This window comes from Centroberyx gerrardi, chromosome 16, assembly GCF_048128805.1.
Source record: "Centroberyx gerrardi isolate f3 chromosome 16, fCenGer3.hap1.cur.20231027, whole genome shotgun sequence".
Taxonomy (NCBI): Eukaryota; Metazoa; Chordata; class Actinopteri; order Beryciformes; family Berycidae; genus Centroberyx; species Centroberyx gerrardi.
In genome coordinates this window covers 7035316-7177288 of record NC_136012.1, presented here as the reverse complement: position 1 = coordinate 7177288, position 141973 = coordinate 7035316, and the positions used below count along the sequence as shown (strand labels likewise).

At 41.7% G+C, this 141973-nt stretch overlaps 11 protein-coding genes across 19 annotated transcripts in view; 7 read left to right on the top strand and 4 right to left on the bottom strand.

The window, feature by feature from the left end:
* gabra4 (gamma-aminobutyric acid type A receptor subunit alpha4) overlaps positions 1–12286 on the bottom strand; it is a 15726-nt gene extending 3440 nt beyond the window's left edge. The window contains exons 1-8 of the mRNA XM_071927212.2: positions 12195–12286; positions 11893–12011; positions 10798–10865; positions 10240–10460; positions 9303–9385; positions 6312–6455; positions 5313–5465; positions 293–549 (exon numbers count right to left, since the gene is read on the bottom strand). Coding sequence (XP_071783313.1) covers positions 293–549; positions 5313–5465; positions 6312–6455; positions 9303–9385; positions 10240–10460; positions 10798–10865; positions 11893–12011; positions 12195–12286 — 1137 coding nt within the window. The remainder of the gene's footprint in view (positions 1–292; positions 550–5312; positions 5466–6311; positions 6456–9302; positions 9386–10239; positions 10461–10797; positions 10866–11892; positions 12012–12194) is intronic.
* A 19316-nt stretch (positions 12287–31602) lies between these two features.
* On the top strand, positions 31603–33676 carry LOC139933100 (serine/threonine-protein kinase pim-1-like). The gene is made up of 8 exons (XM_071927117.2): positions 31603–31666; positions 31983–32195; positions 32305–32399; positions 32529–32576; positions 32708–32935; positions 33045–33219; positions 33317–33493; positions 33585–33676. Exons 1-8 carry the CDS (start codon positions 31603–31605, stop codon positions 33674–33676), a joined length of 1092 nt encoding a protein of 363 aa, XP_071783218.2.
* Positions 33677–35274: 1598 nt separating this feature from the next.
* ap1ar (adaptor related protein complex 1 associated regulatory protein) lies at positions 35275–42820 on the top strand. Of its 3 annotated transcripts, none has more exons than XM_071927159.1 (10): positions 35275–35465; positions 36382–36430; positions 36520–36546; positions 36837–36862; positions 37013–37109; positions 37371–37469; positions 38840–38901; positions 39852–39925; positions 40020–40142; positions 41395–42820. In XM_071927159.1, the coding sequence occupies exons 1-10, from the start codon at positions 35395–35397 to the stop codon at positions 41664–41666; spliced, it is 900 nt and encodes a 299-aa protein (XP_071783260.1). In that variant the 5' UTR covers positions 35275–35394; the 3' UTR covers positions 41667–42820. The 3 variants fall into 3 exon arrangements, with proteins under 3 accessions (XP_071783260.1, XP_071783259.1, XP_071783261.1); XM_071927158.1 differs by having other exon boundaries at positions 38837–38901; XM_071927160.1 differs by lacking the exon at positions 37371–37469.
* A 4834-nt stretch (positions 42821–47654) lies between these two features.
* On the top strand, positions 47655–60041 carry smad5 (SMAD family member 5). 2 transcript variants are annotated; one of them, XM_071927136.2, is made up of 7 exons: positions 47655–47893; positions 51644–52657; positions 54529–54816; positions 56319–56426; positions 57600–57821; positions 57943–58199; positions 58403–60041. In XM_071927136.2, the coding sequence occupies exons 2-7, from the start codon at positions 52255–52257 to the stop codon at positions 58544–58546; spliced, it is 1422 nt and encodes a 473-aa protein (XP_071783237.1). In that variant the 5' UTR covers positions 47655–47893; positions 51644–52254; the 3' UTR covers positions 58547–60041. The 2 variants fall into 2 exon arrangements, with proteins under 2 accessions (XP_071783237.1, XP_071783236.1); XM_071927135.2 differs by lacking the exon at positions 47655–47893 and adding an exon at positions 48272–48402.
* A 2279-nt stretch (positions 60042–62320) lies between these two features.
* On the top strand, positions 62321–76051 carry syvn1 (synovial apoptosis inhibitor 1, synoviolin). Of its 2 annotated transcripts, none has more exons than XM_071927166.2 (16): positions 62321–62494; positions 64670–64821; positions 65419–65496; positions 65724–65876; positions 66330–66378; positions 67604–67707; positions 68164–68290; positions 68409–68508; positions 69259–69324; positions 69898–70014; positions 70256–70413; positions 71259–71405; positions 73151–73297; positions 73716–73899; positions 74133–74245; positions 74578–76051. In XM_071927166.2, the coding sequence occupies exons 2-16, from the start codon at positions 64690–64692 to the stop codon at positions 74781–74783; spliced, it is 1881 nt and encodes a 626-aa protein (XP_071783267.2). In that variant the 5' UTR covers positions 62321–62494; positions 64670–64689; the 3' UTR covers positions 74784–76051. The 2 variants fall into 2 exon arrangements, with proteins under 2 accessions (XP_071783267.2, XP_071783265.2); XM_071927164.2 differs by having other exon boundaries at positions 65404–65496; positions 74578–76050.
* Positions 76052–76418: 367 nt separating this feature from the next.
* gpr137 (G protein-coupled receptor 137) lies at positions 76419–81315 on the bottom strand. 3 transcript variants are annotated; one of them, XM_078289117.1, is made up of 8 exons: positions 81276–81315; positions 80191–80645; positions 79881–79930; positions 79500–79737; positions 79259–79408; positions 78580–78705; positions 78322–78440; positions 76419–77554 (listed from the first exon to the last, which is right to left on the bottom strand). In XM_078289117.1, exons 2-8 carry the CDS (start codon positions 80569–80571, stop codon positions 77458–77460), a joined length of 1161 nt encoding a protein of 386 aa, XP_078145243.1. In that variant the 5' UTR covers positions 80572–80645; positions 81276–81315; the 3' UTR covers positions 76419–77457. The 3 variants fall into 3 exon arrangements, with proteins under 3 accessions (XP_078145243.1, XP_071783279.2, XP_071783280.2); XM_071927178.2 differs by having other exon boundaries at positions 80191–80775; positions 81276–81309; XM_071927179.2 differs by lacking the exon at positions 81276–81315 and adding an exon at positions 80744–80768.
* A 170-nt stretch (positions 81316–81485) lies between these two features.
* Positions 81486–90542, top strand: pld7 (phospholipase D family, member 7). Of its 3 annotated transcripts, none has more exons than XM_071927182.2 (12): positions 81486–81805; positions 82398–82502; positions 83094–84098; positions 84350–84537; positions 85486–85666; positions 85768–85882; positions 86181–86308; positions 86996–87199; positions 87854–87993; positions 88157–88322; positions 88635–88734; positions 89770–90542. In XM_071927182.2, the coding sequence occupies exons 1-12, from the start codon at positions 81674–81676 to the stop codon at positions 89970–89972; spliced, it is 2667 nt and encodes an 888-aa protein (XP_071783283.1). In that variant the 5' UTR covers positions 81486–81673; the 3' UTR covers positions 89973–90542. The 3 variants fall into 3 exon arrangements, with proteins under 3 accessions (XP_071783283.1, XP_071783285.1, XP_071783284.1); XM_071927184.2 differs by lacking the exon at positions 81486–81805 and adding an exon at positions 81904–82001; XM_071927183.2 differs by lacking the exon at positions 81486–81805 and adding an exon at positions 82015–82138.
* A 907-nt stretch (positions 90543–91449) lies between these two features.
* smim19 (small integral membrane protein 19) lies at positions 91450–93736 on the bottom strand. The gene is made up of 3 exons (XM_071927201.2): positions 93468–93736; positions 92885–93009; positions 91450–92112 (listed from the first exon to the last, which is right to left on the bottom strand). The coding sequence occupies exons 1-3, from the start codon at positions 93584–93586 to the stop codon at positions 92057–92059; spliced, it is 300 nt and encodes a 99-aa protein (XP_071783302.1). The 5' UTR covers positions 93587–93736; the 3' UTR covers positions 91450–92056.
* Positions 93737–97742: 4006 nt separating this feature from the next.
* Positions 97743–111412, bottom strand: fam199x (family with sequence similarity 199, X-linked). Its single transcript, XM_071927193.2, has 8 exons — positions 111335–111412; positions 109227–109405; positions 108214–108433; positions 107658–107816; positions 105224–105385; positions 104238–104421; positions 101714–101817; positions 97743–101544 (listed from the first exon to the last, which is right to left on the bottom strand). Exons 2-8 carry the CDS (start codon positions 109391–109393, stop codon positions 101371–101373), a joined length of 1170 nt encoding a protein of 389 aa, XP_071783294.1. The 5' UTR covers positions 109394–109405; positions 111335–111412; the 3' UTR covers positions 97743–101370.
* A 54-nt stretch (positions 111413–111466) lies between these two features.
* commd5 (COMM domain containing 5) lies at positions 111467–119227 on the top strand. The gene is made up of 7 exons (XM_071927170.2): positions 111467–111696; positions 112166–112326; positions 113415–113443; positions 113609–113659; positions 113977–114072; positions 114560–114635; positions 117205–119227. The coding sequence occupies exons 1-7, from the start codon at positions 111576–111578 to the stop codon at positions 117304–117306; spliced, it is 636 nt and encodes a 211-aa protein (XP_071783271.2). The 5' UTR covers positions 111467–111575; the 3' UTR covers positions 117307–119227.
* A 3779-nt stretch (positions 119228–123006) lies between these two features.
* Positions 123007–139152, top strand: LOC139933130 (LON peptidase N-terminal domain and RING finger protein 3-like). The gene is made up of 11 exons (XM_071927167.2): positions 123007–123786; positions 126772–126890; positions 128038–128235; positions 128369–128600; positions 129229–129304; positions 130012–130126; positions 130791–130912; positions 132004–132162; positions 132432–132594; positions 132886–133035; positions 133187–139152. The coding sequence occupies exons 1-11, from the start codon at positions 123093–123095 to the stop codon at positions 133343–133345; spliced, it is 2187 nt and encodes a 728-aa protein (XP_071783268.1). The 5' UTR covers positions 123007–123092; the 3' UTR covers positions 133346–139152.
* Positions 139153–141973: the final 2821 nt, after the last annotated feature.

The window sequence follows — 141973 nt, the reverse complement described above, 5'->3', positions numbered from 1 at the left end:
CTCCTGTCTCAACTGGCAGCATGGCTCCATATTGTGCAGAATTCTGCTGTAAAGACCTAAACTCCCATCCTGGGATCAGATTACTCCTATTTTAGCTACATTTCAGATGATTTGAGCCCTTGTGAACTAGAACACAGCTGAAGATCCTCAGGCAGGGCACTCCTGGCTATTCAAGAAGTCTAGGCTAAAGACCAAATACAAAAAAGCACACGATAAGTGCTGTGTAAGTGCTCCTCAAAGTAAAGTGCTGTCAGATTATTCACCACGGCCACTTCAATTAAAAAGAAATCACCTGCAGCACTTCCTCTGCGTCCTTGACCTTGACAGGCGTGGTTTGGGGCACAGGGGGACACTTGGCCGGCTTCTTCTTGGCGCGCTCGATCTGCGCGTTGGTGAAGTAGTTAACGGCGGCGAACTCGATGAGGGCGGAGAAGACGAAGGCGAAGCAGACGGCGATGAACCAGTCCATCGCTGTGGCGTACGAGACCTTGGGGAGGGAGTGGCGAGCGCTGATACTGAGCGTGGTCATGGTCAGGACAGTGGTGATGCCTTCAGAGAAAGAAATAGCAATATGAACCATAGAAATCTATAGTTCAGTTGACACAAGCTGACACAAGTCAAGTTCAATCACTTCAGGAAATGGATGTTCCGCAAAATTGAAGAACTTTAGAGAACTTTGGTCATAAAAAGGTTCTTATATCGAATTTGTGACAAAACGATTTACAATGGAGACTCGATCATTGATATTTGAATTGACGTTTCAATTTCTATTTGGAATGGAGTCAGCTGAAAGTGAATTGACCTGACCTTGATTCATCAACAGTATAATTATCTGTCTATAAATATCTATGGGAACTACAGTTTTCCCCACAAATCAGCATGTGTTGTATCCAACACCACCTCTAGTCATTTGCAGGATGCAAATACTGTGAAATAATTGGAAATTAAAGGTACCCCCATAAAGGATTTTCTACATATCATTGGCAAATAAATGATGATGATGATCATTGCCGTGATGTTCAATAACCCATGGATGCTGCTCTCTATCAGCATATTTCATTATGTTAATGCATTTGGATAATGATCCAAATACAATTTGGCACTCTGAAATGGGAGAAAAAGGGACAAAAAGGACTATAGTGCTTCACCTGTGTGTCCACTCTGGCTGAAAAACCCCTCATTAAATCTGAGAGTTTGCACTTCAAACTTGTGTTCACTGCATCATTTACCAAAGTGATAAGAGTATTTCCAAGGTAATGAGCCAAAACATCAAACCCATGAAAAGACTGGATTTGTGCCTCGGACCGCTGTGCCTTGGAGCGTTGTGTGGTCGGTAAACTATTGTCTCCCCAGTTGGTGACTGTTTCATCTGAACTGGAGTCCCTAATGTTACTGCAGTGGTGCATTAGATATACAGTCAGCTCCAATGGGATTTGGGTAACAACATCTTTTGATGCAGATTGGAGTTTTAGGTGTACAAACATTTGTCAGAAGCAGAGCTGCTCTGGAAGCAGAAATAATCTCACTGGTTGAGTTAAACCTCAATGGGCAGAGTCAAAGACAGTTACTGTCTTTGACACTGAGTGCAAGTTAGCTAACAGGCAAACTTGAATGGCAAAGAATGAATTCTGGTCATAAAAAATAGAAATGGCAATGGCTTCTTTATTCATTCATTCATGACCATGGCATTCATGATGTTGGAAGGTCAGCAGGCTAGCTAGCTAGCTTACCTATATAGCTTGTTTAGTTTGAACTTGGAAGCTCAGCTAGGCTAACTTGCTAACCTAGATATGGCTAGACCTTTTTTTTTTTTTTCAGTTAGCAGCAAGAGCGCTAGACTTCATAATATTTGCTTCCTCCTCTTTTACCTCTTGCCTTTTTCACTGGACTTGAGCCTAACATTACTTAGCCAGAAAAACTGGTTCCTTTGCTCTGACCATTGAGGTTTAACTCAACAATGAGATTATTTCTGCCTCCAGGGCAGCTCTGCCCCTGAAAAATATTTGTACAACTAAAACTCCAATCCACCAAAAGATAGTATGTTGTTATCCAAATCCCATTGGAGCTAATGCACCACTGCAGTAACATTAGGGACTCCAGGCCAGATGAAACAGTCACCAACTGTTTCGACAATAGTTTACCAACCACACAATGCTGCAAGGAGAGCATTAGCAGAGTTTGAGTCTGTCTCTAGACCTACTGCCCATATGCTGCTCCCTTTCACTCCTCACTGTATCACAAGAAATACCATGAAAATAATCGTATAAAAAAAACAGTCACCACCAATCTGGTCTGCACGTGAGGTCATGCGTGGCTGCCACAATAACAGAAGGTTACATATAAGCCTGTAGCTCATCACTCGTCCTTGGAATTATTAACCGATAGCAATAATGTGATTTAGAGAAAATCCCCTTTACGTCGGAGATCTAGAACAATCTGTGCCGCAGAGTCCATGCCCAACATAAATTCATCCCCCCGCGCCTGGACGTGACCGCCATATAATTACCTGTCAATCAAACGCAGCGGGATGACATTGACAGGTGAACTGGGGCTTGAGGCCTCAGACTGAGAATATTAACCTCGAATACAAAGCTGTTTCATCAGGTTAATTGTTCAGATCAGTCCATGGATGTACAGTATGATATGATTAGTCTAATTCAAATAGATTGGAATCCTCATAATGATGTTTACAGAATGAAGCAGACACGCTCTTCACTGCAGTTCTGTTTCTGGTTTTCAGTGACACCTGTGATGGAGGCTACTGTCATTTTTCAATAGTTGATTAATATAACCTGTCTATATAATGCAAATGCTTTCTTTTTTATCTTACTGCCAGAAATCTAGATAAAAGCATTGGCTGAAAAAGCGGGACTGGCGTGAAATTGCTGTCAATGTGCAGTACAGTATCAATACAATCTGAGAAATACTGTAAGCATGTAAGGAACCAAGTAGCCTATTAGTAGTCTCGTTACTGTAATTGAGCCGCTTTTTTGTTGAAAAATGTTACTTTTAAGTATGTTTTGACTGATTTTTTTTATATTAGATCCAAATTTTGTAGGCTCTCCATGAACATTGCATTTTACACCAGTAATTTTACCTGTACTTGTCAAATTTCAGCACAGTTACAGTAGCCTACTTCTACTTGAGTAAGATATTTTGGTACTCCGACCATAATCCTCCCTCAAATTTTCTGTTGGTCTTCCTGACCAAGTGCCTCTTCCACGCCCATACTGTAACAGGACTGTGCCGGTTGTTGAGTCACAAAAAAGCAGTGCACGGTTGGAAGAAGAAGAAGAAGAATCAGAATCCAGAGCGCACCATGCCTTCCCCTACCTCCCCCATCTCCTCTTCACACCCCAACTCCCATCATATCACAACCACACACACACGCACACACACATCCATTCACACGCAGGGAACAACAGTGCAGAAATCCACTGCCTCGGAGGCTCGCCCGATATAACAATAGTTAACGCTGCCACTGTGACGCCCCCCTGTCATATGTTGCACAGTTTGGGAGTGTGTGTGTGTGTGTGTGTGTGTGTGTAGGAGGGGGGTGGGTGGGGGGTGCATGTGGGCAACTGTCAGATACATTGGCCACTGCCGAAGCACAGCATTGCTAATGCTAAATTCCAAGGCACAGAGCAAAATGTCTAATAGGCTGTATTTTTTTACTCCCTTTAACCCTTACACTCCTCAATGAAACGAAACCTACGCATATTTAATAGGCACCGGTGACATTCCACTCACACTGTGTCATCAGCAGCAACACTGTTAAAGAGTGGGTTGAGTAGGACTTCACACCAACTTGCCTCTGTGTTTACAATCAAGGACCACACTGGAAATAAATCTGTGACTTCATTCAACTTTAAGATGTATTGTGCTCGTGTGTATTATTTTAAAAAACTGAGCTGAAACTAAATTAAACCCCCAATTCAGAACCCACAATTGTGAAATAGATGATACTTAAGGCAATGTTGCACTGGTAGAACATTTTCATTTTTTAACACCTCGTTCCTCATTACAGCATTGTGAACAGCATTTTTTCCTCTTGAAAATGATGCTGCAGAACACACACACATAAAAAAACGAATTATCTGGGTGACATTGTCATATTATTTCATTTATCAGAAGTACTTTCAAGTGAGTGACATCACTACTGACAATATCGGTGGTTGACTATTCATTAGCACAAATGGGGGAATGTGTTCTAAAAAGCAAACTAACAGAGTGACATATTGCTATGAAATAAAACAACAAAGTGCAGCATGACTGGTCTAGTTTGAGCAGCTCTGTGTCTTTAACAGCTTCAGCACACGGCTGCCTGCCTCTCTATCAGCAGAAGCTAATCAGTTTATTTTAAGACAATGGTACCCAAACGTTTTACCAGGGGAGCCAAGGGGAGGAGACGTTACACAAGTGGGTCACAGGCCAAAAACTAAAATTCATAATTTATTATTTATAATGTGATAACTAGACATAAGCATTTTAGGTCTTACGTCACCATTTGTTTGCTAATACTGTGTTATTAGCAACCTTAAAATCACACAAATAGTAAACAATAGTAAACAATATCTTCACTCTGAACAACAGCCTGTTACATCTGATCATGTAAAAATTGCTGGATAATGTAATAACTTGTCAAAATGTAATAAAATGTCCCTGAAAATAGGTTGAAAATGTGATTATTGTTATCAATTATATGTGATTATTTCATAAAGGATGTGACATATTTTTAACTGACGATGTAATAACAATGTTGACTAATAATGTAATATCTATAAAGAACAATAAGAATGTAATAACTCAAGTTATTATATTACTAGTCAGTATCATTGTTACATCATCAGTTAAAAATGTTACACCTCTTTTGAAGTAATAATCAAAGGTTAATGTGATAATATTGTGATGTAATGTATTACATTAATTGGTTTTATTACATTTTCAACCCATTTAGAGGACATTTTTATTATATCTTGAAAAATGATGACTTTATCTAGCAGATATTACTCATCAGTTGAGCCAAAAAGATTTTTTGTAGAGCCAAATTTAGCCTATATGGGCTTTGCTCCTAATGCTATCAGCTGTCCATCTAGCCTTTCAAAGCCGTTCTAAAACGTTACGAAAGCACTCGGGCTGAGTCCGCATTTCACGTAATAATCTTAAGATAAAAAAGAAAACAGCAGCTCTTTATATTCCCCATAATCACAACATAGCATTGACACTCCGACACTGACTGCTCTGTCAGCGTGCAGCAGTGAGCGGAGAGGAGGAACGCTCTCCAGAATGAGGGATTTGGGAGTTATACATACCGAAGACTGTTCGTGCCGGGACTGATTCTTTATTTATCCAGAAGGACACTTGGGAGAGGATTACTGTCATTATGCAGGGGATATACGTCTGAATCATGAAGTAGCCCATTTTACGTTTCAAGTGGAAGTACACCGTCATCACCACATATTCACCTGCAGGATCAACACAAATGAATTAGTTTGATTCACAAAGATACGATTGACAGAATGACAGCTTAACACAGACGTTGTCACATGTGATTTTGTCTAGTTTCACTCAAGTTATATTTTAGAAAAACCCTTTAGTCCCAAATGACACTTTACAACCGATCCTGGTCTTGATTGCCACTCCTTCCACAACAACTTGCTATTGCTTAAATCCTTCTGAGCAGCCAGATTTTGCAGTATTTGAATTGACAGGCCCTCTTGAACGCCTCAACTCATGTTTACAATGTTTGATCTCAAGGGGCCGGTACTGTCTGTCAGTCAGGGTCCACTGGCCTCAACTTATGCTACAAATCCACTCAATATCCTTCCAACTAAGCTACATTTGTGCAGTATATGTATTGTCATTCATATGGAAAATACATTGTTCTTGTCTTGAGCTGTTATGCTGTTGTACATTTTAAAATCAAATGTATAAAACATAACAAATATAGGAGCTTTAAGGCAAAGATAGACTCAGCACTTTCACTAGATCTTAAATATAGTATAGAGAAAAATCTTTATTTTATTTCAAGAACTAGAGCAGATTTGACTCATTTCTTAAAACCAATCAATACTCTCTGATCTACATGTTTAAAATCATGATCATTGACATTCATATTACTGGATGGCTTCATTCATATTATAGGCATATTACTCTTAAACAAAAGGATAAACACTTTGATACATTCCTTACACTAGACACAGTCAATCTCATGCTTTCACTTCACAGCTCAGCTCTGCAGCCATTTCACCAGCAGTGTAATTCAATTAAGGACGCAAAATGGCGCAAGGACAAGCGGGCCACAGTCCTACCTGTGATGGATTTAATGGTTTCACTGGAGACCGTCTGGCCAATGAGATCATACTGAACCAGACTGGAGGACTCGGGGGGAACCTCCACCGAATGCTGAGGGCCTTTGGTCCACGTGTAGATCATCTCTGTTTTAGGATAGGCATCTGTGGGGAGACAGCACAACAGAGCTGTTTGAGTCATTGAAACAAGAAAAGATACAGTATATAAATACTGTTCACTCACAAGAGGGATTTTATAAAAGAGGCAGTAAACCAAGTAATATTATCACTTTTCTGAAACTTCTTTCTGTCATTTTTTCACTTTGATTTGAAGTCAGGTCATCTCTATTGTTATTGAAGTTGCTGATAGCTGATATTTTTTGCTGATATTTAGTATCTTTAGATTTAGTTTTATACCAAATATGGCAGGTATTCAGTGAAGGTGTTTCCCACAGAATTGGATTCTTATCAGGGTGGAAAAGCTTCTGACGCAGCACTCAGACCATCATGGGACACTAAAACTCTCCATTGAAACCCAGACTAAGGAAATTCTCCTTAAGGCAAAGTGACCCACCTCATCTATTCAATGGTAGGAGAAACTCTGGGATACATTACAGCCTTTAAATGAAGAATTAATTTGCAAAACACATTATTGAACAGTTGAATATATAAAATGTGCAAAGAAATTTGCGTAGTCAGGAAGGAACCTCCATCATATTGACATTGACTGGCCAATATCTGATATTTAATAAAAGGCCAACATCAGCCAGATATATCAACAAACCAATGTATCAGTTTAACGCCTCTCTCATCATACAATTCCCTAAAGTTCTCCAGTCTAATATCTCTAAGATTCACTTCAGATCCACTGGAACCGATGTGATGTAGGTGGAGTCAAAGATCATAAACCACACAGCTATGATGTTTCACTCTCTGATGCATTCTGTTGACATCGAAAACCTAGCTTCAATATTCAAATAAATGCTCCATCATGATCTACTGTCTGACGCAGGGATTTTGTTTTATGAATCAGAAAAAGTCACTTTATTATCCAACTGCCTAAAAGGGGTTAGCTGCATACTGGCGACAAGGGCCGGTTTGTGGAAGAAAGCACGAAAAAAATGCGGGTTGTTTCTGCCTGCCCCTCCCTATGGGACTCCACCTCGGCAGGATACCAACTGCGCTGGGGAAATGAAATGACTCTGGTGTGTCATGGAGTGGAACACAATGCCTGTGTACACAAGTCCAGATGGAGAAACAGAAAGAGAGAGAGGAAGAGAGAGAGTGATAGAGAGAAAAGGAAAGGCAAAGCAGACGGACAGAAAATAAGCACACACACACACACACACACACGCACGCACGCGCACACAAACACACCAGCTATGGAAAATAGCAGCATAGGTCTGAGCTATCCCGAGGCAGAGGAAGGGATTCTGACCTTTCCCTCGCTTCGGGCCACATCAGATCCACGGTTGCTTTCTCCCGACTGGAGGCCGGGGGGCAAAGTGGGATGGGAGGAGGAGGAGGAGGAGGATGGGAGAGATGGGGGGGGGGGGGGGGGCAGGGGGGAGCGTCGCACCATTAGAGAACGATGATGATAACTGGGGAAATGTGAATTTGTCCTCTGCAATGTCACAATGGTGGGGAACTGATGGAGGATTGGGGCGAGTGCAAGGCAAACCGAGCGTTCGTCTTCTCCCCCCTCCGCAGATGCAATCTTCAAAAATCGCTCTGTGCTCTCTCTCTCTTCCGATAAGACAGAGCGGGCTCCGTTTGAGAAGCTCCCGTCATTTGAGATAAGTCGTTTCTGCTGACCGGTAGGCTCGCTATAATAAACACCGACGCCGAGTTAGAGCTTCATTGTTCAGGCTTCAATGCCGAATGAAACGCGTCATTGTTTAGTGTTAGCGCTCCGTCGCTTCGCCGCTCACAAAGCGCTCGGCTCCTCGGTCCGTTTCAGTGCAGAATCCGTTTCGGCGCCAGAAAGAGAACATCCATGCGATTTTTTTAGTTTTCAGACGAAGCTTGGACAAACTTAAACAGAGATAAACTGAGATGGATCCTATAATTCTACTTCCAAATTTTCCTAAACTTTCCAGGTTCTATGTGTTCCATTTTCAAACATCAATATATCATCAAATTAACTGTGATACCTTGGTATAATTACCATAAACAAATAAGACCATGATGGAGATGATTGGTAGCCTCTATCTCAGTGGGTCTCAATTCTACTGCTGGTTTTCTATCCTTCCAGCTAATTAATTGCAGCTAATTACAGTTAGAATAGCAGAACTGCAATAAAACTGTGTATTACTTAAATAAAGCGAGTCCTGTTTTGTGCAGTAAAGCAATACAGCAGATTTCCTGTGAAATCCGACTGGGAGACACCAATGTAAAATGCAGCGTAGAGGCTGGTAGAGGCTGCCAGGCTTCTCAGCGATGGTCTCATTTGTTTACAGAAATTATACTAATGACTCAAAAATAATGTGACAATGATTCATTGATGTTACAATGCTACACGTGGCACCTTTAAAAAGCTTCCTACAATGAATGACTAAGCACGATTACTGGCCATTTTACTGTAAGTGGAATCTAAATGGGATCTTCTGCGTGTCTCTCCTAGATACAAACAATGCATTGTTTTGTCTTTGGGTTTCACTGCCTTGCTTAGGGACATTTCAGTCGCAGTGTTGACATAATGCCAGCCACCAGTCTAGTTGCTAACACACAGGTGGAATATACTCTCCTGTCAGTGCTGGGGAGTGAATCAGCAAACGTCTGGTTGTTGGTCACCTTCTCTATCTAACCTGACCTTTAGAGGCCTTGGGGTCAGACCCAATACACACTAAAAGGAGTCTGTGATTGGATTTGTGTCAGTTTCTGCTATGACTTGGGTAAATAAAAAACGTAACATACAGTATATGGGGTCTCTCTCTCTCTCTCTCTCTCTCTCTCTCTATCTATCTATCTCTCTCTCTCTCACTCACAGACACACACACATTCTGGACTTACAGCTTCCAAACTTGAGGGGGCATGCGTGTCCATCCATGGGGAAGTCCACAAGCTTCATGGGACATTCAGCACTAATGGTCAACCTGTTGAATAGCACAGAAAAGAGTTGAAAGGACCAAATACACACACACACACACACACTCACACACACACACACACAAACACACACACACACACACACACACACACACACACAATCTTTACTGCATTTTACATTTTGAGCCACTGGATCAGATTTCATAGGAAATCTGCTGGATTGCTTTACATCCAACACAGGCTCATAAAATTTTGTGACATGAACACGAACTCTGAGGCACAGAATTTGAATTAAGTGAAGATTACATTCCTCTGCCAAGATTATTAAGATCAGCTAACAGTTAAGTTTAGGCAAGTAAAACATTTTGGTTAAGGTTAGGGTAGGTAGTTTCGCTACAAATTAAAACTTCACTCATAGTAGAAAACTTCTTCAAGAGTTGGTAAATGTAAACGCCCATCCACCTCCCCAACCTCCACACCGTTACTTTCTACCACGCTAGTTCAGTGTCCTGACTCCTACTAAACTACTGCCAATTTCTAGTCATGGCTCCTTCATGTAGGAAAACCTATTATTACTTACTTGCATATCAATACATTGTACTCAATTCTCAAAATTTTGGGGAAACCAGGCTCTTTACAGCACAAAGGGAAGTTGCTTTACGGCACAAACAGGAAGAGAGCTAAAGCTTTCAGAGGTTCTGGCAATGACAGATGGTGGAAGGAGTGATTGGCCGACGGAAAAATCACTTCCAACATGTTTATCCTCTTCAGTAAAGACAAAGAGAAAACAAAAACACGTGGAGAAGCAACACCCCTTTTCGTAAGATAAAGGCTACCAATCATCTCAACCATGGTCTCATTTGTTTGCGGTAATTATAGCCTGGCAGGTTAAGCACGGTACCTCATGGTGTAGAGGATGGTGCCGTTCTTCATGATGCGAAACAGCTTGTTGGGGGCCGTCATGTTGTGGGCCACCGACTTCTTGCCGTTCCTGAAGAAGGTGTCCGGCGTCCACACCTTGGTCACCATCAGGTTGTTCAGCCGCAGAATCTCTATTGGGCCTTCGTACATCAACCTCCGGTCCACCCACGTCTGCCGAAAGAACACGTCCATGGTGTACTCCTGAGACAGAACCAGGAAAAACATCAAAGGAGGTTGGGAGCGAAGAAGATATTGCTTCATATTCATCTACAGACATCCTTGCCGGTTCATATTTATGTGGAACAAAGACGTTTCAGTCAGCAGATTTTCATCAGGATGAATGTGTGCTTGAGTAGATCGTTTCTACATCCATGAAACTCTTTGTGTTCAAAGTTTACATCTTCAGCATTAAGCAAGAATTTGGAACAAAGGTGCATGAACTTTGGATGCATGAAGTATTAATACAAAGAACCTATAAATTACCATTTGACTGTTTTATTTAATGGGAGTATGGTACATTCATGGTTTGGGTACATACCATTTCAACATCTGAGACAGGCCCAAAACTTGTCACATAAATGTCTGTTTTCACCTCAGTCACAGGGCCTATTGAGATAATGAAACAGTGTTCATATTACAGTGTTGCAATGAACCCTTCATCATCACACTCCACTCTTAGGCTGCCGGTCTTCTTCACACTAGATGCTTCACAGGGTGTAAACACTCAGCAGGCCTAACGCCCATCAGGATCAAACCCAAACGCAATAAGACATGCAAGTTGATCTCACGCGGGGCCGTATAGTGCATTTACATAATGGAATGGGAAAAATAGCTTAAGAGGTTTAAACCATAATCCTGTTTGAACAATTCTTTTTTTTTTTTAATGGAGGCGAGCTGCAAAGTTTATGTCTCCATAGGCATTGTTTTTAAGTGCAGGGATAAGCAGAGCTGTGGATATCTGGACGGTGCATGCTGTAAATCAATTAGGCTTCTCTTTTAGGAAAATGCTCCTTTTAAAATGGCTGTTACTCAACATGCCGTCGTTTCACACGCACACACACACACACACACACACACGAAAGCGAAAATCTGTACTTTTAGCACTTAAACTGTGCATTAAGCGTTTGTCCCACGACACACGATTATATAACTGCATTCGCTTAAACCAACCAACTAGACTTCCAGGATAAAGTCTTAAAGACCATTTAACATCATGTGGGCAAACCTGCCGATGAAGCAACACGTTTCACTTGAAGTCATATGCACTAAACTGTCATATGCTGTCTAACCATAAAGAAGAATCATGATAATAGTGTTATAATATTCCTTATGGGAGTTATAGTGAGTTTATAGTGACCTTATCATACTTTATGGTATCTTTATCTCCTATGGCATCACTATAATATTCTTATAATTTTCCTATAGGCAGTTATAGTGTTTCTGTGGTACTTAATAGTGAGTTTATAGTGATCTTATGGGTTTTTTTGGGGGGTTTTTTAATCTCCTATGGTAAAATTCCTGTATATTCATAGGGAGACTTACAGTATTTGGATTGTGCCTTTCTAAAATGTATCATAGGATTACTATAACTGTTTTGTTTTTTTTTTTCGTATGGAAAATGCTGGATACATACCCCCGAATCCAGGTCGCAGCCTGTTGTCATAGCCGTCCAGAAGTCGGTCTAAAATGCGTGTGAAATTCTCCGGATAGATCCTTTCATCCTTTTTTGTCTGCCCGGAGATTTTCTTTACACTGAACAAAAAAAAAAGAAGAAAAAAAAACCCGAACACACAATGAGGATATGTTTAACAAGACAAGTCAACAACCTCACCAAAACACCTTAATGCAAACGAATGAGGCAAAGGGGCGACGGAGACACTTTTGCGCCCGCGCTCCTGCCGCCGCGTTCTCGCACAGTAGGAGGGGGGGACTCACCAAGTCGCCAAGCAGAAAAAGTAGAGGAGAGTCAAGAAGACGCGAGTGGGGCGCGCCGCTGTCACCATCTCCTTCTTCGTGGCAGAGACCATCTTTGCATGCCATACTTCCAAGCCTCTTCACATCGCACCGCGGCCCGACGGAGGTAGCCTGGTCCCGGGGAAAGGAGAGCCGCCGCGGCGCAGAGGCAGAGGGCAGAGCGGCGCAGGGAGCAAGTTGAGCATCCTCCCCTCCTCCTCCTCCTCCCTCCTCCTCTCTCCTCCTCCTCCCGCAGTCTCTCCGCCAGACACACCGCGCACCTTCACCTCCTCCTCTTCCCCCCCCCTCCTCCTCCTCCTCCTCCTCCTCCTCCCCCAAGCCCCGGTCACTTCTCCTGTCCGAGCCTAGCTGCTGCTGGCGTCCAGGCCGGGCAGAGAGACACGCATCTTCTGCCTCTCCTTTCCTTACTGTCTGTCTTTCTTTGTCTTTCTATTTCTCTCTGTTTGTCTTTCTCTCTGTTTGCTTCTTTGTCCCTGTTTCCCTCTGTCTCCCTCTCTCTCTGGTTTCTCCTTCTCTCTATCCCTCTCTCTATTGCTCTCTCTCTCTGGTTTGTCTCTGCCTCTCTGTTTCTATCTCTCTCTTTCTCTGTGTTGCTTTCCTGCTCTCTTGGTCCCTCTCTCTCTATTTCTCTCTCTCTCTCTCTGTTTGCTTCTCTGTCTCTCTCTCTCTCTCTGGTTTGTCTCTCTGCCTCTCTCTCTCTCTCTCCCTGTTTGTCTCTCGCTCTCCTTCTCTGTGTTGCTTTCCTGCTCTCTCTCTCTCTCTTGCTCGCTCTCTCTTTCTCTCTCTCTCTGTTTGCTTCTCTCTCTCTCTCTCTCTTCCCCTCTCTCTCTCTCTCTCACACACCTGCCGTGGTCAGGACACAGAATGGACGTGCGCTGCTTTGAAACGACTTTAACAGAGCCAGATCTCTCTCTCTTTTTCACCATTTCACCATCCATCAGAAATAGCAAAGGAGGCGGAGGCAGCCACTAACTTAATGCGGTTTTACATCAGCAGATTGTGCGTTTACCTCATCAGCCCACCACCCATCTCAACATTCGGCGTTGTCCGACAGCATGACCTCCCCTGCCTATCAAACCCATACTGTAATGTATAAGCAGCGTACCTTGTTCTCTCCAGTTTGTGCTTTGAAGACTTACTCGTACAGAAGGAAGAGAGCGGAGAAAGCAGTTTGCCCTTTGACCTCAGCGTCAATCAGGCGACCATCGGTTCACAGCAGCGTCACTCCGACTGCTTAGCGACAGGGCAACGTTATAAGCAGCCTAGCCTACATGTTGAACTAGTTTCAGGAATGCATTGGTGAAACGGCTGTATTAAGATTCAAATGGGTCAGTCTTGTCGCAATACGCAATCACACACACACACACACACACACACACACAGGGACACACGGGCACGCACGCACACAGGTACTGTAGAGGAACTGGGACAAGCCACATGCTGCTTCACAGATTTCTCTGCACCTGGGACAAGCACAAGACCTTCAGTACGTGTGCGTGCGTGTGTATGTGCGTGTGTGTGTGTGTGTGTGTGTAAGCGAGAGCATTTGCGAGGCGCTGAAGGTGAAGTGCGGGTAAATCTCGCCGGATAAACAAGATGTCTGGGTTCCACCACACTGGCCCTCCTGATTGGTTTTGAAGTGCTTACAGCCGCGCACACACACACATCACACAGCGTTGCTTGAAAGAGAAGCCACTTAGTGTGTGTGTGTGTGTGTGTGTGGGGAAGGCGGATTGTGTACTTGCACACGCTGAAGGAAAGCCTGCTGTAGCTGCCTCACATGCAAACCGAAAAGCCGTGTAGTAGTAGGAACGCGGCTCCCAATCCCCCTGTACAGCCGCCCACCCCGGTCCACCCACAATGCACTAGAGCGAGGCTTCTTTGCGGGGGATGAGTAATACGTGTGCTCTTTGTGGGGGCAGGCTTCGGTCCAAGTGCAGTTTTTTTTTTTTTTTTTGTCATTTGATTACAATTTGCTCTTTTAACTGAAGCACTTTAGGCATACTGTACAAAAAGGTTGTAATAATATTCATTCAACAGCGGCGGAATGTCTCGAAATGTCAGGGCGGGAAATAACAGTTTTAGGAAAAAGTCACGTTAACCTGATTATGCCGTGCTGACCTTTCCTAGTAAGTCTGTCCTGTGTTTAAATTACATCATGTATCGCTGTGTTAACATGTGCGGCCTAAAGATACGTACTGTACATGTAGCTCCGAAGAACGTTTCCCCACTAAAGAGAGAGGCAGATTCGCTGTTATAGTCTTCTAACCCGATTTCTATTATTGCACTCTTTTGTGGCTTCGGCGTGTGCGTGTGTGTGTGTGTGTGTTTGTGTTTGTGATAGACTTTGTCCCGAGACTCCTTGAAACAGGTTCTTTTGCTCTGTAAGCTATATACCCTGCAGCAGAAATAACTGCTATGATAACCTAGTTTTTTATCAGTGTGAGAGCGTGCGCACGTGTGTGTGTGTGTGTGTGTGTGTGTGGAGGGGAGGGGAGGTGGATGGGGTGAGGCATGGCTCTGTGTTGGTGTGTGTGTGTGTTGTAAGGGGTTGAGGGGCATGGCGGTGGAGGGTCACTACATTCCCTCCTGTTGGCTCCATGCAGGACCCGCTGGGAGCCTTCAGACTGCCCACACACATCTAGAGCTGCAGCAGTGGAGCTTGTTAGCTGGCAGGTCTTACTGTAGCAGGAGAAAGACCTCATCTACACTGGAATTACTGACTTTTGGACTGGCAGTGAAGTGAGCCCTCACCCCTTATTTTGAGTGTTTTGGTTCACTGGTATGAATTAACTGCTATGATTCATTTTCATTCACCTGCTTAATACTAGAAAGGCCAAAGGCTTTGGGAGGTGGGGGAGGCCAACAAGCTGTCAATTGAAGGGGGTAAATACAATTAGAACACTATTTCCTTGCATGATTTAGGAAATAAAACAACGCTAGTTTGTACAGAAAGTGGATCCAAGAAAAGTCTTAGAGGGGCAATTTGATAGCTGAGATATTTCAGTTCGAAAATTCAAAGCAGCACTCACCTTCCTAGTGTTAATCCTTTTCAGGGTTGGGAGGCGGGGGGGGGGGGGGGGGGGGGGGGGCTGGAGCCTGTCCCAGCATGCACTGGGACACCCTGAAAACCAATCCATCACAGGGCTAAAACACATACACAGACATATTCATACCTATGGGTAATTTAGAGCCTCCAATCCACCTAATTTACACGTCTTTGGATTTTGGGAGGAAATTGAACCAGGGTCCTTCTTGCTGGATCAGATCAGTAAAAATGCTCTAAAGAGCCCAGTTTTTTGTTTGTTTCTTGCTTGCCAAGTTTCACAGTGAAAGCCCCTAGCTGTGATCAGCAGGCCGCTGCATCACCCTTCATGTGTTTGATCGCTGTACAGCCACGCTGCTGTTACCTGCTGCCCAAGTGAGAGCAGTGCATGTGTGCAACATGTGCTATAAAACCATGAGACATAATTAAATGTTTTCCCTTTTGATACAGATGACATAAATGGGCGAATCAGTCCAAAAACACACAAAAATGTATAATCCTTGTGTGCTATTTGTTTCCCAGTGCTGCGGCGTTTCTGGGTCATGTTATTGAGCAAAGAGAGCCGTAATGGCCAGGTAGGGAGAGGAAGCGGCTCTTTTGCACCGGGGGTTACGATTGATGAGGCTCGTTGTGGCGGTGTCGGCACACGCGGCTAATGAGTCAGAACCACGAGTCAAGCTGTCGAGAAATCACACCGCCCAAAAAAAGCCCAATGTGACATCTTCAGCTCCCTCCAACAAAGGCAGAGAGAGAGAGAGAGACAGACGGGCTGATTGAAACTGAGAGGAGGTCGGAGAGGAGAGCTCATGCCACTTCTTTATTTCAGCCGTATATAATTTCTTCAACATGTATTTGAACGTAAGCACGTACAAGTTGCGATGTAAAATTTCAGTGAGCATGACTGAAATTTGAGTGATTTGCTCGTTTATGTCATTTGTATCAAAAGGGAAAACCCATTTTATGATATCTTGTGGTTCTATGGAGCAGATGCTGTACACATACACAAACACAGTGGGAATGTGAGCAATGATCAAACACTTGAAGGCAAGAGATACAAACAAATGCTACAAAACAAATCATATTGATCATATTGTAACCTATTGTGTGTAAATGTTCTTACAGTTTATACAGTGAAATATTTATATTCTTAACTTATTTTTCCTATTAAGTAAAGGATGGAGCCAGTCTCCATTAATACAAATGTAAATAAAACACTTTACCTGTAACACTTGTTACAGCATATTCCAAAACACTGATTCACAACTCATATTAGATTTCAGAGAGTTTTTGTATAGCATTTATGACATTGGGGTGGAGTGGCATGTCAATTGAAATAAAAAATGGCTCTTTGACCCCGCCCATTGCAGTTTCGCTCAACCAATAAGATTATTTCTGCATTCAGAGCAGCTCTGCCTCTGAGAAATGTTTGTATAACTAAAACTCCAATCTGCTAGTTAATCCATTTGCCCCATGTTAAACTTTGGCTCACATTCATCAAGGGTGTATTTATCCACTGAGGCTCTTCTGCACTTCCATGCCTTACTCAAAAACTTGGAATACCCACCTCAACTGCACTAGTGCACAGGCAAACGTGATTAGGAAGACTGTCCTTCAACTGGAAGACCTGAAGAACTGGAAGCCCCTATGTCAGTAAGTATCCTCCCTGCTGAAGTGTCCTTGAGCAAGACACTGAACCCCTACCAGCTCCAGGCTGTTCTGCACCTGACCCTACGCTCTGGTCTCCTTGTGGAGGCGGGCAGGCACAAAGAGAATCTCCCTTCAGGGATCAATACAGTATCAAAAAAACACACCTTCCCTGACATACTAGTCTATAAAAATAAAATCCATGTTCAGAAAAACAATAAATCCTTTCCTTCCTGACTCCAGTTCCCACCTCACAACCCCTCAAGGAGAACATCGCTGTTTTCCAATTCCTACATTGACGAAGACTTTGTAGCAGCAACAAATGGGAAGACATGCAGAGGACATGAAACAGAAGTCTTGCCAGAGAGGCTGTAACCAGCATATGATTGACTGAACGTACAAGTGCACACGTCTTTTGGAGCTCCTATTCCAAAATTGTGTTCTCTCTGAAATGCTCTCCACTTGCCAACAGGATTAAAAGAGTGATCCCGAGGCACTGAAGAGTCCTCCAAGAACATGCTATCTTCAGAGAAACACCCCGGTTTGCATTAAAACACGCTGTCAGAGGCATGCTGGAGAAAATGGCACCTAAGTCTCTTATGCCTAAGGTACCACTTTGTCCCATCTGTAGGACATTGAAAAGAAAGTCGTTCCATCCAGAGCAAAGGTGGCACCGTCCTGAAACGTTTATCCACTTGTGCATCTGAGGGAATGGGAGTCATTTATGCCATCCAGGGCCCTTGACCTCTCATCCACTTTGGTAAGACGCCTCTTTACATGCAGGTACTTCAGTACACAGGAGTACGATGTGATGTAAAGACGGCCGATTTCCCTCTCGCTAGAAAATTTCGCACTCAACCAGTCTCATAACTGAGCGAGTGAAGGCCAAACCAAGAGGTCGGGACTTTGAAAGAACTCTGCTAAAGTGCGTGGTGCGCTTGATCCATCAGCTAAACAGTTTCATGAAAAGAGGAACTTGACTTTTCTTGGGTTTTTTTGTGAATAATGCCATCCATTTAACCTGTGATTGTTGGTACATAGAACTGTCTGACCTGCTAAGCGGACTGTTTCAACCCAGAACAGTCAGCTGTCCCTTTAGTCCCTTTAGTTAGACCATTTCAAGGACACCTATAGGTGCAGTAGGTGGTAGGTCAGACCTACACTCACTGTACTTGTGGTCTAGTTGTCCTGCGTATAAAGGACTAAATCTGTAGTGTGGGTGAGTGTATGTCTGACTAGTGCTGAGAGGGGTATAAACTTCTGCAGCAGGGGTTCTCAGATGCCAGAATGTACTGCTGAGTCTCTTATTTGGTCTTAATTCCATGAAACATCCATAATGGGAGGTGTCCACTTCATAATCCCAATGACATGCCCGTTTTCACCCACCCCCGTTTCTTCTAACATCCAACAAAGGTTTCTCAGTAGGTACTCACCCTAATTCAATGGCAAAACTTAAGGGATAGTTGCATCAGATTCTATGTGTTGGTAAATTGTGCCTTATGTTCATGGTTGAGGTGCTAGCTATTGATTTGTTGATGCTGTAGGTTTACTCTTATGACCTGCTTTGTAGTGATTCATTGTAGTCATTGAGTTTACTGAAGCAATGGTCATGGACATTTGGTTCACATAGCACAGGAGTGGGAACAATCCAAAGGAAGTTTTGTCTTGTGTGTACAGAAGGGCAACTGGATGATCTGGATTTTATCTTAAATTATATGGATGGATTCCCCTGGAACCAAGTTGACAGTTAACTGTTCTTTCAGGCTATGACACAATTTCAGATTCAGAACTTCACAGTTGATAGTTTGCTTATATCAAGTAATCTGTGGTGTACGGAACAGGCAAAATTTAGCCTGTGGTGCGAGGGAATGACGTTGCCTTTGCTTCCTCATCTAGGCATGTGTCAATAATATCCAAATCCTCATTCCATTTCAGCTCCAGGGTTTCTCACTGCCTTTCCCTAGGCCTGAAAATAAAAATCTGAAAATATTTTTGCCCAAGGGACCCTCGTTCTCAGAGAATTTTTATTATGTGATTTAGTAAAGAATAGTGTAACTGACTTTACTGTATAGCAGAGTGGAGAGTGAAACCTAAGATGATTCATTTCTCAAAAGCTCCAACTTTTGTAAGGTCTAAAAGGACTCATAAGCGGCGACATATGTTACATGCGCTTCTTAAAATGACGACTTATCCTTCCCTCTTCCGCCGTGGCTGTTTATCTGAAAATAGACACCGTGTATTTAATCTTTGCTCCAAAAACAGAAGCATGTTAACATACAGTATTCAGCGCGCAGAGGAGCACAGCTGTTGTAGGCGGCAGGCATTTATTTCTTAAACACAGGCGGAAATGAGGCGTTCACACATTTATAGACCATTTCTGGTGATGATTTTGAATCCGTCCCCCGGGGGACGTGGCCAGTGGGAGATGTAAGGAGAGGCGTAAATGTTGGTGGGAGAGTGTTTGCCCCGGAGCTAATGGTGTGTGAGCATGTGAGTTTGTGTGTGAGTGTGTGTGTGTATGGATTTCCATGAATACATTACTCCTACTGCATAGAAAATGATCTCTGCCTCAACTTTTTTTTTCAGGCAAACAGCTGTAGTCCTAATGAAGGAACACTGACGGCGGTCCAACGGGAGGAGGAATGGACATAGAAAGCATTTTAAACGGATAATGATCAGCCATTTCTGTAATTGTTTTAAAACGGCATGCACCAGTGAGAAATACCACAACGCTATTTTAAGTTGTGCTGCAGCAGTCCATGCCTGGCATTAGTAAATGTGAAATGTGAAATATGAAATGTCGTTTTCCTATCAGATCACTGTAATCCGGTGCAGAGAGCAGTGAAACAACTCAAAACAAACTGATTATAAAAACAGATTGCCTAATACACTACCAGTCAAAAGTTTGGACACACCACATTTTTCTTTATTTTTACTGCTTTTCACATTTTAGAATAATAGTAAAGATGTCAAAATTATGAAATAACACAAATGGAATTATGCAGTGACCAAAAAAGTGGTAAACAAATCAAAACTATCTTATATTTTAGATTCTTTAAAGTAGCTGCCCTTTGCCTTGATGGAAAGGCAAAGGCTTTGGAAAGAAATTCATACATAGGATCAACTTCACTATTTATATTTGTCTAAGAAACTAATTTCAAGCATTTAAGCAGAAGCTTTTAGATCCAAATGGCTTAAAGAGAATGAAAAACACAGTACATTCAATCAGGTGAGTCCAGACTTTTGACTGGTAGTGTATATAACACATAAATGAGTTTGTCTGTCCCACTTGAAAAAGGCACTTACAGATGTCCAATTGATGTATCAGTGCTATTCCTTGAAAACTGATTGATATTCCCTATTCCTTGGGTTGAATCTCTTTAATGACACATTTCGCTCTCCATGAACACATCCTCTTCTCGCACATGGCCTCTCGCGGAGGAGGACATCATGGAAACACAGTCCCAGTGTGCTCCTGCGTCGCTTCCTCAGTCTTCTCCACGGCGGTCCGGACCCCCCGCCGGCGGCAGCAGATGCAGCCACAACACTTTACGGAGCTGTTTTTGCTGAGCCATGACAATTGCGACGGAAACAGGGTGACATCAGATAACCTTGCCATCACTGACACACCACACAGACGCGCGCACACACACACACACACACATGCACGCACAAGGACGAACTTGGCATGTCACTATGGCAACTGTGTCATCGTTTTAATCTCTGCAGGCAACGTGAAGTCATGGAATCGAGTGAGGAAGCCAATTTTGATGAGCTTGATTGTAGTGTGTTTGTCATTTGCTAATATATGAAGTTTTTATTATGGCTTAAGTCAAGAGGCCCTTCAAGGTCATGGGCTCCACCAAAATTTGGATGGCACAATAATACGAATCAATACGCGATATGGGGTTCACGATTCAATACAACCACGATACGATGTAATAAATAAAAGTTCAGACAACAAAGTCTGACTGTGCAGAATTATGTTTATTTCTGAGCCACAAATCTTTCTAGCAATGACACTGGCTTGCTAGAATGTAAACAACAATTTAAAAATGTCATTACAACACAATAATATAATTTGGATGGAGAGCTTATGAAACTGTGATGGTCAAGTGTCTCATTTGTGATTACTACAGCAGAATAAAATGTAGCTAATATCCCAATTAATTTTTCTGTCACTTGTTTGTATTGCGATATATTGAATTTCGATATATCGTCCCATCCCTAATACACAACATATAATGCATTAGGATTTTAAATAAATACAATACTAAGTAAATAATACCATGGTCCACAAAGATGTTTTGAAAGGGGTTGGATTATGGATAAATGCAACAGATAGTATTGTACCACATTACAGATACAACTGAGCATTACATAATTTGGTGCGTCCTCACAAAAAGTCCCTGTGCAAAAGGCCTTGTGTGCATCAGCAGGTCTTGTGAATACCAAACAAAACCACATTGAGGAACGGTCTAAAGCTCCCCAGGCATTACCGACAGCAGCCTGGAGCAGACATATTATCCAGCAGTTAGAGACTTAAACGGAGGGAAAAGAGTGCACCCTACCCAGAAGATTAGCCTAATGAATTCAGTTGCTTTCAAAGGAGCCTTCCTCTGGTGTGCAAGTTTCCGCTCTAAGCCCGCACCTGTTTCTCTGATGTCTCTCTTATTAAGCAGATGAGAACAACGCAACATTGTTATGGTTCGACTGATATGATCAAGTCAAAATAATACAATAATGAGTCCAAAAAATGTGCAAAATGTGAGGAAACAGATTAGTTCTTGATAGCGATTGATTCAAATTCACTTAACCAGGCTCTGAATGTGAAAGATAAGAACAAATACACATTGCAATGTCAGTCGTATTTATATGCAGACAGCATACCGGATACATTTTCATATCCAGGTTAAGCTTTTATTAAGGATAATGTGTTTATATGTATCTTCTCCTTCTTCTTCTAATCCGAAATTTCCCTTCATCATAGAAATATTCAGAACATTTTGAATATTACCAGGGATTCAGAATGTTTCCATCTTGTTTGGCTTCCTCATAAGATTACAGCTTCCCACTCACACATTGTCTGGTGCTTTGGATGAAAAGTGTCCAATCACAGCTGCGAGCGAGTATCATTACCAAGAAGAGCACTTGAGCCCCGCTGCCGAGCCTCAATCTGAACCGTTACACAAGTGTGCAGCATTCCTCCAACCGCACACTTCCACACAAAGCCTGTAATGTCTTATTGATCGTATCGATTGTGTGAATTGCTGCGACGCCGGGATGTGAGGTCACATGTCTCGCATTAAAAAATGGGATTTGAATTCACTGAAGCCCTTAGTTCGACAGATTCCTGGCCTGATTGCTGGGAAGATCTCGCTTCATTCTGCCTCTCTATTGAGGCAGGCTCTGTATAAATAGGCACACTGGAAATAGCCCTTGACTCTCAGAGGAGCCTCTCAGGAGATAGCCTGGACCAATGGCCAGATTTCCAATACAGAGATATAGGCCAGAACATTACAGACAAGCAGACTGTAATGATGTTTTGTGGAATCCCTTCACATCTTGCGAAGCAGTAGCACATGTTATAGTATGAAATGAGATCATGAAAACATTGTCTGAGAGTTCAACATTTTGAATCAGCATGTTTGAGAGAATATTTCCTCCCGCAAACCCAAAACATTCATTCATTTACCATTCTACGCTACATTTATCGGATGTCAGGATGCTCGTGACATTTAATTATCCTCAACTATAATTTGGTGCAAGTCTTCTTACTGACAGCCTTGTTTTTCCCCATCCCCGCTTTGAACGTTGTTGTTGTAATTATGTTGAACACTGAGCAGGATCATGAACGGACATGTTTTCCCTAAAGTATCCCATGTGCCTCACAAGGTGCTAATGAATGCGTTTTCCACAATCTCCTGCCATGTCTTTCAGATCTCTGGTGACAATGTAACCCCTGGGTATAACTTGTGAAAAATTAAATGAAGCGACTTGCGTCTTATTTTTAATGGCTTTGACAACTCAACTTGAGAAACTTTACTTGGATGGATGGATCTCACATTTTTTGACACTTTATTATTGTGGTAGGTGGCTAGTTATTAGTAAGATGAATTGAAGCCTTGCTGGCTTTTCATGTCAAATTCACCCCAATAGCCTAAGCAGACCTTGACAGCTGTAGCATTACAATAACCTAACTGTGCCCCGTTATTTCTGATTGATTTTGTGATAGACAGAGGAAAAAATTTAGGTGTGAAATCTGCCAATCGAATCAAAATTTCACTCGTTTCCAATGCAAATCAACTTGTTTCACAAATTTTCTTCAATCAAGTGACATGATCTGACATGAAAATTATGTCACTTTAAGGAAAAGAATGTAATTTTTTGCAGTGCAAGTAAGCGTGTATTGACACTTAAAGATACTGACAGGTCAAAAAACAAATGAGAAAATCTTTGAAGTACATTAATGATCTGGTATACACTTTTTTTGCTCCACATTTATGAGAATGTACCTGACTTGGACTTTTACTCTTCTGAAACCTCCGCCTCACTGTGTCCATCTATGACAACTAATGTGATGACAGGATACTGTATATATCCTAAATATAGACTTTTATGTTGTTAAAGCATTTTACTGTATTTATTCAGTCCTGTTGAATTTTACAACTCAATACTTTTTAACTGTGTATTGGAAATTAAATCCAAAATTGAACCATATTAGGTGTATAGACTGGATAGTGTTCTGTACCACTCTGTTAAGATGATTCAGCTTAAAAAGTGCCTTTGTTTGGGTGACAGAAGAAATACTAATACATAGCCATATACTGGGAACCTGCAAGTGCGAAACAGATTACCAGACATTGTATGGATTTAGACAAAAAAACAGTGCTGTCCAAATAATTTCCTCAATAGTCCTGCATGTCAACAACGTGACAAAATGATATCTAACACCAGTAACACCAGTGACTAATAATATCCAAATCTTCTTTATAGTCGGGTCTGCTATCATTTCACCCCATCGTATTCTACACAAAGCTTGTGAATATTTTGAATGCAACCAGTGGCAGTTAGGAGTTGCAAATAGCAAAATGTGTTCATGTTTCTGGCATCCTGGTACACCTGGTGAAACACTGACAGTGTGTGACCACATCTGCTCTGATTCATAATGTCATGTTTGCTGCAGTAGTTTCGCCACAGTAAGACCCACCAGTGAGGATACAGCACAGTGAGGGAGCTTCATGTCAAATTCATTTACAATGCTCCACTAACCATACACAGATGTGTTGCCTTCCCAGGTCATGAATTAAAGAGTATCATTGCTTACTAAAATATGGCCTTTAGCTTTTCTTCTTTTATTACAATATTCATTACCATATGACTTATTAATTACCATAACCTTAAAATCCTTTAAGCCAAAAGGTGCAATACCTCACCTTTCCTTACGTTGCACCAGCCACATAATAAGCCATAATGTCATTTTTAAATGGTGAGCTGGCTAGCCAACAATAGCACTATGGCGTAATGCTTGGAAGAGAGAGAGAGTGAGAAAACACAAGTAAATCCCGGAGGAGCAAAAATGGCTGCCGAAAGGAATCTAACCCAAATCTCCCTCATTTCCGTCCCTTGAGTGGCACAGCACTTCAAGGGAAACTGATTTGCATGCAATTGTCCTCTGATTAAATCCTAATCTATTTTTACACCTCGGTGATGAGACGGTCTTTGTTATAAGTCTTCTTTTAAGTGGAGCTGGAGGACTTTCAGCTCCAGTCCATACAGCGGAGTGATGACGGCTAGCAGCACGCCGCCTGCAGCACGCCCCCAACGCCTGCAAACCTCCACCCAACTGTTACGAACCAGAGGGTAACATGTGTTCCTGGGTGATGAAATCAATTTCAAGTGAATCTGTACCAAATGCATTTTTTAAACCAGACACATCGGGTAAACTGCAAGTATGGTAGTTAATAATGCAGGCAGGAGGTGAGGCAGGGCTATTTCATTGCTGTTCACTATCCTTCTGCTACCAAACATACAGTACCTCATGACACATAAGCAATGGCACCAGTGGGTTCATGCGGCATGTTACACCCACACAACACGAATATCAAAATGCCGAAAACCACTAAAGAATATTTTCAACTTCCCAGAGAAAATCAATCCATGTTTGAGGCTGGTTTACTGGGTTTAAATGAAGTGAATTTGTGGGCCAAGGTGAAAGAGCTCATTATCCTTAGCCATTAGTCGTTCTGTCAGAGAGGTGGATCCAATCGTTCTCAGGAGTCTCAATGGCAATTAATTTCCGTGGGGTAGAAATGTTAAACTGTTCACGTGGTTGTGTATAACCTTGGTAGTTACACAACTTACTGCTCAACTGTGGTAACTGGAGAGGAAAATGCCAATCGTTCAGGAAGGTGTACTGTCATTCAGATACTGTATTCAACACAGTGATCAGTTGTAGTCACTGAGAATAAAACACCTTTACATGTGGCTCAACAATGGTTCCCACAATATTGCCAGATGGAATTCAGGGAGTCTCATTTTTATTTCATATCTGCAGGAGATATTTGCCCTTGAAGATGTTCTTTTGCCGCCGAATTGTCCAAAGACAGACAGCGTTTTCTCAAAGACCAGGCGTCTGTCTGCTGACAGGCTTTTAATTATACGAGGATTAATTCTGCCGGGATAAAGGCCGACATGGATGGAGCCCCGAAAATATTCAGAAGTACATTCCCACGGATGGAATAACATTTAGTTCACAAGTCGCACAATTTGCGAATGAAAATGTAAACAAAAAAAAGTTGAATTCACTACGGCTGCCAGGCGCAGTGCAAACCAGAAATGTCATATTCCTGGATGGTAATGTCAAAGAACTGGGTAGTTAGCATGAGCAGTGATAGCCACCATGACTGAACAGACAGAGAAAAGAGAAACTCAAACTGCATCAGCAGAAAATCCAAGGAAGAAGACGTCACAGTACTGGACACACTGTTTGATTGACAGGTGATCTCTGGGAAGAGCAGTGCAGAAACACCACAGCAACAAAGATGGAGACTAAATATAAAAAACAACGATCTCATAGATTACCACTTTAAACCAGTATGCTAATTAGGTAGGGCTAGTGTTTTGGTCATTTTGTAGTTGTTCGTGTCATTCATTTTTCTTGGGAAACTGACAAGTTTAATGTGTTTTCATGCTCCAGCGTGATAGCCCATAATGAATCCAATGAAACAAAATGAGTCCCACCTGAGCCACTCTATTAAAAGTGTCAATGGACGCTGAGATACTCATCAGAATGATTTAACACCTACTCTTTGGGCCTGCATCCCTAACTACTTGGCCTTCTGCTGTGGTGAAAACTTCTCCTGCTCTATAATATTAGAGGATTCTAAGTGTATATTCTATGCATATGAACTGGAAAGTATCTTCCGCTTCACTCTACACACACATCTTTACACTGACAGTCACTAGAAAAGCTCCGAAGGTTATTTGAGAAAGCACACACCTGGAAAACCAGCTTCAGATTGTATTTATTGTGTTTATGTGTAACTCATTCTTTTCTCTGGCTGATCGGAGGCATCTAAATAGTTGTCATGGCAAGATTTCCAATCAATTCCCCATCCAGGTTTGTTGCACTGACTAGAAGCAATGTGAGATTCTCTGTAAAATGCACTTTTGAAAAATGTAATAACAAGAAATCTAGCGGTTCACGCTAATTTAAATGTGTGCCGTGTCTTCTTTAAATAGCCCGAAATCAAATATGTTCACGACAACAGGAAAATTAAAATGTTAATGCTATGGGACCTTTCACAGGACCTCCTTTGCATGAGGAACCGAGCATAAACTGTGCTGGTGGGGCTGATAGACACACACACGGGGGATTTGAATAATGTCTCAATTTCTTGCGCTGTATGTCAAGCTGAAGATTCGCTCATTCCCAGCAAATAATTATTCACTGTAAACTGGCATTAGACATGGCTCGCTTCTCAATGCCCTATATTTAGAAGCTTTCTTTAAAAAAAAATCCCCGCATTCAATTAAGTGAGTACAGGAAAAGATACTAATAATACCAAATATAATCAATTAAGCTCATAGTCATTACATTTTGAGGCTTTGCCAAACACATTTCCCCCGTTTTCATCAAACATTTATTGCTGCCGGCATTATCGTTCGTCACCAAAATACAAGTCATAAAGTGAAGAAGTGTGAAACTAAAAGAGACAGACTTCTCTTTGGACTTCAGAAAGGTCTTATGGAGCGGGACAGTTAAGGTTACTTAGAGAAGTTTTGCAGGTGGAGAAAAGGGATGATGCAAACATGAAAGTCTTTTGAATTGTCTCAGAGATATAAAATTCTCAAAGTGGGGTTCTGAGGTTTTTTTCTGTGAATAGGAGCTGGTGGACCTTCTTTGCGTGAAGAACCGAGCATCCAAAATGGCCGAACTCCTCCTTTAACGATTCTGCACTCTGCTCCCGCCTCACCTGCCCTTTGGTGGGCGGTGACAGCTAAAGCTAATGGCTGGGACCTCTGGCAGGCTGCTGTCTCTGACCTTGTACACTGGTTTGACCCAAAGGAATAACACTGACCCTCAGCGCTGTGTCCAGACATGAGAAATGGCTCAAATCCCTGCTTCTGGTGCTGCTTTGGCCCTGCTGGAAAAAAATCCCTCAACCGCAGTAAAGCATATGCTGGTATTCATTGTATCAGGCACAATAGGAGGAGTGTAGGGTCAATGTAGCGTTTCATGCGATACAAAATGGACAAGTCAAGTAGACCGGGCCAAATGAAAAGCCTTTCTGTCTGCAACCTGAGCTCCAATAAACTCAATAGCAAGGGAATCTCATTCAGTTCAAGTGGCTTTGACATAATGAGAGGGAGCGTGGCACAGCTCACTTTTAGCCAGCAGATTTTTTTTTAGTCCGTGTATAACGAGCTCAGTGAATCAAATTGTGACTCAGAAAATGTATTCAGACCAGTGAAAAAAGAAAAAACATAAATAAAGCCAAAGGTATACGGCAATCTGGACACCGCAGCACAGGTGGCTCTGCACTCTGACAGCTGTAATCCTGTGGGAGCAAAACAACGTTTCTGTCGACTTACACTTTGTGTTTCCATGTGGAACTTTCTTTTTCATGTCATTTCTTTTTGACATCTTTCAGATGTCTAGAACTTTTAAAGTATAGCAACTTAAATGGTTTCATAAAGCACTGTTAACAGACCCACTGACAGATGTTGAATACAGGGTTATCAATATAAACATCATTTGCATATTTGCAAAATAACAGGCCCAAATAATGCTTACAACACTCAGGTAACATTTTTGATAGAGCTTTAATTCCTAAGAAATGATCCGTTTTTTGAATAGTTAAAACAATCAGTTACTAAGCAACATGAATAAAGTATTAACTAACCATTACTTAATAATTATTAAAGTATAAGTGGTAATCACAAAGCAACCATTATTTAACTATTGTTTAATGATTAATTTAGTGTCATTCATTCACTTTATTTATTAATTATGAACTTCAATTCATGATTTCTGCATGCATACGTCCCCACAGGCTTTGCAAACTGCAGAGAATGTCTGGACAGACAGACAGAGACTCTATGAGTTTGAATATGAGGTTTAATAAACACAGACAGCGGTCATGTAAAAAGATGCTACTCTGGAAAAAGCTGTTTGGTTTCAGTTTCATACTCCTCTCTCAGCTTTGTCTCATGACAGCAGCAGGTCATTACTGTGTTTTGACACCAGCTTTCTAAACTCACTGGAAGACATGAAGGCTGTAAGAGAATAAGCTATAAGAAGCTGTCCGTCTCTGACATATTCCTTGGCAGATGAAATGTTAATTATTATGGTGCTTGCTAACTGAGAAATGCTCTCTGACACTTTTTTTTTACTTTTCTCTGTGCGTTTTAATTTAGTTGACGTTATTTACTCTACATGTGCATTGATATTGAAGGCTTTTTTGCTTTTTTAATTTTCATTGTGTTTGTTGATGGTGATGGTGTTGATCATGTTAAAAAAGCTGTCCATCTCATTATACAAAGGGGGAAGAATGATCATCTGTTATACAATACAACATTTTAATGTCACATTGAAAGGTTAAGATTAGAACGCTTTTTACACCAAAGTAAGAAGCTGGAAACATGAATAAGTCTAGAAAAAGTTAAGCCTGTGCTTGCTTTAGGTTTTCTATCCATCCCTGGAAAAAGAGATTGTTCCATCAGTTTTCAATGAAACATCCTTCTTTCCTTACACAACATGCCCTTTTTCTGTTCTAAGAGCCCAACACTCCCCCATGTGTTTGCATTGCTTTTACCACATGACACCGGGATTTCCTACAAGCAAGTGTAGTGTGTGGGCTGATTTGTTGATTCAAGATGTGCAGGGTCATGTGTGGATGGGTGGGAGGGAATATATCAGCTTCTAAGTATATTCACTCATACACACAGTGTGCTGACAGAAAAGTTGGCAACCAAGTCAACTTAGAACAATTATATCTCGGACACAGATGCGATATTCCATTCGCAAATTCTATAATTTGCAAATCCATGGAGATAGTAGGCCGCTGTCCTCCAAAAGCATCTTCAAATCTGGGTTTCTTCTGCTGAACAAGGGATTCTAACACAGCAGAGAAATGTTGAGCTTTGCCTGGGAGGAACTTTGTGATCTGTGTACGCCATCTAGTGGGAAATGAATATGAGTGATGAGCAAGAGAGAAGAGCCTTTCCTGTTTCTAGACTTGACAAATGTTATGGCTGGGGTTCTCTAATGCTTTCATGCACCCCCACTTGATAAGATTTAGTGATTAGAGTTGAGCTGTAGAACTGACTTGACTTGACTTGACCTCCTGGAGCCCCCTTAAGGACCTCAGGGGGTCCCCGCACTTGAAAACTTTTTTTTTTTTTTTTAATTGGAAAATGTAATGCATCACATATATGACATATAAAAATTTTGCATTGTCATCTAAAAAAGAAACAACAAAGATACATGAAAGCAAAGAAGAGGAAATAAAATAAAATAAATGAGGTATAAAAAATAAAATCTTAACAGACTAAAAGGTCTTCAAATACTGTAACTTTAAGACATCTATTATATTCATATTCATACTTGGGGGGGGGGCATTGATTTATTAAAAACCACAGATGCAGCATGAACTCTTTGCTGCAAAAATTGAGAAAAATACTTTAACCTGGTCTTCCCTGTCGCCCCCGCCACTGGGTCCATCATTACAAACGCAGGTTGCATGGCTAAGCTTTGTTCAAACCCACAGGACTTTATTTTAAATTCTAGTCAACAACTTTTCCAAAGACACCAAATGTGTCATGCTACATACAGGGAAATGTGTATATAATGATGCACAAACATCTAGATTTTTTCCATTTGATGTAATGGTGCAGCCATAAAAACATGGCGTCTTGTATTTGAATATTTCATTCAATATAAGCAGCTAGAGCTTAAAGAAAGAGTTGTAGCAGATACAGAATATGGATGTGATGTTGTTGTGCAGTTAGGAACAAAAAAATTTTCTAACTTAAGCTACTTAAGGGGAAATTTAAGGGTAAAGTCAGCTAAAGTCAGGGTACAAGTCAAGTCAAGAAAACTTTATTGTCATTGTACTGCCGTGCAAGACAACAACACAACAAAATTACGATGGCACTCCCTGATAATAAAAACAATATAAAAAGAACAATATAAATAGGACCAGATATTATAGGAGCAGATACTCAAGTGCAACCGGTGTGCAAATAAACAATAAACAATAAACAACTAGAAGGGCACTCGGAGAGCGCAGACCTCCGCCAAGGTTCGTGCTATTGTTGCTTGTTCGTGAGTCTGATCCGGATCCGCTCCAAAATGTAATGGGTTCTTCCTTGGCCCATGCTACACCCTTCCACAAAGTTTCATGAAAAGTAGTTTTTCCGTAATCCTGCTAACAGACAAACAAACAGACAAACAAACAAACAAACGGCACCGAAAACATAACCTCCTTGGCGGAGGTAATTAGCAGCATACAATCTAGCCATTACATGGTAGAGAGTTCAGTCAGTGGGGAGGGGAATGGTATATGTGTGTATGGGTGCGTTTGTGTGTGTGTTGTAGTGGGTGTGTGGGTGTGTGGGTGGGGGAAGGGGGAGGGGGGGGGGTGTCAGGTCATGTTCAACAATTTGACAGCTTTGGGGAAGAAGCTGTTTTTCAGTCTTGTGGTGCGTGCATATATTGTCCTGTAGCCTATCGCCTGCCAGAGGGGAGTAGTTTGAAGAGGTGGTGGGCAGGGTGAGTTGGGTCACGGATGATGTTGGAGGCTTCTTGACTCTTGACTTGACTTCTTGACTATACAGAGACTGAATCCAGGTTTAAAGGGGCAATAAGTAAGATTTTTCCTGCCCCCATAGCACAAAATGGCCATAATATACAGTATCTGTTGGGGTTGATAGGGTTGTTCCATTTGTTTTCATTTCATTTTAGTGATTGCTGAACATTCTGTCAGCTTTGTGAAGTCACAACTGGCTCCACAGAATCCAAGAGCCACCGGTCACCACTTTCAGACATCAGAGCGCGAACTACAACCCTACAAGACTGAGACACACACAGAGAAATATACTGTACGAACTTTGGATATTTAGATTCGGTCCATAGTATCAACTATTCCTATCGTCACACGCATCAAGTGCAGCATGGCCTTTAGGTCCATGCAGGCGTTAAAATCTCTGGGTTCTCTGGGCTCCAAGAGAGATCAAGGTGAGTATGAAATCCTGGCAAAAACCTGCTGATAAACCTGCTGATAAATCATTATATGAATTAACAAGTAAGAGGGACTTGTTAATTCATATGATTTATCAGGTATGGTGGACACTAATTCCAGTTCAGTACCTCAATTTATAGCTGTGATTCCTGTCGTTTTGCTGTTTTTCTCATCATGATAAGGTGTTTGTGATCCAGGTTTGTGTCCTGACCTGATAAGAAGGCCATGCCATACAACACTACAACTCTTCACCACATGCAGCCAACAAGCTAATGGCTTCATGGCTTTTTTTTTTTTTTTTACCATTTCTAGGCAGCCACAGCAGCCCAGCAGCCATCAACAGGCACAATGAAATTAGCCTGCCGGTGGAGGATGCGGGCGCAGAGACGAAGAGGAAGAAGAGGAGGAACAAGAGGAAGGCCAGCTCGGAGGAGAGCGATGAGGAGGCCAGGAAGAGGGCGAGGGGAACAGCCCGGAGCCCTCGAGAAGAGGAGAAGAAGAACGACGCAGCCACATTTCCCTCAGGTAACTCTGGAAGAACTGACAGCACAGGTCAGATGAGACAGATAGATAGAAAGATAGATAGATGGTGTGAAAGAGAACCACAGAAACATTAGTGTGTGTGTGTGTGTAGATGAATTTAAGGTCAGGTATGAGGAGGTGGCACCTCTGGGAGAAGGAGGCTACGGAGCGGTGTATAGCGGCTTCCGAAAACTGGACCGTTTGCCCGTAAGGCGCTCACACACACACACACACACATGCGCACACACACACACGCACACACTCTCACACACAATGTACCATTCACTATATGCTGTGTAAGTGCTAAGCCAAAGTATTTGTGTTTCTGTCCTGCAGATTGCTATAAAGCATATTCCAAAGGACAAAGTGGTCTACACAGAAATGGTGAGAGATTAGTTTCTTTCTGCTGAAATCATTAACATCTCTCTGACATCTCTATGCTTATTTTAATATTGGATATGAGGGGAACACATGCATACACAAACTCAAACTTGCACCCGCTATATTTCTTTTAGTCTCTGAATGGGGAGATGTGTAGTTTACCACTGGAGGTGCTGCTGCAGTTGAAAGCAGGATCAGGAGCCGGACCAGATTCAGTAGGGACCACCGCAGCCGTGACCCTGCTGGACTGGTTCGAGCTGCCCGACGAGCTGATCCTGGTCCTGGAGAGACCCGTCCCCTCCTCGGACCTTATCAGCTACCTCGAGGCCAGAGGGGACTCCATCCGGGAGTGCGAGGCGAAGGTAACCGGGCGGAGGGACGGATGTGTGTGTGTTTTCGAAGCTTTTCCACCCTGACAGTCGATCTAAAATTGCATTTCTGTCAATTTCTGCCTCTCTCTTTCCGTCTCAGACCATCATGAAGCAGCTGGTGGATGCAGCCATGGTGATTCATTCAGAAGGCGTTTTCCACAGAGACATCAAACTGGACAACGTTCTGATCGAAGGCTTCGGTGAGCCGCGTGTCCGCATCATCGACTTTGGCTGCGGCTGCATCCTGAAGCCAGGAGCCTACACCGAGGCCCCTGGTACGCCGCCTGGCTTCTCTTCCTGCCCTTCACCCTTTTTCCAATCTCTGAAATAACTGTTCAGCCACTCACTGTCTCTCCCCCGGTCTGAATGTAGGAACCTTTGAGTACAGCCCTCCGGAATGGTTCAAGCGCGGCTCCTACAAAGCGGGCCCCACCACAGTGTGGCAGCTGGGGGTGACAATGTATGCCATGCTGGCCGGATGTCTCCCCTTTGACACCAAGCGGGAGATCGTCCGAAACACTCCACAACTCGGCAACGGGTTCTCCCACTGTAAGACGTGTGCTCACACTCACACATGCACATACAGACACACTAGAGGTTGTGTTGCCTATTAATCTTTGATCCCTGTCTTTCTCTCCAGATTGCCAGCATTTTCTGCAGTGTTGCCTAGACAAATCTCCTGAGCGCCGGCCCACCCTGGAACGCCTGCAGCTCCACCCCTGGCTCCACTAAATCCAGACCAAACGCACTACTCACTGCAATTGGATGGATCCGAGACTTACCATCAAACACCATTCAGTGATGTGTTTTTTTTTGCCTGCCTTACGGTGCCAGCCTGATGTGTTCTATGGCACTCCTTGGTATGGCACTATAACACTCATTTAAACTCTGAATTGGGCCTCTGTTCCTCTTGAAAAAATATAAATCATTAGAATCACCTCCAGTCTTTGTTTGAATGTTTGAAAGATTATAGATCATTGTAGAAAATGGTAGACCATGTATTGCGAGGAGTGACACATCTTCAGAAGTAAACCTGAAGCAGTTGCCTGTCGATCAGGACGATCCAGCAGCTGTCCAGAGCCAGAAACTCCCTGCTCTGACAAGCAGAACCAGGTAAAAACAAATTTGATTCCAGCCCCTGGAACCTTGGTGAAGCACAATGGACTTGTTTGCGCTCTTTGCCACAATTAACCTTCTCAGGTGTTCATGCCAGGTAAGAACATGTGAAGAAATAGCTGAATATGAGAGTGGAGTTTTCCCTCAGGTAACTAAACTCTTTTAATGTTGATCGCACTATTATGATTTTACAGAGCTTTTACTGAAAGGATTCTGTGCTATTGTCTGCTCTGTTGGTAAGGTAGTGCTAAGGTGGCACACAAATACAGACTGGGTAGGACAGTAAAGATGTATTCAAATCATAATGGAGCAGCAGAGAGATCTAGCTCACCTATACTCCACCAGGCTGAACAAAATGACACACAAGATAGCTACAGATATTTCCCACCCTCTTAACCAGGAGTTTGAGGTTCTACCATCTGGGTGCTCATGTTTGATGATGTTGTGAACTATTCTGCAGTTAAATATGGTGCTATGTGGTGTGCACTTCATAGTATGCACTTTATCCGGACATGTACATGTTACACTGTATGTACTTTATAGTATGCACTTTATATCTTGATGTGTCACCTGCGGGTTGTTGACAACAAAGCACTGAAACTGTATTATTACTGCACAGTATGCATTTTATTTTAATATGTGATATGACTGGGTGCTGAATGTTGGAATAAGTGTTGTCTGCTGTAACAGTTTTTGATAAGCTGCAAAACAAATTGCCTCAATGAGGACATTAAAGTTTTCTATTCTTTACTCTTTACTCTTTAAAGGAATAGTTCACCCAAAAATGAAAATTCAGTCATTATCTACTCACCCCCATGCCAGTAGAAAATCGGGTAAAGTTTGTTAGTCCATACAACAGTCCCGGAGATCCCCGGAAGAAGTACATTGCAGCTTTCTCCAAAACAACTGAAGTTGCAGGAGACCTGTCTTCAGCCATCAAAAAATAACAGAAAATAACCACAAAATGGCTCCATGCTGTGAGAACTGCATGGAGAAAGAAAAAAGATTTCCAGCAAATAGGGTTCCAGCACTATGTACTTGGACCCCTAATTAAGAGGAGTTAACTAAGTGTTTTTATCTTCCATCCGCCACTGGTGTAGATGACTGGTCCACTCTTCCAGAAACTACCGGGAGAAGACAGTAGGTGGCGGTATTCCTCTTTGGCCGGCCTGCCGTCAAATCCGGCGTAGAGGAAGGAAGATGAGGAAGTAGGAGAGGAGAACTGTGGTTAATATTTTGGACTTGGGAGTGTGGATGTAGCTACTTTATTGCACCGTCAGCTTTCAGTAGAAAACTAGCTAGGCAGCTAGGTAATAGTAGTATTTGACAATGCGATGGGAAACTGCTGGGCATACTGTGCTGGGTTCTTCAGAAGAGAAGCCAACAGGATCCAGAGGGGAGGCGGGTAAGAGAAACCTCTCATTAGCTAGCTGCTAGCTGCTGTGTAAGGTGAGCTAGCCTGCCAGCATCATCTGAACCAGCGTCTCCAGTTGCTGCTAGCCAACAGTTTGGCTAGCTAGCAGCTTGGTTAGCTAGCGTACCATAGTGTGCCAAGTAGACTTATTGACAGCTCTGTATGTTAGCTAACTAATAAAGCAACAGCTGGGGGAGTAATGGCCAGTCGGTCAGCTACTGGTTGTGCTCCCATAGTGTTTTTTGGTGTAAAAACCTGCACGAAGAAGCATTGCAGCCAGTTAGTGCCTTTAGGGAATTAAGACCCCACCCCTATTGTCAATAGTCTTGACATACAGTAGGTCTTGTGAGAGTACAAGTGTGAAGCACAGACTGAATTGGAGCTATTTTTGTAGCAGCTACCATATTGGTCAGGCCTTTGGCATTGATTGTACATTAATATTTACACCATGTAGAGTCTCAATCCTGATATTTGATCATGCAGAGGGTTTCAGCTGTCTGTTTCTGGTGTCATTTGCCTTCAGTTATTCAGCCAACTTTAAATTGAATGCTGCATTTTTAGGTTGTCTTAGTTTACATTATCCTTTGCCTTTTTTACATTATTTCCCCAGGGAGGGCTGTCTGTGCAAATGACTACTTTACATTTATTCAGTTACACATGTTTACATATGGGAGCTGCCAGACAGCTTTCAGGTGTTTTTCAGGGTTTTAGCTATTTGGAAACATTACTCTCATTCATTTCTACAGTGGATGTCCAATTTTAAAAAGGAAATGGCCATGTTTATGATTGACTAGTTAAACTATCACCCCCCTTAAGTGCATTTAAATGTCTGTCTGAAAGGAAAAGGGTTTGAAAAGGTTTTCAGATGATTGTCACTGTGGTAATGTTCTCTTAATTATTTATACAGGTCAAAATATTTCAGAAGCAGTACCACTGGGGAGCATTACACAATAGAGGTATGAATTGTACATTGTCGAGCAGTTGCTTTCTTGCTGAATGATGGACTATCATTTTATTTGACTCATTGTAATCTTTGATTTTGCAGTTTGAAAACCTCGTAGAAAGCGATGAGGTAAGTGTGGCCATCCTTGTTATATGATGTTACGACCCATTTAGTCACAGAGCCTTCAATAACTCAATAAGTAGTCAGTTTTCTCTCATCTCTATTATTGTTGCACTATTTATGACCTGCCTACATTCACTGCATAATGTGTTTTGTTAGGTATGTAGCCTAATTAAAAGCTGCATTACACTGGTGCTCCTCATAGGATCGATATACTTCCAAACTCCCATCAGATATCCCACTGATGACCATCCTCATCAGTGCAAAGCCACATTTAATTTCTGTTTGTTTCATTGCAGGCTGAGAGCCCGCAGCCCTGCCCAAGGTATGTAAACTAGTGTGAACTTTTGTGTTTTAGAGTGGATTGTAGATTCTTTATCATGGGTATTCTTTGACAGAAGAATTCACAAGTTGGAGGCAATATTCCAGTTCCCAACATTTGGTTTTAAGTATGTTTTTGTTGTTATTTTGATAGGCCAATCAATGAAGATGAGATCAAGCACCTCAAGGAACACCGCTATGCTGCAATCTCTGACAAGCAGACCTTGATAGACCAGAAGATTCAAGTGGAGGTAAGACACAATTTAAGAAGGAGCATAGCTGAGCGCTCAAATATATAAACAAGCAATGTAGCTTTTATGTTTCTCTTTGTAGTTTGGAAGTCGTTGTCGTTAGATTAATGTACTGTCCTAAGGAACTAGCCTCCATAATTTCCTTTTGTGTTTTAGACCTATTTTTGCTTTTTTAAGTTGCTGCATTGGTTTTTTTTTCTGTTTTTTAATCCTTTTTTGTTCTGTGTTTTTGTTTGTTTCATTTGTGTTATTTCTGCTCAGTTAGAGGAACAAGAGGAGAAGTTAAGGCTAGAAGAGGAGGCTAGAAATGCCGCCCAGCGTGAGGCCGCCAGGTTGGCACGTGAGCGAAAGTTGAAGGAGGTGAGGCGGCACTGAGCGCTCCCTTCTGCTGGCCCTGATACGGCCAATTTACCTTACTGCTTGGCTAAACCACTGCTCCTCTGACCTATTGGCCCTGTGCAGAGGCTACCCAGCATTCCCAAGTCCCTGGCCTACTCTGCCTTAAAGGGACACTGATGTTTTCAACTTTAGTCTGTTGCTTTTTTCCTTATTAACCTGTACTTTTCATGTAATAGGCTTCTTCAGTTACCTAGAAAAAACGTGTTAGCATTGTTTGGATTCCTTATCATCATTCAAAACCAAATGGCACACAGTAGCTGCAATCTAAACCTATTGATTTCATTAAGGAACGCTAACAGAATCAGAATCACTTAATTTGCCAAGTACAATAAATGTGCAGGTATTTCTGTTGTTACAAGAATATTGACGGCTCATATAGTGACATCAGTACATACCAGCACACATGGTACAGAGACAGTGCAGGACGTACAATAGTCAGCAGATGATTCACAACACAAGCTGTTATTTGGAGGACTGAAGTGCCACTACACTACAAGTAAAAGCAATGAAAAATGACATAAACTTTTGTCAGACAGTGATTGCAGTTATAAAATAAAACCATAGAGTCACATAGACAGCATGGACAGAGAAATTTTGAGTTTTGGAATTGTAATGGCTATATCTGCTTATTAAGACTACAGCTGCCCAGAGAGTTATGATAGTATACTTAGATAATTACTCAGAAAATAATACTTGGCTCAATCATCCGGCTCTGATTCTCTCTTGCTTGCTTCTTTCTGAGCTGTAGCATGGCTAACACATCAGGGGTGAGATAGACATAATGCCAAACTAAAAAACTAATTGTAATACTGACTACAATTTTCATATTGGAGAAAACAGTGTTTGGTCTCCTAATCAGATATCCTGATGCTGTTTGGAATACCTCTAACAAGTTTGGGAAAGACTTAAATTAAATTGAAACAATAAACGTTAGTGCCTGATTCTTTCCTTCACATTTTTTGGCAATTATGTGCTGAAAACTGTAGAAGTAGCTCTGTCCACATGTATTGCAGTTCATATGACAGTTACAGCATTCTACAAAAAAAAAAATCTCAGTATGATTTGTCTGTAAATATCGTGATTTCCTATTTTTGTGTATTGAGTTTTAGTGGGGGAAACAATTCAAAGATTGAGATTATTGCTTTTCATGCCACATTCCACTGCTTTTCTAGCTCTCATTGCTTTGTTTTGTTGAACATATTTGCTTGCATGTTTCCTAGATGGCAACAAACCTGTTTATAGGTGTGCTCTTATGAATAAACTCTGTATTTTGATAGCTGGAACCTGTGATTGATATTTTTTTACTTGGGCTGTGTTCTCTTTGCAAGCAGCTGGCCGCCCAAAGGACACGGGGTAGAGCAGATGGCGCTGGTGGTGAAACTCAGCAAAGAAAGTGAGTAACATAAGTTCAATAGACACCTGAATAGCTCTGGAGCTGAGGACAGATTGCTGTCAGGAGGTCGTGCATGGGTTTTAGAAGACATAATATGCACTTAAAGGGGCATTAAGTAATCTCTGACCTTTATCAACCTGTGTTGCTGACCGGGAGGGATTGCAACAGCATCAATAGAACTTATTTTCTCCCCTCACTCCTGAGATCCTCCTGGGCCTTTGAGCTACAGTGGCCTGTAATTGACACAAACAAAAAGTCACATTTTCACAATAGAGAGGAGTAAGCTAGCTAAACAGAGTACATGACAGAAAGTGAGTTTTGAAAGCTATAAATCTCAACATTTGGCGATGTAATTGGTGAGTCACTGGTATTGATCAACAACCCTATCAACGCCCCGCATATATATTATGGTCATTTGGTGCTATGTGCTGGTAAAAATCTTACGCATTGCCCCTTTAAGTTCTCAGTAGAAATACTGTTTTAAAGATGTGTACTCACACATTCTTTTACTGCAGCAGAGCAGAGCGTAGGCTGCAGAGCAGAACAGATATTAAAACATTACAAGGTATCCAATCTCAGCATCCACAACTTAATAACATTTTTTTTTTTCACTTTGCCAGAAGGGAGCCACAAGCTCACAAATTCTCATTACACATTGCTGCGGTACTTAACAGAGCCAGCATTCACAAAGCTGAGCAACGTGTTAGTTCTCATCTCTTCCAAATGTGAAGACAGTTGTTCGGCCAGATGTCCTTAAAAACCCCAACAGGAGGTTTTCTTCAGGCCACCAGCAACTAACTGGACTGAGTTCTGTGATAGCTTATATTGTACATGCAATTCTGTCTTCCTAGCCAGTATTGCGCAGTATATTAGGTTTAGTGTCATTATGTTGTGGCCTAGTGAATGTACTAACTCTGTTGTGTTGATATCATCATGGCCTGTTGTTCCAGACAAACCCCTGGGGAAGATTTTGACGTCTACCTCCAGAATGTAAAAGCCCAGTCAGAAGCCTTCAGGAGCAACAGTGAGTGAGCTTTCCACACTTCATCATATTCACTGTAAACAATATACACAGCATCTAAGCTAAGGTTTTAATAATTGGTTGTGTTTGCTGTCAGGGCTTCCCTCCGAGACGAACGTGGTGACTCCCAACACGGAGTGCAGCTGGGACTTCACCACCAAGACCCGCTCCACCAACGACGACGGGACCTCACTGGACCTAGAGTGGGAGGATGAGGAGGGTGGGTGTTTCCCTTTTGCTCACATTTGAACGGTATCTCTAGCTAAGCCGCTGACTTGCCCGCTCACCTTGAGTGTTGCCTTCAACTCCTCGGCCACAAAGTGGAAACAATGTTGATAGACATTGTTTTAACATTTGACTGAGCTTTAGACATGCGATCACACCAAGGGACGGAGTTGGCTCTATCTCTGCCTCCGCCCCAGCACTGGGGTTATTTCCCAACTGTGCTTGTTTTCATTTTTCCACAACACTTTAGCAGAGGAGGAGGAGGAAGAGCAGACCATCTGTGCACATTGCATATATCTCATATGCGTAAGCCCTCCTCACAGGTCCCACGCACATGTATTAATGCTGGATGTGAAACAAGTGAGGATCTCTGGTTGTCATTCTGCAGAAACAAATTCCTGATGGTGCCGCAAATTGTGGGCAAATCCATATTTTTTCCCCACTACGACAAGTATTGGCAGTTATTTTCACAGATTATACTGTAGTTATTAAATAGACACCTTTGGCACAGACACATCACTTTGATGATTGCTGACTGACAACTTGTGAATTTGAAATCAAGTGTTTTTCTTGTAGAACACCGTGGCACCTGCAGACACTATCTGCAGATCCTGAAAAAGTTTTTAATTTTCTTTATCTAACCTCAGGGCCTTAAAAGACATGAATACAGTTAAATATAGCATTTTAAAGAGTAACTAAACCCTAAACCCAAATCTGTGGTGAAGCCTGACACCTAATGGTGAAAAGTAGGGTACTGAACTGGCCTTCTGCTATTGGCTGATCTTTGGTGCCAAGTGATGTCATCTTTTATAGAGTACAACTCGTGGTGACATCACCTGGCACCAAAGATCAGCCAATAGCAGATGGCCAGTTCAGTACCCTACTTTTCACCAGGCTTCACCACAAATTTGGGTTTGGGGTTCAGTTACTCTTTAAGTCTTAAATTCAGCTTAGGAAGTCTTTAAAATTTAGTTGTTTCTTGGGGCACAGTTTCTCTACTGTCTATGCTCATAGGTTTACCGTTGTTTTCCTTTAATGTTTAATTTAGTTGCAAAATTGGTCTGCAATTTCCTTTTTAACTGGTATTAAAATGTAAAAAGTCAGTCTGCAGGTACATGGAAAGCGCCTCAACCATTCTGAGCCACCAGGACTCCCCATGTAGCAGTGTGTTTGCCTTTGACAGAAGCTCGTAGAGACTTTGACACCTCTCTGCTGTCATAGTGAAAGCCGCCGCCCTTGTCTTGCAGGGATCAACCGTGCGGTTCCAGCCTGGGAGAGGTCCCGGACGGAGGAGGACATCCTGCGCGCGGCCCTGAGGCCCGGCGGCAAGCAGGCCAACAGCGGCCCGCCCTCGGCCTCCGAGGACTCCAACGCTCTGGAGTGGGAGAATGATTTTGTGAGTACCCACGCAGAGGACAATGCAGACACTGAATTTGATGGTTTCGTCAATCCCGTCCTAGACACTCCCTCTGAGGACGCGCTGGACAGCGGCCTCAGGTCCGACGCCCAGGACAGATAGTGTCCGCAACCAAAGGAACCGTTTTTCTCGTGCCCTCTTCATGTCAAAGCTCACCAGCTTTTTGCCTCATCAAATGGAAGTTTCTTCATTGCTCTTCTTCTACTGTACCTTTGGACTCTGATGCTACAGGAATATGTTGTGTACTTCACTACAGACACTACAGTGTAGTGACGTTTTGACAAACAAGTACTCCGTTTTTCAGTGCCTTTGTTTGCTACCATTTTACGCATTGTAACTTCAACTGATCAATTACCATCAATTTCCATTTGAATCAGTGCAACTGGAAATATTCAATAAGTGCTTAACTGCAGTGCAAAATGCCCAGGTTATAATACAGCAGCTACTTCAAAATGAAGCTGTCTATTGCAAAAGCATGAGGATGCTTTAGACAGAGCAGTGTACTATACTCAGTGATGGAAATGGCCACTTTTCACTGTCTGGCGGTCACTGGTCATACGATCATCTATTAAATAGAATTCATGCAGTTTGCAGAATTAAATCAATTATTTTCTGCTTTCAGCTGTTTAATTTTATAAAGTTATTGCATGATGGCAAAGAAGATAAACGTATGTTAATGACGTGATATTGGTAAATCAGTATAGCTGCAGTGTCAAAAGCTCAACTTATTCAGAACTGACTCGCTGTCCTTTCTGTCACTCATTCTGTCTTGCACTCTCTCTGCTCTTTTTTGTTTGATTCTTTCATTTGAATTTGCTCGTCCTCCTTTCCTTTCTGTTTCCGAACAATCAACAGTGAAGATGATTTATAAATTCTTACAAATTTGGAGTTTCATGTTACGTTCATGCTTTAATGAAATAGTTTTTGTCAAAACTATCTAGAAAATGACAATTGGATGCTAAAGTGTTAAGCCACATCCCTCATTAGCCCCTTATCTGACCTGAAGCTTTACAAATCTACATCATATTTAGACCAATATTGTAGAACACTTCTGAGTTCACTTCCTTCAGTCTGCATACTCTCCTCTCTCCTCAACCACTTATCTGTCTGTGACACAATCAAATAAAATGATTATGTTATGGACGTATAAATTTTGACCTTTTGGATCATCACCATTCAAAACTATAGTGCAAACCTACTTAGACTGCAGTGACAGTAGTTTGGCGTTGAATTGCAAGTTCCTTTTTTAGTTATTTACAGTATTCTAGTATTCTTATTTACAGTAATTTCTTGTGCAATAACTTTGAAATAATAAAACATGCTACTATTATGTTCTAAATAGGCAGAATTCCCATAGTGAATCATCTGAAAACAAGAGAAACTTTACAATGCAACACACAAGTAAGCACATACAGTGACTCGGGCCTAGCCTTCTTTTCATAGTGGCCTAGTGAGATATTCCAGGACTGCTGTTTTTTCACTGGCCTTGTTCATAGAGTGCCAATTTCTATGCTGCATATCTTGAAACCTCAATTGTAGTTTTTAAGCTCTCTGGGTCAAATTTTTATAACCAGCGTTCCCACAAAGGTCTGGAAACGTCTGGAAAATGATTTACATGTCTTAAAAAGTATGGAAAAACACAAAAAAGTACTGAAGAAATTTTTGAAAAAGTCTGGAAACTCACCATCACACTGCACATCAGTTGCCCCAGAGACAGACGGTGTTTATTATTACGGATCGGTAATATTATCAGTATATAGCAGTGTATAACATACATACAATGTGAATTGGCAAGCACCAGATTGATGCTGTCTGAGGATTAGAGATGCAAGTGAGAGCGAAATGAGACGGAGAGTTGTCACTTCTTTAGCGATCAATGAGAATAATTGCTCTGAAATACAGGAGAATAATTGGAGAATATACAACAACAGTAGAACATAACAGGAGACAATCTTTATCTCGATAAAGATCACTTTGTTTACAAACTTCACAGAGAAACAAGACACTGCTGATCTCTGATTGGTTGCTGGCATTTCGGGGTTTATTTCAGGAGACAAATCATTGTTAAGCGTTAACTTTTCATGTCATCGTTTCTGAAATGCAATCCGAGCCTTTTTGTGTTCAGTCTCAACTAGAACGCAGTGACTCCCTTCCGTCCCGTTTTCACCTCTGACTATACTGGGAATATAATGAATTGTAACAAAAGGAGAATTTAAAAAAATGATTGTGCAGACAAAAAATATTTTTGGAGAGTGATCATCTCCACATTTAATGACCTGGGTCTTTTTGCATCCAATTTCAAACTACGGCCCAAACTTTGATTGATCCAACGCTTCTCTCCAAAGGAATCTGCTTTTCTCTTTCTGCTTTCTGCTTTCTGCATAAAACTTAGATTCCTCAGATTGCTGTTTTTTTTTTGTTTTTTTTTCCAGGTTCTGTACTCATCTTATATGATTGCGCAATCAATTTAATCTGTTTGAATCGAGTGCAGTTTTCTGGTTGCACTCAAATGTGTGGTGGACTGTAGTGTGTTATCGGCTCTTAGACATTCACTGAAGCGTTTTCCTTCACTCTTACAATACCGCTATGAGGAAACTGATCTGACAGTTGGATTGTGAATTCCTTCCTGTGCACTAACGTTGGACTCTGCGGAGGAGACATAGGATATTTTGCAGAGAATTTTACATCACTATTTAATGGCATCTTAGTAATTTGAGTGTATATTCTAATTTAAAGAGTATTGTTTTTAACACATGGAAACATTATGTTTTGACACAATTTTGCTGTGATTTCATGATCTCTGATTAATCACTGTAGTTTTCTGTAAAAACTGTAAACTGAACATTCCTTGTCACAAATGAGCCTGAGGAAGAATAAAGTATAGTAAAATGTCTTGGGCATCACATACATTTCCTGATAATGTTAATAGCTTAGTGCACATGGGGTATTAAGTGCTGCTGGGATTTTGTACATTTTAAGTGTCATTGTTTAACTGGAACATCATCACCGTTACCTTAACTGGTCTTGTAACCTGTTGGGCAAAGGAAGCAATTGGTCACCTGCGTATTTGTCATCCTTAAAGTGATATTTCACATTGGTAGAACATTTTGATCTTTATTTTTTTTGGTGCATATACCTATATAAGAGGCCATGGATGGAAAACAAAAGTAATTGGTAGAGACCCACAGGCAGCACCACCTGCTTTTAGTTTGAAAACTGATTGTAAAAAAAATCATCTATAAACAAAAAGTAGATCCAGGTGCTACTATTTCATTCTGTGATCTTGATTCTACTTTTCTAGCAGTAACCTGTTTGCAGAAGGCTGTGACAATGTTCTACAAAAGTGAAATATCACTTTAACTAGAGGTGTAGGCCATATTGTATGACATGTATTGTACACCTTGGAAGATGGAGCTACCTCTACTTTTTACACCACTACTATACTGTATGTATTTCTTAGTGGGTTGTGGTCCTTTATAAAGCATGGCACTACTATGGGTCAGGGGTTTGACTCCCTTCAGGGGGTATCCATACTACAAATGGACACAGTTTATATCACTGTAAGGTCATCCACCAAAGTGTATCAATTAGATTGTAGACTTAGTCATTTTTATAAAACTTGGTACTGGTAAATCACTCGGACCATTTGCTTATTTGTATGGTTCCCAGCATAGTACGACTTGATTGAGGACAAACTACCAATGTCTGCCTCCTCAGTTTATTTAGAATGTATTTAAAATCCTCTTAACGGCATACTGCACTATGGCATTTTAGCTTTGGGGAAATGGCATGTTATCTCATTAGAGGCACTAATGTATCGCTGTCAAGTAAATCCAAAAAGCAAACTGATGAAATGAGACAAAAAAAATAAATGGAATTAACTAGCTGAAATGGCCCTGCCAGTGTGTTCATGACTAACTGATTGTTTACTACAATATGCAAATATTTGAGGGTTGACTCAAGAAATTGGTAAATGAAATGAAAGGTATTCCAACGAATGAAATTGCGATACTCACAAAATACAGCATTCTGAGCAGTTTGCTTTTATTGGTCACAGTTGCCGCAGCACAGACACACTTGAAAACCTGAAGCAGGATTCTGTACTGAAACAAGCAAATAAAGCCAAGAGAAGCAGGTGACAATACACTCAATTGCTGGAATGGGTCTCCATTTTAAAATAATACTCTGTGACATTTTCATATGAATTAATGTCCATTTTCAACTGTCTGTTGCTGATTGTTATAACACAGTAGTGATTCAACCTATAGCCAGTTCATGAAAGTTTTTCCATTTGCTGTTCTAAACACTCGGTGTCTGGTAGCTCTTTTCTGGGAAAAATCCTCTGGTACTCAGGAGGGAATGCGTTTTACGTTTCCGGTTTGTTTGGAATAAACAGAAGAAGAACTGGGTAGTTAGCATGAGCAGTGATAGCCACCATGACTGAACAGACAAAGAAAAGAAACTCAAACTGCATCAACAGAAAATCCAAGCTCTGCCCACACTGTTTGATTGACAGGTGATCTCTGGGAAGAGCAGTGCAGAAACAGCAATGAGCGCTTAGCAACAAAGATGGAGACAAAATAAAAACAAGAATCCACTTAAAAACAATCTTTCACTTTTTAGCCGACACACCTCCAGTGATTTCATAAGTAGTCAAACACTGATATTAGCTGCCTCAGCAAATATTGCTTTAAAGCAACATTTCATTCAGATAAAACATTTTCATTTCCTAGGATGTTGAGGAGCAGTCAACCTCCAATCTTAGTTGCCCTGAGGATCCACTGTCACTGCTGGCAATGTGGATTTTTTGCCAGCTCCCACTGACACATAATGGGAGACTGCTGCTGTAAATTCATTGTATGTTTATTTGAGCTTTTGCATCCAAATAAGGTTTATAGCAACTGATACTGTAATAACTGCTGGATAACATAACAAGAACCTAACAACTCAAACGTAACAACACAAATTAGTATAAAAAATTATATAAAAATTATATAAAACCTGTAATTATATCATATTACTACATTATCATATTATTACATTACCTCTTACTACATAAGAGGTGTGACATTTTTAACTGATGATGTACAGTAATAATAATATTGAGTTATAATGTAATAACTATTAAGATTAATAAGAATGTAGTAACTTGAGTTGTTATATTATTAGCCAATATTATTATTATATCAGTTAACAATATGTTACACCCCTTATGAAGTAGCCTAATAATCACCAGTTAATGTAACAATCTAATGTATTTGATTACATTAACAGGTTTTTATTACTTTTCTGATCCATTTAGGGGGAGATTTTATTAAGTTACTACATTATCCAGAAGTTATTACATAATCAGTTGCTACAATCTGTATTTTCTTTTTAGTGCTTATAGATAAGAACAAGAAAATGTGTCCATGTTCCTAAAAAAATCACTCCCACTCGCTCCAAGTAGCTCCAAGATTTGTCTCTTGATGATGGTTTCTAGCTGTGGGAGAGTTGACTGTGGACTCGATTTTTGACATTTTTAAAAACCTTATTAAAGTTTTCATGTTTACCGTCTAAAGATTATGTGTATCAATTTTGGTGCCATTTGAATTTAATATGTGGGAGAAGTTAATTCGTTTTGAATTGCACATTTTCTATAGTTTTAGGTCCCCTGTCATCTCACATACAACATGAGTTGTGGAGAATAATCTTCATCTACAGATTGATATGACTGTTAGGATACAATTCATTGAACACCAACTATATTCTTCAGATCCAGTCAAGAAATTAAGATCTTGGAAAAGTATGGAATATTTAAATCAAAACTGCATGGGAACCACCAGTAGCCTATACACATTACAGTAATTAGTATCAAACTGATGTAAGTTACATTAATATTATAATATAATATTAATGCGCTTGTGAAAGCATAATTGATTTTTTTTATGATTGCTGTTTGTCTTATGATGATCTCCAAGTAAAAACATCAGAAATGCCTCAAGTATACTGCAACAGCTCTTAACGTGAAGGTAGGTTGCCCACTAGTGGTTGGATATGTCACTTGGAGACTGAATTTCACATGGAATCTGAAGATTGATAGAAGAATCCACACTCCAACACTCTGCTGCTGGAATATAGCGTCTTCACTCCGGCGAATGGCGGTTGAATAATACTTCTGAGTCTGAGTAATTAAAGTTTAGTAAATGGCCAACGTGGAGGACTGTTGAAGCTTCGGACAATTGACTACAACAAGGGACAACTGCCTAACAATATACAACAACGCCGCAGCGCTCCAGACAGAGTGGAGCCAACAACTTGTGAGACGTTCCAGAGCCGCAGCACAACCTGTAAGAACTCCAACTTCATACCCCGAAACATTAGAAACGCATGAAAAAGACGTTTTTATTTTGTCGCAAGATCAGTTGCTGCATTTACTTTTGACGTTTATGACCTATGCAGGGGGGGAAAGTTCGTCTTTTCACTGAAACGTTTTCTAACCTATGCCTTAGTAAAGCTGATCCATGCTCTGAAAAATAGGCCACTGAATTTTTTGTATGCAACTACTTTTTTGAACAACTTACAAAAACTGTAATTGACATTTGGTATACACCAACATTTTGGCCGTTGAATCTATTGTAACTGTAACACCAAAAGCGAGTACTAGTTTGTCAGTATAGCGGAGGGATATGCACTCCGCCTCTCCAGTCTACTCGTCTCCAGGAGCAGGAGGACATGGCATGGGGAGACTGAGGGGGAAAGCAGTGGAAAAACGACAGAAAACCTTTAAGAAAGAAGGAACTGTAGCCTGCGCAGCCAAGAGAAAGGGGATTAAGGAGGCTTGCGTCCATTGTTAAGGGTATGTGAATAAATGATGGCTAAATCCAGTGTAGAGGAGGAGGTTTAAAAGAGTAGAAATCAACTACCGATACATCAGCAGGCTACGCTGGGTAGAGGCTCGCCACTTTCCCTCGGACGGGTGGGCTAACAGTTAGCTAGCTAGCATAACTTAGCTTTAGCTGAGAGAAGTGGTTGAAAAAGTTTCTGTGGAATGGAGGAGGAGGGGTAAAGTTAGCCACTAAGAGGTAGAAAACTTTAGCTTGCTAAGTTAGAATTCAAAGGAAGTTAAAATGTTCTTTCAAAAGCAGTCTAATAGTTAATGTAAGACTCTTGAACTGTTAAGTAACGTTAGTGGTTGAGGTGTCATACAATTTAAATTTAAGCTAAGCAAACTGTAGCTTGTTATGTTAGCTAAGCTAGTTAGCAAGTTCGCTAGGTTACCTACATTAGGTAGCTACCTAATGTAACTGTACTTGTGTGTAGTTGTCTGTGGGTGATGTCGCGGTACTTTTGGAGAAGAGCAGCAATTTTTAATTTAAAGTTGTTTTTTAACAACAGTTTGGAGTTCATCTGACGTTAAATCTGTTTTTCTGTTTCCCTTTCTCTCTGTCTCTTGCATTTTTTTTTTTTTTTGGGGGGGGGGGGGGGGGGGTGCTTACTAATCATCGAATCACCCTTCCATATTGTCTGCTTCCTGTACTCTGTGTTTGTCAAGCATTTCAGAAGTGGATAGGCCACTAGTTTTGTGAACACAGTTCAATGACATCATATTTCTGGACTTTTCCAATGATTTGTGTTTTAGGAAAACTTTTTAATGCACGAACATCAGAATTGCATTAGTGTAACATCAAAGACTTCAAAGAGACCAAACTGTGATAAACACTGATGGAGTTTTGCACGCCAGTGTAGCAATGTCTTGGAGATACATTTCTCTGTCGTTTGCCACATCTAATTCCCTTCTCTCTTCTCTTGAATGTGTATGGATTAGTTTTTGGCTTTGGTAGAAGCTTCAAAGGAGTATGATGCTCACTATGAGGTATAGGCCTATCTTAGTGTTTCCCCAAAAGATTCTTGACATGTTATGCTGTGTTGGAAGCTGCAAATATCCTGTGACCTCAACTGTTAAAATGCATGAAAATAGTACAAATGGCCAAGAGCCACTTCTTGTTGTGCTTTAAAGGTATCGACCTTGTGTTTTGGCTGTGATCATATAAATTCAGAATGGTTCTTGGGGTGGCATCGGGTTGCCCCATGCAAGTGTTTAGGAAACCAAGGTTGCCTTGTTAATCTAGTACAGCCTCAAGAAACAGCATGTATTAGCCTGCTTCAGTTGTTGACATTAACAGATTGAACAGATTTATTTTCTTGGAAGATAGAATACCTTGTCCAAAAGTGGAAAATGACATCTTGGTTGAAAAAGTTACCGATAAGTTCTGACTGATTTGAAATGAATCACATCAATGCCAAACATACAACTTATTCCATATGTTGTGTTTGTCTGTTTTGATTAGGATGTTTTTATTAAGTACTGTGTTGTAGGTGGGAGACATTTAATCATAGACATAGCATAAGAATACTAACTGTCAGGCAGACGACTCTTGTTCAGTCAGATAAGCTTAGGTGAATTAATTTTGATTGTTGTAAGACGGACCAAAATAAAACTCTTTCATATTGGTCTTACTTAATCTTAGCACTGTTCATTAAGTTTGGTATCAACTAGCAGTTCAGATTCTCTCTCTCCCCCCCCCCCCCCCCCCCCCCCGGCTGGAAATGTGACTTTGTATACATGGAAATTTGGATTTGGTGTGAGCTGCAGCATTGCCTGTGTTGAGCACAAGATGGATTTGAATGATAGCACTTGATGCTGAAAAAGCAGAGAGCTATCAGTGTGAACTGTTATCAGTTTTTGGAGTCGATCAGCTTCATCTGAATTTGGTTAATCATTCCAATCTCTGTTTTCTGCCATTGTGATGTTTTTGTCTGCATGACCTTTTTCAGGTGTCCATTCAGGCCACTGTTATATGTTCATCAAACAATATGTTTTTACTCGTCACAGACAGTTGGACAGGCCTTTATTTTGAAATGTGTTTCTTGTCATTGCTCACCCTGTATGGTGAACTGATGAATCATTGGTGATCCAGTCTAAGAGGCCTAGTTGTGTCTGGCTCTCTGACTGGGCTTTGTGGAAACAACTGTTGGAACATAGTCTGGTGAATGTCAGAAGAACTCATAACATTTACAGGCTGATAACATTTTGCTTAATAGGCCGAGCTATCCTACTTGAGGGAGGTTTCCTTCTGCTTTCATGTGAATGTAGAACAATGAGCCATGGAAGTGGGTGCAGTGCTGTTGGACAGCTGTGTGCTGGAAGGGAGGGATCGGGGCAGAGATGGGATGAGGGAGGAAGCTGCTCTTTGTGGTCACATCCTTTTCGGCTGGGGCCGGCTTCACAAGCCCTCAAACAGCTGCTGCTGCTGCTGCAGGCTGTCTGCCCTACTGTATCTGTCTAGCCTCTGTCTGGCTGTCTGCTTGCTAGGGCTGCATGATGTGGACAAAGTATCATATCACAGTATGACTTGCAATAAAATGTTAGTGTTAGTCTAGTAAGTGTAGTTCTACATCTATAAGACTATTTAGCATGGTTTGAAACACTTTCGGCTTCAATGGTATGTTGTAAGAGAAGCTTGAGGGAGGCATCTCTGCCAGTCACTTCACATTTTCACTAATTCACTGTTTGATGGCATTTTCACTAATTGTTTTATGACGGTATCTATGGCAGATTTTAATACTGCAGAGTTTCACATTACAGAACATATTGTTATCCTTTCACACACTGTCTGATAGACCAGCCTGTCAACCTTCTTTGTGTGTCTGTCAGGCCATTTGTTTGGCTGCATGAGTGTGTTTCTACATGATTGTCTTTCCATATCCATGACTGTCTGCAAGTTCTATATACAACACCCATCAGATAATTGAGTCATCCTAGTTTCTACAAGACTCAGGCTCTTTATGGAAATGAAGTGTCAGATCTTAAAGGAGGACAAAGGTTTTTTTTAATCAGGCTGTAGCTTGACAAAAGTAGTGTTTGTAAAATAGTGTGTGTGTGTGTGTTACTGTGGTTCAGACATTCATGAATGTTTTTTTGTTGTTGTTTTTTCTGATTTAAATATCTCAGGAACTCAAGCTTTTTGATCCAAATATCAGCCTTACCAAACAAATGAATGTGTTAATGACGTCTATATGTATCTTATCTTTTTCAGCTGTTCTGCAGAAAGCCCATGGACTAAAACACTGACTGTGCATTGGTGGGAGAGTCAAGCCAAGACAGAGAGAAGCTGGGAGTCGTCGATGAGAAGTGGTCCCTTCCTTATTTTTGAGCCCGTTGACTTGTATTGGTGAGACCTGCTGCGGCGTGTCTGTTAGGCAGCAGTCCTGATCTCAACTCCTGCGGACTGCGCCCCCCCCCCCCCCCCCCCCTCCCATCAGTGGTGGTGACCCAGCTCCGGACAGCTTGCTGCAGGGCCCTTCCTGAGCAGCAGCAGCTGCGTCCTGCTTGCTGCCTCCCCTCCCTCCCCTCGCTTCCTGTCCTTGGTCAGACAAGGCTAAAGCCTCCTCTCCCCTTCCCCACCCCTCATCTCTACTGGCCTCTCCTACACACACACACACGCATTCACACACTCAAGTAGAGTTTCCCTTGTTGACCGCACGCTCATACACACTTTTAGCCTGCTGACGGCAGTTGGAGAGCGTCAACCGGTGACTCGGTACCCCGTAGTCCCCTCGGTCAGATCAGTCTGTCTTCCTAGTGTAGCCAATCACCATATATATATATATATAGTTCCTCCCTTTTCCCTACGCTACAGCGTCCGGCATGACCTCCATGTCCAGTCTCTTCTCCTTCACGAGCCCAGCGGTCAAACGCCTCCTCGGCTGGAAGCAGGGCGACGAGGAGGAGAAATGGGCGGAGAAGGCGGTGGACGCACTGGTGAAGAAGCTGAAGAAGAAGAAAGGCGCCATGGAGGACCTTGAGAAAGCGCTGAGCAGCCCCGGGCAGCCCAGCAAGTGCGTGACCATCCCAAGATCGCTGGACGGCCGGCTGCAGGTGTCCCACAGGAAAGGCCTGCCTCATGTAATCTACTGTCGCGTGTGGCGCTGGCCCGACCTTCAGTCCCACCATGAGCTGAAGCCCCTGGAGGTGTGTGAATACCCGTTTGGCTCCAAACAGAAGGAGGTCTGCATCAACCCGTATCACTACAAGAGAGTGGAGAGTCCTGGTAGGTATTTCTGCTAACGAATAGTGACTTGACTGCATGTTGTTGTCCATACTGTTTTCACAGTGAGCGAGGCTGCTTTCCTTTTTGTATAATGCATATTCTCTCCTACACATCAGCTTTTAACCATAGTGGAAGCAGCATTTACCCTTAAAGCTAAAGTAGGGACCCATTGAAACAAATGATGTTTAAATCAACAGCTTCAAGCTATTTTTATATTGACAGATTTCCTCAAACTTGAGGCTAAACTCTTAAAAACATGTTAACGTGTTAATGAAAATAAAAGCTTTCCTGAAATATAGTAACCAAATCTAATAATTTCTAATGTTTGTAATACATAGGAAAGAAAACAGTGACAAACAGTTTTATTGATTACTGGGTAGCAGCAGCTACATACTAACAGATTACAACAGTGTGGAGTTGTGCTCATCCCTTAGCTAGAGCCCTGAGCAGGCTGTGGAGCTGGTAAACAAATCCACAAAGGTCAGGAGGCAGGGCTGTCATCACACAGGCCTGTTCTACCCACCCCCCTCCATTTCACAGAAAATCAATATCACTAGCTCTTTTTGAGTCTTATTAGATTATATGCCTCAGGCACTCCAGATGGGGTGTGGCATCAGAGAGCGGCTTGCTAAATGCATATTCCACTCTGACTAAACTCCCAACACTTTCCCACCACCACCCTCTCTCTCTCTCCTTCTGTCACTCACACACAACATCACATATGCTCACGGATGACCCAAAGGACAGCCTTTTTGAATTTGGCCCAGGCTGTGACACTAGCCTGACTTGGGATTGCCAGCTCTGTATTGACCGTTTCAAGGCCGGGGATCACATGTCAGTCAGAAGAGACTACACGTCATATCGTTTAAACCAAAGCTCACTGGGTAGTTTTGGTGGGACAGCCTTGGGGCCGTGACGCTTACAGGCAGTTAGTAGATGAAAATCAAGGCTGGGGAAATGCACAATATCCTTTTTGCATAATTGAAAATAAAATTAAATCTATATGATCTCTGTGGCTAGATCTTCACGAAGGCATACAATGGCCTTTTTAGGAATGCAGGGTTCTTAAGGTTGGGCAGTATACTGTATTTTAGGGTATGCTGGTATGATTCTACACAATGAGTATGGAGCAGTTAGGCTATGCTGTTTGTTGCTGTTCTGTGAAAAGAATATATTATAATATATTATATATAATATATATTTTCAGTATTATAAACAATTTTGCAATCGAAATTGGATGATAATAGACTATAACTGAAAGCTGCATCATGACAATTTTGTTAGAAAAAACGTGCCACAACAGTCTTGATTTGTTTTGGGAAAACTAAATGATTTGCCTGTTTGGGGAAAAATTTGCCTGACGAAGGTCTCAGTACTGAAACGTTACTATTTTTCAAATAAATGTTTTAATTGCAAGTATAGACAGTGTGCGGGTGTCTCTTTGTATGTTCTGCCGGCTTCCCAGTCCTCTCCTACGCACCTGTCGCCTGCTGTAGGTGAAAGAAATATTATGACATATTTTGGCCCTACAGTGGTTTAAGTATTTGTGATACCCGTATTCTTTTGTGTGCAGTAGGTCTAATTATCAAGAGTCTGCTGATCAAAGAATTGGATGCATTTCCTTGTTAATAATGGAAAGGATACATCATTAACAGGGAAACAAGCATTTAAGTACAAGAACGCCACAATTCAAATGGGTTTTCTCATGAAACGGGGTGTCGGGTGGACATAGACCCTACGCTACACATAATGATCAATTAGCTTTCTAAATGGTAACACTCACTGTCTGTCTCTCTCCACCTCCCAACCCCTTATTCTTCCTCTGTTTTCCTCCCTCCCCCGTCTTCTTCTTCTCTCTCCCTGCCATCCAGTGCTCCCTCCTGTCCTGGTGCCACGGCACAGCGAATTCAACCCTCAGCACAGCCTGCTGGTACAGTTCCGCAACCTCACCCACAACGAGCCGCACATGCCCCTGAACGCCACCTTCCCCGAATCCTTCCAGCAGCCACACAGCGGGGGCAGCAGCGGCAGCGGTGGTGGCGGCGGGGGCTCCTTCCCCATCTCTCCCAACTCCCCTTACCCCCCCTCCCCAGCCAGCAGCGGCACCTACCCCAACTCTCCTGCCAGCTCGGGGCCCTCCAGTCCATTCCAGCTCCCAGGTACACCATGTACACTCACACACCTAACCCAGGGCATGGAGCCAAGCTATTGTGTTTTTCTTGATCGTAGCTGTCGCCCAGCCAACAAGGCGGCTCACTGACACTTAATTAACACTGGTCTCTAGTGAGAATTTTTTTTTTTCCATCAAGTTGCGTAGAGTAGGGCCGAAATTAGAAAGGAAAAAACAGTTATTTAAAATGCAGTCGACAATTTTGCGACAACAGACCAAAGTTCCAGCTGAATCCAGTTTCGTATTCATATCATGTCACTCAATAACTGTGGGAAAACAATGGTATGAAGTGTGTATTTGCAAATGCCAACCATGGTATTATTTGAATTCAGCAGTCAACTGTTGCAAGGGATGAGGGAAGTCAAATCTATTAGAATTCCTTAACATAGACATTCATGACATAAATGAACACTCCCTGTTGAACTAAGGGGCATTTTGAGTTTAATAAATCAAATCAATAACTTTTAATACAAATAATTTTTCAAACTTGTGCATGCAAAACTTTGTTAAGACATGTCTTAACATGTTCCAGAAAAGAAATGATGATCACAAAATCTTTGAGTCCATCTTTATCTTAGTGGTGGTCTATATCCATGCAAGGTGCATTTCATCAAAGAAAAGTGTTTCAAGCTTGTTAACAGTATTCTAACCAGGTCGAGTTATTATATCCATCCAAATCAAGTTACACCCCTGAAATGGGAACAAAGGAAATGCCAGCTAAGCAGTGTCCACCAGAGCCAGGGCTGCTGGCTGCTGTCAAGGCTGTAACTCAGTAGACCAGGCTGCACTTCTTCATTTTTACTGAGTTGAACACAGAATAGATATAACCAACATGCAGGAATAGCACTCAAAAAAGAAATTCCCTCCTGTCCCGTCCAACCGTGTCAATGCATTGGAGAAGTAACCTGGACTGTTGAGATTGTATGTGTGTGTATGAGTGGGTGTGGGTGTGACTGTATGCCGCTGTGTGTGTGTCCGGTGACTGCTGCTCTATTCTGCTCCGGGCCAGATCTGCTGATGCACACATCCAGTGGCTGCAGGCAGTCAGGCAGAAGGAAGCTAAGTTTTTAATGGCAGCTTAGGATTCAAGTTGAGCTTAATTGTGCTGAATAGCCCCGATCGTCATTGTCTAAACTCATGCACCGTGCTCACCGCATTTTCTCACTGCCGCCTAGGTGGGGGTTTTCTGCATTTGTTTTTTTTATTGAAAACAGTCTTTTTCCTGTGTTCCAGAATATGGGCTTGAAAAGCTCAAGTTGCAGCTCTGCCGGGAATGGTTGGTTTAGCATGTGGTTTAGCAAGTGACGGATATGTGAAATCTGACACCGTTTCCGGGGGACAGATCCTGTGATGATTGTTTGACTCTTGGGAGACTTCTGTGTGTGTGTGTGTGTGTGTGTGTGTGTGTGTGTTTCCATGTGTGTGTGTAAGACCATTTGCCAGCAGCAACAACTGGTCTCATCCTCTCTAACTGCTCTCTTAATGTCTCAGCTGACACCCCACCCCCAGCCTACATGCCCCCTGATGAGCAGCTGGGCCAGGACAGCCAGTCCATGGAGACCAGCAGCAGCCTGGTGCCTCAGAACATGCCCAGAGGAGGTGAGGAGGACGAGCTGCACACTTAGGACCTCATCCTAGTTTCAGTTTCTTGATTACACATGGTTCCTATAATGAATTTGGGCGTTTCCAGCCCTTAAAGTTTGGAAATTGCACAACCAATCAATGTTTCATCAACATTTGCAATGAACAACACTTTTTGTCAACCAAGTGATATTTTCAGTGGCAAATTGTTTTTGTTTTCATTTTTTTTTTTTATGAAAACACGCAAGTCAATTGTAAAAACCCTTTAAGTTCCACCTCTTTCAGTTTTCTCTCCTTTGTTTCTCCCTTGTCTTCAGTTCTGCATTTTATGAATATTAAAATGAATAGATTGTTTTAAAGATTCGCAAAGTTTTAAGGCTTCAAAAAGACATGGATAAAGATGTAGCACACAAAGTTTTTTTCCTTACCTTGAAGGGGAACTTCAGCTGAAGGTTAAATAGTTCAGTGACTTTACTATTAGCACTTCAAAATACTTCCAGTTATAGTTGTATAGGCAGTCAAGATAATTTGTGATGCAATTGTTCTATATGGACTACACAACTTTTCATATTACAGCAAATGAATGTAAACACAGAATATGTAGATTTATTCCTATGATGAATTGTAGATTTGACCTACCTGATATTCAGTCTGTGTTGTTGCTCTGTGGGATGTGCATGTAGAATGGAATAATGTAAATACAGGAGGCTAATATCCTTAATACACATTCATCACATAAATACACAAGGAATACTAACATTTAGTCTAGTCTTGCTAGTCAACCATTCAGGGCAGATTTTCTCTAACAGTGTTGCCAGAGAGCCTGCCAGAAGTTACATTGTCTAGAGAAGTTTCTTCCAGAGAGGTGCTCAGTTGTATAGATATATTAATGACTAATCGAGCCTGTTTCTCCTTTTGTGATTTTGAGAACAGCAGACAAGTGCGCACTAGTAATGGAATGCAGTGACAATTTGATATATAGTAGTGAAACTGCTCACTGTCCTCCATGTGGAACTATTTTCCTAGACTGCTTACTGCCATTCTCTGTAACTGAAGCATATTGCTGTGCAGGTTGCATCTTAAAACGATCTTAAAACGATCTTAAAACAACAGATTTTGATGTGTTTGGATGCCAGTGAGTAAGTGTATGACTCACCTGTTCTTATCTTGACCTGTTTTGCAACTTCCTAGATGTGCAGCCAGTGGAGTACGAGGAGCCCAGCCACTGGTGCTCCATTGTCTACTATGAACTCAACAATCGCGTGGGCGAGGCTTACCACGCATCGTCAACCAGCGTGCTTGTGGACGGCTTCACTGACCCCTCCAACAACAAGAACCGCTTCTGCCTCGGCCTGCTGTCCAACGTCAACCGCAACTCCACTATCGAGAACACCCGCCGACACATTGGCAAAGGTAGAACTAATTACTAACAGTCATAGACAGCACTTTAGAAATGGATATTAATGCTTTACATTGCTTCAAGTAACTGTGGTTTGAATACTTTGATCACCAGTCGTCTCTCCCTCTTAACCAGGAGTGCACCTGTACTACGTGGGCGGGGAGGTATACGCCGAGTGCCTCAGCGACACCAGCATTTTTGTCCAGAGCCGTAACTGTAATTACCACCACGGCTTCCACCCCACCACCGTCTGCAAGATCCCCAGCGGCTGCAGCCTCAAGATCTTCAACAACCAGGAGTTCGCCCAGCTCCTGGCCCAGTCAGTCAACCACGGCTTCGAGGCCGTCTACGAGCTCACCAAGATGTGCACCATCAGGATGAGCTTCGTCAAGGTGAGAGCCTCATTATAAACGCAACTAAAGGGAGGACAGGGGAGAAAATAAAGCAAGGGGACTGTTTCATGTACAAGAGTGCATTAGAAACAACCAAACGTAACATGTAATAGTGCAGCTGATCAAAGTCGTTTATATGAACTGAAGGCAGACATCTTCATTATCAGTGTCATCGGCCTGTAATTTGCTCTGCCTCTTCACAGGGCTGGGGAGCCGAGTACCACCGGCAGGACGTCACTAGCACCCCCTGCTGGATAGAGGTGCACCTGCACGGGCCCCTCCAGTGGCTGGACAAGGTGCTGACACAAATGGGCTCGCCTCTCAACCCCATCTCCTCTGTGTCCTAATGACGGGACCCCTGGGAGCTCGGGAGATACTTTTTACAGATTTTTTTTTTTTAACAGTTACTTTTAAGTGTTTTTTTTTCCCCCCTCAGTGATTTATAATTTAAGGTGGTCTTAATGGCTGAACTGTTTACACTTACTGTGGGAGGGGATATTGAACTCTGGCTAGAAAAAGCAGCAGCAGCCAGAATCCAGTTGTTAAAACAGAGTAATGTTACAAGCAAACACCTGGAGAGAGAGGAATAGCCCAAGTAGCAATGAAATGGACGCACTACCGCTTGACAACGCTACCAACATCTGCATCAAATGAGGGCACGACTGTCAAGCTTGAACCTGTCAATAGTTCTTTTTTTTTTGCATCAAGTTTTATTGTTTTCTCAAATGATTTTATCTCTGTGTAGTTTTTGAATGAAACAGAATTGTTTATCACTACTCTGCCTTACATCAGTCAGACAACTTGGAATTTTACTGAACACTTTTCTTTTTTTTCTTACATTGTTGTCTAAATGTCAGATATTTACAATTAAGGTATAGATCCAATTGTGTTTACTATTAGGCTCAGATATAACAAATGCTTCCTTTTTATAGCCTCTACTTCTAGAAACAAAACACTGAGCTACTGCCTTTTAATAAAGTATGTATGCCAACCTGATAGTCTTTGATATGGGAGATCAATCACTGAACAAGTTTAACATGCCATAAGCTAACAACATTGTGAATGTTACATCTATTGCAATAGAAGTAGTCATTTGTGATATAATCAGAGAATGGACTTCATCATTACTGATTCTTGTTTGTACTATCGAGTTCCAGTGAAAGAGTGACTGTATTTTCCATACTCACTGTATTAACAATATTGTGCACTCATGGATTTTGTGGAGGCATATTAAATTTTGGTGTGGGTACCAAGGCATTATGTTGATAGATAATTGACTTCATTAGCACAATGAAATAAACACAGGTAATTTGGTAACAAGGATTGTTTGTTCTCTTGCCTGTTTTGCCTTTAGTATTTTAGTGATACTTGGCAAGATGAGAATGTAAACAGGACTTGTCGCTTAAGGGTACATGACGAACCTGACAGTTTGTTGAATCATGATCTAAAAGAAAATAACACTAGGCATGTATATGGATTGAATAGATATAGATAACTTCATGAAAGATGGGAAAACGATTGACATTTTGACTGATAGGCAATAGCCAACAGTGATTAATTGCCTATAGGAAATGTTCTATTGCATAAAACCTGCTGCCTCCATGCACTTCCTTATCATACTCGCAATTCCAGGACTTTTCCATGACTAAGCCAAGGCATATAGCACCATTTTGATGACGCGAGTTATTCTACATCGACTCTTAGTGTCTTGGAGGAAAGATATTTGTAACCATGATCACGGTTTGCAAGTCAGGCTTTCCCTGACTCATCATGGTACGTCACTGATATGTGACTGTTTGGACACCCTCATGTTTTACTGAAAATGTCTCTTAGAACATAAACTCTACACTAAAAACTAAAAGTTATTCACAGATATGAGTCTCATTCGAGGGCTTTAAGCATGTCTCAATTTCGACTGCATATTCGGCCACCAATTATGCAATGTTGAATAAAGATTTTGTCTGCCAAAGTGTTTTAACAGCTGTTTATATGTCTTTGTTGTTAAAATTATAATCTAACTTCACCCTGTAATCATGGATTTAGGCTAATGTTACCATGGCCAACCCCTAACAACACCAAAGCAAACAAGGATAGCAGTAGTGTATTATAACAGTGGAAATGTTGAATACATGAAGCCTGCATTCTATTTCTCTATGGATTAAAGAATATGAACTTTCTTAGCTCTCACCAGGCTGGAACATTGTGTTACAGTAACAGCAGTTATGTACCTAGAGGTTAGTTTCTGTCTCAGCATTGAGATGATTTGGTCTAATAAAGCTATACAATTTGAACTGATGAAAAACAGGAAATCTCTATAATACACTAGTCCCTCTATAATCTTTGTGGAACTACAGTTCACACCAGGGCACTCGATAAGAAAAGCCTTTTCCTTAATCAGCACACTGCAGCAAAGGAGTGTCTATACTTCAAGCTGATCCACAGTACAATAACTGTCCATAGTCCATAATATAAGAGGGCAATACACTTTACATTATGCAAAATATGACTCTTGATTGCAGCTCCATCATTCAGCTGTGGCATATTAAAGGCCCTATATTCAATTATCATGATTGTGTTTTTAAATATACTATAATGAGCATAATGTTCTTCATGATGTTTGGCAAAAAAATGCAGTTTAGCTCAAATGAGGTGAACCTGCTGAGTGGAGACTCCAGTTCAAACTGGCCTGACTGGAAGGATTAAGTCTGAAACTACTCCTAAAAACGAATGGATTTCTGAAAATTCAATAACTTTTTACTTCAACTACTCAAACAAAATAAAATTTTAAAAATGCATTCATTAAACATCTTTGAATATATATGTATGTAAATGGATGGAAATTTGAATTCCTGTAATGGGGCCCCTTTAAAGGGGCCACATCATAAGAGGCATATGAATAAAATGTGAGCCTATATAAATCTGTATGCAACGTGGGAAGAAAATCATACTCACAGGCATAACTGATGATAAGCCTAACACCATGTTGTTTACAGAGAGCATTGTGTTGGTGGCTTGTGTAATCTAGTTTTCTGCTGAGCTTATTTTACTTAAGTAAGCTCACAGTATGACATAAAATGGAGCAATGGTTAGTTAACATTTAAATGTAATATATGCAAAGTAGTGTATTCAAACTTGCATCAGTTTGTAAAAAAAAAAAAGATTTAGCATTTTACATCCAATGTGACTTCCTCTTTAGTTTCTACAGTTTTGAATGAGGTTTCCCTTCAGAAACCTAGCCAGGAAGTGTGGACTGATGGCTTACTTAACCACATTGCATTTTAACATAATGCACTTTCATCTTTATGCACGTTTAAAACAACTGATTTTAATTTCTGCAGATAAATAATTTAATTGAGACAGGTTTTGGATGTGTTTTTAAACCCAGTCTTATATTAATGTGAAAATGTATAGTAAAGGCAGTGCTGTAGGAAGACAGGGTAAAGATATTATTTAGTCAATATGATAAATTATTAGACATGGTCATCAAACTATCAGCTTAGAGGGATCATTGGTCCTAATTGCTCTCCTTATGTAAATTTGTGTGTATAGCATCCAAATAGATTACTGGCAATTTGTACTTTATGTTTTATCATTATAATGGTAGAAGCTGCAAGATCTAATTTGGTCTCACTGTGGCTAAGATGTGGCGAGTGCCCATACCTTGCTATATCAGACTCACATAGCAAAAACAGGATGGTTTCATAGATTGTTTGTGGAAGAAGAGCCAATACAATTTTTTTCACACTCCAATTATCCCATTCACATTTAATGAGGTGATAAGCTTCATTGTTTAGGAAATTATCACTGTCACAGAGGACAAGCGCTGGGCTGCAGGGGAAAACCAGGCTGACAACTTCCTATTGGTCCACGTTTGTATGTACCGTAAATATTCTAAAAGCAGCAGTAAATTCACATTTACAAATAGCTTAATAGCTTAATAGTTAAACCCTAATGTTTAGTGATGATGTCAACCGTGTACGCTAAAGTATCTTTCAAACTACCTTTTGTAATAAATAACTCACAAAATAACATCTGACATGTCAACTATGCTAGAAATTGTTTGTGCACACGATTACCAGAACAGCCGGATGTGAGGTGGCCGCTTGCAAGAGCAAGCCAAAGATAAACACGTAGCCAGACGTGGAGGGGCGAGGATAATAAATGTCACGAAAAAGCCGCTGTGAAATGACCGAAATGGAATAGCTAGTGCGAATATTGATATTTAAGCAGCCCAGGAAACATCCAACAAATTAGCTAAGGAGCAAGTCTTCTGTAGACCAAGCGACATCGAGTCGGTGAGTCCACACTCAGCAGCATACTGACAGCTGTAACGTTCCCTAGCTAGCTACCGTTAGCTAGCTAACTAACCTAATTACCTTCCTGCTGGCAATCTCTGCAGCAACGTAACCCTACTAATAACAGTAAATATACAGATACTCTTTATTCATTAAGTAGCTAAGGATAGCAGTGTTAAGTTAATCGGTTCGCTGGCAAGCTGTCACAAGGTTAGTTAGCTAACCGAGACTTCATTTTGCAACATAGCTTTAGCTAGCTAAGTTAGCTAATTACATCTCGACCACCAAGGTTAGCGTTAGTGTTTACCATAATATTAGAAAGTTAGATTCCCCCCTGAAGCGGGAAGCAGTTCATGGCTTTGCTTTCGATATGAGAAATATAGGTGAGATTGATGCGGCAGTTGAACAGTGGGAGTGTGCCTTGGTGTTAATGCTAACCAAGTACAGTTTGCTACACAGCATGTAAGGAGGGGTAACAATAAAACAAAGCAGTAATGAAATGTGAAGTCAAACAGATCTATATCATTATACTTGTTGAAAAATACCGTGGTCATACCTTTATTGATATCACTAGCATTCTAGTCTGTGCGAAAAATTACCAATAGTCACCAATATAGTTTTGCAATAATATTTGAATTTTATCCTTCTCAAGTTTGTTATAGGATTTCTTTAGGTATTATTCGTAAGGATGGTAACAGAACTTTGTATATATGTTGTCTATGGCCCAAGCCCCCATCACCTCAAGCTCAAGAAAGACTGAGACCTGGGCCCAGTCTCAACTGAATGAATCTCAAACTTCTGCCCACCTGGCCGCTTAACGTCTCAATTTATGTTTTCTCACCGGATCTAGCTCAAACTGCCCCAAGATATTTCTGTTAGTCATTCATATTTACTTAAATCTTGTGTGTTAATGTGGTTAATGTAAAACCTAGGAGGAAATCTTGACACCATACCAAAACATGGCTGACCAAAAACTCCTCCTGGTGTATGTAAAACACAGTTATATGTTAAGAAAATTCACTGGAAATCTCAATTTCATTTTCAAAATAAAGTCTCAGCTGTGGACTGCAAGATTATATGATCATTGCTGAGTGTAACTGGCCGCCTGTGCACGCATGGCTGTATGTGAACATTTGGAGCAAACTTGGAGCATGCACAACACACGCACTGCAATTTTCATATTAATGTCAGGATTACACTTAATTTGTAATGCATTTGTGTTGCTGCAAATTGTGTGCAGAGCTCTGTGCAAGGATCTCATATTAAGATTTTACAATATACATTTTTGTTGCATCCTGATTCACTGACAAAATGTTTTCATCATGAAAATTTCAGAGGTCATAATATACGTATAAGTAGAATTAATCTGATGCTTCATCACAACTCATTGCATCTGCAACAGAGTAATAGTCTGACAAATTTTCATACTGCTCATTTGTGACTAGACTAGAGACTTAACGTGACTAGAGACTAATGAGTGAATGGAAGAAGACCGATCCATAGTCCTCCCCATAGTCCTCCCCATAGTCCTCCCCATAGTCCTCCCCGAGATTCCGTTATGGGGCACAAAATCACAAAACTAAATAACTTTTAAACGGCTCTGCCATTCAAAAATGGAGGAGGCAAAATCAGAACTTGCCTATATAATAATTGATGGCTCTAGAAAAGAGAAATGGATGTTTTGGTCATTTTCCTGGCTGTAGAAAAAAAGGTTTGCATAGCAGTCAGTTCTGCTTTTCATTAAGTTTTTAACCAGTCAAATTGCTTGGCTGTTGTGTAAAGAAACATAGAAACAGTACACTTGTCACAGATTGTTGACTCCCCTCAAATTACATATACTGGCTCGTGTTGATGCGTGAAATGCCAAATTGCGTGCTTCAGCAGCAGATAGAATCTAAACACATTATCTCACAGCAACTGACTGACATTGGTTGTCAAGACTTCCTGACACAAAGCTGTATCAGTTTGTAGATAAATTCAAATATCTAAACCCATTTCAGTTTACCTGTCCATTTGAGCAAGTGAACACAGCACAGAGATATCTGACCAAAATTGTCAGTTCCCATCAAAGTTCTGCCCTTGATCTACATGTTGCTTAATAATGACATCAGTCCGCTGTCACACGCAGTAACCAACTCTTTTCTGTTCCGTCACTCCTCCGTTTCCCTTCCACAGTGTCTGTAGCTGAGTCCATAATGGTGCGAGCGGCTTTGGTGACTGCCACCAGTCTGGCGCTGACTGGGGCTGTGGTGGCACATGCCTACTTCCTCAAACACCAGTTCTACCCAACTGTGGTCTACCTCACCAAGAGCAGCCCCAGCATGGCGGTAAGTCTGTGTGTGTGTGTGTGTGTGTGCATGTGCCAAGTAGAACGCTGCTGAAGTGACGTGACCAGAGTAATGTCTAGGGTTTGACCGATACGGGTGTTGAATGTCAATACCGATATTTTTATATTGAAGCTACCACTATTGTGCAAATATTCAATATCTTTAAATTTGACCATTTTCATGTCAAAAAAATTAAATGATTCAGTGTTTCCCCCTGAAACTTATTCTTGTCAGGGTGGAAAATCCTCTGAAACAACATTTTGACCATCATGTGAAACTCCATAAAACCCAAAGTAATCAATTTCCTTTATAGTTAGCAGATCTTTAAGGCAGGTGATCCTCAATCGTAAGGTGTTCCCATATGATTGAATAGGTGGAGTCAACATCCAATATTTAATAAAAGGCCAATATTGTCCCAATGAGCAAACCAATGTATTGGTCGAACCCTAGATATATCTGTTGACAATAGTGCTCACACAATTAGGAAAATGCTTGACAATCTGTTATTCATAACACATGTCTTCCTTTGAAACACTGATAGCCAAAATCAACTTTTCATTTCTATTCTGTGTCTGGTGTCAGGTGTTGTACATTCAGGCCTTTGTGCTGGTATTCTTGCTGGGAAAGTTCATGAGGAAAGTCTTCTTTGGACAGCTGAGGGCTGCAGAAATGGAGGTAGAGTTCTGTTACATTATTCATAATTTCATTTGACTAACTTTGATTTTAATATTTGATGCATGACTATAGCCCAAAATGTCTTATCTGGCAACTTTTGTTATTTTCAGATATTCAGATTATTTTGAAAGTATTATATAGCTTACAAGTGTCCCAGTTGTCTGCCTCTTGTTGGGAGTGTTCCTTTCTTTCTTGTGCATTTACTCCTCATCCCCCTCTCCCCTCAGCACCTGATTGAGCGCTCCTGGTACGCGGTGACCGAGACGTGCCTGGCCTTCACCGTGTTCAGGGACGATTTCTCCCCTCGCTTCGTCGCCCTCTTCACCCTGCTGCTCTTCCTCAAGTGCTTCCACTGGTTGGCCGAGGACCGCGTGGACTTTGTGAGTCATTACGCAGATACCACTGCTTTATCATACACAGTGCATATTATACTTCATTCACTTTAGCCGTATATAGGCCTACTTAGAGACAGAAAGGAAACTTGGGAACAAAGGGAGGGGCGGATTACGTGGCTAAGGTTGTAAGACAAACTTGAATACACAATATTATTTACCCATATCAATGGTTATTACCTCTTGTATAGCCAAGCAATAGAAAAGACTACCAAACTGCTTTTAAAAGACAACAACCATGAATTGCAGAAAGCTGCGAACCCAAAATCATAGAGTGCTGTTTTGTGTTGTACATGTAACAAACTACACTAGAATGCTCATTCACAAACTAGTAACATCAGGGACTGCTGATTCAGTGCTTGAATACACTTGAGTGGCTGTGCATGCTATGAGTAACATGCTAGTAATTATTCTTTCTGTGTTTTATTCTTTTTCTGTCAGATGGAAAGGAGTCCAAACATCTCCTGGGTTTTTCACTTCAGGGTGCTATGTGAGTACGCATTATCAGCCACTGTTTGCTTTGTCATTCTTCCCACACTCACAAGTTTGAAACGCTACAGTATTAGAGGGGCCTTGCTCAGTAGTTCAGTTTGATAGACATTTCTCTCTAATCTTTCCTGGCCATTCTTTATGTCTTTGTCTTTATGAAGTAAAGCCTGTGAAGCTAGTTCAGGCAGACAAATTGAGTCGCGCTGCAGACACGTGATACACACGCTACTCACGCAACTCTTATCAAGCGCCCCCCTCTCAATAAGGCGGTCTATTTATGCTTCCTGTACCTGCTCACTCTCTTTCGTATTGCCATGCTGCTGCGACACTGGTCAGACTGCTGTTCACTGCTGCTCAGTTATTGCTGCTGCTCACCATACATTGTTTCATCATCTTTCAGTACTCTCTCTCTCTTTCCGTTGCATAGCTGGTACTTTTGAAACAAGTCTTCTGGCTAAATTAAGCTGTATGCAAATCATTCTGTGTGCACCTGGGGCCAGATGCACCACAGTTAAATGGGAAGACTCCACGTAACAGAGCATAAGGGGTGACACTAACAGACCATAACACAAGTTGGGATGTAGTGCTAAGTGTTGCTACAACAGCTATTCTCTTCAATGAAACAGCTTGTCAGACATAAATAGCTGCAATCTGAGGGGCCTTTTGATGCCATGCCACCAGGATTGTACTTTACTTGTTTGGTTGTTAGCACAGGTGCTAACAAAGTAAAAATTTCAGTAGCACATTCTGAAAACCATGTTTTTATTCTTCAAAATAAAATGCTATTGCTAAGCAGTAAGCGAATAATTCACAAGTAAAATCATAGCACAGACTTGGGTCCTAAAATAAACAGTGTGAGATATTTTAAAAGGGAAGGAAATCATTTGTGTACTTTGTAATAGCAAACCTGCCAGCAGTGACTGCTGAAAATGAGGGACCTGGACAAACTACTTGAATACTGGGCATCTGGTAGCCCTATCATGGAGCTGTGAGCATTCCCAGTTCCAGCAGCTGTTAAGGTTTAAAATGGCTCTCATTTGGATACTTACCTCATGATTTCTGTGGACTTCTTGGACTGTTGAGTATATTTATTTTGGGCAAACAATAAGGTTCTTTTTCCCCCCTTTTGTCTAGCAGTGGAGGCAGTTTTACAGCAGTGGTGGGCCAGTGCTGCTGAATTGGTGTATAGAAAACACTGATAATGTGTTGTTTCTTATTTCTTCTAGCTCTCATGGCACTGCTGGCCATCTTGGACTTCCTGTTTGTCAACCACGCCTGTCACAGCATCATCACCCGAGGAGCCTCAGTCCAGCTGGTTTTTGGATTTGAGGTTTGTACCGCTGCACTCTGAGCCTTTGGCTCGATTAAAGCTCATTTTGAGATAGAGCAAAAACAAATTGGACAAGATGACTGAAAGCACCCAAGGGAATTTTATTGGGGGGTTTAGCACATTTTCTGATTCAGCACATTGGGCACCATTAGGTTCACACAATTCATTTGTGTATAAAAGCTCAAACAAACATAAATTGATTCCATAGAGTCATTCTCCCAACTCAACTGAGCAACTCCGGACTCTATGTCTTGATGACACTTGAGTTTCACTTCTTTTCAAGTTTTGGAAGAGAGTTGTGCTTATTGAGCTGACCTAGGCCACAGGAATAACAAATTGACCAGTGACAAATCGTACTTCAGTCCCGTCTCCCCACATTGGTGCAGCAGTACAGACATGACAAAGCCTATAAACCCCCTTTTCACTGAGATTTCTCCTCCTTTGTGTCTTCTCCAGTATGCCATCCTGCTGACCATGGTGCTGACGACCTTCATCAAGTACCTGCTTCATACTATTGACCTGCAGAGCGACAACCCCTGGGACAACAAGGCCGTCTACATGCTCTACACCGAGCTCTTCACCGGTACGATACCTGCTAGAGTTTGAATGTGATAGGGGAATGTTCTTTTTACCCTGCCGTAAAAGACAAAGTGATAGCATCCACATTCAAATGATATTTGGTGTTTTTTATTGGTCTCCAGGTTTCATCAAAGTACTCCTGTACATGGCCTTCATGACCATCATGATAAAGGTCCACACCTTCCCCCTGTTTGCCATTCGCCCCATGTATCTGGCTATGAGGTGGGCAGCGTCAGTGTGTCTGTGATGTTCAGAATGGTTGTTATGTTTATAATATGTTTATGACTTCCACTAGTTTTTGTTTTTGTATTTCAGTGATCCTGCATAGGTGCAGGGTCCTACAGGGTTCTTGAGTCTAGAAATGTATGGAATGAGAATTTTAACTCTAACCCTAACCCGAGTTGAGTTTTGCCATAGGTCATAAATATTAAGTTTGAGTTTTTAGGTTATTTAGATTTAGTAGTTCAAGGTTCATGCCATAGAGGAATGTCTTCATAGTATTTGTTTATAGTGTTATTCATACAAGTTCATTGCCTTTGAGTGGTTGTTGTATTTATAGTTGATCTCAGCCCCTTCATTGTTGGAGGAGTTTCTCTGCTTGGCCCTCAATGCAGCAATGATCAAACAAGATTAAAGGATTAAAACAGAAAATAATAGTAATAATAGTTCATTTTATTAAATAGTTTTACTTTTCAGTTTTAAATTAGTTTTGGACATGGATTCAGTTAAGATAGTTTTCATTTTTTATGTTTACTAACATATAGATGTAGGACCAAATGTTAGAAAATATATATAAAATGCATAATTTCAGTGTTACTTTCCACTTTATTTATCATTGGGAAGAATTTAATTTTATGTAGTAATGTGCCTCAGAGCAGTGAGGTGATGCTAGTTTGAAATGAAATCACTAGATGTTTACAAGTCATATTTAAAACCTGTTTTGAGTGTTGTATTGGGTCCTTTTCCTTTCAGGCAGTTCAAGAAAGCTGTAACAGATGCTATAATGTCCCGAAGGGCCATCCGCAACATGAATACACTGTGAGTGATATTACGCATTTCCTGATTGCAATGTTTTGTAATTGTTAAGCTATTTTTTCCCATGACTTTTTTCCCTTTATTGATATATTCAATATTTGGTTAGACAGACGCCCACTACTGGGATTTTAATTCTCATTTCATGTCAAAGAGTGTGCCTTACATGCAAACTAATGTCCCTTTACTGTTCAGTTTTATTACTATTATTAATATTTATGTATTACTGTTTTTGAGTTGTTTTATGTAAATCACACAATAACCCGGATAAGCTCCTATTCGGGTTATAAGAAACTCATGTAAGTTTCTTGACATGTACCAATATTAACTGGATTACTGAAGCATGTATAAACCTTATCTTTGGTAATATTTGTTTTCTTCGTCTATAAGCTACAACAATATTTACAATATTCTGTAAGCAGGCTATAACAACACATATAATGAGATAATCCCGAGTAAGACTCTAGCTGTGATTTGCGTTATTTTATCTGGAATACTGTATACATATAAACACATTTAATACGTTCTGTGGGTGGAATAGCCAGTGTTCATTCCTCTTTTCACTTCTGCTTTGTCTAGATACCCTGACGCTACTCCTGAAGATCTGCAGGCCTCTGACAACGTCTGCATCATCTGTCGCGAGGAAATGGTCACTGGAGCCAAGAAACTGCCCTGTAATCACATTTTCCACTCCAGGTAAGTCCTGTGGTGCACCGCTCTGACTCAACACAGCCTCCACAGGTTTCCACACTGCAAACAAACTATCAGATTCAAATTTCAGACTTGGTTATTTTGACTGTTGCTGTTGTTAAGTCCATTTGGTAAATGAATAGCGACATTTAACAATGAGCTCTGGTATCGTGGTGTGCTTCATTTGTTGCCATTTGTTTGTTCTAGCAGTGTACCGAGTAATGTTGCGTTCATTTCCTCCCCACAGCTGCCTGCGCTCCTGGTTCCAGAGGCAGCAGACGTGTCCCACCTGTCGGATGGACGTCCTCCGAGCGTCCAACGCCAATCAGACTCCAGCCCCGCCCCAGGCCCCGCCCCCTGCCCCGGCAGCCCCGGCCAACGCCCCCGCAGCCCCGCCCGCCAACGGTGAGAGTCAAGGCCAGCAAGCACCATCACCACCAAAATTCACCTCTGTTTGTTTTCCAGTGGAGGGAACGGCGGCGTCACGCACCGCTCAAAACTTCCACAGTCGCTTTGAACAAAGTTTAAATTATTTAAACTTGACCCAGTTGGCAGTCGGCCTTTCAAAGCTCTTCCAGTCAGATTTCAGCTTTATGTGACGTAGGTGTGGATGTACAAAGATGAAGGACAAACTCATCCTGTCAGTGTCTGAGTTTCCAGAACTGTACCTTCATTTCAGTAAAAAAGTATTGCATGGCAACTTGTCAGCCATCAGATGGGTTTTCAGGTGTGTAAATTATGCAGGTAGAAGATAGAATTTGGCATCACTTAATGTTTCTACAGCGCCCGCCTTCCTGCTACTAGTGGTGCATGCAGTGCAGAACGCTCATCATGTGTGGGCGCCCTCAGATCGATATACTCAGATATACTCAGATATACATAGTACTCAGAACAGCCTTTGAATGCCTTTGAAAACAACTAAACCAAAACTTTTCTTTGCAAAATCATAAAGCAATATTTCACCTGGGTAGAACATTTACCCTTTTTAGTAAGCAGACATGAGTCCATAAACACTTAGGAGTCAACCACAGATATCTGCTGCTGTAATGACCTTGATATTTAACGTTTGCACATGTGCAGTATGTTTTGAGAAGCTAGTCTGAAAATCTTGGTTCTATAGGGTCATAGGTTCTAAAAGTGAAGTGTTTTCTTGCAGTACAATCAAGCAATCTTGTTGTTCACTTCTGTGCTGAGCATATAAAAGATCGAGTTGAATACTTGGGATGTATTTTGTTGTGTGTCCTCTCCAGTGGCCCCGGGCATGTTACCTGGCTTTCCCCCTGGCATGTTCCCCTTCTGGGGTCCCTTCCCCGGAGTGCCCCCTCCTGGAGCAGCGGCTGCAGCCCCTGGTGCTGCTGACGCTCCGCAGACCAACACAGAGGCTGCACAGGGAGCTAGTAAGGACAACCTCATACTCTCCTGTAACAAATTAGTCACCCCAATTCTCCACGGTGAAAAAAAAAAAAAAAATTCATACGTGCAGACTAAAATGATTTCAAGACTTTTCAGATTCCAAGAGTGTAAAATAACATCTGCGGCATTCCACAGCCATTAATAAACGGCCTTAAATTGCTATTCCCTTAACAAAATGGAAAACTGATGAGTCATATCACTCAAAGAACAAAATATCCCCCTTAGATAGACACAGACTCACACACACACACACACACACACACACACGGGTTTAACTTGAACATGATGTGGACAGTCTGGAAACATACATATTGAATTCATTCAGACATTCATATAGAATGTAACAAGGCCTACAAAGCATAGCCTACTGCTCAGCATATCCTATTGCAATGAGTTGGTGCAGACCTGAACTCCAGAGGCCTGTATCACGAAGCAAGTTCAACCAAGTCAGGGTATCTTTGAGTTAGCCGGCTTCACTAAACCTAACATTGGTGTTCCCAGATAACCGGTCTCATGTAGCTGCTTCTCAACTGGCTCTGTCAACCCAGGATTTACCTATCCAGCTATGAGTGCGTTCACATGAAAGAGGCGGGGTTTGTAACAAATAGCCAATCACATGCAACATGGACAGATCCAGATCAGACAATTCGGATAAGATAAGATGAAACTGTTGATCCCCGTGGGGAAATTAGATAGTTGCACAGCAAAAGTAATATGATTCAGCAGGGAAAAGGACATAGAATATAAGCGCAAAACTGTAACAGAAATAGGCGAAAATAATAAAATAATCAAACAATAAAAGCCATAGACAATAGACCTAATTATAGGATGATATAAGCCCTAATATTTCCTGCTGACATTTTCAACACATGGGTATCGGAAAAAAATGGATACTAACACTGGGTTCTTCTCTCAAGAAGAACAAACTTATAATGAATGACTGTCAGCATTACAAAACATAACCGCAAAAAGTAAAAGTTGTTTCTGCTTCCAAGGCTAGAGAGGATTACTGGAGGAACTGCCCCGTCATTAGGACACAGTGGGCATATTTTTCACTGATAAAATAGTTTGTTGACACATTGAGGCTGTAAAAAGATTTTCTATTCATAAAGTCGGCCTCATGGTCTTTGGGGCTGCGGTAATGGAATATGAATGCAACGCCTACATTGAAGCAAACACTGTCGGGAATCCAATTAAATAAAGTCAGGGCAATTCATATGCAACAGTAACTTTAATCCATTAATAATATTGTCAATTAAGTAGCCTATCTGCTATATCTCCGATATAATAAGTTATCATGGAAAACAACGTGATTCTACCGGTCTGTAAACATGTCGCCCTGCGAACAGCACTTCTTACTGTCTGTTAATTTAATAGTAGCCTAACAGTTTTCAGTTTTTTATTGTGATTTTCATTTGAATGCAGTATATTTGTCCATATCAGGATCCTGTTGGAATGGAGACTCCCTGTTTCCAGAGAGCTGATTGGTCAGGAAGCGGGCCTTTCATACGTTTTGATCCGATAACCTGAACTTACCCTGCTCCGGAGCAGGTTAGCCGTGCAGCATAAGTTACCATGGTGATCTACCCCGGTTAAAAGTGAACCACCTTCGTGAGACTGAAAAGCCAGGGTTAAACCCAAAGTTAGCTCGCTAACCCACCTCGCTTCGTGATACAGGCCTCTGGTGTCGATGTCTCACAGTCTAGTGTTATCTGTCTGTGTCCACCAGGTGCCAGCCAGCCCACCTCATCTGCTGCAGACAGCGCTACAGGAGCTGCTGCTCCAGGGGCAGCAATCCCAGCCTTCCCCTTCTCCTTCCCCCCTCCCCCCTTCCCCACAGCACCGTGGCTGCCTATGCCGCCACCGCCTCCATTCGGTAAGCACCAGCACTTTTTCCAAATACTAAAATAATAATAATAACATAAATTTAAAGACTGGAGACTTTGCCCTCCCAATGACTCCCAAACAGATTTTTATTTTTATTTTTTATTGGGTCGGCTCAGTCTGGTTGGACTTATGTAGTGTGACTCACTGTGACTCAAGGCTCACCAACACTGAAATCTGAGAGTGACCCTGGATTAGCCCAAGAGAAGTCGCTGTAAACAACCATAGATAGTTCACATCAGTAGGATTCCCATCTCCACTCTTGATAACTTGTTATACAGTTTTATTTGGAGGAATAAACCTCATATATAATTGTATAAAATGGGCAACGTTTGAACGGTCTTGTAACGGTCTAACCTACGCTTTTATCACCTGGATCAATCGGTGTTAACTCCTCTCCTCTCCTCCAGTGTCGTCGATGCCTCCCCCTCCTCCGTCTCTGTCCAGGCTGTCGGAGGAGGAGCTGAGGGAGCTGGAGGCGGAGGGCCGTCGGGGCCTGGAGGCCCGGCTCCAGTGTCTCCACAACATCCACACCCTGCTGGACGCTGCCATGCTCAACATCCACCACTACCTCAGCACCGTCGCCACACTCACGTAACCGAGCCTTCTTTACTTTATACAATGACGTACTTTCTAGTTTACTTTATAGCTGCACAGAAATTATTTATCTAAATCGGAGCATATTCAGTACAAGACAGTATTTGCATCAAGCCCTGATTTCACTCAGTCTGACATGGATAAGGACTTTAAACTAGATTAGATGTATCCATTCACTTCTGTACTGTTAAACTCTACATTGTCCCGGTTCTCTCTTGTCTCCTCCACAGTCCTCCTCGGGCCGAGGCCAGCAGTGGAGAGGCCGATGGGACGGCCCGCTCTGAATCCTCCCCTCAGGCTGGCAGTAGCGCTGAAAGCCCCAGCCAGGAGGACGCACACAGCTGTACGTGACTGACAACTCACATCCACCCTGTCAATCTGAAAGTCATTTATTTTAAAAATGATCCATGAGCCAAAATTATACATTTTTTCAAGAAATATGCCACCCTACCCATTCTCAGTGCATTCAATAACGAGACAAAGGCAGATTTAGAGTTTTAATTGAAAACATGCTCACTCACTTATGTAATGGATGTTAATGGAAAATGTTACTGGCCAGTGTGGTGAGTGACGCTAATTGATTTATCTGCCAAATACCGTCATTTGGCTCTTGGCGGGTGGCGATTTCGGAACCCGATTCGATCATTTGTCTCTCTCTCTCTTCTCTTTTTCCAGCCGAGACAACGAGCGGAGCGACGGGTTTCTCCCAGCCGGCCGACTCCACCACCTCCGCCTCCCTGGAGACGGAAAGGGAAGAGAAGGTGGAAGAAGGCGGGGCGGAGGAGGACGGAGAGCCGAACGCCGCCGAGCTGAGGCGCCGCCGCCTCCGCAAGCTGGAGACGTCTTCGTCGTCGCCGTCGCCGCCCCCGCCCGACAACTGATCCGCGTCCGCCCCACTCAGACATATCGCTCTGGACCAACGGAACTATGGAGATGGCTGATCAGTCGATAGGTTTTTTCGTTTGGGTTCTTCTTTGCCTCTCTTCCCCCCCGCGGCTCTTTGGCCTTCAGCAGGCTCAGGTTCCTAACTGCGTCCAGCCGGACTCAGTTTGCCAGGAGAAGATGTTAATGGCGGTGATCCCTCACCGTTTTCGGACTGTTCTGTCAGAAAGCAATAGCAAGAATTTTTATTTTTTTTTTCATTGCTGTTTTTGTTTTTTAAACAAAATGAATGACTACTGCGATAAGTATACTGCAGGTGTTTGTAAGCTTAATCAGGTGGAAGAGGAATTGCCATTTCCAATACAAGTTGTTTGGTCAATGAGATGGACAGTGTTTAGATTTGTGTTTTTAGTTATACTGTCGCCAACGTCTTGCCTGCACTTTGATCACGGATTAATTCAGCGGTCAGGTGACTGTCGGCTTCCCTTCACCGTTAACTTGGTCAGTCTCACACTCTTCAGACTATATTCTATGTTACAGAAGGCACAGATCCGTGTCAAATCCAGTGAATTCAAATGAAGGGAAGTCCGGTTACAGCTGCAGAGTGTAATGATCAACTTGTTGGCTTTTGCTCTTCTTTTTTTCCTCCCCTCTCATCACTCTTCTTTTTCTCTGTGGTTTCTTGAGATTTTGCCACTGCAGCTGTTGTAACATAAAAAGTGATTTATTTGGACCTGTACATACTGTATAAAGAGTTTTAATAGGATGATCTGTACATAATGCAGAATAAACTGTTTGAATGAAATGGCAGTGGCACAACACGTATATTGGTGTGTATGTTCACTAACGGATGCCATAGAAGTGTGTTCTGCCTGGTAATGAGGCTCAACTCATCTCAGGCATTGTGAGCAAATCTCATCAGTCTTTCTGTGGCAGTGCTACAGTTTTGCCTCTGAATTAAAGATTGGGCTTTTATATTAAACCTCACAATCTAGAAAGAACAGTTTATTTAGACATTACTTGATTTACAGTGGGCACCTACCCGTTTGACTCCCAGCTGTTCTTACTTTGGATGTGAAATGATATGAGTGTCTGGTTGAAGTGCAGAATGTTTGCTTTACTTGACAGTTACATTCAGACCTATCACATGCTCAGTTGAAGAGAACTACAATCCCTCTTGTAGTTGAGTTTGTACATCAAACGTATTTGAACAGATAAAGATGCAAGATATTCAACTATGCCATAACTTCTCTGTCTGAAATCCATATTTTATTCAGGTTCTCTTGCCAGAAGAGTACAGATCCCAAACAACTGAGTCTGTCTAAATACTTACGGAGCTCAGGATATATACACTATTATCTAATATATTCCTAGGCACTACAAATTAAACTGCATTTGGAAACATTGATTAGATCTGAGACCTAGTCAATGTTTCCTATTTAGAAGGCAATTCTAGGCCAGAATGTTTTGAAGTTTTAAGACCAGGAGAATGTCATAAAAATGAACTAAAAATACAGGACTAAAGATACTAATATTGCATTATAGACTGAGATTAAACTATACAATGTATGACAAACAGCCACAACACTTTCCACATATGCTTACTGCGCAGTAAGAACAGACGATGAACAAGCTCATTTTTATGTTTTTATTGGTTTGATGTTTACATAGTAAATATCACAGCTGAGTTGTTAAGGGAGAGCCACAGATGAGTGACTGTATGTTCCACTAGCTATGAGGAAGAGCCTCATTCCAGACAAAAAGACCTGAAGGGGAAACATACTTGATCTTTAGCTACAATGAAAGGTAAAACCCTGGTTATAAAATAAAGTGTCATCAACATACAATAATACAAGAGGAGACAAAGAATTAATATAAATTGTTAAAACAAGTGAACAAAAGCACACATTGGCCCTAAAGGAAAAGTTTACAATAAAACTGTAGCCATGTAAATAATCGTAATATGTACATGGATTTGTGATTGGACAAAAGAGACCCTGCTGGTGTGGAATGATTCAGAAAGGTGTCAAATGAGATATTGCAGGGAAACATTAAACATTGCTGTAGATGCCAAACTGTCAAAGAGATACCTTGATAATTTGGATTTTAGTCTGGCATTTCAGCTTCATGAAACTGCAGATTAGCATTGTTAATGTATGGAACCAATGGGTAGCACGAACTAGCTTGCAGTTAGGTGTACTCATTGATGTCAATAAGGAATGCTAACAAAGCTAATACGCCATTTTAACCTGAAGGAACCTGAAGGGCAGCTTTATAAAGTTTTTACCCATAGTGGGACAAGTGCTTGGAAAAAACAAACTGTAACTCTAAATCTTAAGGTAACCTTTAAAGGAGACCATTGAGCTCATTGGTTGGCCATCCATGTCTGGTAGGATACTTCCTACCAAGTAGCTCGGCCAACACTTTGTTCCCTTTGAACTGAGAAGCAGCTCAGTTTCGATAAATTCTCTGCTGTCCTGGTAACTCCTTTGAGTTAAAAAACTTGAAGGTGCATATTCAGCATCAAGTCGGGGTTTCCTGAGGTTTTTCAGTGCAAATAAACTGCCAACAGAGCGAGGTACTGCTGGCTGGTAGCTGTATGTGCCGTGTCCTGGAGATGAGCACCATCGAAGACGACCTCGCCACAACCCTGGTCAGGGTTCGGTGTCTGGATCAGTTCTGGGGGGTGGAGTAGAAGGAGTGGTGCTGGTTGCTCTGGTCTGGGGGGTTGCTGGCGAACAGGAGGGGAGTGGTCTCCGATCCATACCAACTGGCACAGAGCAAGAGGGAGGGGAAGCAGAAATGAAAGTTGTACATCATTTGTGGAAAGTTGTGTGTATTGTGGTGTTTGTGGATTCTGACATGGTGAGTTTTAGTTAGTCATTTTCCTTCACAGAACATGGAAGACTTTTCACACTTCACTTTTTCTCAACTGAAAACTCTCACTTCTTGCTCTTACTATGCTATCACTATTGCTCTCTCCACCAACAATCCACAGCTGAATGCAATAAGTTCAGAAGTTCAGGCATGTTCTCTGGGGATGTTGAAAGGCATTCTGGGAAATGTAGGAAATCACTAATGGAAGCAGATGTAGATGAAGGTTGAGGGAAAGTGGGTACACCAAAAAGGTAAATTACAACACTTCATCACAAAATAACTCCTTCAATGCACTGAATATCATAGTTTGATGATATATAACAGCGCAGAAATATCTGAGAGTGGATTTCTCCTTTAAGACATTTTAGTGGCAGTTAGGATGAATTATAAGACCAATTTTGCAAACAAATCTCGAACATGAAAACAACTGTAAGCCTGCATGACTGGGCTGATTTCTCACTGGAAGAATAGCATACCAAGAAATTGCCTTTTTTGACCTCTAAAACTTGCCTTATTCAACTGTATTCAAGACTTTTCAAGGCCTTCTGTTTAGATAATATGATCTGAGACATTTGAAGACTTTCAGGTCCTGCCCTGTACTGCAGATATCACTGGGACAGCAAGAATCCTGTAAGTCCGGGATGGGTGTGCTGAACATACCTAGTGTGTGGATGTGAACTGCGTGACCAAGGAACAGGCGAGTCATCATTGCTCCCTTCAGGGTCATCGAAGAAATATGGGCGAGGTAGAACCCTGTTGTTGATGGCCATGGTGCTGACCTGGGGAGATCAGAAATAACACAGCTCAACGCGTGGATGTGGAAACTCCAACAGGGAGACAAACAGAAAGTAGACCTTTATTACTGCCATAATCCATAGAGATAAAGGGACAATAAAGTTTTTCAGACGCACTAACCACCTCTTGAGCAGGCCGCCGAACCCTGAAGATGAGAATGAGCAGACTGGTTGGCAGCAGTTCCCATATGAAGAGGATGGCGCCGAAGGCCAGGTAGCCCCTGTCTCCCAGCTCGCTGCGCAGGTCAGCCTACAGAGGAGGCAAGAAGAGCATGGGGTTATGAAGCTGTGTGTGTCCACCGGCATCGTCATCAGACAGGACTGTTTACTGTGAACCACCTGGATCTGCTATCAGGGCCTGCAAGTTCTGATCTTTGTGAAATTAACCTTTCTAGAAGATACATTGAAGGCCCAGATCTTTGGCCCCAATTTATAATAAGACTACCAAGAGACCCGCCTGGTAAGACTGTTTAAGTTATTTTGGTTAGTGTCTTTCATATTAAAAGAAGCAGCTCTATATCCCTAGTGGTCACTGTGCAAACTATATTAATTTTGCATGGTGTAATGTATGACCAAATGAGAAAGTGAAAATTGGGAAAGTATTTGCTCTACAATATGGCATAATTATCAAAAGTGATTTCTGGTCTGGCCAATTGCTTAATTTGTCCTATTGGGGCAAAAATATGGGAACCCCCACTACCCCCCCTCCCTCCTGAACAATGTCTTATACTGGCCAAAGTTGCTCTAACCCAAACACTAGATGAGTAGCAGTGTTCTAGCTGGTGAGGTGAGGTGAGGATTACCTGGTCAGAGATGTTGTACCAGTCGAAGTCGAACGACTCCACCCGGTGGCTCTGGGAGAGAATGAGGACGGCCAGGTTGTAGCAGGCCCGGCTGGCAAACAGCAGGATGACCGCTGCCCCCAACGCTGCCGTTCGGCACACTGTGGTCCCCTGCTCAGGTACAAATAACACCGTTAGCCTGGAACTACCTGGAGGAACTACTGAGGAGGGGTACGGACACCAACGGCGTAGCTTGACGCACCTTGCTGTTCAGGTAGGGGCTGGTGGAGTGCGAGTGTCGGGTCAGAAGCAGCAGCAAGGCGGCCAGGCACACCGCTTCCAGGATGAAGAGCAGGTCGTTGACTAGGACTCGAACCAGGACCAGCGTCCAGGTCCGCTCCCCCGACCCATAGCCGCCTCGCTCCCCGAGAGCCGCGCAAACCACGTTGACGCAGAGGAAGACGGTGCTCAACGCGCCGTACGCGCACCTTGCCATCCACCTTGGGAAGAAGGAAACCATAGCAGTGAATGAGTCAGAAGTCACACATAGGAGTCTCCATCTCAAGAGAATCAAGGTTAAAACAAGGGGAAATGTCAAAAAGGCCTATTTTACATTAGGTCTTTATTGTAGAGTGGAACTTACAGTCCTCTGTCCATCTGTGAGCTGTACATATCTCTCACTTTGAGCAACACCTGTGGCAGGAGAGGAAAATAAGCAACAGATGACTCATCAGAGAACAAGAAAGTGAAAGCAACAGAGATGCCACTTGTGCATCCTAAAAATGAGCTTGTCCAGTGTTTTCAGTCCTTCAAATGACTTAATAAGCTATCAGTTTTGACAGAGACAGCTATCAAAACAATGCTCCTATCCCTGCTGAAGGCTGTATTGCCCATCCACAATGCTGCTGGTGGCCTCATCAGAACAACTCCTGTTCCTTCCTCACCAGTCTCACCTGAGTAAAGTACAGGTTGATAAGGCTGAGCGTGAAGAACTGCAGACAGACGGGGAAGCAATACAGCAGCCAGTAGGCCGGAACGGGCAGGTGATTGGCCTCCAGAGCGTTGCGGAAGTAAAAGGAGAACAGGGTGGTGCGGAGGGCTGCCCAGAACAGGCACAGGAACAGAAAGACACTCTGGTAGCTGCACCTCTTGTGTCGGTAGAGGTAGAGAAGCCAGAGCTGGACGTACACCACCAGGAAGAGGCCGGCATACAGAGCGGTGTAGAGGATGGTGAAGCCGAGCTGGACCGACGGGGCGACCGCCGGACGCAGGGGGACCGGGGGAGGCGGAGTGGAGGAGTTGGGAGGAACAGCTGGTGTGACTAGAGCTTCCATTAGGGTGCAGGACTACCTAGTGCAGGGCTTAGTGGTGAGGAGTTCCCTCTTGAGGTGGGTTATTAGGAGCACATCTAAAAGCGTGCAAAATAAAAAGGCAGTGGTGTTAAAGAAGCCATGTTAGGGGCATCTGTGAAGCACCATCCATTGTGGTAGAGAAGTGATAGTCTACTCTTCTCAGCCTGAAGTGTTCACAAGGGAGACCTGAGAGCAAAAACAAATCCACATGTCAACAGGTCATGAACAAAGCAGACATTAAGATGGTTATTAGCTATATACAATGGCCTTATTATGAAATTATGCAGTGGTCACAGTATAGCTGGATGCTCTCTCACAGCATTGCATAACAAGCTAAATTAATCAAAGAAAACTTCAGTTGGATAACGTTAGCTGGTCTTGGTGTTCCAAATTCAGCATGTCAAATACAAATGTAGACAGTTAGCTACTTTTTTAACTGACTAATCGTAACAGTCTCCCGTGCCTGGCAATTCCCCTGACGCACTTGACTACAGCACAAAACAACACAAAAACAAGTAGTCGTGTGGTGTTACTTTAACAACACAGCTAAGCTAAATATTAGCGAACTGTAGTTGAATTATGTTAATGTTAACTATATCATACTGTCGTTCACTTCTTTCTTTGCTAGCTTGCAAGTAAGATTAAACATTTTAGCTGTCATTAATAATTTAACGCTGAAAACAGACCTTACTTGAGCTGAATGCTGAGCTTAGGTCGAGGAGTCCGGCAGACGACTGTAATCCTCTACTTCCGTATTCTGTCAACCTGCGTAACGTCTGATAGGCGGAGTCAGAATTTTAGATTATAACCGCCAATCAGCGACGACAGGAAATCGCGGTTTCTTCAATTTTCTGTTTACTTTTCTTGACAAGAGACTGTCTAAACACCAAAACAAAATCCGGCAGGCTATGCATAATTCACCGAGACTGTTAATTTCATAACGATAGCAAGTTGTCCAATGCAGACAATGTTTATCACTCGTCGTCATTATTCGCCATAGGGACGTGTATATATTAGTCTTACGTTACTAAACTACTCTTACGTTACGTTTCGTCCGTTAAGAACTGCATTAAAGTAGCCGAAGATGCCGATGGTACTACGAACAAGAAAATCCATCCATCTCAACTCTGCCGTTCAGGCGGACGAGGGACCAAAAACAGAGGGTTCAAAACCGAGGAGGTCTACGCGCCTGCATGGTAGACCTACGTTAGTGGAGGTGGGTATTTTTATTGCTAAGCTTTTCCGCCTCCTCTCTTCCTCCACACTGTACTGAAAATTCACAGCCACGTAGCTTGCTCGCTAACGTTAGCTGGCTAACTCCAGAGAGAAGGGAAAGAAAAAGACTGAGGAAGAGTGCCTAGAAAGCAGCTTGCCATTTGCTGCATAGTCATAGTAGCTGCCTCTATAGCTAGGTAACTATCATCACTTTTAATTATCTAACCTTAGCTTAGCTAATAAAAGATTGGTTTGTTTTATCGTGGATGTGAACCACTGCGTCCAGCCAATTGCTGCTAACTTACTACCAGCAAGGTAACGGTAATACATCATGGTAAGTTTTGATTCATCAAAGCACTGGGAGTGCATTTTATGTGAATAAGTTGACAGAAATATTTGCCTGTTTAATTAATCATTTCTTTTACTTTTTTTTTTTTGTTTTCTTTACCATTGTATGGTGATGAGTCATGATACAGCCATTACAGTTTCCTGAAGTTTCTTATCCCAACGTGGAATTCCATAATTTAGTGATGCTTTATCGTTAGACCTTTGCTTGCTCATTACTGAGAATATGAATGATCTGATCCTCCCAGGAGACGGATGAGTCAGACACTGAGTCTGTGCAGAGCCAAGTGATGGAGAGAGATGAGAGTCCCCCACCTCAGCTGGAAGAGGAAGTAGCTGAGGGGACAAGTGCTGTAAGTTGGGACTTTATTGTCACTGGCAGAGAGCCTAAACAAAGGAACCTTTTGTGGACAGATGTTGTTATGTATGGACAAAGAAATGCGTAGCTACCTAGATGTCTGGGTGTGGCAGACCTATTATTTATTTTGTCCCCTGGCTAGACAAATGATGTTATGTCTCTGTGCCTGCAGCATATAATCATCAGGAAACATATGCATGCTAGTGCAGAAGTATCTAGATCTTATTTACTATGCTTTTGAGCCACACATAAACGCTGGTGACAAGCCTCAATGCAGTTGCATCCAGTAAAATAGATAATGCAGCAAATTAAACACATAGAACTGTAGTTACATCACAGCATTCCATGTGGCCTAGCAGCACTTTAAAAATACACTAAGAAATTATCACCAAAACAAACATTTTTATGTTATACTGAACTAGGTTATTGCAGGTGTTAGTTCTATTTTCAGTCTCTGGGTTAGAGGGCACCCCCTCTAAGCCTGTGCTTAGAGGGATGATACATAGACAAATTGTTTTCATAGATACAGGAGATACATTTTTTTTTCTACAATAGCACAATTTTAGTAAAGTTATCTTTTCCTCAGGAGTTGAAGTCCTGTAGTGTCCTGTTGGACCGTCTCAGACCTGAAGAGGACGCTGCAAAACAAGAGCTTGAGGAGAAAGAAGACATGAGCCGCAAAAGTGGGAAGACACCTGTCTCTCGAATCCCTACTTTTCACAGCGGCAAAAAACGACCCACCGGCGGCAGCCACAACACGGAGCTGCCTCTTTCCAAAAAAGATGCCATCAGCCATGTGGCGCAGCCTCCCGAAAAAGCCGGAGGTGGAGGCGTGGAGGTTTTGAAGTCCAAACTGCCCGGTGTCAGAGAAACGGCACTTCCTCTACCGTCAGTCCGCCTCCCCAAAGTCGGCCCTGAAGCCCCTTCTTCCTTCAGCAACGCAGAACAAGCCGCCGCGTCAGCCCACAGCTCCCTAATTTCTACACCCAAGAGTTGGACAGAGGAGTCTGAGTCTGCGCAGCACCTTCTCATGACCGTAAGCCCTAGGCCCGCCCTCAGGGTAGAGCTAGGGGACTACGCCTCGGAAAAAGAAGCCGACATCACCCCAGACGAGGAGGACTTCCACGAGGACTTCCTCAGCCAGACGCCGCAGGAAGACGCGGGAGAGAAGGGCGAGGACAAGGTCGAAAGCAGGATTAGCCTCGCCGGCTCCGGTGACAATGCGAGATCAGAGCCTGAAGAGATCAGGCAGGGTCAGGCGGACGAGGAGAAGCTGAGCCAGGTGAAGGCTATCGCGGATGAAGAACCGCCATGGGAGGTGGAGCCGACGAAGTCTAGTCTCGTAGCCGAAGAGGATGACGGGTCATCATCAGACGTTCAGTGCGTAGATGATTCGGCAGGCGAAGAGTCCGGTGTTGGGAGTGTCCATGAATCAGAGGAAGTGAAGGTCCATCATGAACAGTATACAGGCCAGGGGAGCGCTCCCTCAAAGTCCTCAAGTCTTGCAGAGAAAAGCGCAGATACGGATGAATCAACCTCTCCTGCAGTACCAAACAAACCAGCCAAAGCTAAGTCAAGCCAGTCAGCAAAGGTGAGTTGTGCTGTTCTATTTGGCTAATAGATTCCATTAATGTCTATGATATTGGTTTCTTTCTCTTGGCCTTGTAGCAGTCTAACAAAGTCAGTCATATAAAATGGAATTTGACCACACCCTGCTGTAATAGCTATGGAATGCAATACAATCCTAAACTGTTTCCCAGTCTCTTGTCAAGTTGTGGCGATGGCTTTTCCCCATCTCTTGATGAAGCTATATAACATCAGTTCTGCTTCTGTATTTTGCAGAGCTCGGCATGCTCCAGTTTCGCCCTCTTCTGCCTTCTGCCCACCACCTTGCTGCTTTTCGGAGGGTTTGGTCAGCATGTCTGGCACTACGGGCTCCCCATGTCCGTGGCCCACCTCATGGCTCAGCTGGAGCTGCACTGGCTGGAGGGCTTTGGCCTAATACCAGAGCCTTGTAGCTCTGATTGTCGGTGAGAAAATATCAACAAAGTGTCACTAAATCCAATCTGTTTTGTTCTTTAGAGTGTTATACAAATTAGAAGCTGTGGAAGTCACCATAGTTACCAGGCTATTTGTGGTTTTTCAGGAGAGTATGTGATGTATGTGATTTTTATCATGAACAGAGAGTCCTTTTATTCTATTGGGAAAAAAAAATCCCAAAACTATTTCTCAGGCTTTTGGTTTTGAGAAATTGGAGGCAGAATATCTTCGCAAAACTAACCCTTTCTCTGAAAAACCACATGCGGTAATACATTCTAAACCCTTTCCTGTTTCATAGCATTATTATATTGTAGGATTTGAATATGATCTTGAAAAAAAATGCTTTTCAGTCTGACTGTCTTTCACTAGCATTGTTAACAGATGCTAATAATTTGTATTTCATACTTCTAACATTCCAATAACCAAAACACTGACACAGCTGCTTTCTGGGTGGAGCAACACCCTTCATTCAGTTCTACGCCAGTACAACCACAGTCTTCTACTGTAGCCCACTGAGCAGCTCCACTGGAGCAGTTGGGAGGTTTAGTTTCCTTGCTGCTAGTTGTTGAGGAAGGGGAGAGTGTTACTCATTCACTTTCCCTGCCCAGATTTCCCCAGTCAGTCCAGGATTTAATGTAACAGTGTTTAAGTCCAGACACTCACTCTTCGATGCAGTTTCCAGTCTTTTAGTGTTTCCTACCAAAAGGTGTGTGACATGAAATCATACATATTTAAGAGGCAAAATATTACATTTTTTATTAAAGAGTGTGGATTTTGCCACTGTTACACCAAGGTTGTGGTCATGTAAGTACTCCCAGTTCATGTTAAACCAGATAGGCTTCTTAAAAACCTGACCGGTCCTTATCTGAGGTGCTGCCTGGATTGAATGTGGCGTATGAATGTTGTATCTTGAGTTGCTCTCTCTCTCTCCCGTTTAGAGTGCGTCTGGTGGAGAGCATCCCCGAGGGTCTTTACCCATCTGCTCCCTCGTCCCTGCCGAGCATCTCAGACAGCTGGCTCAGTCTGCTGGGCAAGGCCAACAGCTCGGTCCACATCGCCGCTTTCTACTTCACGCTCCGAGCCACCGATTTGGAGCTCACCGAGCCCACTGACTCTCAGGTCAGTACAGTGGCATGCCTTGGTCTTGTAGTCACTTCACCTGAATCCCAGTACTTTATAAACACCTAATATGTGTGATATGATTCCTATACGTTTTGCAGGGAAGAAAGGTCTTTGAGCAGCTGATGCGACTTGAATCCAAAGGTGTGAAACTTCAGATTGCCGTCAACGCCCCCCAGACTTCAATTCGGGACACAGCGGAATTGGCTGCCACAGGTACAATCTACTGTCTTTGTGGAGCTCATTGTGTGGTCTTACTGTTGTTGTGTGTGCCCCAAATTAAAGCTGCACTAGGCAAGGTTTTCATGTAGAAATGCACCCGTCTTATCAGCCTAAATCACAAAGTGGGGCTGCAACATCCCCACTATTTGAGACCCTGTAGATTTGCCCTATTCCACATGACATTCTGGCATCAGTATGGAGATTTCTCCACCCACAGTAAGAGACAAATCGAACTTGAGAGCAACACAGAAATTGTGTCGGGGGGTTTCATCGCTCATTATGTGTTTCTCAGGTGCAGAGATCCGAGAGGTAGATCTCCAGTCCGTGACTGGAGGTATCGTCCACACCAAGCTGTGGGTGGTGGATCAAAAGCACCTCTATGTGGGTAGCGCCAACATGGACTGGCGCTCTCTAAGCCAGGTATGGTCTAAGGCTAAGCAGTGACCATGCTTAGAGTGGCTATGAAAAGGTATAGACATGTTGTCTGATTGTTCCATAGTCTAGATTAAAGGCAAAAGGCGATTGAACATTTGTGATCAGAGCACCTAAACAGACAGCAGGGTCTGTTTTCACTTTGTGTACTTAGCTGTCATGGAATTGTTGGGTGAACTGTCAAGCCTATAGTGTTATTCATTTGTATTTTTATGATAATATTACTCTTACATAGGGTAGTGCTGTATCAACTGAATGGAGTCAGCAGTGCAAGTTTTTGTTAATGTTTGCTTTGTTCTTTCTATTTTATAGTACTTTGCATATATTCCATCCAAATATATCAAAGTATGCTAAATGCAAAGGAAAATCAAGAAATGTATGTGAGGATTTAGAATACCAGAATATACAAAGTTTGTGTTTGTGTCATTATCATACTCATGTGTATTCATACTTGATCTTTAGGTTGTAGTTATGCAATTTGTATAAGATTTTCTCTTCAAAATTATTCTCATTTGACCTCTTTTTACTGTTATATCTGATATCAAGATATTTAGGCTACATCCCAATGGGATTTTAGAGAGTAGGGTGGGTTTTGTGTCAGAATGCTGAAGCACTGATTAAAATATGAAGCTGTGACAGAATGAACACGCACACTCTGATGTTTGTTTAACCCAGGTGAAGGAGGTTGGGCTGTCAGTGGAGGACTGCAGCTGCCTGGCTCTGGACGCGTCTCGAATCTTTGGGGTGTACTGGAACATCGGCGGTGGGGTGAATGGTTCCCTGCCCCCTTACTGGCCTGCCCGCCTCTCTGCCCTGTCCAGCTCCCAGCAGCCCCTGCGGCTCAAGTTCAACGGAGTGCCTGCACACGTCTACCTGTCTGTAAGTTCAGTGCTACTAAAGCCAATTCCACTGCTTTTTGTAGGAAGTGGATTGTTTTTAGCTATTTAAGACCTATTTCACAATTTACACTAAAGACATTGACAAAATGTACATTCAATAAAGATAAATCATAATCATCTTTATGAAATGTATTATATATATTCCCAATTAATTAATCACATATAAGCACCTCAAGCGGAGAGGTGTAACCTAAATTGTGGTAATCTGAATAAGAATGAAAAATAACAACATTCAGTGCAACATTCTTCTTTTTACTCTATTTTGGGTAGATGAGTGGTTCAGTCTAAATGTGAACATTACTTAGTCAGTGTGTCAGAAATCTGTACAGGACAGTTTTTTTTTTTGTTTTTTTTCTTTTTTTCAGGTGGGAAATCAGCCTAGTCATGCAGATCTATATTTTGATTGGGTCAAAGTTATGTTTTAATGTCATTACATTTATCTCGATTGCAAAATTGTATTTATATGTCATTGTAAATGGCATTAAAAAGTTCTTGGCATTTTCCCTATTCTGATTTGGTGAACAAATTACGCACGGAACCGTTTCAAATTCACTTCCGTGAAACCGATCTGACGGTACTTAGTTGTGATCCAGTCTCCCCAGTTCCTCCTGTGATCCTGTGTGTCTGGTTTCAGAGCGCCCCTCCACAGATTTCAGCCCGCGGCCGCGCAGACGACCTCACCTCCATCCTCTCTGTCATCGCCGACGCCCAGAAGTTCATTCACATCTCTGTTATGGACTATCTTCCTCTGTCTCAGTACACACAGCCACTCAGGTGACTGGCTACATTCAACTCACACACCAAGAGTGTTTACTACTGCATTCTTATGTACATTCGCTGTTATTCTTACAGACTTATTTGTGTCAGCTGACCACCTAGAAAGCGTTGCCTACCGAAAGCTTTGATACAATAAAGTGTGTTGGTTTCCTGCTCTCAGGTTCTGGCCTGCCATCGACTCGGCCCTGCGTGCTGCAGCCTGCACCAGAGGAGTGGAGGTCAAGCTCCTGGTCAGCTGCTGGCAGCACTCGCCAGCCGCCATGTTCGTCTTCCTGCAGTCCCTGCTGGTGCTCAACAGGCCTCCACTCAAATGTGACATCAACGTGGTGTGTTGGATGTTTTATTGTCTGAAAATTTGATGCCTGGAGTGTTTACATGAATAAAAATGTTGACAAAATGCTCACTCAAACAGCTGAAACAGACCAAGTGAGCTCTTTACTGCCACATCAACACAGAGCACACTTGCTTTTTTTGACTGTTAATACCTAGACTCTGTGAATTCCTATATTGCACTTAGCACAATAGTGACATGTCCTGTTTCAACAGACAACAAAATGACTGGAACTATAAGAAGTTGATTCTGATTGGTGATTGTCTTGCTTTTCACTGTGCTAACCTTAGTTTCTGTGTTTGTGCAGAAAGTGTTTGTGGTGCCTTCAACATCGGAGCAGAGCAAGATTCCGTTTGCACGAGTCAATCACGCCAAGTACATGGTGACCGACAGAGTCGTCTATATCGGTACGCTGTCACTATACACACAGCAACGCCTCATACACACTCAGCGTTTGAAATGTTTTGAGAGCTGTTTTGGCTCTTCAAACCATCACATCCACACTTTTTTTACATTGAACCACCTAGGATCTGGTGTTGGAAACAGTTAAAGGGTTTTAGCTGCAATTTAGCTGAAATATTATCCTCTATCATGTCATAGACCCATGCACAACGCTTAAACATAAATCCAAACATTGAGAAAGTAAATTACAGTGGCAATGGTAGATTATTTGGCTATACTATGATATCCCTCCACTACATTTAAAATGTGCATTAAGGTTTCATTTCAATAAGCTTTGAGGAAAGATCCATATCCATGATAAGTCTCGGCTCAACTTGATTGCTACTGGCTTTTAAAAGTCCAGCAGATAATTTTCACCACTAGCTGAAACTCAGCAGGATAGAGCAAAAATTGCATACTATTACAAACCCCTCAGTATATTGATATATTATTACACACACAATTTTCATGGCACACAACTTCTGTGACCCATTCCTAATTGGCCAAGTCAGCGCATTTAAAACGATGAGCGCATGCCCATCATCCATCCAGTTCAGTCATCTCATTTGTGGGTTAAAGTGACTGTAGACAGGTTATTATTTGATTTGATTTAGTTGAAAACTTAAAAAATGCTTAAAGCATAAATAACATCAAGAATATTATTATAAATCCAGAGACTTGTTTCCACTGTGGTCCATAATGTGGTGGTGAGAATGTAAACTGAGCTGTGTGAGAACCGAATGAAGGCTTCCCCAAACCAACGATAACTATGGCTATCATAGCTGAAATGCAAAATAAGTTAACTTTGTTATTTCATAATCCTGTTACTTTGGTTAACTCCTAAAGGAATAAATTGTTAGAATCAGAAGCTTAGAAGAAGCTCCCTGTTGCATCTTCATCACATCTTAAAGAGTATCAAGTACTAGAAGTGACACTAACCTTGGCTCTACCCAGTGCAAACTAACTTGTGTGTGTGTGTGTGTGTGCTGCTCTGTCCACAGGGACGTCCAACTGGTCGGAGAACTACTTCACCCACACGGCCGGTGTGGGCTTGGTGGTGAACCAGACCGGCTCGGCAGTTGGCAAAGGCCAGTCGACTCTACAGAGCCAGGTAGAGCAGCTCTTCCTCCGAGACTGGAGCTCACAGTACGCCGTCGCGCTCTCCGATGGCGACGTGGACGTTTGCCCTCACCACCGACACTGAAGGGGTTTGTTTACTAGAGCATCTTGCATATCGCAACCACTTGAACTTGATTTGCGCGCACGCGGAAACAGTAGGCTTCCTATACTGCATTAATGAAATATTTGATTGCCCTGTTCTATGGTTATGGCTGTCATTTTACTGTATATATTTGCGTTTTTATATTGGGCAGAGTTCGCATACATGTTTACCGTCATGCTGTTCTGTTTTGACAGTTCTCTTACGCTGAGAATGACTGGCATTTGAAATGACTGGCATTTGAGTCGAGGCATGTGTAACCAATAAGGGAAAAATACTGTGTACAATTTGACTAATACTGTTTCATGCCTGGAGCATTCTGTATATTGCCCTCAAAATGTCTGTGCCAAGCTTTATCAGTCTCTCGTGTAGGAAATAAAACATTTCCAAAGATGTACATAACTCTACGGCTCTGTTTACACTGTTGAAAACAGCAAAGTGATGTCAGTCCATCAGTATCAGATTCTTTTAATTCCCAGATCCCAGGTAAATGGAGAGATTACTGGTTGGTTATCATTAACAAGTTCTTTTGATGGTACTGAAATCAATAGGGGTGCTATGTGCAGCCAAACAAAGACTGAGACATTGCTGATGTGCTGATAAAGGGTTGAAATGGATTAAAACGAAAAAACTGATCATAGCCTTGTCGTCATACTGACTCTTAAACATATGACTGTCCACTGATTTAATCACACGCTCCTGGAAATGACTCAGGTTGCGGTGCATCATCTGCCTGGAAATCCATCAGAAATGTCAATTCATTCAACCTTTGCCTTGTAGCTTGTATTCACATTAGGCTGCAGAGATAAGCACTGTATTTAAACCACAAAAAGGAAAGGTCCATTACAAAGAACAAAATGTACAGAGCAATGAAGGACTGTACATACTTGAAAAACTGGCCTTATTCATCACCATTTACGTTTCATCAGACGCATGAAGGAATCGTTTTACCATCTCACCTCCACACAGCTTTCACTTGTTCCTGGGCCAAAATGTCCTGGTGATTGTCAGACTTATTCTTGTAATGGATTAACTAGTTTAGTTGATTTATCTGCTAATTCCTAAGGAAAACGTCCCATTCTTCAATCACTATATGACAAAATTCAATCACTTGAAAGTGAATGAGAATGTAAGATGTGTATTGGCATGTCATCTATGATGTTGCCATGTGCCAATTTCCCCATATTTTCTCCAAGTTACTTTCTGGAAGGAGACAAAGGGCATGTGTGGAGTAAATTGATAAAAATGATGACAAAAAAACAATACTGTACTGTCTTCCTAAGGCAGAAGAGAGGATGGTGGACGAAAAGAGCAGTGGCTTTTGGTCCAATAGGACACACCTATACTTAAGTCAAGAAAAACCCTAGTGAAGTGCCATTATGGTGAGATATAGTCTCATCAACAATCATCCTCCCAGCCTTCACAATGAAAGACTGAACAAAAAACCCACAGATAAAATCACTCCAGTTTTATATTCCTTTATTTTCAGAGTTAAAACTTGAAATGACATACTACCTAAAGCAACCACTTGGCAGTAGCAAAACTATATCAGTCATCCACAAAGGCATGAAAATCATATGGCAAATGTCTATTTAAAAAAACAAAAAAAATCAAGATTTTACCATATCCAACAAAATATTTAAATAAAAAGCAAATAGGCTAGATGGGAAAACAGAAAAACTAGAACTGATGTTGCATTTAGATCATTTTGTAGCTGATCGTTTTTTCCCACATCACTGAAAATATCACAGTGGCAGTTACAGATGATGTCATTTCACTCCTGGCTAACAACACTGCTATGTGTGAGACGGCAGCGATGTGCCAGACTCTCTCTCATCCTCCCTCCATCCAGCCATCTCTGCTCCAGGAGTGTAGAGGAAGAAGGGACAATGGAAGGTGAATGAAGACACCAAACGCACTTCCACTCATGGAGTCGAACAGAAACAACTGGAAAAAGTGTGGCGTCTTTCTCTATAGGCCTCAGCCAGTAACGGCAGCCATCCCAGCTCCGTTCACATCCATGGGAAGAAGGCTTGAAGCGGTGGGAGCATCGACTCGGCTTCCTGGCTTCATTCCATGGAGAGCTGCACACTCTCCGTCTGGCCCTGCTGGTCGAATTTCCTGGCTAGGAAACAAGACAGAGGAGAGCAGAACAGATTCATTTACCTCAAAATGGTCAAGGATAACACAACATGTCTTCCCACAACAGTCTTTGGCCTCAAAAACATAGACAAAGACACTGATGACACTTATGATGCCTGCCTAAAACAGACAAATTACAACTGCAAGCAGATCATCTCAAAACAGTATTACAGTTCAGACTTTCTTCGTCATACCAAAACAATAAATAGTAAACATAACATTTTTACTCAGGCGCTCAAACAGCCACTAACATTTGCTTTAAATGGGCATTAAGTAATCTATAACCTTTATCAACCTCTATTGGTGATCAGTAGGAATTGCAACATCAACAGAAGTTGTCTCTAGTCATAGCATTCCAATGATGTCACATGCATTTCCTACCAATATGGTTACAGTCCCCTGTTAATTTATTATAGAAACATATCCTTTGCTCCAGAGTACAAAAAGATGCATAGGTCAATTCTAGATGTAAATCTCTGTATGTAGGTTTTGTGTTGTGGTCAGCTTTGTATTGAGCTCAGTCTGGTAGAGATGCAGTTGCACCTTCAGCCTGTCTAATTCATAGTCAAACAAATGGAACATAACTAGACTCAGAAGGCAGATTGAACTTCTCACACAGGGAGGACTTCAGACTGGAAATTGTCTCCTGCAATTTTTGCCCAATCCTGTCAATATTGGCCTAGCCTCGTCCCTGAATCCTTCACTTTCCAAATCCAACCCAACATATTGTGTGTGGTGTAAACTGCGACACTCACCCAGAGAATACATCTCCAGCTGCTGCCGCAGGCGGACCTTCTGCAGACTGTCGTAGAAGTTGGGCTCCGGGCTGCTGCCGACGGTGGGAGGCAGAGCGAAGATACGCATGATCTTCCTCTTGTTTCTGAATGACACACACAGAGAGTGAGTGTGAGAGAGAACATTATGCCAAACACACAGACCTCTGAAAATGACTTCTGAATCGTTACATCCGATACTCCAAGCAGTATTTTATATAACTCGTTCGCCTACTCCCACAATAAAAGTTATAATATATATCGCAATAAATACTGTTTGGTGGGTCGAATGTATGCCGAATCTACCCGAAGCCCACCACGATTCTTAAAAGCCTTAAGTCATGTTATACGAGATAAGCGCGTTTGCCTGTAAGCAAGGAAACATTACAATGCCAGATTTTGGAATGGAGATCGGCGTGACCATCTCTCCTTACGAGAGAAAACGGCGAGGGAAGGGTGTGAGGTAGGGAGAGACAACCATACGTCTTTGCTGTACCTCTAACGATGCAATGTCAGCTGAAGTTATAAAGTGTAGGGTGAATTACAAATGTTAAACGGTCCTTACTTTCTGGCATACATCAGCAGGCCGAAGCTAACCAGGATAACCAGCAGGTAGACATTGGTGGCCTCATTCCAGGCTTCGTGCACCGAGTAATCTAAAGACTCGGGCTCGTGACCGCCCATTGCTAGTCAACAAGTACGGAAGAATTCTGAAATATTAGCAAGTAAACAAAATTATTCGACGCAATTTAATCAGCCTGTATCTCTCGTTAATTCACGGGACAAACGCACAGTGTAAACATAACACAGGCGTCACTTCCGCAGTGGTTCGTCGTCGTCTTCTTTCAGTTTTATGGTAGCTATGTTTCCTCCCTCTGCTGCCCTCTATCAGGCCGCGCGGGTACTGTATTTAGTACAATGGAAATACTGTAAGAGTACATGCATCTATTCCAGGCTTTAGAACGCAGTATTTCACACATGGACATACACATGGTGCAACAATGGATTATATTATAGCTGACATCGGGTATATCTGTTCAACAAGAAAATGTTACAAGTTCAAAAGCTTTTGCACTGGAGTTGTTTGTCTCACCATTTCACTTGAAAAATTCCTTACTTAACTACCAAAGTACCAACTTGTTATTCCATACATTCCCCGACTTTCCATATCTGTGTAGGAACCATTTTCTTTCATTCATTCATTCATTCATTCATCCATCCATCCATTCGTCCGTTCGTCCGTCCCTCCGTTCGTTCATGCATTCGTTCGTTCATTCATTCATTCATTCATTCATTTCTTGCTGCACATTCCATTCCATTCCCTCAAACATATGCTAATGAGCAAGAGAGCAAAGGTGCAATCCATGACTGCACCCTGACATGGATCATCCAGTGGTGGTCATTATTATTGGTTATTCATTGATTCATTGATGCATTCATTCTTTTATTGCTTTATTATTATTATTTTTTGCCATTCAATCGGGGGCTTGGCCCGCTGTTTCTCAGAACATGGCTTCGCTTTGACATTCTAACTGATTATGACATCGTTGGATGGAATCTGCTTTACCAATCAGAGCCCGTCTCAGCTGCACTGATGACATCACTATCAGAATTCAGCAGTATCGGCCCAGTAGTGGCAGTTCTCTAATGACATCTCTAATTACATTATGACTAGTCAAAATGCTAATTCAGATATCTCTAATTAGTGTGCTTGCCATAGGCAGAGCACACTCTTACTATCTTGCATACTTATTATTAGTGTGCTTGCCGTAGGCAGAGCACACTCTTATTATCTTGCATACTTATTATTATTATTAGTGTGCTTGCCGTAGGCAGAGCACACTCTTATTATCTCACATACTTATTAGTGTGCTTGCCGTAGGCAGAGCACACTCTTATTATCTTGCATACTTATTATTAGTGTGCTTGCCGTAGGCAGAGCACACTCTTATTGTTACTGTCGGCCATTTTGTTTATTAGTGTGCTTGCCGTAGGCAGAGCACACTCTTATTGTTACTGTCGGCCATTTTGTTTATTAGTGTGCTTGCCGTAGGCAGAGCACACTCTTATTATCTTGCATACTTATTAGTGTGCTTGCTGCAAGCAAAGCACACTCTTATTATCTTGCATACTTATTATTATTAGTGTGCTTGCCGTAGGCAAAGCACACTCTTATTATCTCGCATACTTATTATTAGTGTGCTTGCCGTAGGCAAAGCACACTCTTATTATCTCGCATACTTCTTATTAGTGTGCTTGCCGTAGGCAGAGCACACTCTTATTATCTCACATACTTATTATTAGTGTGCTTGCCGTAGGCAGAGTACACTCTTATTATCTCACATACTTATTATTATTATTTTTATTAGTGTGCTTGCCGTAGACAGAGCACACTCTTATTATCTTGCATACTTATTAGTGTGCTTGCCGTAGGCAAAGCACACTCTTATTATCTCACATACTTATTATTATTAGTGTGCTTGCCGTAGGCAGAGCACACTCTTATTATCTCACATACTTATTATTATTATTAGTGTGCTTGCCGTAGGCAGAGCACACTGTGTTTGGTTTTGTCCTTGTTTCTCCGCGGAGATCGGGAGCCTCCCACTCAGTAGCTGAAGCTAAGGTAGAATCAGATCAGCATGGATGTATTTGGACTTTTATTCTGTATATTAAAAGTCTACAGCGGAGTTTTTAATGGCTGGCTTGATGCATTTGGGACAGACGAACCGCGCGGCGGAGATCGGGACGTCTGGTTTCTCACACACAGTAGCTGAAGCTAACTGAAGCTACGGTACACACACAGAGTATCGTGGTTTCTGCGCGTCGGCCGACGCTTAACGGAGCTTCTCACGAGCTCAGTTTTGAAGCTAGAGCGGAGCGTTTTTTATTATCGGAAACTACACATCCAGACAAATACGTAGGTACCAGCCATGTTATGTAACATAGCTCCAAAGTCGGCGAAGTTTTTGACAAAGGTAAATGGGCATGACTATTTTCAAACGGGTCCCTTGACCTCTCACATCAAGATATCTGAATGGCTCATTAGAACCGCAAGAGTCTTAGCTTTACAGCCATATCTGACATATGTCAGCTACATAGGGTATATGAGCTCCAGGGTACTAAAGACACAGTGTTCTGCATGCAGTGAAAAGATGTTATTCTCGCCTTTTTTTCTTTCCCTATTTCTGCACACTGTGGTACCTAAACAGTCATGGAATTGTAGAAATTGGGTATGGCTGCAAAGCTGAGACTCTTGTGAATCCAAAGAGCCCAATTGCATTCATGTGTGATTAAATATGGCCTCATAGTAACCATTTCAATGTGATGACAGCATTTTTTATAACTTGACCTTACTGTATAAAATGACATGAAATGAAATGGTCGAGCTCATTCATGTCAGTGCTTCGACACAGCCAGCAGATGGCGACAGAGACCATGAGTTCCGCACATGGGCTTTCTGTCAGCCTCGGCGCCGACTTTGTGATGCGTTTAGGATCCTTGGAAAGCTGGGAATCTGTAGTTTCGTTCGATACCAAACATGTTGCTGTGCAGTGATGAGAAAAGTTTCCCAGTGCCTTTGAACGCAACTGGCTCTGTTTACTGAGTCTAGTCTGTCAAAATGCTAACAATTGCAATGCTGCACCGCTTAGCAAAGCTAGTGAACGCCAAGTCTAAGGGCAGGGGCATTGCAAGGGCGGCAAGCACACTTAAATTTTCTTTAGAAAATTTAGCCTTTTCTAGTTACATTATGACTAGTCAAAATGCTAATTCAGATATCTCTAATTACATTATGATTAGTCAAAATGCTAATTCAGATATCTCTAATTACATTATTAGTCAAAATGCTAATTCAGATATCTGTAATTACATTATGATTAGTCAAAATGCTACTTCAAATATCTGTAATTACACTATTAGTCAAAATGCTAATTCAGATATCTCTGATTACATTATGATTAGTCAAAATGCTAATTCAGATATCTCTAATTACATTATGACTAGTCAAAATGCTAATTGAATGCTATTTAGCCTCAAAATGCATTTAAAACTCCTGTTTTTTTGCTCCAGCTCAGTCAATCAATCTAAGAGTCAGAAAATGTCTGAACATGTGACATAGAGACATAAATAGAGTAGTGTTGTCAACAGGAAGCACCATGCTGCTATCACAAATTGGGTCTCTAATGTATTTAAACTGCAAAAAATGTCCATTGGGGTAGGAGGGATGTTAGGATGAACGATTTTTTTTGCAGTGTAACAAATGCACCTCACCTAGCTGAAGTGACACCTAAACTTTTCGGGGGTTCAGCATTCGGTTTCAGAACCTCAGCCTATTGAAATATTAATAAACTTCATATTCTTATGATCTAGAGCGTAAATGAGTTGGTGTAAATGCTGCTGTACTCTGCTTTGATAATGTGAACCAAGTCTTGTCATGCCAATAAAGCAACAGAGACAAATAGAGATAAATACACATTCACTATAATATTCCAAAGGGAGAGAGGTTGATAACATAGGCAACCGCGCCCTCTGGTGCTTCATTAAGACATTGCAGCCTCAGGCCTCCTTTGTTTAGGTTGCTCCATTGACAGTGAATGGGAGATTGGCATTGTGGACACAGTACCCATTCAGTCAGTATCTAATGATTTAATAGTGATATGGACCCATAAGTTGCTTATGGGTAGTAGTAGTAGCAGTAGAAGTAGCAAGTAGCAGCAGTATATGGAACATTTTGTGCCACAATCAAACAATAAATGATCATATCTAATGATAAAAATCTTGGCTCAAACACTGACACACCATAAAACACACTGACAAGACAAGAAAATGGCTTCAAAGGCAGGATGCAACAATGTCATTTTATTCAATTTATTTTGTCAGGTTTACATTGCATCATATCTATTGAGTGGCTGCCACAGTCCCAACTGCAGTCCAACATGGTGTCTGTGGTATTCAACATACCAGTGAGCAGTTGGTTCAAATTTAAAGGCCATGATAACACAGGGGACATTTACAGGCAACACTGATGGGTAAGATCACCTGCAAGAGGAATTTGGATTCCCACTTGGGACAAAGTCAATACAGATACCATAGCGGGCTGTAAAGAACAAAGGCGTCATGGAAAAATACTATTGGTTATTGTAACTGATATTGATGATTATCTCAAAAAGTGGCTTGTGTAACATAGTTCTATCAGTGAGACTGACAGATGCAGAGTGCTTTTCCCTGCCAAAAATCAATGTTTACATTGACTGGAACTTTATCATTTCTATTAATAAAAAGGTAATACCATTCACCTTTCCAATGCATCTTTTAAGCCACTTTTGGATCTCGACCCATCAGCTGAGAAACATGGTACCAAATTTACACAAATAGCTTTGTTGCATCGCACTGCGGCTTGTTTTATCCTTTTCTTCAAAATGCTCTTATTTTTCAAAATAGAGTTTTACTAATTCATCACTACTGAATACATAAAGCTGCTTTTATCCTCATAATTGCTGTAATCAATAACTTTATACAGGAGAGAGAGAAAAACAAGTAGTATACAGACAAAGTATCAGAAAGTAAAGCAGGTTTTTAGGCCAGTAACTGCAGTGGTTTATAGTGTTACAGCTGAGAATGTGGGGGAGGGGAGGGGAGGGGAGGGGGTTTCTTACAGGGCAGATAGAAAAAGACAACAATAACAAAAAGAGAAATTGAGAGAGAGACACACAAACACACAATATCTCAGTTTGCCGATTCTAGCATATCTGAAAACATGACAGCTGACAAGTCCTCAACTCAGCCTTGAGCTACATTCCCACAAAAAGCTTTCTTTGAGGCATTGGTGCTTCATCAATGCTTTGTTGTCGTCTTTAAAACAGAGCAACATGAATACACGTTTCTGACGGGTGTATCGATGACTCAATTTTAGATGCACATGCTTAAAAAGAAACCAGTTCAATTTTAGCGCCAAAACCTCATGGCAGCCAAAGCTGCCAGCAGCCATATACAGACAGAAAGAGCAATGTGCCTTGCTTTGTTTTTTTGCCTTTTCTTTTTTTCAAGAAGGAAAAAAAAAAACTTGAAAAAATATTAATTTCAACTAAGCTCATGTCTTTCTTTTAAACACTAAAAAAAACAACAACACAGATGAAACAAAACAGAAAACAAAAGGGACAGTTGTGTAAAAATTCTAATAAGACTTGAGATGAAGCCATGTTCAAACGCTTCTAACTGGTCATGGTGGTCAAACCATTCACAAACCATCACAAAAATCTTCTTCCGCAAAACAAATGATGCAGAATTAAATGATGAGAGTGTGATCTGATCTGAGTCGGTCTCAGGTAGAAATATTGTGAGTGCTAGCGCAAAAACATCCAAAGATTAGACTGAGACAAACGAGGTCAGAGTCAAGACCAAGACTTTAAAAGATGGTCGAGACGACGCCCAAACTCAAGTACTCGCACCCTGACAAAGTCGGGTTTAATGCATTAACTAATAATTCAGACTCAAAATAATTCAAATAACCAATGGCAATTTACAGCACTTTTCGTAAGCAACACATTCTGAAAGCTTTGACGACCAATTTGTTCACTACCCTGTCATGGTAATATTTACAGATCAAGGGGGGGAAAAAAGGACTTTAAATCTGAATCTCAAACTTTTATAACTGAGGAAAATTTAGAAGCAAATATACTGTTATTTACCATTTATTTACAACATGGATTAGCCGTATTTAAATAGGTGTGTGCGAAGAATGATGCAAGTTGTTAGTTAATTTACCACACAGTGTCTCCATGTGTATGGATGATGGTTTGAACATGCAGTGCTTCAGTGCTCCCTCTAAGCCTTAAGAGTGAAATGGAACCACAACACTCAGCAGATAAGACAGAAAGACAGACCGGCTCGCTTCTTGTTGCTTCAGTTTCCACATCAGTAGCTTCCTAATCTTGGATCGAGTTGTCACTGGTTTCAGTAGGGTTTGTCACATCTGTCTGCTTAAGCAGAGAAACCACAACATTCAAAACGTTCCTTCCTTCAATTGATTCCTCTGAGGATTAATTCAGGAGTATCAAGTGCGTTTTGTCTGAGTCCTAAACTCTGAATTAGGCTTGAAACATTCAACATTTAGAGAAAATACACATCAATATATGATGTTCGATGTTTCTATTTCAAGGTTTTGTGTTGATTTTTCCAGACGTGTGTCACTCTGGGTGCACTCATATTTATACATCTACTGCCATATTAAAACCGCATGACCCCAATTTTTGTGTTTACTTGGAATAGTTCACATGCTGCATATGTGCAAGGAAGTTCTGTGAACCTATGATCCCATGAAACACTGTAGATTAAAAAAATGCATCAGTCTTGTTTTTGTTGTTGACAGTTTTGTTTTGCCATTGTCAATGAGCAGATGCTCGGCTAGAATATCAAGTATCAGTGTTAGTGGTGTTAGCCTGGAGGTATTTACTCTTGTCTTTGTGGATGTGACCTAACCTGCAACAAATTAAACTAGAGCCATGGACGAACAGAGTTTGGCCAATGCAGATTTAGCCCTGTACCGTGAAAGTCAGCGTAACTTTGCAGGCGGAGTGGTAAAAACTATTGCCAGATTGCCGAAAGATGTAGGTACAGGTTTAGCAGACATGATAGGATAGCCACTGTCTTCTGTGTAAACACAAAAATAAATAAAACGGAAGAGGCTAAATTGGAAATGAAGCCTGTGAAGTGCGGGCATGGATGACTAAAAGTGTCGTCGACGCACTACAGTGTTTCTAGCCATTTGTTCATTTCTCTCACTAACGGCGAGTTAACTGCAACAGCGGCTGCACAATGTGGCCAAACTCTCTCCATGGCTCTGGTGCCCGATCTGTCCTTCTACCAGTGGTGGCTGGATTAGTAGCGGTGGATATAAGCTGTTACAGCATCTATAAGCAATCCTCAGCATGGTTGGAGCGAGCTGCACAAGATGTTATTTTGTCGTACTGTCAGCAGTGGCGTTCATTTGTCTGTCTAGGAGCTTCTAAGTTGTTCCAGCATTAGCATTAGCTATTAGCAGGCTAGATGGAGGTCAATATCTATAAGCATTAGCATTGCAGCTTTAGCACCACGAGCATTAGCATTAATAGCTAGCTTAGTGGTGATTGCGGCTGCTATCAGTCTTCGCACTAGCAATGTTATAGTAGTATTAGCATTAGCGAGCAAGCTATGTCATGGGCTATTGATAACATCAGTATCGTCTGTGTGTGGCGTTTATGGCTATGATGAGCACGCAGAAGCGGTTACAGGCTACTGGAGACTACTAGTGGCTATTAGACAGTCATTTGTCTCAGCATTTGCATCAGGAACATGTTGGCCTATTCAAGTGCTATCGCATGCAGTGGTCCGTCTTGGGCTAGGGAATAGCGTGGTCTATAAGCAAGCTACACGGTGGTGGCTGGGCGGTGAGAGCAGGCGTAGAGGGAGCACTGATTGATTCACTGGTGTCACATCAGCACGTCCAGGTCGTCGGCGTGGTCGTCCTCCTCCGTCACCCGCAGCGACAGCACCTCCTCGTTCAGAAACAGACCGCTCAGACGCTCCTTGCGGGCCTGGCGCTGCTCCTTCAGCTGCCGCTTGCGGAGGGCTTTCTGCTGGAGCTTGCGCTGCTTCGAACGTTTCTACGGGTAGGAATGGAAAGAGAGAACTTATAAAATGTCAAATTAGTCACTACAAGAGGCAGAAACACCATCTTGACGGAATAGACATTTCAGTCCGACACTACGGGGCGTATCTGGAAAATGCTCAATAGATTATCTCCACTTTTAACACTCTTTCCACAGTCCTTACTTTGGAGTCTCGTATGCGTTCTGCAGCACTGGAAAGGTTGCCATCGCTGTGAGCTCTGCTGATGTTGGCCACACTGCCTCCACTACAGGCTGAAGCTGTACCACCTGGAACACAGGTTCAATTAACAATTAGCAGGCATGTACTAGGATAACAGAAAATTTGAACAACAATTGAAATATATCACTTTGAATTGGATTTTTTCAGTAGAAGAGAAGGCATTCGATCGAGTTGAATGGAAGTACTTGTTTTGTGTGCTTAAAGCCTTTGGGTTTGGGCAGGTGTTCACGAAATGGATAGAAATCTTATACAAACAACCTGAGGCAGCAGTACAGACAAATGGGGTGACCTCTTCTTATTTTAGACTAGGTAGAGGGACACGTCAAGGATCGGGTCTCTCTCCAGCTCTCTTCTGCTTAGCGCTTGAACCACTAGCGGAAGCAATACGTAGGACCTCTACTTTTCCAGGAGTCAAAATCAGTGACTCGGTGCGTAAATTGACTTTATATGCCAATGATATACTCTGCTTTGCATCTGACCCTGTAACATCTATCCCAGCTCTTCTTGATATTATTAACAATTTTTCAAAGCTCTGGCTACAGAGTTAACTGGAACAAGTCAGAAGCGCTACCCCTGACTGCATTTTGCCCCAAAAAATTATTTCAAGCCGGACTCTTTCAATGGCCTTCAGAGGGCATTAGGTATTTAGGCATCCTCTTCCCCCCTAAAATAGATGAAATTGTGGAGAAGAACTTTGACCCGCTGTTGAGGAAAATATCATGTGATGTAGATAAATGGGCATCTTTATTTTTATCTTTGTGGGGAAAAGTGAATGTTCTGAAAATGAATTGCATTCCTAAACTTAATTACCTCCTTCAATCTCTCCCCATACTTATTCCTGTGAAATATTTCAAGCAATTTGACCGCATATGCAACAAATTTCTTTGGAACGGGAAACGCCCACGCATGCGTTTGGAAAAACTACAACTCCCGGTGGACAGCGGGTATGGGACTTCCAAAATTGTTATTCTATCATTATGCATTTAGTCTGCGGCATATTTCCCAATGGTCCCTCCCACCAGAAAGAGCTCCTCCATGGTCAAGTATTGAACGGGATGTGTGCCTGCCCCTCACCCCACAAGCATGTTTATCCATTAGATTGTCATCTGAGATGCAGTCCCACCCGGTCCGTTCTCATCTGCAGGACATATGGAAAAAGGTAGCTAGGATCCATAACATAGACATTCACCTTAATTCGGAGTCAAGCATATGGTTTAACCCGAAGTTATGTGTTGGTAGAGCCCCGTTCTTGTGGAAAGTGTGGATAAATAAAGGGATTTCACTTGGAGATCTGTTCAAAAACAATTTACTGAAATCTTTTGAAGAGTTAATCCAGGAGTTTGGTCTCCCTCAATCCAGTATGTGGCAGTACTTACAACTAAGGTACTTGCTGTCTACTGTGCTGGGCTCTCCAAGAACACTCCCTCAGCAATCTAAACTGCTCTCTGATATCATCAAAATATTTGGACTGGGTCATGAGGCCTCTCAATACTATCCCAAAATATTTTGCCAGGCTACTACACTTCCAACAGCTTTAAGGACTATCTGGGAGAAAGATTTAAACCTTTCGTTTAATGAGTTAGAATGGAACAGGATATGCCAAAATCCAAGAAAGTTGCAGAGGGATATAAAAGTAAGAGTCATTAAATTTTAAATCCTCAATCGCTTCTAGTGGACACCATCTAGACTACATCGAGTAGGCCTTAAAAACACAGCAGACTGCTGGAAATGTCAGAATTCAGAGGGTACATTACTCCATGCTCTCTGCCAATGCCCTAAGATTCAGGACTTTTGGGAACAAGTCCACAAATGTATAAAGGAGATCACTAGCAATGACTTTGAATTCTCTCCCAGGTTATATGTGCTGGGTGACCCATTAGCTGTGAAAGACTGTGGAAATGCAGAACTGATCCAAACTGCCATAATGGTGGGTAGACAGACTTTATTGAGGGGTTGGAAAAAGACAGAAGCTCCCTCTTGGCGGGAGTGGTTCATAGAACTGGGAAGGGTGGCCTCATATGAACAACTTTTCTATAGAAAGACTGACAGATGGGAAGAGTATATTTTAAAATGGGGAAAATACCAGATCTATATCTCTAAGGATAATGTTGTATTCAATATCTGTATGTTTACCTTCAATATCTTATGCTATCCTAAGTGCCCTTGGTGTGTATTTTAATATATGTTTGTTTCATTATTTATTTGTCTAATTTTTTTTCTTTTCTATTTTTCCTCTTATCATATCTATTATTATTATTATCATTATTTATTTATATTATATTAGTTATTGTTCTTCAGAACTGTTCAGTGCTGAGTGTTTTGTATGTTAAAAATTGAAAAATGGCAATAAACTTTAAATAAAAAAAAAAATAAAAAAACTAGGTGGACCCAAAAAAAACAAAACAAAACAGTACTGTAGTTATAGTGCTATTACTACCAATTACTAGACAACCCAGTAGCATCTTACCAGCTATAGAGTTGGAGGCTGTAGATCCAGTAGACGAGCTAGCGGAGCTGACCATGCTAGCGTTGCTGCTGCTGGCTCCACTGACTCCGCTGGTACTGGCGCTGCTGTGGCTGCTCCTCTTCCAACCCTCTCTGGTGCTACTGGTCCTCTGCCTGGGACTGTGCTCTCTGATGTAGCTACGCACCTGACGACAGCACAACAGGTTAAAACATAAAGCTTCAGCCTAATGGCTAATAAGGATGAGAATCACCAGAGAGCTCTGGACATGATATCACCACGACGCTCCAGCCTCCGTTAGGCGAGTTAACTATCCAGGCAGCAGAGCAACAGAAGTTTAGATGCTACCGCTTTGTGTGGAGCAATGTAACAGGCTGCCAATCTCCTGATTGGCAGCCTGTTTGATACAGCTTGATACAGTTTGATACAGCATCATTCAGTTCCTTTGATTTGATTGGCCCACAGTCAGAGAAAGTGTAATGTGGTCAGTAGGAATGAAGTATGAGATCAAAGATCAAGGCAAGGCATTCAAATGTTGTCTTTTTTGTTGTTTTAATTTATTGACAAGACAAATTTTACCAGTATCTGGAGCTTGTCAGGTGTTATTTTCTGACTCTGTGACCCATCATTTCTTTGTCTTTCTTGTCATTCTCTAATGTACAATAACAAAACATGCCTTACATGCTGTAACCACCAATGTAAAAGAATAGCTCCCAGTATTAAGTACCTAAATACATTTGCAGAATATTTTGCTTTATTAGCTAACCCACTGTTATATGAATGTGCATCTGTTGAAACTTTTGACAGGTGTCGATAGTGCTTTTGCACAATTTTGGAATCCCCTAGCTCAAAGGGTGATAAAAATGCAACCATTTAAAATTAGTTAGCTTTCTCTCTGGTGTGGGATTATGTGCATAATAAAATCAGCCGTTTTCTGGTGCAGTGCCCCTGTAAGAGTGTAAAGATGGTGTGTCACAATAACTACCCACCTGTTTGAGTTTCTCGTCGGTGAGACAGTTGAGCTCTATGATGAACTCGCTGTCAGTGGGAGAGATCTGAGCGCAGGGGTCGATGATCTTGATGATGTCGAGTTGCTCCCTCAGTCCCATCTCTGTGCTGACCTTCCGACTCAGGTACTCAATGTACTCCACCTGGGAGTGGAAACACGCAGGTAAAATCATTTTGAGTTTAGTCCATTCTGTCCAAATATCTCTGCCCTCACCGGAAGACTCACACACTGATGCACTGGCCACTGTGGCAGGTGGATAAGAAAACTCCCTGACTCCAGGCCTGCTGACTAGACATCTCTGTTGGTAACAACATACAAAAAGAACCACAGAAGTGTTGCCTAAAGGAAAATTAGCAATTTAGATAATAAAGAAGCCACTTATCTCAAATGAGTTCTGCATCTGAAACCACTAGGATTGTGATTGCTTAATGTTTAATAATCTTAAATTGCCAGGCAAATACTTGCAGTTCCAGGAGGTAAAACCCCTCTTACTGGAGGCTCAAATAAGTGCACAGTGCCCTCGATGTGACTGAGTATAAAGAATATAACCTGTTTTTATCATTAGTGAGACAGATGGGGCTGTCATGCAGAGCTCCAAACTAACTGTTTTCCACTACCTTTCCATTATAATTTAAATAATCCCAAACTTCATCCGACAATTGCAAATCAAAGATCGTGTTAAAGATCCAACAAGGAGACTTTGCAGATCTATACCCTCTATCATTTGTTTTAGTTTCATGCACACAAAGCCACAACAATAATCTGATGTCAAGTATTCCCTCCTGCACAAGTGTTTTCACAAAGTTGTGTATTTATTTTAACAAAATCTGTCCTGAAAATATCAGTACAATTTGTGTGTTGATGTGTGTGGCAGCAGATGTGTTACCTTACATAATGGAGCAGAAAACACTGTATAAAGTTTGTTATGGGGTTAAAAGGAGACACTGTCCTCTGTTCCATTTTGTTCTGCTTTCTGTGGTACATTTCCTAACATGTTTATTAGAATTAGCAAGTGAACCCCTGGGCTGACCACAGTACTGAGGATGTTGGCTCCGAGTGCGAGTCTGACAATGATTCAGATGAAACGGTCCAAGCCATTCTGAGAAACGGCGAGCACGGCAGGCAGCAGCTGATAGAGGCTCTGAGCGTCACAGGCTCACAGGAGGAGAACCCTGGAGACTTCCATGAGGTTCGACACAGAGATGGTGGCACCCACCGAGGGGAAGGTGAGCGTGTGTTCTGGCTTTTTGTCAAGCTCCGTCTCCTGCCTTCAAGGCTCCTTCAGCTCTTTTACAGCTCAGCAGCCCTCTATCAAACCAGCAGACAGCTGGAGGACGAGCTATTTCCTGAACTGAATCTATGTCGACAAAACTTTCAAGAACGTGACACCTCGACATGCATAACGAAGCACTACTGATTTAATGTTTTAAATTTGTATTTCATTGATAATTTTGTTCTTAAATAAATTTTCATATAAAATACAAACTTGTGTACAATATTTATTTTAATCAAATTAGATAAGAGAAGTGCGAGTTTGACAAACCTCCTGTCTCCCCTGATAAGGTTTTACTTAGACATAACTGTAACTCTAACCTTGTTTTTTACTGGAATTATCTAAAGTGGTCAAATATCAAAACAGCCTCTGATCAACTGATAATGATGTATGTTTAACTAACACTCATGGTCATGTGTGAGTAAAAGCTTGCAGGGACCACTACCTGGTTAAATACTGATTGTACTGTATATCAACATGTGCAAAATTATATACTATTATTTTAAGAGCATGCAACCCGTCAGGGGTCACATTGACCAGCCGAACGCCCCTGGGCAGAAAGTAACAGCCTTGCTCAGCCCGCTCATGTTCTTTCCCCCCAAGCCCTTGCTATAGCAACATGCTTAGGTTTGATGGCAGAAAACGATAGTATCACAAAGAAGACACACAATGCCAGTGTTGTTCTGCTTGCTTGCTCCAACAGAATGAGGCATGGAGAACAACACTTGCATGATGCAAGCCATCCCACAATCTATTGGTTATTTAACAACCACTTACATTAGCCCAATCATCTAACCAACAGTCATAAAACTAGTAGCTTGACTGATCCATCCACATCTACAAAAACCCCACTGGCTGGTGGAAGCCAGGAATGACAATCAGATGTGTGTGAAAAACATTGTTATCAGTGCTGTGCAAGTGTCAATTAATGATTGCTGACACAATATCAGCATGCTTGTATCTGGGACATTTTGGGCTCTTGACCACAAGCTAAAAGGACATTTCCCCTCTTGTCCCAATGGCGCCTCAAAGAATAGTTCTGAGCATCTGAAATGCATTCATTTCCAACTACAGGATGTTTGGACGGCACTCATTTCTAGCCGTGAGTGATAGCACAGAAAGGTGCGCCGGCTTTGTGTACCTGTTCGTCGTTGGTCATGGCGCTCCAGGGCAGCTCATCCAGGTTGCGGTGAGGGTGGGGCTTGGCCTTCCTCTTGGAGAACAGACATGGTGAACTGGGCACGCTCGGGATGATGTCAGAGAGCACATCACTGCCGCTGGCAATGTCACTTCCTGGCAACTGGGAGGACAACAGTGAGATAGACAAACATCCAGATGAGGGGAAGACAAGACGGATGATTTAGCCTAACTGTACTTCCTGCGACCAGAAATCTTTTAAAATTTAAATAGTTAAGAATGTAGCTAATGATAACAGGCCTTCACATTTACATTAACCTTTTTTTATTGGGCTTATTGGTGTAAACAAGCCCACAGGGGCAGCAACAGGCTTTGTTGTCCAATAAGAAAAACATAATTTTTTCTGGGATACTCAAGCCTTTTCAAAGTCTAGGCTAAAGACGTAAGGTGACCGGGCCCCTAGGTATTAGAATACACTGCCTATGAAGCTTAGGCTAGCAAAATTAGTGATATCCTTTATATTGCTTCTTAGTTGGATAACCGATTGGCTATCAACCTACCTGCCACTCAAACTCGCTGTCAGACCAGTCCCAGTAGGTGCTGATGGAGGAGGAGACGTCGCTGCACACACTGCCCTCTGGAAACAGGTCCAGGGATGTTAGCTCTTGGTCATCCAGAAGGGAGTAGCAGTCGTCCTGGTCCCCCACAGACACAGAGGAGAACAGCTCCTCACTGCACTCTGAGCTGGCAACACTGGTCCCACATGAAGTAAGGTTCCACCTGGGCAGAAGAATGAGTGAGTCAAATGAGTTCATACATAATCCTAATAGTACGTACTGCCCATGCAAACTAGGGATGCACATTTTGAATAGTTCACCCCTGCTAGTAATTCAATCTCAAGGCATTCTTTGTTATAATTTACCCAATTTCCTCTCTGGGATCAATAAAGTTCATCTTACTAGTGGCAAATTAGCGAGGGACTTACAAGAATTATGGATGCACACATTGTGGGGATAAATGTTTTAGACCTTAGCCTTTCTAAGCCTTCTTATTAAGAAAATAGCGTGTCCACCTGACATCGTAACATTTAAACACCAGTTGGCTTCTTATGATACAGTACATCCATTGGATTTTTTTTTTTTACACTGTATCAAAATGTACAACATGTTTTCAAGAACTGCATGCCCTGCTCATTTCCAATTTCCCCAATTGTGGTGATTTCCCATGGAGATGCCATGTGAAAATACTCAATATGACTCCCCTTGCAGTTTAAATATAGTAACTCCCCCCAAAATAATGTATAATTGATACGGGAAACATTGCAATGGCTCAATTCAAGTTCATTGCCACAACAATTCTGACAATTTGTTAAATTCAATAAGCTTGATTAACACGATTACCCAACAAAGAACACTTGATAATCACTCACACTTGCACTTCTTACCTACTGCTTTACCTTACCTACTGTGGAAGCAGAGTAGGGGGTCTGTTCTGTGATAAGCAATAAGTGGACAGCTGACAGCCAAAGTCACTCACATCTGCACACACACACACACACACACACCCTACTTACCTATTACTGTGGAAGCGGTGTAGGGGATCTGTCCTGTGACAAGAGGACAGCTGACAGCCAAAGTCACTGACGTCCAGGGTTCCCACATCACTGAGGTTGGCCCTCTGGGAGAGGAGGGGGAAAGGCTCCTCAGGGGCCAAAAACTTCTCATACAGAGACTCAGACATGGCTAGATGTACCTGAGACAGAGACATAGGGTGAGAGATGAAATGCAAGATTGTTTGATTGATGCTTAGGTCAAAAATGTCTTATGCAGAGACTAAGACATAATTAGCTGTGACCAAGACATATGATGGGAAGAAAGAAATAATAACAAAAAAAGCTTCTCACACATAAAACACAGACATGGACTGTATGTATCTGCGAAAAGGGGGGATGAAGAAATATTCACAAATGAACAAAGGCTTGAGTTAGTGAGATGTAGCCTAACAGCTGTATGATATGCCCAAAGACCTGCTTGCACCGCTAATGTCACTTTGGCCACCGAGTAGTGCACTTTACTTTAAGAAGAGGTTACATGTGTTTTAGCATGACAAGTGAATGAAAAGAATTCAGCTGCTCTTGGGGAACAATTTGACAAAGCTTTAATATTAAAAACCAACATGTTTTGGCTGCAATAGCCTTTGCCAGAGTTTAGCCTAGATGCCATTGAATAGATTTATTGTTGACTAGGCATGTAATCCTGTAACCCTAACTTAGGCTACTGCATTTAGGCTACTTTGTTACATTGTTCCAAATGTAGCTGAATTATTTTCATTCCTCTGATTCTTTTGGATTCATGCCTTTATTGGGCTGAAAGGTTGTGACAGACTTTTTACCCAAGGTTACACAAAGAATGCCACATTGCTTGGGCTTTATATTCTCTTCACTTTTCACTCCTTATTTTAATTACCAAAGTGATACACAATAAAAAAAAAATGTGCCACTAAAATGATTTCTGTTAACACTTAGTAGGATAAGACAACTAATGATGCCAAGGGAAAACTGTTAAATTGTAATGCATGTTGTTGCCATATTCACCGTTTGACCCCCAACAAACTGAAGTTAATGTGGGAGCAGAGAAGACAGATAACCTTCCAGGCCTGATACACCCCGTTTCACCAAATGAGTCAACTTACATAACCGCTGTTCTCTGGCCAGGATAATTCTTTAAGGGGGGTTAATTCCACATTTTCTTTCAGCGCACAGGGAGCTGTGACTACTCTGTGTTATATTTTTGTAGTATGAATTTGAGGAGTCTCCACAAAAATAATACGCGTTTCCGGAAAGAAGGTAAACAATCCGGGCCATCAGCCATTTTGCCCACCGCTTAAGCTAACTTTAATGTAAATAGTAACGTTACATAAATAGTTTTCAATTAATCGCCGTTAGCCATTTTTAACGTTGGATGCATATTTCACCCTATTATGAAAGGTTTGGATTTAGCAAAGTCGTTGTTTGCCAAATCAGAAACACTGCTGATTATTGAAATAACATAAGATAGCACTTTATCTTTCGACAACATTAGCTAGTTAATGTTAACTATTTTACGAAACCGACACATTGGAAAATTGTCGCAACCGTTCACTCATGAACACAAGCAAGTATTTTACAGAGCAAAATGAAATTTCGTCCAAATATCAGCAAGCACTAACTGTACTCCCTTACAAGTCGACCTAGTATGTTAACGTTAATCGCGTCTTTGCTAGTGACGTTAGTGAGCAAACTGTAGCTAGCTAAGCTAACTACTAATGTTAATTCCCAACACTAGATGTCGTTCGCGTTTAGCAAACAATTCATCCTACATTGTTGTTGTTGGCAAGACGGTATAATGTTGGAATGCTAACTTGCCATCATGTCAAACAGACAAAACGAGAGTCCAGCGGCAGACAAGCTAACGTTACATTAGGTAACACAGGCTACAGTCTGGTCCCTAAGCTGGTGGTGAGAACGCGAGGCAAGTTGTCGTTAGCTGGTTGCTAATGCTCCAAATCCACGTAGCGTTTACCAAGCCACAAAACAAGACTTAACTAACGTCCTCCGCGGAATATAGTCCCTGAACGGCTTACAAAACAGCTAAAGTGCAGGGAAAGCGATACTTTCAAGGTTACGTGAAGAATTAAACCAACCTTGTTGTTGTTCAAAGCGCGACCATTTCTGCCACCTCCATTTGCAAATCCTTTCTTTCCACCGATGATCTAACCACCACGTCAGCTGTCACCGCGAGACTCCCGGGAGGGAGCATGTGACATGAAGGCGGAAGTTGTCAAATAAACAGGGAGCAAGACAGCTAGCACCACAGTTTATAGTTCTATTCATGGTTTTATTATCTGTTTTCCGTGCAAATCGCATAGTATTGCATGATTAGTCATGTCTTTGAGCCATGCAAAAGACTCCAGTTTTCTGGGAGGCAGGATACCACCAGAAATCGAATCAATGTCAAAAAATCTAAAGGATGTGGACCAAGAGATGTTCAGAAAAATACTCAAAGGTAAATGCTAATGGCATGCAAGGCTGTTTGTCTCTCTTAAAAAGCTATTATCAGCTTTGAATTTATGTACCGTTCATTCTAGGTGCATGAAATTGTCTATCTATCATATCAACTATAAATGCATGGTATAGCCTAAATCACCGATGTGAACATTTTGCAATGATCCCAGCACTGATTAGCAAGTTTTGAAATGAAGTGAAAACTAGAAATTTGAGAGTTGTTAAATATGACTGACGTACCCTTGAGCAAGGCACTTAACTACTATATGCGCCAGTGGATTATATAGGAGTTTAGTGTCTAACAGAACAAGACTGGTTGAGGTGGATAGCTCCCTGCTGTGAATGTGTATAACTGTCTGTTAAAGGTGCTCCATGTAGCATTTTAACATCAATAAATCATGACCATGTTCATTTGGAGACATTAGTGTGATTACCATAAACGACGAGCCTGTGAATGATTCTCTCCCCAGCTGTGGTCAGCGCCCTAGAAGGGAAGGACTGCAGAGAGGTGATGAGGTCGATAGCAGAGAGCAGTGTGGTCCCAGAGGAGAGGCTCAGTCACATTGTAGCTGGGATGTACAGAGTGCTGACTGAGGCCGTCCACATCCCCGTGTCGTCCCTTAAACAGGAGGTAAGCTGGTGCTGAATACTCTGAGTTACACGTTGGAACATTCATAGGTGATGTAGAGTCTGAACAGGACAGTGTTTCTTAAACTGTGGGTCCGGACTCAAGTCACTGTTTGTTCCTAAACCATTATGTATTCATGATTAGGTTGGGCTATATATAGGGATCCAAATGGGCAGTTGCATGTTAAACAATGTGCAAAAAAAGTTAGCTTCTACTATTCTCTTGAAGTCTTGAAGTCTTGAACCCCAATGTATGCCATTGGTGTTTTCAAAAGCTATTGACTTTAATCCATAGTCATTATCATTCAGACGTTGTTTCTGACTCTCGTTATTGATTACTGCAAACTGGCAAAACCACCTCTTGAACATTCTGACAGAAAATACTGACAAAAATACTGTCTGAGCTTAATAATAATTAATAAATATAAATAGTATTTATTGAGTTATTTAGTTTAGTCTTTGTCAGTAACCTGGCAGCTGAATTGTCCAAATCTGGAGCCCCACCACACCTTGCCGATCCAGACAGGAGGACCGGGCGTTACAGTAGTCGAGGCAAGATGATATAAAAACATGGTTAAGTCCCTCAGTGTCACTGAAAGGCAAAGCCAATCCAATCCTTGTAACATGAGGTGGTAAAATATGTCTGAACCAGGTTTTTAGCATGTTGGTCAAGGTGTCAACATCAATCAAATTTACCTCCTAAATTCTATATCTTATGTACAAGTTAAAGGACCAAGAGACAACTGAAGGTGTATAGAGACGTGCTCAGGGCCAGTAACTTGATTGAGAGAAATTTAGGAACATACAGTGTTTTGACATGAGCCAGACAGTCATGTAAGACCAACTCACTGGACTTGTTGGTTTAACTGACCACCATACTATAATGGACATAGTTTGTATGGTAGAAGTATGACTTTTCTGACCAATTAAAGAAATAAAAATGAAAGTAAGGAAGTGACAGTGCTATGGATGTCCAGGGCAACAAATATTGATAGTTGCCTGTTCATGAACTTGGAGATATACATGTTAAAAACTAAAAATGTTACACTAAAGTAAAACAATACTTTACATTTGGTTTTTCTCCCTGTTTAGGCCTTCAAAGAAGATCTCAGAGAACTGAGGCAAGGGACATCTTATTATCCCACCACGCACTGTTTTAATTCAATATCACTCCTATACCTGTACACAGACACACACACACACACACACACACACACACACACACACACACACACACATAGGTTCATCCCAGAACGTTGAGTTTGTTGTTTTTGTTCTCTCATTAGGATACCTGAAGACTTCATCACAGATTTCGCCAGTGTGGTTTTTGGAAATCGGTATGTTGTATGTTGGCATAACCTATAAATTCAGACCTTTATACCTTAAGTCTAAGTATTTTTTTCCCCTAGTGATGAAGACACAGATCTCTCTTACATTGCCATGAAGAAATACAGTGGAAAAGAAAACATAACTTGTATATTGGAACTCAAACTGGTTTGATCAGTAGCGTGGCTGGTTATCATGCCAGCAGTTACAGTACAGGACTCATGAGGTTTAAAGCAGAGCTGTGGTCCTGTTACAGACAGCATGCAGATGCCATTCGTGGAGTCAGTGTATTATCATTGCTGCGTTACATCTCTCTTTCTATTTCCAGTCGTGCAGCTCTAGAGACAGTGGCCTCCCAGCAGGATCCTCACTTGCCCACGATGGAAGACTTTAGATGGAGAGTGGATGTCTCCATTTCTACCAGGTGATATATATTCATATATGAGGGGGAGAAGAAGTGAGACCATGGATGAATGAACGCATAAAAATGTCATTGCCATCACACACTTTTATTGCAGTCACTGTGGAGTTTGTGATGGGAATGACTGGGTTGGGAATGTTATTGTTGTAGTTTTTGATCCCTCACTTACACCTTGTATGTGTGTGTGTGGTTGGCACTGTATAACAAGCAGTTTGATCACTTCTAGTGATTGATAATACTGATTGAATGAGCTTATTACAACAGGCTGTGGTAAATAATACAGTAAGGGAAAAAAATATACTGATGGTCATACCTATTGAGAAAAAATCCCATTGTCATTGCCGTAAAGTAATAATCTGCAACATTTTAAAGTGTTGCCCATGTATTATTTCCTAGGTCTAGGTCCTTCCTCAGTCTAGGATTGCGAGTCTCACCCTGGGTGCCAGTGTAATGAAGCCAATGTCTCTCTGTGTCTCTCATCTCTCCCTAGCTCCTTAGCCAGAGCCCTTCAGCCCTCTGTCCTGATGCAGATGAAACTATCAGACGGGAGTTTTCAACGCTTTGAGGTACTCATTTCATAAACTATGGGCTCATTTATGATTTTACATACAGTTTTACATACTACACAGAAGATGCTGTTTTGGTACTGTCATTCACACTTTTAAACTTAAGACTTACATTAAAAATACAAACCCTAGCACAAACACATTAAGCCAAAACTTTCCACTTGGACATGCATACTGATATATAGCCTGTAGTTTGAACATGCATACACAAGTTTATGCTGAACATTTAATTTTTTAAATCTTTATTTATCAATGAAAGGGTTTTGGTGAGCGTGTTTAAGTCCTGCTTCACATTCATACAGTTACACACATTCACACCTTGGAGCTGCCCAGTGTAAGGGTCAAGTGCCTCATTCAAGGACACCTCAATTCAAGTAGTGGTTGAGAGAGGGGAAGGTGTTTCCTTTCCCTCTCTCCATCCAGATACAGGGCATCCAAGGGTCCTTAAAATATCTGAAAAGTCTTAATCATCTAAATTTAAGGCCTACAAAAGTATTAAAATGTCTTAAATACAGTTATTAGAGGTATTTTTCACCATGCATGAACAGTTTCTTTGCACTGCATGTCCACTCTTAGATTAATACAGAATGGGGTTAGTAGTACAATATGCAACATGTTTTTTTCTTCATCGTATCTGCTTTACTAAGCACAACTGGACTGCATGTCCTTTAACAATTCATTTCTTCTTGTCCTTTTTCTTATACTGCCCAGAATTTGAATTAGCAACATTCAGTTGGAAAGCTTTATTTAAAGATAAAAATAAAGATAAAGATGCACTTTATTGATCCCCTAGGGGAAATGATTGAGGTTTTTAAATTGGTCTTAAATTCCATTCCAGATGGCATTAAAAAGATCTTAAAAGTCTTACATTTGGCTTTGTGAGACCTGCAGATACCCTGCAGATATTTGTCCCAATGGCTAGTGTTAGTTCTGTGCTCTTATGTGTGTTCCCAGTCTGCTTTCAGACTGTGGACAGCAGTAGAAAGAAGCTGGTTGTCAGCCAATGAGCTCATGTTGGTCTGTTTCAGTTGTTACATAATAGGATCACAGTAGAATAATTGCAGTGACACTCATTAATTAAAACCAAACATTGACTGACAACTCAGAAACACAAAGTTGTTGTTTTTTTATTCTTTGACCACAAATACACCTAGAACCTTTTCTTGACTGGGTGTTTTGGATACATTTTGTTCCTAAAGTGTCTTTCATATCTTTGATATATTGCATATCTGTATGTTGTTAACTTACACATAATGTAGAATAAATTACAATACAAAAAATAAAAGCAAACATGATTGATATATATCTCTGTCAAATAACCTTTTTTTTTGTTTTAACATTTAAAGAAACAAAGATAGATAGATAGAAAATAGAAACAAATGACTAGTTTCTATTTATTGTATCAGCAGCTTACTGTAGAAAATGCCCAATCCTTGATTCCAAACATACACAAAAGACATAGCTATGTAACTAAAAGTTAAAACATACTATTGGAGTTTTACTATAACAGCAACAACAACAACACTGCTGGCTGCATAAGCTCAGCTCAGCAGAACAGAAATAGCACTATACTATATTACAGCAATATCATCATTATATAAATGTACTCATAAAAAATAACAGCAATCAGTTATCAATGATTAAGAGAGTTCTTGATATAAAGACTGAACAGATGCGACGGCTTAAAGTCGAACACCACTAACCACTTCTTTAACAATCACATACACACACATCATACACATAATACCTTAGACAATTAAACTGCGAGTGAAAAAGAAAAATCCTCAGCCAAACAAATCAAATCATCAACAAAAATGAGCACGATGCTGACTCAGCAGGGGGCGCCATACTCCATATGTAGCCCATAATTGCAGGATAGATGCTGCAGGAGGGACTTCCACCATGGCTTCCACTACAGTACAGTATGTGGATAGACGCAGGTTGCAGGACTGGATACTACTGCTGTCATTGCACCTAGTACAGTAGTTACACAATCAGATTACAGTAGAATTAATAGATTAGCGGATTAGTAGCGACAGCATCCGATGTGCAGACTCCAGTGATTACTGTACCTTGTCTCTGCCTGATCTGTGCTGCTCAGGACCTGGACCCCGGGTCTGCCTGATGGATACCTGCTGCTGAGAAATGACAGTGGCTATAGAAAATGTCATGCACATCTATCATCTATATTCACATCTGTCTCATATACATTTTCCTGTGAAACAAAGGTTCAAAATACATTTTTGGGTGTTTTTTTGGTTCTGAGTGTTCCTTTCTTTCAAGGTGGAATTGACATAATAACACTGATCCTGATAGAATCCTGTAGGTGTGTTACATAGGGATTTTTTTTTCATTTTCAAGACTATTATTGTGTGTTTTTTCATTAAAAGCGCTCAGAAAGGAATACAAATATCACAGTTGTGGGCGTCATCCTCTCAGTATAATATTTTGTGGGAAAACATTGTGATTATATGCTATATGAATCATTTCCTCACCCCTAATATGCATATTTTTCAGTCCGAAACTTCACTCTTTGTTGAATAGTTGTCGTTGCTGTTTTACTGTCCAGGTGCCCGTGTCTAAATTCCAGGAGCTCCGCTACAACGTGGCTCTGATCCTCAAAGAGATGAACGACCTGGAGAAGAGGAGCATCCTCAAGATCCAAGACTGACGCGTCGTTTAGGCCTGTCACTAAACTAAGTCGTCCCTTTTTACTGTGCTTAGCTTTCACTGCACACTAAATACTTTAAAGGGGAACACCGCTCATTTTAAGACTTCAAATATGACACTTCTATGCACTGGGATAGAATAATGAGTAGTTATCTATATAGGAGATCATATTTGAATCCTGAAAAACAGTGATGTCGGTCTCTGAGTGCCCAAACCACCTCCACATTCACAGTAGAACTCGTTTACTGAAGGAGATGGATTTTCACCTTGGTCTTCTCAATGTGGAACTAAGTGAAAATCGCATCAGACTTCTAGAGTCCTTTGATGTAGAAAAATACTGCAGTGCTACCTTTATTTGTCAATCTGTTAAATCGGTAACGCTTTATTTTCCCGGGTCTGCAATTTCCTAATAATTTCCTAGAAAGGAACTGTTCATTTCTTAGGAAGTTTCCTGGAAAGAACCATGAAATTATGTACTAATTATAGGGAAAATAGAGAAAGATTTCAATGGTAGTTCCTCCAATTTCTTCTGTTGTTTCCAAGACAGAACCATGAAATGATGTAGTAGCTATATAGAAAATTAGAAATTAACTAAAATTAATTAAGAATTCAACCTATAACCATATTATATAATTATATGAATAATGACTTGACTTTTGCAGTTCTTTCCAAATTGACAGTATCTTATCGACTCCACCACACTGCTGACATTCTCTGTATAACTGCTACATCATTTCATGGTTCTTTCTAGGAAACTTCCTAAGAAATTAACAGTTCCTTTCTAGGAAATTGTGGACCCGGAAAATAAAGCGTTATCAACAAATCTGATGTGTGTCCACCAAAAGATGGCTTCAACAAGCTGAGGTCTGCCTTACAGTTACAAAGATTGTACCATAACTTGTATATTGAATACAACACACTGTAATGTCCAATTTCTGTGTGCATCCCAAATACTAGGAGCCGACAGTGGCTGAGTGGAGCATTGGCTGCATCCTCTAGCACTCATTAGCTTGTGACCAGCAGTTTGTCCCTCTAATCTATAATGAGCGCAAGATAGAAGGCCGGTTAGCAAGCGTCACCATGTGCACTTGTTGGAAAGTTGAGAATCTGACTGTGTGCTGTCTCAAATCTCAACTGAGCCAAAATATAAACACAGTCAAGTGGCCACTTCAAAATCATGAGTTGTGTACAAAGAATGAATGGGGTAGAAATGACTGATTTTCTATTCTGCTCATGTTTTTATGCATATAATTCAAGTAGTGGTAAATCAATTAATTTGTCCATAGTGTTTGGGGAATATAGATGAACCTTGTATATAATAAGTAAAGTTAGGATTTGTTTCCTGTCATTTTGTATGTGTTATCCATAATAATGAGTTTTTACCTGATGAACCACATTGCTCCATATAAAGTAAACTGTATAATATCTTCCAACGGTAAGTGATTTGTTCAAATTCACATGGGTCCACGGCCTATTGTATATCTCTTTGGCCTCAATATATTAGTATTAAAGTGTGATTTATACATATATAATATGCTTTTTGTAACTTTCATAAGCAATTGTAACTACAAAATACAGGTCAATTTTGCCTCAGTGCTTACAAACCTTACATGTTCAATCTCATGCTTAGTTATCACATACTGCCAGCCTTTGAATCAAAACCTCTGTCAGTCAACAATGTCTTCAGTTATAAAACATCAACAAATCCAGTAGCTGGGGCAGGAGTGTTTCAGCAGGGGGCGCCATGCTGCATGTCTGGAATTAAGCATGAATCAAGTATGTGATCAGGAACACAAAAATGACAAAATTACAAAAATATTCAACTTGCAGTAGCAATTAATGAGTGATGTATGCTAACAGGACCTCCATAAGTAAGTCCTTAAAAACTGTCAATCATTTCTCATAACAAGGAGGAGGCCATCAACCCCATTGTTCCTTAAATTGCCCTCTGATGGTATTTTAATCAAATAAATTATAACCGATAAAAGGCTATATGTATATAAACACAAACAATGATCTTTAATTTGCAACAGATCTGATGCTATCTTGACTTTCCAAACAGGGAAACATGAATCTGATCTTCCTTGTTTACACAGCCATGAGAAAATCACATCTGTGCATCTGAAGCGGTAAAAATGGGATTTCACAGGTATGAATCGGACTCATGACCTTTGTCTCATATAATCCTCCATCTCTCATGTCTTTCATTCCTGTGTGTTAAGACATTCTTTCCTAAATTAATGGCTTAAAATATCAGATTTCACACTGCAAATGAAGAGTTTCATAGTGCAATGAGATATCTCTCATATGAAAACATGTCACACCTACCATACTATATTACAGTGACTGGTGTAATTAAAGTAAAACTCACTATGGATCATTATTTAGTTCCTAGTTGTTTTAACACCTTTGCTTACTAAACAGAAAAAAATATAATTTAATTTAATAGGATTAGACCAATATATTGGTTTGCCAGCAGCTATATATGGCCATATTGGCATTTTATCAAGTGTCAGTCATATTATATACTGCTGATATGATGGAGGTTCCTCCCTGACCACAGCTACATAAAAACAGTCTTTAAAACCTGCAATGAAATTTGATTTACTTTGTGTGTTTTATTAATTTATTTAATTGTTCAATAATGTTTTTTGTAAATTAATTCTTCATTTAAAGGCAGGAAAGTATGCCAGAGTTTCCCTTGCCACTGAATAGGTGTGGTGACAATTGCCTTTTAGAGCTGCTTAATTAATCTGCGTTTCAATGGACAATTTTTGTCCCATGATGGTCTGAATGCTGTTTGAGAGGCTTTTCCACCCTGACATGAATGCATGACACACTGAATGCTTACAATTTTTTGGCATGGAATTTGTCAAATTGAAAGATACTGAATATTGAACATAAAGAATATTCAGTAACATTTTTCAACATTTTCAAATGCAACCTTAGTCTCCATCACAATTACAGTTCCTATCTAGTCATCCAACTATGACATTGTTGTATAATAGTCTCTGTGGTGATATTGAGGATAACTGTTGGTCACGACCCAGTATACAGCGTCCAGACTGTCTGTACTGGAAGAGCTGGCTAGACCGCATTGTTGGCCTATTTAGACACACAAACACACACTGGAGTTTCAAGGTGCAAAGGGACAAGTGTTTCTCCGTGTGTGTTATGTGTCTGACTGCCCACGTGTTGGTCAGTGTGTGTTAGAGCTCTTACATATCTGTCTGTGTGTGAGCGTGTGTGTTAAAGCTTATTTGCATGGATGTCGGTCAGTGTCTGTCTGTCTTTCTGCATTTGCATGTGTGTCAGTGTGTCTCTGTCTGCAGGAGTGTGGCTGTCAGTCAGCGTTTGTGTCTGTGTATGGGATTGAGTTCATAGGCTAGACCAGTCGACCTATATTACCACCACTAGTAGTGACACGGACACTAATAGGCAGACTAGCCTATAATCCGCACACACACACACACACACACACACACACACACACACAGAGGGAAGTCCTTTAGCAAACACTGCTTATTAACAGGTTATGTTGGGAATGGAGGCAATACTATTAATAGGTTACATGTAATGCTAATAATACCATGTATAGCATAGTATCAGAAGACTTGTGAGGACTATCCATGGACACTTCTAACCTTCACTCAGTATAAACCTAACTCCAATTCTAACTTTAACTCTGAACATAAATAATGTTCTTTTTAAAGTGAGCACCGCCCAAAATGTCCTCACATCACCTAGAAGTCCTCACTTCAACCTTCCAAAGCTCTTAATACAAATATATTATAACTAGTAAGTATTAGTATTAGGACTAGGTTACTACATCTAATAATTATTGGAATGCCACTGATAATAATGTGACTAAGACTAATAAGACTTTCCAATCAGGTGATATAAAATGAATACCACAAGATTACTGATGATGATGATGATTATTATTATTAGCAGGAGTATTAACATAATTATTGTTGGTGCTGGTCTAGGTTTTATGTTGTAATACAGTTAACTTTTTGACATAACTCGATGAATCCTTTAAGACATAAACATGATTTTCTATGTTTGCTTAATGTTTAGGTTTAACTCAAATCATTATGCAAACACTTTTATGCAACAATGACTGGCTGCACTTCAAAGATCCAGTGAGGCACCATTGGTTAAAGTTATCAAGCAGCCTGTGTTAACTGGCAGTGTCACAGTTTACTAAGCAGGCCAGGCTGTGTCACCTCATGTCACCTTGTCTGAGATTTGAGGTGATTTGAGGTGGAGGGAAAGAGAGCGAATGATCAAACGCACCGTCTTCAGCTGTACATTTTGACGAGCATGTGACAGCAAAACAAGTTTACCTGCCCACCACCCCCCTCCTTCTTTAACTATTTAGTGGGCGGAGGCAGCAGGTTGGTCTGGTATTACATCTGCAGTTCCCACCAGTGCTGCCAAAGTGCCCTTGAGCAAGGCGGTGAATCCCACATTGCTCCAGGAGCGTTGCACACTGGGAAACTCTTCTCTGACCTTAAGTGGGACTGCCTGTTTACATTTGTTCAAACCGTTTTCCGTGTATCCTTTAGTAGTTGCATGAAAATTCAACTTGTTCCATAAAACTAGTAATGTCATGCCCATACAGAAAAATTGACAGTGTTAATTCAACTGTGAAATTGTAAAAATCAACACTAGGCCAGCGTTTATGTAACTCCACACCCATTAGAGTCAATTGAACACTTTAGATAGTTTTGAACAGCTGCCACAGAGCCGTATCAGCTCTGTGAGTGAACAAACAACTCTCCAATCAACTCTTGTCATCTCATAATAATTGTCACTGAAAATGAACACGTATTAACACTGCAAAGTTTGCTGTGCAATTACCTAATTTCCCCACTGGAGTCATTTCCATTGCATCTAATCTAAACTAATATAGCCTGAACATACTCTGGGCTTATAGGTTTTAGTTAGCCACAACAATCTGCATCAGTTTTGGGGATTGCAGAGAATGTAGCTCTCCAGACAAAGCTTGAACACCACTGACCTATATTATTCTGTCAGGTATTCCCAAACTATTTTATATCTAGGATCCTAAAATGGATATGTATGCAAGCACAGATAAAATCACATTCCAAGAAACCTGATTTGAGAAGATGTCTGTTGTTAGGTATGACTTGTTACAGCATTATCCTGCACTGTACAGACTGTCTCTAATGTGGGTGGTGTGATAACAACAGTACAGAGAGTGAGACCTCTGAACAAATCATCCACCCTTATACATTCCTTCACTGGGCTAACTTCTAGGAAGGTAATAATCATGATACTAACTTCTAGGAAGGTAATATTAGTGACCCCCCCCCCCCCCCCCCTTCCTCCCCATGACCCCTGATGGTCCCCGCACCCCCACCTTGGGCACCACTGATCCGTGCAAATGACAATCTCAGCACCCTTCATAAGTTGTCAGCTGTCCTGGTCAGCTCGAGCCCTACTTGCAGGTCAGACGGGCTTCTGCCCCCCCCTCTGCCCCGACACTGAAACTGTTACATGGCAAGACTGTTTTGTAACAGTGTTACTAAACTCGCCCAATGAGAACAGCTGGCCGGCGTCACGTGACCCAACTTTTACATAACCGTTTTTTTTTTCTCCTCTGGTTCTCCATTGAGAATAATATCATTGCTTCCTGGGCAAGACCATGGACCTGCAGCACAGTCATCTCTTACCAGCAGACCCAAACATGACTGGCAATGGGTTTATTGACCACACGCCTCATAGAAGAGGAAATTGACTACAGACAACCTATTGGGTATGGGGACAGAGAGTGAGAGCATGCTGCAGCTTGCAGCGGAGGCTTTCCAGTCCAAAAACTTCGACCTAGCCGCGGATATCTACGAGTGCCAGCTAGCGGGTCTCGGAGACCCCAGTAGCCGGCTGGAGCTGATGGTGAAGCGGGCGGACGCGCTCGCCTTCGGGGGCAAATTCACCGAAGCTTTCGGTGTCTATCGGCAAGCCTCGGAGATAGAGAGACTGCGACCCGTACATCTGGACAACCTTTTAGAGTACCTGGCGAGCAGTATTAAGAGGCAGGACGGGGGTGACAGTCAAAACGGCACCCGGAGGAGACGAGAGGAGACTGGGGCGATACAGTCTGGACGCCCGGGTGTTGGTTCAGGTTGTGGGTACGATGCCTTCTCCTGCCGGATGTGTCTGGGCTTTCTGTCCGAGCCCGTGACTCTGCCGTGCGGACACTGCTTCTGCAAAAAGTGCCTGGAGAGGGAGAAAAAGGAGAGGGAGAGGCCCATCAGCTGTAAAGAGTGCACAAACAGCTCAAAACTAGCCGACGTCCAGAGTTACAGGGTGAACGTGGTCCTCAGCAACCTGCTGGCCAAGTGTTTCCCGACCCAGTCCCAGGCCGTGCTGCTGAGGCGGGAGGGGAACGGACTGTACGCCGAGAAGAAGATGGAAGCGGCTCTGGAGAAATATAACCAAGCAATACTGATAGGTAGGAGGCTGAACTTATCACTTATGGTCTTATATCACACTACACTTGACACTGAAGAATATGTTTCTACTTTTGTCTATAGTTGCTGGGCTAGCATTTAAGACAAGACAACAGTTTTGTTTTGACCTAGCTAGCCTGTGTAGCCTACCGTCTTAAACTATTCCAACAGTTTATGGCTGGCTATTCTATTCTATTCTATTCTGTTGTAGGTGTTGCGCTTGCGACATTAGGACTACTATCATCTGTTTGCTACATTATAACTTTACAGAATTCGATTCTGGTGTTATTCTTGAGCGCAATGACGTATTTGATATATTATAACCAACATGCCAGGAAACTTGCCATGAAACCGTCACAAAATTGTGTCAGCGTGTGACACTTTTGTGACAGTCCCATATTTCGCAGTAGCATCGGTACCCTGGCGTCTGAGAGGCATGCCACCATGTGTTGGGTAACAGAGTTATGTAGGATGGGCTACGGGACCAAACATTGCGTAAGCACGTATCCCGCCTCGCTGCTCCCTCATTGTGTAACGTCAACAATGAATCAGGCGAATGTGGGTCAAGGGTATTATTGCAGGTCACCACTAGGCACACTGGTGCTCACAGCGGTAGCCTAGTTTTGCTCTTATATAGGCAGTGGCATAATGGTAAATTATAAAGTTGGTAAACTATGACCTCCAGTCAGTGATCAGCAATAAGGGAAATAACCACCAATATAAAACAAACTTCAATTGTATTTTCAGAACAGCATTCATTTGTGCATGTTTCCTTAAATGACTCTAACATCATATAACCTACATACATTTCAGACTGTTTATAAGCGATACTGTGAATTTATGTCAGCCTGCAAAAGTGGGTAAACGCTATTGCACTTTACTTTGTTGTACTGTTGCGGATCAGTTTTAGGATTACTTCTACAGGCTGGCTGTATATTTAGTAAGTTACTTGTTTAGATGACAGTCAAAAACACAAGTTAGTGTCCTCTGAGTGGTACACTGTAGTTTCACTGGCTGATTAGTTGAGTTTGGTTGACAGTTAACATGATAAACGATAGAAACACCACTTTGCTTAACAATTGCTTAAGGAAGTATCAAGTATAACGACAACTATGTAGGGTGCCATTGAGCAAAGCATTTTCTGTTCCAGTGGAGCTGCTCAGAGGCCAGCTGCAGACTGTGGTTGTACTGGGCAGCTCCCAGTAGCTAGCAGTGAAAGACTGGGATTGTACTGGGCAGCTCCCAGATCTGAGTCCATCGCAGGGCGTTGCTCAAAAAGATTCTGCATGCTCAGCAAACCTTCTCTGGTCAAATAAAGATTAACAAAGAATGACATAATTTCGTTGTGGTCCTTGGTAGAAAAGTGGAAAAACAAACCGCTATGACTTAAAGTGTTGGCATACAGCGGGTGTTGATCTTTGGTCATGATCAATACCAGCGGGTGGGAATGGGAGGGGTGGTGGGGTGAGTGGCTGCACCATGAATTGCTTGTTTTCATTTTCACTTGTATTTGGTTAACTAATGGTGTAAAATTCAAAGTGGAACATATGGTTAACAAGAGGATTTGAACAAAAAAAATGACCAATTCAGTGGGCTGGATCTTGGCAAAGTGAAGGGGGGTAGCATCCCTATTAATTGCAAAAAACATTAAATACATTACCCAATATATCAATATATTTTAGGGAAAATAATGGTGAAAACAATTTGCTTTCCCACACTCTCCCCATTCTAAATACTTGCAGATGTCAAATGGCTAAAGATTTTCATAACATTATGATTAAATATCAGTAGTCAAAGGTTTATGCCATAATACAGACTGCTCCAGCCTCTTTATGGGCATATATGTAATTGTGTTTTATGACCAGAAGGTCAGCAGTTCAAATGCCACCCAAGCACTAGAGATCTGGGCAGGGAGAGGGAATGAAAAATAGTCTCTTGATCTCTCCGTTCAGATGCCTTTAAGCAAAGCACTTGTTCCAGTGAAGCTGTTGCTCAGTTGCCAACAATAGACTGTTTGTACTGGGCAACTTCTAGGTGTGTGAGTGTGCACAGGTGTGTGTGTGTGTGTGTGTGTGTGTGTGTGTGTGTGCGTGTGTGTGTACGTGTGTGTGTGTGTATAACTAGGCTGCTTGGCTGAAAATAAGTTTGTACAGCCAGCCTACTGTGGATAAATGATAGTATTTGTATTTGTTTTTTTTATGAATATTGTGCCATATACGTATGTGCATGTTCAACTAACATAACTTAAGCACACCTTAGTATTTTTTCTAACCACCTATATTCATGCAAAATATTCTTATTTTGTCTTTGCATGGGGCTTTTCAGTTACTACGAGTTTACTACAACTTTACTACCTGGCTGTGCCTGCGCAGAAGCCAGGAAAGTGTGTTTCCCTCTGATTCCCATAGGGCTAACTGCGACATTTGCATAAGTTTTCATAGTTATGAAACCTCAAATGTGGGTGACCTTGATAGTGCTGCATGGTTTTGTAAGGCAGCTTTTTTTTTCATAAGATGTTTTGTAACATGGAAATGACAGATTTTTCAATATTGCTGCTTTCAGATGAAAACCTCTTATCTCCAATAAAGTCAGTTTGTCAGGACATAAGAAAAGCAGCCTTATTTTTAGATTAGAGGCCATGCAGATTTTTTTTAAAATTCTACAATGGGTTTAGAAACGGTTGGCTTAGCCTATGGGTCATGAACTTACTCAGTACATAAAAGGAGTTACAAGAGTTTTACCTGAGAGTGGTAATATGTTAGTTATTCTATTCTATTCTATTCTATTCTATTCTATTCTATTCTATTCTATTCTAACCCAGCAGTAAGCAGCGTGAGGATAACATGTGACAGGCTTAGTCTCGAATATCCAGTGATTCCTACATACAAAATCACAGATTCCTTCACAAATCTATCTATCTATCTATCAATCTATCTATCTATCTGTCTATCTATCTAATAACTAAGTGTTTCTCCTGTCCTCCGCAGCCCCCATGGACCACATACTGTTCAGTAACCGTTCCCAGATCCACTCCAGTCTGAAACATTATCAAAAGGCTCTGAGAGACGCTGAGACGGCCTGCAGACTCATGCCTCACTGGTCTAAGGTATGGCACATTGATTGATTGATTGATTGATTGATTGATTGATTGATTGATTGATTGGTTGATTGATTGATTGATTGATAGACAGATAGGCAGGAAGATGACTGACAGGCAGGCAGGCAAGCTGGCAGACAAACGGTGGATTTATCTGCCCTCTACCATGATAAATTTGAACAAATAGCCTAGAAGCTCACGGCTGGATGGCACATTAATATGAGGTAATATATCTCCCCGCTGTTGACAGGGTCATGTTCGTAAGGCCCAGGCCCTGGTGTCATTGGGCAGAACAGAGGAAGCTCTGAGAGAATACCTGGTCTGTCTCTCCATAGAGCCCGACTGTAGACTGGCCAGGACTGAGGCTCACAAGGTAAACATTTATGACGGCTTGCACTTGGTAAAGTCCTCGAATCTATCCAGCATTAGCACCTAATGCAGTTTCCACAGCAGCTTATTATAAGTTATGGTAAGGCAGTGATCATCATAGGGCGAACAACCAATGACATAAATGAAAATCAATAATGTTTTTCGAATGGCATGCATTTGTACTTTTTCCCCCTCAGAAGACCCTACAGTCTCTCCATATATCAGTTTGATATGTTGTGTACTATGAATTTACATCATTAGGATTTACTGTATGTCAGCCTAAATACGTGGCTAGACTATTCAGCAAATAAAAAGGTGAAATATAGCTGGGTTTGTAACACATAGCATTGTTTCCAAACATCTGTATACATTTCTGTATAGGCAGTCACATGAAAAAAAGGCCAATTGTAATGTACATTATTAAAGCAGTAATACCCAAGAGAGCATTCTTTACTGTGATTATGGGTATGAAGGTGATGAAATAGGTAAGAGGCACAGCCAAGTCTTTGACTAATTGCTTGGCTGACACATTACACCGTTAATCATTATACATGAAACAGGAGGTTGTGATCACTATGTGGCTGATGGAGTGACATTCCAATGAGTGCCACAATCTCACAATCTAGTTAGCGATGTGTCTTGTTTTCACCTGTTTTTTTTCCTTCAGGTATATAGACTATTTTGAAGGAAATGCTTGACACAGTATGCATGCATTGGCAATCTTAATGCTGTCAACATTATGAGAATACTGTGAATAACCGAACCGTCTCCTCCTGTCTCCTCCCAGCTCCTCAGTGACCTCCTGGCTCCGGTCACAGACCAGGTGCCTGACCGAGTCTTAGACTACTCCAATGTACTGTCTTCCAGAGCGCACATCAAAAGCAGCATCACACACGCAGACACACACATACACACGGACTCTGTCACGCACACGCCTGTGCGCATGCCCTCCCTCGGCGCCACGGCTCCCCCTAAGGCTTCCCAGGTAAGAGACGCCCTCCCGCCTTGTATCTGAGCACAGGTGTGACATTGAGGGGTGTAGAAGTTTCTGAAGGAGCTCACGTTTTCCTTTCTCTCTCTTTCTCTCTCTCCTTCTTCCCTCCATCTTCGTCCCTCAGCCCCTCGGCCCCGGCCAGCTGTCCTCAGAGTCCAACCTTGCTTCCTCTCCCCCTGCGCATGACTGCCCACAACGCCCCAGTGAGAGGTCAGAGGGCAGTGAGGTCAAAGGTCAGGGTGAGGTGGACGACAGGAGGCTGGACCGCAGTCTCCTCCTCAAACGGAAACGAAGGAGCGGAGAGGAGGAGGAGGGAGGAGAGGAGGGGAGCAAGGATCGCAAGAAATCCAAGTCTGGTGAGCTTTTGGGGGCTTTTTGTATGCATGTACTCAAGCAGGCATGCAGACACACATACAGATTCTACAGATTTGCAGTTAAGATATGAAGAGGCATTGTTAAAGTTACATTTTCACCACAGCAGGACTTTTACTTGACTTTTTCATCAGATCCTGCTCAATAAAGTATGGACATGATTTGAAGAAAATGATTTTCTCAAGTGCTGTAAACTGTTACAAAGTCTGATGGTACTATTGTCTGATAGAGGAAGGAAGTGTCTCTGACTGACTCAAATTCTCCTCTTGGTGACCGGTCATATGCTAGTCATTTGTCCGTTCTTTTGGATTTAGCATACATTTCATACGCCTGTAACAGTGTGTGTGAACACCTCCAAGGCAAGACAAATATCAGTACCATCAGCATGCAAACACACCCAAGATCTGGGATGAGGTCAGCAAGTTTATCTGAGATTCTATCTCAAAGAAAAATGCTTGTGTCTGCTCATGATTGAAAAAAACAACACACAGGACTCCCATGTTGTAATAGTATACCCTCAAACTGTAGCAGGTATATACACACACACAAAAAACACACTCTATCAGCAGCTTTCCTGACTAATCTTCTGTCCAATCGTCTCTCTTCCTTTAGAGCCAACAGAGGTGATTGGTTGCGAGGTTGGTGACTTCATCGACCCCACAGATCTGGAATGTTCTCTCTGTATGAGGTGAGATTTACTTCACAGCTTAATTCAGACCTGAAAATGTGAGCCCAACCTGATGCTGGCCCACAAAATGTGTGTCCAAAACCAAAGCGAGGCAAAGGAGAAACGCCTCAGCCTCCTGAGCCTAACTAAAGCCCAAAATAGGCAGAATTGTATTTTTCGGCTAAGTAGGACATACACAGAGGTCATGTTTGCTTCCTATGAAAATAGGTTACAGATAGCAGGAGAGGTAATTTTTGTATGTAATACATATATAGCCTATAACAAAGGAATAAACAGTCATCTAGCTTGTATCAAACTAATAAACAGTCATATAACCTGTTACAAAATCATTCTCAGTCATATAACCGGTTACAAAATAATTAACAGTCATATAACCTGTTACAAAATAATTAACAGTCATATAACCTGTTAAACAATTTTAAACAGTCATATAGACTATAAAAGGGAATAAACAGAGTTTTCATGTCATGGCTCATGTAGAAACAGGTTGCTGACATTGACACCAACAGATATTTGCTAATACACAACCAGGACTGAAGTCTCATATTACAAAGAAATGTGCATGCTTGCCAGTAGTGGTGTACCACTGGTTTTGCATGTATGTGTCTGTGTTGGTGTGTGTGTTCATATGTGCGTGTCTCACACTACTGCTGGTTTTGCATGATATTGTGTGTTTATGTCGCTCATGTGTGCCTCTCTCACACCAGGCTGTTCTACGAGCCGGTGACGACGCCGTGCGGTCACACCTTCTGTCTTCAGTGTCTGGAGCGATGTCTAGACCACAACCCAAAGTGTCCGCTCTGTAAAGAAGAACTGTCTGAGGTATGTGACACTCTACTATACTATACTGTGATACCATACACTGGACCACAAGCCAAAGTACTACTAACAGCCAAAAGAATGACACTAGACCATAGCAGAAAATGTCCCACCTGTAAAGGATAAATGCCTGAAATATATGACAAAATGCTATACTGTACCACTATACCATAGACTATACCCGACAATGTGACCACAACTGAAAATTATATTGTCATACTGTACTGTATACCTTACCATATCACTGCTGGGTGGGTTAAAACCTCGAGGAATTTATAAAAACAGCCCTATTTTTAGATTAACAACCATGTAGCGTTGAAACTACACAGTGGGTTTTGAAAGGGTTTTGTAAGCCTAAGGGTCATACAATTTTCTTCACCCATGGAGGACTCTGTAATCCTTCAATTCTAGTGAAACTTGACCAGAATTATTGGGGTTGTGAGACTTTCACCTAACACCAGAAACAGAAACATCACATACTAGACCCCGAATTCAAGGTGTCCCCTTTGTAAGGAAGAACTCCCTGGGGTAAATCTCTATTCGGGTCAGGTTGTTGCATCTAAATTCAGTTTAGATTCAACACTGTTTAGATGCAGGACTGTGGACCTAACATGGCTGCCACTATCAGCATACTTCTAACAGTCTGTGTCTGTCTCTCTGTCTCCAGTACCTAGCACAGAGGCAGTACTGTAAGACGGCATTGATGGAGAACCTGATATCCCAGTATCTTCCCTCTGAGCTAATGGAAAGACAGAAAATCAATCAGGAGGAGATGGCTGAGCTCTCCAAGTAAGTTTGCTTCCCCTTTCTTCTTACCCTCCCCCCCTCTTCTCTTCTTCACTCTTTCTATTGTCTTCTGTCTTTTCTGTACTTGGTCTTGTCTTGTCTTGTCTTATCTATACTTCATATCTTGTCTTGTATCGCCTTGTCTCCTCTATACTTTGTCTTGTCTTGTTTTCCCTTCTCTTTTCTTCTCTTCTCTTCTCTTCTCTTCTTTTCCCCTCCTTTCTTTTCCTAGCTTCCTCTCTTTTTTTCCCATCTGTGTATCAACACCGGACTCACTTCATGAACAAGGGGTAACATGTCATCGACCTCAGTCTAAGAGGAGAGTGTAGGCTTGTGGTTGAGTGTCTGTGTCTGCCATAGAGATTCTATGTGGAATGTCCTGTTCTGTTGTTTGACCTACTGACCTAGCTGACTGGTCACGTGTCTGTCACACTGACACACTGACCTCTTAGCACATGACGTGTCAGTCACTCAGTATCAGTTTCCCGGAGCGAGCTTGCATCTCCAATAGGTACCCTCCCAAAAACTGGCAAAACTGATTCCTTTTCACATGATATCCATTTTTCTGAAGGACACAGAGGTTACAAATATATAGACCAGGGGTTCATTTAAATTTTTTATTCCAGGAACCAAATTTCGGTCATATATTCTGATCCATAGGTTAAGAAACAGTGATGTGAGCCAGAAAGTTCATTATGATTTCAACAGATGTAGTAATACAAGAAGTTCATATATGTGGGGATTGCCATATTATAAGAAATACTGATTAATGACTTTTATTTATAAATTAACTAAAATTTATTGAGAAGAACTTATTTCCATGGTTCACATCATGCATAGGTATTATCAAACGGGACCACAGGCTATAAGGAATAAATGCATCAAGGAAAAATACTGCTAATCATAATTGTTATCATATTTGTCCTACATTGCTGTAAAGTAGCATAGTTTAGAAGTTGTACTTAGAGGGGTGACTTTAACCAATTTCATTATATTTCGATGCAATCTTAACAATATATCTATCTTTCCTTGGATCATGGCCTTCCTGTTCGCTTCATTAAATACGTTGTTTTTCTATTCTTGTTTCTTTTCAGTCTTAACAAGAATGTGCCTATCTTTGTGTGCACCATGGCCTTCCCCACTGTGCCGTGTCCTCTCCATATCTTTGAGCCGTGCTACAGACTGATGATCCGCCGATGCATGGAGACGGGAACCAACTGCTTTGGCATGTGCCTCGGAGACAACCTCAATGGGTTAGTACATGATGATGATGTGTGTGTGTGTGTGTGTGTGTGTGTGTGTGTGTTTGGGTATGCCTGTGTGTTTAGTAGGTGAGTCACAGGGACTTTGTAAAAAACGCTTCAGTGTGTGTCTGGGAAGGGAAGTATTGTCACCACCTCCTCTCTGTCTACACCATAGGATTATTATTATTATAATGGGAATGACTGAGAAATGACTTTTTCATCTTTCTAACCACCTCCTCTCTCCTTCACCTTCCCCCTCCCCCTTCCCCCGCCCCTAGGTTTGCAGACTACGGGTGCCTGTTGGAGATCCGCAACGTGGAGTTTTTCTCCGACGGCCGATCCGTTGTCGACACCATCGGCAGACGGAGGTTTAAAGTTATTCAGCACAGTCAGAGAGATGGATACAACACCGCTGACATCGAATACCTGGAGGACGTTAAGGTATATGGAGGGGGTGGAGCAGTGGAGAGAGAAAGGGGTGATGGATGGATGGATGGAGGACAGAGAGGCAACAAAGGTGCTAAAGAATAGCTGGAGGATGTAACGGTAGTGAGAGAGGGAGGATGGTGGGAAGAAGGGAATGGATGAAGTGATGGACTGATGAAACACAGCTGATAGAGAATACCTGGAGGACGTTACTGTAGGGCACAAAGGGATGGATGAAGAGAAGTAAGAGCTAGAAATGATGGAGATGTGTTAACACTCTGTTGTCCGGTGTGTGTATGTGTGCAGGTGGAGGGCGTGGCAGAGCGGGAGCTGCAGTCTCTACATGATACGGTGTATGACCAGGCCTTGGTTTGGGTCAACTCCCTCAAAGCCGAGCAGAAGGAGCGCATTTTAGGACACTTTGGACCCATGCCTGAAAAAGACTCTGAACCACAGGTACACACACACACACACACACTTACACACTTTCTCTATTTTCTGCTCCCTTCTTAAAGACCTGTCTAATCTATAACTGAATTGATATAGCTCTGTTTTCTGTCTCGGATCACAAAACATGACACATGCATCTCTCTCTGCCCCCCTCCAGGCGAGTCCGAACGGTCCATCATGGTGTTGGTGGCTACTAGCCGTTCTCCCGTTAGAAGGCCGAGCCCAGCTGCCCTTCCTGGCCCTCACCTCCCTGAAAGATCGTCTCAGCGGCATCCGCAGGGTGCTGCTCTTCATGGCCCACAGCAGGCACCGGTGACAAGCGCTTCAGCCACCTGGAAAATGCAGTAAACCCTCCCCCCCGAGCAGCAGTTGACCTGTTGTCCTTCTTTTTGACGCACAAAGAACTGATGTCTGTTGCACTTCCCCCCCTGTTGTAGCCTGACCCCCCTGCACAAAGCAGCATTGGACCCCACCCACCCATCAGCAGCACCTTCAACAGCAACAGCAACTAATAGGGATCTGGATAATTAAACTCTAATGCACAATATTCACTTTGCACCATACAGCAACAAACCCTGCTGACTTTCCTTCTCATTCAAATAGCAACTTATGCTATGTTCAGACAGCAGGCAAATCTGGTTTGAAGCTGATTTGAGCTGCCTGTCTGAACACCGCTTTAGAGCAAAGACATAGCAAATGTCCCACTTCAGAAGCATAACAACCCACTCTATTAATAACCGGAGGACAAGGCAACAAAGCAACCGCATTTCCACTTCACTGCCGCAGGTAGTAACCGGCCCCCATCATCCCTGAGCAGCAGCAAGTGCAACTGGCAACTAGCATGGAAACCAACACCTTTTGCCCTCTCCAGACGCATCAATGTGCTGTGACTGTTTCATCTTACCCCACAGTGTGATTCCCCTATCACACACACACACACACACACACACACTGCAGTCTTCAGCCTGTCTGTCTGGTCTGGCAGTGTACATGTACATTCTGCAATAGACCAAACAATGGATTTGCCTTTGCGTGTAAATGCACTCGCTATAGTTGAGTGAACGATAATGATTAGATACGGTTGGTTAACACTAAGTTACAGTTGAATCTGAGAAAATGGTAAATTCACACATTTACCACAGAGTTGGTAACAGTGTGCATTTACCACTTTGCCACCTTGACCATAACAAGAAAATAATTATCAATTTTTGAGTATTCTGTCTTCCTTCCTTCCTTCCTTCCTTCCATTTTGTTCTTCCTTCTCATCCGAGCACTACAGTTGAATAACAATGGACTGAATCTTTACACGGGCGCGCTTTAAGGCTCTTGATCTTTTGTGTTTTATTCATTTGTTTTTGATTTTGTTTAATTTTTTTCATTATTTATAACCGTGTGTGCATGCAGTGACGTTGTTTACATTTCGCGGAAAGAGATGTTGAGCTGCTCAATTTCCAAAGGCTTTTTTTTTTTTTTTTACCCCAGAATAATAGCAATAGACGCCATTCACACTGAATCAGAGCCACTGACACAAAAAGTTTGTCTACGTTGTTGCCTGGGCTTTAGGGAGCCGACCCAGCTAAACATGCCGGTATGAAGAAGGGTTAAACAGAAGCAGGATCCATACACACTGAGTCTTTCATTTCCTTTTACATAGTATTTCAAATATATCTCTCATGATACTAAACAGTTCTTTGGTAGCTGTAACATCTGTTGGTGTTAAGCTAGGTTTTACAAGTTGCTGCTGTGATTACAGTTGTCTGCCAAGATGCTGCTATATTTTGCAGTTTTAGCTAAACTTAATTTCTGTGGACTAACTGGATGTGTTTTTTGTTTTTTTTGTCACTAATTTGAAAGGCGAGTCAGGGCGGGAATAACTTAACCCTTCTTTTTACCGGCATTTTGTCCCAGTTTCCCAGTGAAAGTAATGTGTAACGACAAGTGTTGGCTATAAATAGGTAATGATACCCTCCATCACACCACCCAGCATTTTAAAGATCAGCTGGCAGACAATCAGCGTTTACTTAGCAACAGCTATAGAGCAACATGCCTGCCGCTGAAAACCGCCTGGACAAACTCTCTAGCTTGCTCCGGACATTTCCAAGCCCAGATGTGGAGCAGATACTGGTAGATTCCCACCCAGACCCCTTATTTTTAGATCACCGGTGACCCAAATGTATGTTGTGTTTTCGGTGGCCTGTCATAATCCTCGCCATGTTGACTCAAACATATTTGGATTTCCCCCGCTGTCAACAGCCTCCCTGTAGTTGAGATGTTTCTATCGCTTATGGGCACAAAGAGCCTGTCAGCGACGCAGCAAACAGTGGAATTAATTCAACCGTGTTTTACTTAGTTTTATATTTTTTTGCTAACGTTATCTCCCATGCCTATGGCCGGGTATTTATTTCAGTATTTATTGTAATCTTTTTTGCACTTCCACGTCGAGTGAGTAAGGGAAAAGGAATGGGGTAGAGAGGTATGTGTACGTTTATTCAGACCGGACTGTCTGAACTGAGTCAAAATACTATTTGGAGTCCCATAGAAAAGAGTTGTTTTCTCTGGTGTGTTGAACTGGCCAACGTTTTTGCTTAAGATTTTCAGTCTTTTGAGTTCGATTGATGTCTGCTACTAGTAAAGGCCAATGCCTTCTATCTACAGTAAAAAAACAAAAAAAAAAACCTAATGTGTTTGCATTAACTATTAGGGGTAATTTCCTCCCTTTTTATGGCGAAACACGATTTCCTCAAAAAGAAAAAAAAGTGTAAATACGTTAAAAAAATGTGAAAACTTGTCAAAAGTTAGTATTTAACACATGAGGAGAACACCTAGAATATATAATGCAAACAAAAATGTTATTTTGAAAATTGAAAAACTGTTGAGGCCTTGCTGATATCAGTGACACACCTGTTTTACGTGGCAAAGGCTAATCTCCATGGTCAGTGCAGAGACTGTTGAGCTTTGCCTTCAAAAAGTCGTCTTTTATTTTATATTTGTTGGATTTTACACATGTCTATGTCCATCAGGTTCTTTGTATTTTATATTTTTCTTCTGTTATATTTATCTCATGGTGATCTCCTTATTTTATATGCAATATTACAGGGAATGGTTGTTAAAAAAAGTGTTATGTCAAATCAACAACATGAATTATTTTGTATTTAAAGGGCCAAAGCCATGCGATCCTGTACAGGAGGGTGGTGGAGAAATGAAGTGTAATATCACAGTATAGAACAATATGGTGATACTTTCCCCACAGCATGGTGTCAAAACTTTTCAGCTTTTCACCACAGTCAAATGGTTGCAATATATCACAGAATCAATTCGCTGTACTAGAATCACATTAATGTAGTAGGAATCACAAAATTATTGTTCCGTGGCCCAAGTGTTAAATTGTACTGGGCTTTGAAGACGAGTGTAGGGGCAAGTTGCCCTTGAAAGCTGATCTGGAGTCAGTTTTGCAGTTTTGGATTTGGCGTCGGCACCAAACCACGAAAAACAACAATAATTGGTTTCAAATATTTACAGTGCTTAAGGTGTTTTTGATTCATCTTTGCATCCTTTTGAATACAAAAGCTGTAAAATTGGTTTGCAAAAATCAGATATTTTGACTCATAACTGCTGGTTTTGCTTGGTACGGTCAGCATTCAAGGGCAACTTTATTATGAAGAATTATGATGGCAAAGTGGACTTGGTGTCACTGCTATTGGCATTTACAAACCTGTTCTATGAAATAATATACCAATAATGTTTGCTAATATTATAACTGGTAATTGGCAAGAAGCAGTGAATATTATTAAGGGAAATGCCAAGAGTAAAACTTCATCACATCTCCAATGTAAAAGCAAATGACATAAATTTGAGAATCAGAGCCAAATATATTCCCTAATAGATGTGATGAGATAGAGGTAAAGGGAAAATCCACCTAAAGCAGAATTCACATATGCTATTCCTGTGATTTATTAAGATTTGTGAACAGATTTTCCAAAAGTCACAAACAAAAATAGTAACGACTCCCCTGATGAACGAGTTTGTCTTTGACAGCGGAGCAGCTTCAGCTTTTTATCTGTTGACACCATTGTAGAGAGGAGCCTTTCTTGCTTTGGGAGAGTTGTGCGCCTCCATAAAAACTGTTTTACGGTTAAAATAGACAGTCTAATATCTGTGAATTACTGTTCATCCGCGGCAGCAGTTCTTAGTGCCTTAAGTTGGATTTCTTCCATTTTCACCTGTACTTTGATGTTTTTTTACTGTTTTGAAATGCAGCAGCAACTAGAGCGAGGCAGCGTGTCACAACCTGGGGTTTCCTAAATAACATCTTAGGATAATGATCATATTTGTCCCATTGATTAGATCCCGCCCTTACAAAAGTGCTTTGCCCATTTATTTCCAGCATAGGCCGGTCCCAAGTGGTTATAGAAAAATATCAAACAAATGATAACTGCTAGAAGCTATTTGAACTTATATGATATGCTGATATGCTATAGACTGACTGAATGCATGGAACCACTTGGAACCAGCCTGTAAAAATGATTGGTCTCACATTTTTAATAAGCGCTAATTCTATTTCGACGTGTTCATCTCAGATCAAATACCTTCATCAGAGTCCAGGTTCCTAAAGGCATTGTGGGATTGAAATTTTTCCCCACTGGCTAACAAAGCGCCGTTTCTGGTTGGTTGCATAATCACAGCAATCATAGTCATTACAGAGACTCCAATTGCTATTAACTGCTTTAAATTTTGTGCTTTGAAATCTATGGGAGCGGTCTTTTCATAAATGAGCTGTCAGCGGCACAAAGATGATCTCAGAAGTGAAGGTGCTAATTAGGAAACACAACCCAGGTTATAAGCTATGATCCAGTCGGGCTATGAGTAATTACTGCGATGACATTTGTCTTGGGTCAAAAAAAAGGTCAGGATGGGTCTAAGTTGCTTTTGCAGCTCGACGGGATCATCGGTTGACGTTTTTGTAGCGCTACGAATTTGTGATAGAGAGCCGAAACACACACTTCCTCAACGTTTTCAGTGTTGCCGTAGCAGAAATTGGCTATTGTCGGCCCCTTTGGTCATTCAGCTATGCAAAAAAAAAAAACAGTAGGGTGTCGGATATTGCCTGTATTGACATCTCGTCCTTCCAGAATTCAATTCAACCTTTGACCTTTTGAGCTGAAGAAGTGTATCTACCTCGGGCTTCCTCCCAGAGCGCTTCCAGAAAGACAGAGAGAGAAAAAGGAAAAAAAAAAACGCTTCATGGTTTCGTCGTTTTCTTGTCGTCGTCGTTTTCGTCTGCGTTGGAAGGCAGAGTCCCGTTTTCGAAGTCTGGGCGAAGATATCGCCAGTGTCCCGCAAAAACCTCGCGCCTCCAAAACAATGAGGAAAAACCTGGTTTATTTCCTCATTGGTGCCCAAAGAGTTTTTTACATTTTACAATCAGTGGTTTGTTTTGGATCTGAAACACTAAGAGAAATCATGTCACTTGTGAACTAAAGTTTGACAAAATTGCCATAGATTCTAAAGGTTTCTGTGTGACACCAGTGATATATTTGAAAGAGGCTTCCAAATATTTGAACTATTTGAAGGAGTGCTTAATTTACATTCCCAGCCAATTGAACAGCTCAAGTGGAAACAAAGCTTAAGACTTCTTTAAACCTTCTTTAAATCTGGAGGGTTTACAACACCCACACACACACACATTCACATCTGGAACAGCTGGCGGTTCAGTGCCTTGCTCAAGGACACGTCAACACTAGTCTGAAGTTACAAGCTTGTTTTCCTAACCATTTGGCCACTACCGATCCTCACATGGGAAAATCAGCTGCACGCCAAGCGCTCCTCGTATTTCCAAATATTTGAAATGACTTCAGTCGCTACATCGCCCGAGGCTGCTGCTCGCGGCGGGCTGTTAGACTCTCGTAGGAAAAACCATGGCCTCTAAAACTGTCTGTGTGCATTTTACACAACATGAATGTATGTCTCGACAACTCTCTGACGTTCTCTGTACATGTCTGTTTTTGATAGGAAAAAATTTAGTAAAGTTTGCAAATGTACAGTCCGTGAAACGACAACTTGTGAATAAATCAAAAGGTGTTGTGCTCTCCGTCCCGTACGGGAGCCGGAGCACGCCGGACTGGACCTGAGCCTCAAGTCTCTTTTGTTTGTGTTGTTCATGGTCGGCTGGGTTACTGTGAGTGTGTAATCCGTTCAGATCGCTGATTACTGCCTTCAATTGGTTTCCAGTAATTCACAAGATTAATCAAACTCAGCAATGCAATCTGATTACTGGCAAAACCTGATCTGCATTACCAACAGCAATATCATCTACAACTATGACGTCACCGTCTGTAAAGTGACCTGTTGCTGTTTTGTGTGCTCTTGCAACACCAATTTTGGTGATTTTCATGCTTTTACTTCAAGTGAAGGATCGCATGCTTCTCTATGGGTCGAGAAAATTCTACAGCCCTCTTGGCCTTATGAAACTCATGCAAAACTCATAGGATAATCTCAAAAAATGCATGGTGGTCCAGCCAAAACCAAGGCTGTTTGTCTCAGTTCCTGAAAAGCAAGCGACACATTCTATCTTTGAAAACACTTTCCCCCACAACTAATCTCCTTTTCTCTCATAGGATTCCTCTGGTTTTCCCACTTTTATTTTCAACAACCGCTCACAGCCAACGTTTTATTTTGGTAACTAGTTTACTCTAATCTCATTACATTTAATCTGTTACTCTCTGGCCAACTCAGGCCAAGTTTCACTTGTGTTGCCGTGGTGAAGTCATCAGCGTGTTTTTCACAGACTTGGCTGGGAGTGACCCCAAAGTTGGGCTGCGGCAAGATGAAAATGGGTCAACACAACTGGATTCTAACTGGGAAATTATGGATGCAAATGAAGCTATACTGGCAGTACCATGCTACCAAAAAGCCTTCCCAGGTTTTTGAATAATACATAGGTTAGTAGGTGAGAAGTCAATGCAATAAAACACTGCAGGTTAGTAGGTTAGTGTCTTAAAACACAGCAATTTCTACTAAGTCTGCACTACAGCCCGCAAAATCAATTTGGGTCAGGGAAAACATTCCTCTGAATTAGCGAGTCTCTGGGGGAAAAGGTCTGAAAACCTACTGATGGACGTGGATTCAAGTAGAGGAGGAAGAAGAAGGTTTGAGGAGAAAAGAAGGGCGGGATGCAGAGGGGGGGGGAGGAAAGAGAGAAATGAGGCGAGGATAAACAAGAGTGTGAGCGGCCAAGAAAAGTAAGAGAGAATGAAAAACAGAGACTTCCGAGAGAGAGGGAGAGAAGGAAGGAGACTGACGGATGGAAAGAGTACGATACAGAGAGAGAGGTAGAAGGAGGGATAAAACGTGTTTGTGAGAGAGAGCAGGGTTGATCTCCGTGGTTTTCAGATTTTAGGGGCAAAAATGAGGGGAAAGTGACAGCTTGCCTCCACACATACGCTCCTTTGATGAGTCTGAACTGCACACTGGAAGAAAAAAAAAAAATACATTGGCCATTACATGCAGCTGCAGGAGAGAGATACACAGAGAGAGAAAGACAGAGAGAGAAGGGAAGCGGGGCAGACAGGAAGACAGACAGTTTATGCAAGCAATGCAAATGTAGGTCACACAGTGAGAGTTAGACAGAAAGAGACAGAAAACAAGGCAGAAAGCAATGGAGAGAGAGGTGTAAATACAATATGTAACAGCAATGCCCCCCTCCTCTCCTGTCTCACTCTCCAATATAATTACGAAACAGATTACGGCGTGCAGCTGGCTGCAGTCACATAAGTTCCTAGATGTTTGTAGGCTTATCTAAGCCAATACCCAATGCTTCTATAATTAGTCAAGTATATCACATACTGCCTATTTCCTCCACTAAATACCTTTACACAGTGTCCAATATCGTATCCACCCTACGATTTAAAAAAAAATAAAAAAAAATCACTCAACCAAAAATCAGCCCGAATGGACAAAGCTGCCTCTCAGTCATATGCACAGCATGTGTTATACAATGTAATGTATGCCTGTAAGCCTCTCTATTGGCCCGCATTACCAGGAAATGGATTCTATAATTGTCCATGCAGTGTTGTCCTGCGTTGCACCTTGCAACACCGCCTCCCCACTCCATTATTTCTTTACCGCAGTAATTATGAAAATCAAAGCTTGATGGATTATCTGGCTCATGCTCATTTATAAAAACACTTGGTCTAAGTCCTCCCCTTTATTAGGGCAACCTGTTACAAACTTCACTATACCTGTACATGACTGATTTGCTAATACTTTAGCACATTTTTTACTCAAGCAGCACACTGAAAGAATGGTGATTGGTGGGCAAGTTAACTTAAGACATATTTTGCATCTACCTAGGAATTTTCCATAGATGTACTTGTTTGTTTAGATGTAAGAGTTTCTGTCTGCATATAGCTTTGTCATTTGCTGTCAATTGTTTTATGCTGAAATGTTTCCAAATCATATTTAAATGTTTTTCATACACAGAGCAAGTAACATAAGGACAGGAAACAATGTCTTAACTAAATTAATTAAAATGTTTATCAATGCCTTGTTCCCCTCAAAAGACATTTGTTTTTGCAAGACTGTCAGAAACAGGAATTTGTTGACCTGATTGTTTGAATAAAGATTTAATTGGGGGGGGGGGAAAAAAAAAAAAAAAAAAGCAGTGCTGACTTTAGCTAATAAACATGTTAGTAAAACCACCACAGAAAGCAAACAATGTTTTCTGCTCAAACACGCCGCATATAGTCCTCTTATCTCTTCATCCCATCACGCATCAGGAAGAAATGGTGCAGATAATGCTCACATGCACATGTGTCAGGTTTGTAGTTAGGACCCGAAAGCGGAACACACCAGGCAGAGGCAGGGGTACAAGTTCAAGGGTCTTTACTGAGCCGAAAACCAAAGTCCAAATCCAAGTCAGAACCAGATATTCCAAACATCCAGGCAA

Coding starts and splice junctions, on each gene's coding strand:
- LOC139933100 (XM_071927117.2), top strand. CDS start 31,603: ATGGCCTTTAGGTCCATGCAGGCGTTAAAATCTCTGGGTTCTCTGGGC. Junction 31,667..31,982: donor GGGCTCCAAGAGAGATCAAG/GTGAGTATGAAA, acceptor TACCATTTCTAG/GCAGCCACAGCAGCCCAGCA. Junction 32,936..33,044: donor TCCGGGAGTGCGAGGCGAAG/GTAACCGGGCGG, acceptor TTTCCGTCTCAG/ACCATCATGAAGCAGCTGGT.
- ap1ar (XM_071927158.1), top strand. CDS start 35,395: ATGGGAAACTGCTGGGCATACTGTGCTGGGTTCTTCAGAAGAGAAGCC. Junction 36,431..36,519: donor GGGAGCATTACACAATAGAG/GTATGAATTGTA, acceptor TTGATTTTGCAG/TTTGAAAACCTCGTAGAAAG. Junction 36,547..36,836: donor ACCTCGTAGAAAGCGATGAG/GTAAGTGTGGCC, acceptor GTTTCATTGCAG/GCTGAGAGCCCGCAGCCCTG.
- smad5 (XM_071927136.2), top strand. CDS start 52,255: ATGACCTCCATGTCCAGTCTCTTCTCCTTCACGAGCCCAGCGGTCAAA. Junction 52,658..54,528: donor CAAGAGAGTGGAGAGTCCTG/GTAGGTATTTCT, acceptor CCTGCCATCCAG/TGCTCCCTCCTGTCCTGGTG. Junction 57,822..57,942: donor CCGCCGACACATTGGCAAAG/GTAGAACTAATT, acceptor CCTCTTAACCAG/GAGTGCACCTGTACTACGTG.
- syvn1 (XM_071927164.2), top strand. CDS start 64,690: ATGGTGCGAGCGGCTTTGGTGACTGCCACCAGTCTGGCGCTGACTGGG. Junction 68,291..68,408: donor CTACACCGAGCTCTTCACCG/GTACGATACCTG, acceptor ATTGGTCTCCAG/GTTTCATCAAAGTACTCCTG. Junction 70,414..71,258: donor CGCAGCCCCGCCCGCCAACG/GTGAGAGTCAAG, acceptor TGTCCTCTCCAG/TGGCCCCGGGCATGTTACCT.
- gpr137 (XM_078289117.1), bottom strand. CDS start 80,571: ATGGAAGCTCTAGTCACACCAGCTGTTCCTCCCAACTCCTCCACTCCG. Junction 78,441..78,579: donor TTCGGCGGCCTGCTCAAGAG/GTGGTTAGTGCG, acceptor TGATCTCCCCAG/GTCAGCACCATGGCCATCAA. Junction 77,555..78,321: donor AGTTCACATCCACACACTAG/GTATGTTCAGCA, acceptor GCTCTGTGCCAG/TTGGTATGGATCGGAGACCA.
- pld7 (XM_071927182.2), top strand. CDS start 81,674: ATGCCGATGGTACTACGAACAAGAAAATCCATCCATCTCAACTCTGCC. Junction 85,883..86,180: donor AGCGGAATTGGCTGCCACAG/GTACAATCTACT, acceptor TGTGTTTCTCAG/GTGCAGAGATCCGAGAGGTA. Junction 88,323..88,634: donor TCAAATGTGACATCAACGTG/GTGTGTTGGATG, acceptor GTGTTTGTGCAG/AAAGTGTTTGTGGTGCCTTC.
- smim19 (XM_071927201.2), bottom strand. CDS start 93,586: ATGGGCGGTCACGAGCCCGAGTCTTTAGATTACTCGGTGCACGAAGCC. Junction 93,010..93,467: donor CTGCTGATGTATGCCAGAAA/GTAAGGACCGTT, acceptor TGTGTCATTCAG/AAACAAGAGGAAGATCATGC. Junction 92,113..92,884: donor GCTGGAGATGTATTCTCTGG/GTGAGTGTCGCA, acceptor CTTGTTTCCTAG/CCAGGAAATTCGACCAGCAG.
- fam199x (XM_071927193.2), bottom strand. CDS start 109,393: ATGTCTGAGTCTCTGTATGAGAAGTTTTTGGCCCCTGAGGAGCCTTTC. Junction 108,434..109,226: donor CACCGCTTCCACAGTAATAG/GTAAGTAGGGTG, acceptor TCTTCTGCCCAG/GTGGAACCTTACTTCATGTG. Junction 104,422..105,223: donor CCGACGAGAAACTCAAACAG/GTGGGTAGTTAT, acceptor TGCTGTCGTCAG/GTGCGTAGCTACATCAGAGA.
- commd5 (XM_071927170.2), top strand. CDS start 111,576: ATGTCTTTGAGCCATGCAAAAGACTCCAGTTTTCTGGGAGGCAGGATA. Junction 111,697..112,165: donor GTTCAGAAAAATACTCAAAG/GTAAATGCTAAT, acceptor TTCTCTCCCCAG/CTGTGGTCAGCGCCCTAGAA. Junction 114,073..114,559: donor GATGTCTCCATTTCTACCAG/GTGATATATATT, acceptor ATCTCTCCCTAG/CTCCTTAGCCAGAGCCCTTC.
- LOC139933130 (XM_071927167.2), top strand. CDS start 123,093: ATGGGGACAGAGAGTGAGAGCATGCTGCAGCTTGCAGCGGAGGCTTTC. Junction 123,787..126,771: donor TAACCAAGCAATACTGATAG/GTAGGAGGCTGA, acceptor TGTCCTCCGCAG/CCCCCATGGACCACATACTG. Junction 132,595..132,885: donor AATACCTGGAGGACGTTAAG/GTATATGGAGGG, acceptor GTATGTGTGCAG/GTGGAGGGCGTGGCAGAGCG.